The sequence below is a fragment of the Schistocerca piceifrons genome, chromosome 5, assembly GCF_021461385.2.
Source record: "Schistocerca piceifrons isolate TAMUIC-IGC-003096 chromosome 5, iqSchPice1.1, whole genome shotgun sequence".
Classification (NCBI taxonomy): domain Eukaryota; kingdom Metazoa; phylum Arthropoda; class Insecta; order Orthoptera; family Acrididae; genus Schistocerca; species Schistocerca piceifrons.
Window position 1 is genome coordinate 176,751,821 of NC_060142.1, and position 144,179 is coordinate 176,895,999.

Sequence of the window (144,179 nt, forward strand, 5' to 3'; positions counted from 1 at the left end):
ATAAATAACATGTTCATTTTTCTCTACTAAATTACCATATAGCTGCGTAATTCTGTGTTAGAGAAATATGGTACCGATGTGTAAAATTGTATAATGCAAATACTATGTTAGCTAGGGCTCCTTGCGCTTGTCACACGAATGGTACACAAAGAAGGCGTAACCCCATGAGGGATAATGCAACTCTACCCTCAGACGGGTAGGTGGGAATTTAAGGAGATGTGACCTGGATAAATGGACTAAACCAGAGGTTATACAGAGTTTCAGGGAGAGCATAAGGGAACAATTGACAGGAATGGGGGAAAGAAATACAGTAGAAGAACAATGGGTAGCTTTGAGAGATGAAGTAGTTAAGGCAGCAGAGGATCAAGTAGGTAAAAAGGCAAGGGCTAGTAGAAATCCTTGGGTAACACAAGAAACACTGAATTTCATTGATGAAACGAGAAAATATAAAAATGCAGTAAATGAAGCAGGCAAAAAGGAATACAAACGTTTCAAAAATGAGATCGACAGGAAGTGCAAAATGGCTAAGCACGGATGTCTAGAGGACAAATGTAAGGATGTAGAGGCTTATCTCACGAGGGGTAAGATAGATGCTGCCTACAGCAAAATTAAAGAGACCTTTGGAGAAAAGAGAACCACTTGAATGAATATAAAGAGCTCAGATGGAAACCCAGTTATAAGCAAAGAAGGGAAAGCAGAAAGGTGGAAGGAGTATACAGATGATCTATACAAGGGCGATGTACTTGAGGACAATATTCTGGAAATGGAAGAGGATGTAGATGAAGATAAAATGGGAGTTACGATACTGCGTGAAGAGTTTGACAGAGCACTGAAAGACCTAAGTCGAAACAAGGCCCCGGGAGTAGACAACATTCCATTAGAACTACGGACGGCCTTGGGAGAGCCAGTACTGACAAAACTCAACAATCTGGTGAGAAAGATGTATGAGGGAGGCGAAATACCCTCAGACTTCAAGAAGAATATAATAATTCCAATCCCAAAGAAAGCAGGTGTTGACAGATGTGAAAATTACCGAACTATCAGTTTAATAAGTCACAGCTGCAAAATACTAACACGAATTATTTACAAACGAATGGAAAAACTGGTAGAAGCCGACCACGGGGAAGATCAGTTTGGATTCCGTAGAAATATAGGATCACGTGAGGCAATACTGAAATTACGACTTATCTTAAAAGAAAGATTAAGGAAAAGAAAACCTAGGTTTCCAGCATTTGTAGACTTAGAGAAAGCTTTAGACAATGTTGACTGGAATACTCTTTCAAATTCTAAAGGTGGCAGGGGTAAAATACAGGGAGCGAGAGGCTATTTACAATTTGTACAGAAACCAGATGGCAGTTATAAGAGTCGAGGGGCATGAAAGGGAAGCAGTGATTGGGAAGGGAGTGAGACAGGGTTGTAGCCTCTCCCCGATGTTATTCAATCTGTATATTGAGCAAGCAGTAAAGGAAACAAAAGAAAAATTCGGAGTAGGTATTAAAATCCATGGAGAAGAAATAAAAACTTTGAGGTTCGCCGATGACATTGTAATTCTATCAGAGACAGCAAAGGACTCGGAAGAGCAGTTGAACGGAATGGACAGTGTCTTGAAAGGAGAATATAAGATGAACAACAACAAAAACAAAACGAGGATAATGGAATGTAGTCGAATTAAGTCTGGTGATGCTGAGGGAATTAGATTAGGATATGAGACGCTTAAAGTAGTAAAGGAGTTTTGCTATTTGGGGAGCAAAATAACTGGTGATGGTCGAAGTAGAGAGGATATAAAATGTAGACTGGCAATGGCAAGGAAGGCGTTTCTGAAGAAGAGGAATTTGTTAACGTCGAGTATAGATTTAAGTGTCAGGAAGTCGTTTCTGAAAGTATTTGTGTTGAGTGTAGCCATGTATGGAAGTGAAACGTGGACGATAAATAGTTTGGACAAGAAGATAAAAGAAGCTTTCGAAATGTGGTGCTACAGAAGAATGCTGAATATTAGATGGGTAGATCACATAACTAATGATGAAGTATTGAATAGAATTGGGGAGAAGAGGAGTTTGTGGCACAATTTGACAAAAAAGAAGGGATCGGTTAGTAGGACATGTTCTGAGGCATCAAGGGATCACAAATTTAGCATTGGAGGGCAGCGTGGAGGGTAAAAATTGTAGCGTGAGACCAAGAGGTGAATACACTAAGCAGATTCAGAAGGATGTAGGTTGCAGTATGTACTGGGAGATGTAGCAGCTTGCACAGGATGGGGTAGCGTGGAGAGCTGCATCAAACCAGTCTCAGGACTGAAGAGCACAACAACAACAACCCTCAGATATTACAGATTTAAACTGCGGAATGAAATATATCGCCGAAAACCTTCTCTGTATCATTGTAATTCAAAAATGTTTTTTATTATATGTTCCAAATACAAAATGTAATCGCTTAAACGCCAAACTGTAGTTCACGTTATAAAAAAGGTTCTGTCATTGGTTGGCTGTAAAAATGTGCCAAGTGTCGTAGTTATCGTCGTCCATAAGCAAAGTTCTCCAAACATCGGTGTACTTACCTTTGTCATATACAAAAGTAAAGTGCTGTGTTTATAAATGTCGTAATTTCTACGTGCATTGCAGTGATCTTGAAATTACTGTACTGTAACGTATTGTTGTGTTACGAAAATAACTGTCTCAATGTAGCTATCCCAAAAATGTGTTTACCAAAACATGCTTTACTTTCCAGACGAACGTATAAAAACAGTGCAGAAATAAAACAGGTACAGCGTAAAAGCAATAATGAAGATTTTGTCACTCCTAAGTAGCGTCGTAGCGTAATCGTGTAGCTGTCAAACAAACCGAATATTTTGTCATTTCTGGCCTGTCAGAAAGTACTTTAATTAAAAATGTCTTTTCAAGTAAACCAAAATGTTGCAGTAAAACCTCATTATCAGTCTGTGTTTCAAGAATGTAAACTTTATAGTCGTTACTTAATCATACAACTAACAAACAAAAATGTAAACATAATACGACTGTGTCGTCTGTTCCTTGTAAAGGTTGACTCGTAAAATTACTGTCTTAATAAGTTATATAGGTTCTTGATAGATAGTTAACTTCAAAACATCGCTGTATGTTAACAGTTCTAAGTGAGACAAAGTGTAATAGTATCTTGAAGTGAAAAATGTAATGTCAAAGACTGAGTCAGAAAGCAAATTATTTCTCAATAAACGGTGTTACAAGAGAAATGTGGTATAATATTTTGTTTTATTTTCTGATGACCAATTAAGAGGAAAACAGGAAGAAAATCGATAAAGCCAAGCCTGTGGATGTATATCATTAGTAGAACTCTTGAATGTTCTGAATTTACGCGTAGTGATGAAAAGCTTATAGTCAAAATCATCGTGTCGCCAACTCGCAAATCTGTCATTCTGACGTCGTGTCGGCGGTTACATCTCAAAGTTTGGTGCACCCTGCTGACTCCTCTCAGGATCTCAGAAATACTAGAGATTATTGCCGTGTGACTTTTGTGTCGTAATCGTATCTAGTATTTCCTTTAAATTTTCATGATATTTGCTAGTTGTGTGACTGTATCAGTAGCTCCAACTGAGTCAATTTTAGCCTGCAAGGTGTCGTGATTTTTATGTACAATAACTTGCAGTTCTTTCATGATTCTGCAATGTGTCTTCATATCGCGAAAAGATAGGCTGAAAGTGTACAAAAATTTGTGTTTTTACATCGTTTCTGATATTGTTCCATTATGTCTACCGTTTGAAGCTTTTGGTCTACTGTGTCTAGCCTTTGGTGTATTTAATCAAAATTTTAATTAATTGCAAAAACACTGCATTAGTATCTGAAACATGTTCCTTTGTGTTTTTCGGCAGTGCATTTGCATCGGCAATATTCAAATTTTGAAAAGAGAAACGATGTTCCGTAGAACATACATGTCCATCTCGCACTCTTAATGGATTTATGGACAGCCCTGCAGGATTCATGGTGCCATATGCATATGCATATGTATTACGTAATCAAGGATGGAGGTGAATCTGTAATTGAATTTAAATTACTTTTGAACAAAGAAACGGGCAAAATTATAATCGGGAAAAGGAAAAATTTGGGTGGTCCATACAGTTTTTATAAAAGCAAGGAAATCATAAAAAGGGAGGCACCAGGAACTTACGTCTGAGAGGAATTTTCGAGTTTATGTTCAAGTACAGCTTAGTTTCTGCATTTTAAATGAAGTAAAAACACATTTTCAATTCGTCTAGGATGTCATAAATTAACAACAAACGCTTTACAAGAAGGTAGGTAAGGTTTTGAGAGGTAACAGAAGTTTTTAGTTAATTATAAAAGAATTTAGTTCATTAAGAAAAGTTGAATAAAGCTTAAGTAATCTAGACGATGATGGCCTAATCTAGCGAACGCAGACACGGGCTATGTTGCAAGAGTGGTCGGAGGTAGCCGTTTCGAGCTCTGGATAACAGTTTCTCTGCCAGTATTTGGCTGGCCAGGGGAGGAGATGTTGTAGGGTAAAGGTCAAGATGCCCGCCCGGTTAGCAGTGCGGTCTCACGCACTGCTTTCCGGGCGAGGGGGTATGCCGGTCCCCGGCATGAATCCACCCTGCGGCTTAGTATCGAGGTCCGGTGCGTAGGCCAGTCTGTGGATGGTTTTTAAGGCGATTTTCTATCTGCCTCGGCGACTGCGGGCTGGTTCCCCTTATTCCGCCTCAGTTACACTATGTCGCCGATTGCTGCGCAAAAAACTTTCTCCACGTACGCCTACACCATAATTACTCTACCATACAAACATTGGGGTTACACTCGTCTGGTGTGAGACGTTTCCGGGAGGGTCCACTGGGGACCGAACCGCACAATAACCTTGGATTCGGTGTTGGGCGGCTGTGGGGTGAGTGGACTGCTGTAGCCTGTTGTGGGGTAGTGAACGACTGGGGCTACGGCAGGGACGAAGACTCTCCGTCGTTTCTAGATCCCCAGTTCCACACAATATAATAGGATACAAGGACCAGATCAACAATCCTTGCACCTGTGTCCTGAATTAAATTCGATACATCTCTGCAATGTCTGAATTGAGGCCATGTGACACAGTTGATGTCGATTCATCCGTCGGATGGGGACGTATAAGTTGGCCGACACCTTCGGTGTAGACTACGTGCCGGCATCGGATTCTACCCTCTCACTTCTTTCGTCATCAGATTACATAAACATAACATTACACCATCCGCCACGATCACATACACTGTAGAAATACATAAACAATCACTCTCACAGATCTACAAGAAACGGGCCCTTAGTGCGCAGAGGCAGAAAACCCCCTTCTGACAGGAGAATAAACCCATCCGTGCGATAACCAGTCAACAATGCCATCAGACACAACATTTGTCATTGTGTCAGATGAAATAAACACAATTTAAGAGATGGCAGAATAAAGCAGAATATGTTACCAAATTTTTACATTTCATTTCCGATTAATGCACGACAGTGAGAAGTGAAACTTGCAAATAAAGGCATTATACACATAGTCTATACTACACTTTCTTTGGGACCCTCAGTATTAGTACTTAGGGCTGTTTCTGTTTTGCTATTGCGCTGTGACCAAATTCTTCTTCCAGTAACTACGCCCATTTCCATCTGTCTAGAAAGTTAGACAATGGAAAATTCAGGACCGACTGTAGCAATATTATAAAATAGTTGCGACTCACCATATAGCGGAGATGGTGAGTCGCAGATGGCGAAACAAAAAGACTGTCGGAAAGTGAGTTTTCGGACAAACAAAGCCTTTTTCGAGAACAGACAGCATACACACACTCTCACGCAAACACAACTCAAACAGACATGGCCACATTCCCTGGCACCTGCAACCAGACCAAGACACAATCAATCTGACTCGCCTTTAGTCTCATTACCTGTGGTATCTGCACCATGTGTGTATGTATTGAAGTGGGGACCTAGAAACGATGGAGAGGCTTCGTCCCCGCCGTATCCCCGCAGTGGTTCACAACCCCACAACAGGCTACAGCAGTCGACCCACGCCCCCGCCGATCCACACCCAACTCAGGGTTATTGTGCGATTCGGCACCATTGGGAACGGCACGCCTTCGCGATCGGGAAGCAGTGCGTTAGACCGCGGGGCTAGCCGGGCGGGGTATGACCACCATAGTATGTCCAGCTATTCCGTCCCATGATCAACATTTTCTCCAAGTTCTTAGATTAGGGTATCATTGAACATGTCTGCCAACTGTTGTCCGCTGAACGATATCTCATTTTGTATAAAAAAAAGAAAGTTATGAAAAACGTCTCTCTCGTGTTACAGGTACTTTACCGTAGTTTGTTAACAAAGAATAAAATTTATACGCCTATATTTAGAGTATAACTATACAAAAGAAAGAAATCTTTATTGAACTCTGCATTTTTACAAAATGATCGAGAGCGAAGTTTAACGTGTAGCGCCACCAGAGCGTAGCAGATGAGCTTGATCACCCAGAGACAGTGCTGCCAATGAACCACACACTCATTCCAACATTAAAATGTGCTCGATTAAGATAACGAGGTCAGGCACTGTCCAAGTTAGGTTGCCTCAACGATAGCTGACGCAGCCTTCCACTTAGAGTTACTTCGCACTCATCGTTCACTCATATTAGATACAAAGATATCATGAAAAAGACTATCAACAACTAACAGAATGGAAAAACACTGCAATGTCTCGAGCGTTTTCGCAACGTAAACTGATAGTCGTCTAAGATAAGCACTTGCCTCTAGAGTGATAATATTTCAACGCCGTTCGTCGAGAGATAAGACGCTGCAAATAGCGACGTCTTTGAGAACAGAGATAACAGTACGGAGAGAGTCTCTATATATGGCTTGGTCATTCACTGAGGAGGGATTCACGCTCAGGCCTGCATCAGTGTCGCAGTGCTGTGCCTGCTGCAGGCTGCGCAGCTGCGTCTGGTAGCGCCCCGAGCCCTATGGCTGCCAACACAGAATCACCGCTGGCGTACACGCCACCTCTGCCCACTACCCTTGGTAGCTCCGTACAACGGCTTCCAGCAGTGCGGCGCTGCATAATCGGCCTCCGGTGGGCCCTCACTGTCACACATAGAGTCAGCTGGCACAAAGCGCATTATAACGCTACGTACAGTGTACGCATCGGCTCCTCCAGCCAAAGCAGCAGCGATATTTACCAACATGAACACCACGATGGCGTTTCTGTAGAAAACGATATCGCGCCCCTGGTGGTAACTGGTCGTTGACAATGTTGGAGAGAGGTTAGAAAAATACCTCACCCAAACTACCTGCAATTCAGTATAGCAGTAGTACGGCCAAATTGCCGGAGGTCGCTGTCTGGAGCCCACCACGCTTCTGCTAAAACATTGACCGCTACTGTACATGTACACATTTGTATTTAACAACGTATTACATCTCTCGCAGTGTCTCAAACGGAGCTATTAATACTTTGAGCCATTTTCCCTGAGAAATGCCTTTCGAGACGATAAATCCCCACCTCTCGTAATGCTGTCATTTGTTTACACCGACAGCGATAAAATTCCGTGGATCCTATTATGGTGGGGAGCTCTTATACCTTGATATGGCATTGAATCAGTTGCATTATTATTGTAGAATCAAGTTTGTCGAGGTGGCTAGGAATTCTTTCTATTATTATGATCGGGTTTGGCAGGTATAATGACTCATCTGTCTTTGTAACATTAGAAGACGTATATGCTTATTGCAATAGTAAAGTCACATTGAGACGTTGCCCGAAATAAAACGTGGTAGGGAACATCAGCGTGTTAAAAATAAAATAACTCACAGTAATAACACACAACATATGGTGCTGATGTCCCAGCATCCACATACTTGAGAGTACGCTGGAACATCAGCACAGCAAGTTGTAAGTTACAACTGTGTGTTATTTTATGTGACACACTGACGTTCGCTGCTACGTTTTATTTGACGCTACGGCACTATGTGACACTCAGTATTCCAACAAGCATGTAGTCCTTATAATGTTACAAGATCCTGTGAAGAAAGGGTAGATATGTCGAAACCTGTCCCAGTAATGAAAGGAATTGCTAGCGATCTTGTCAGACTTGATTCTTCAATAATAATACAAACATCTAGTGTTGCCCTGAAGTAGCTTTAACCGGGTCACCTAGTATCCTCAGTAACAGCAGTACGAAAACATAATAAATAAATTTCTTTTGTTTCAGTCCATGACAACAAAATTGATAGGTCCCTCGGTTTCGGTCAGCGATGACCATTCTCAGGCATGTTCTAAAACAGATCTGAAGGTGGGCATCTCATGTAGCCTAAGGACTTAACGATCTTGGCTCACAGACGGATATGTTAGAAATTTATCCTACACTTTCTGGATCACTGTTCTATTGGCGAACAAGTTGCAACTTGTGAAGATAATCAATATTTGTCGTGAAAAATGTTTTTGACAAAGAAAAATTAAAGCAGGAGAACAGACACTATAATTCTGGAGTTGTTTTAGTTAAAGAAATTTTAAAAAAATTATTTAAAACTACCGTTTCCTAGTAGAGAAGCCACGCTTCACTAGTATCGAATGTTTGTTCCTACAGTCATTTCGTAATTTCTCGACTTCTTACACATTATACAATATTACGTACTACACACGGATTATTACTATTATATTCCTATTAAATAATTATTAAGGCAAGTACGTCGATAATACAAACACCTTACGATGGATGGGCGTACAGTGAGCATTATTCTTTGTGCACATGTATCACCATAGTTTGAAAAGGTCATAAAAGCCTTGCTCGATAGCTAACAGCCCACGCGTGCTTATCTGTGGAATTGATACACATCGTCAAATACAGGTTACTATATTGAGATTCAGTCCTTTCAACAAAAATGTTGATTTTTACACATTAAACCCGAAGGCAGGTTTGAAGCAGTAACTAAAATGCATTTGTTGAATGATAAAAGAAGATGACTTTACAGATCCTTTATTATAGGCCGTAAGACACAATTGTATCAACAAAAGCAGGTAGATTATTAACAGCAATTATGCTTAAAAATCAGTACTGTTTTCCAGAAAGGACGTTTACCTATTACAGTGATTGAAAACATGTACTATTCAAGAAAACTTGCATTTACCTGAGCAACATAATTTTCGCTATTATTCATATGCAGATGCGAACGTTGTTTCACGCACATATTGTAACTAGTAGTCGCACTTCAACATACTACAGATCCCTACGTACCGATCCCGTAGAGGTAGTGAAGGCTACAGTAGTTCCAAGACAGTGGCGTTCAAACATTCATCCTGCGTTTCGCGATTGAATAGAACGGGAAGAAGCTATAATAACTATAACAGTCTCAGATGTTTGTAGAGTACAGATGTAGATTTCAACAACGAAGAGGATTGACGAGGGGGGAAGATTGCCAGAAATAAAGCAGGAACCAAGCTTTACAAGAATTTAAATTCACCAGGAGACATATGCAGAGTAACAGAAGGATCAAGTCATCAAAAGTACAGGAAATAATCAGCCTCATTGACAAAATGTGAGTAAGCTGTGAATCTACAGAGACAGTGTGCTGAACAGCCATCCGCTTTATTTTGATTGAGTAGTGACTGAACTACAGCCGTGATACAGACAGTATGGAAAAATGATTATTCAGTGATATCGTATTGTTGGATTAATTGGACTGTGAGCGTACAGTATATTTGTTAAATAATCTGTTGTGAGGACCTCAGTTTGATTGTCATTTTAAAGTAAAGTATTAATGAAGTCACAACACACGATTCTGATACGTTATCAAGTGAGTGTCCATTGTTGTGTGCATAACGCAGTGTATATATTTCGCCCCAAACACATCCTAGTCCCATACTTTCCAAAGGTTTATTGAGTGAGAGTCCTACTACGGGACAGTACATCAAGAGTAGTGGCTGGAATTGATGGATACTTTTTTAAAATAAATTTTTCATTGTAAAAGTTGTGCACACCGTCTCATAATTTTCCCATGGACTGCCAAACAACCGTTACGCTACGGTGCAAGCGATTGTCAGCTGCAGTAGCAGGATCCTAGAAGAACCGAGGTAAAATGGCAGTAACTCACTTTTGACACCAAACATGGCTTTTAGTTCCCTGTAAACATTTATCTCATAGCAGATGTTAAGTGTGAACATAAACTAAAGTTAGACAAATGCAAAGGACAGTGTAGTTCGCAATTAGTTATTGACAAGAACAGTAGTTCAGCTAAATTTATTTTATTTTGGCGTCAAATAAAAATTTAAAGGAAAAGCTAATTTCACTGATATACACGCAACCATAAGAAAAAGTACCTACTCTTCCTATGGCAGTTGTGTTGTAATGTCAGTTTAATTGTCCTGTAGGGTTTAGAGTGCTCATTACACTAGTTTGTTTATACCCTCTTAATGCCTAGTAACAAAAGACTTGAATAAAACAAGTTTACTGTAGATGATTAAAGCGAGTCACAAATTTTGTGTAGATATATTATTTGACATTCTGTCATAAGCAATGACACACACAGAAAGAGTCAAAACGTGTTTTCTTTTTTTGTGCATATTACAAGTGCACTGTACGGGTCCCCTACGGGCTATAGCGATGTATTCGATAGTCAACTTCTTCCCACGTTCGGCGCAGCGTTCCCCTGTAAGCCAATTCAAAAGCACTGTTGGTGTGAACTCGCATTTCTGCTGCGTTCGTTTGTTGATGATGCGTAGATGTTGATACTTTCACTCAGCTTCACACAAAAGATTTCATGGGGTTAGGTCGAGTTTTGTGGGCTACATGCGAAAATCGTCAGCACGCGGTCAACCTTTTCTTCGCTCACTGCACGCTGATCCGTTGATTTCTTCATGCAGAAGCATCTAAATGTTCTAAGCTGCGCATACTGTCGTCAAAAGGAGTTGGCAGTCGGTGGATGTTCGTTGAACTTGTTCTGAAGTTCCCTTTTCCTGTTATGGCAGACTGATGTGAATACATCTCAAGCGAATCCTGCGCTTTCAAGGTGCCTGTCGCTGTCTTACCTAACTCCTCACTGCTGCGTTTTTGAGACAGAAATTTTAAGTGCGCTTGAAGCTACATAAATTTCTTTTCAGTTGTTCTGTATGATTGCTGAGTTTTGTGACAATATGCCAAATAATGTAGTTAAAGCGAATTTAGGAAATCGCTTGTTTCATTTGTAATAACGTTCTATGTCGTTTCTTAACAGGTGTTAAGTTGAACCCACAGCAAGAGTCTATTTATCCATGCAGTTATATTTAGGAATGTCGTTGCGATTTTGTATTTTTTCCTATTCTCATGTAAGTGATAATGTGTGCGTGTTTGCGTCTAAGGTCGACTGTCATAGACAAAAGCCGTAGCGAGACTACAGATTTGTATGTTCAACTGGAGTAACAGTCGGACGTTGTTGGTAAAAAAGTTGCAATCAAACGTGTGGCATTCAGAGAGATAGTGCCAACCAGAAGTCATTCTAGCATACGACAGCAGTCCTCAAGCAAATTAAATCTGCATTACAGTGTACTTAGGTAAACAGGTAGTAAGAGTCACTATGTTATTATATTATTCAGGTTACTGATTCAAATCGTTTTAGTAGTCAAGTTGGCGAACAGGTAGTGAACACAAGACTGCTGGGAGATTTACAGTTCCAGCAATTTATATTACACCCAAGGAAAGATTCACGAAACACTGTCGAAATGGGTGTACTAAACCATTTTCGATTTATTTTGCTGTCAATGTCGTTTCAAACAAATTTATAATTTTTCTGGGCGTTTATATTCTGTTGTGTGTGTGCATGTATTTGTGTGTGTGTGTGTGTCTATGTGTGTTTTTCCGTATGGTCTTGAGAATGTATGTGAGTCGACAGGGCCCTTGCAAGTATGCATTTGAGTTTATTTTAATTATTTTAACTGAATTCTTTAGCAAACGATACAGCCATTACAGTTGCATAGGATAGAGTCCAGTTAAATTGTAGCTACTCATGAACTTTATAGTTGTGTAAAATAATGAAATTGCAATTCACAGTTTTATATGTAAGAGTTTTATCTTTGTCTCTTGTAGGTAACTGGCTAGTACCCAATCGCTTTTCATGTAGTTCTCACTCATTAATGTTTCAATATTTGTTGGTAACAGAAACTTCATTTTTGCAAGGCTTCTCCACTGTTTATTTTGATGTGAAGTAAGTGGTGTAGCCCGTCCCAAAATGAAGTGGTCAACATCTCCGTTGTCTTCTGGGTGTTCGGTGCATGTGGGAGTGACTACCACACGAATGCGCTCGTGCTATGCAGGGAAAAAGGCATGTCCCAACCTTATTCCGGTAACTGATGTTACGTACCTTGTTGGGAGATCTTGCTGACAGTTCAACGACTATATTGGTATATTGCACTGGGCTGAAGCGAAGGAAAAGCCCTTGCTCTGCTGCGATGTTTACCACTGCTTTCCTCATTGATTTTGTATCTCTCTTTCCGAGAGATGGAAGAAGTGAGAATAAGGAAGCTGCGTAAATGTCAGGTCCCCTTCTTTGACGCTCTCTCTTGGAAAACCATCTACTACGTTGTTATGCTGAATAGCTGTGTGGCGTTTCATCCGTATAAGATGTATGGCCGGCCGGAGTAGAAGAGCGGTTCTAGGCGCTACAGTCTGGAACCGCGCGACCGCTACGGTCCTTAGATTAGTTAGGTTTAAGTGGTTCTAAGTTCTAGGGGACTGATGACCATAGATGTTAAGTCCCACAGTGCTCAGAGCCATTTGAACCATTAGATGTATGGATTTATTTTCGTTTCATTATTAATTCCATCGCATCGTAGATACAACTGTTTTCAGCTTTTCACTTTCTACCTCTTAACTGCTCCAAAGCACTTCCAGTTTCAGAATTAACGGTCTAGCTGCAGCCAAGAGGCCGTCCGTCTAACCTTCTCTGTATTCCGACGACTTTTGTCTTCCTGTTGCTCCTCCAGTACTGGCGTAGTTGAATGGCGCCTACAGGACACGTCCAAAACGATCATTGATGCGCTCTAATCGAGGCTTCCAGTTTTCAGCCACGAAGTCGTGCTTCATGAAATTCTGTCGGCGTCGTATAATGCATCCGGCACCAGAACTTTACCTTGATTAAAATCCACTCACTGTAGTGGAGACATTAGGAGTCTTAGGACTGGTTTTTGACGTCCGATTGACTTGGCTTCCTCATACTCGTCAGCTGAAATGGAAGTGCTGGCGGCACCCCAATGCCATCCACTGCCTGCGGAGCACCAATTGGGGTGCAGATCGCTCTACAATGCTGCGTTTCTACAAAGTCCTCGTGGAGTCCCACCTTGACCAGGGGAGTCTGGTTGATGGTTCGGTGACGACCTCAGCGTGGCGGTTGCTGGACCCAGTGCACCACTGTGGAGTTCGACTTGCGACGGGAGCTTTTATGACGAGTACAGTGATCAGCCTACTGGTGATCCATTGCAGATCAGGCGCCAACATCTGCTCTTGAATTATGTCGCCTACATTCGCAGTTCTCCCGAGCAAACAAACTACCGTTTCCATTTCCCAACCACGACAGTGCACCTCCCGCATCGGCGATCGAGGTCAGCCATAACGATCTCTGTTCCCATTCGTTCCCTTCTATCTGAACTACAGTCCTTCCCTGAACCACCTCTCCTCCAGGTCTATTCACATACATCTTCATGGCCTACACCTAAACAGCAGTTGTGGTGGTTCATTTTCTTTCTCAAAATTACATATAAACTTCACGACTGTGATAGCAGCTTCGTTACACCCAAGGGGGGCAAATTAGCTATTCGCTAAATTGTGGAATATAGTTCTTAAATTGAAACAATAACCTGCTCAGGAAAATGAAACTCCCTCAAAAATTTTACTGCAGCTTTGGAGCTAACAGTAAACAAGAATTCTCGCGAAAGAGCAACAGCCAGTTGTAGGAAATACGCTAAGGCTGACAAATTAGTTCAACTTCATACGCAATAAAAGGTGCTGTGACGTTACTAATTAAGACGTTGCCAAGGCGTAGTTATGCTGATGCCATTTTCGAGTGTACAGATTCAGTCCTTTTGAACTTTCCAAATTAACCAGCTGTTGATTAACTGATGATTAGAAAGCTGTTATCGTTCAGTTTCGTTCGCCCTTAGTTACATGAGATCTAAAGTGTACTACACTCTAGTGGGAAACATATTTCTCAGTAGATTAAAATGAAAAGTTATTTCAACAAAATAAGTGATTTCTTGTGTTGAAGTCAGCTGCAGTGTTACAGTGTGTCATGTTTTAAATACAGAGCTGCATGTGCAGGGAGCTGTGGTATTGGTTTTCCAGCATCACGGCAACAGAACAGTTACGAATTCTCACTTAGCAAGAAATTCTTTATTAATTGGTACCTTCGGTATAGTCCTTCCACATTAGCAGCCCAGGCGTCAGTCGTGACTAGTAGGCAGCCAATAATGCTTGCAGAGGCAGAGAAAGCACAGTGGGCTGTGACCTTTCTGACGCAAGATGCGTTCCCAGCTCGGTGCGGAAGACGCAATGCCAGCGACAGCCAATACACTCCACGCTCTGTGATTCTGGTGGGAAGTGCGCAGGCTCCATGTCTAACCCAAGGCTCTCGTACACTGATGGATCCATTTCGAAAGTGAGACACATTTGGACTAGATGACGAATTGTAGATTAGCGGTGACACTGACGCTAGTCGACTACACTGGAGCAGCGAAGCATACATTCGACGGGGGTAAGTCACAAATATGCAGGACTTTCCAGAAAACTCTTCATTTACCTCAGAAAGACAGTTGGTACTAGTGCGGTGACGTGCGCCTCGCTTGACCTTCATCGCAACAGAAGTGAGCCAGTAGTGGCAGCGTAAATATGTCCGTTGCGCTAGCTGATTGCACGAAGGAAGAACAAAGTCCAGTAATACGTTTCCTTTCGTTAGAAGAAGTTAAAATGGCTCGTAGACTGTTAACACAATACACGGACAGTATAATGCCACAGTCAAGTCTCTTAGAATGGATTGAGTAGTTCAACAGTGGGCGGACAAATGTGACACACAAACAGGAAGCAGGGAGCCGTCTACTTCCACAACGGCTGACATAACGGAGCACCCCCAGTTGATGGTTTTATTTTTCAGTATAGTCTCTCTTCTTCGAAACGTACTTGGTGGAGCAGTCCTCCAGCTTTTGTGTTCCTGACGAAAAGAAGGATTTTGGTTGGTTGTAAAGCTACTGATGCACAGCTTCTTGCACATCTGTGTCTGAGGCATAGCGTCTTTCAGCGCCCCAAACAAATGAAAGACTGGTAGAGGAAGATCTGCACTGTAAGCAGCTCGAGATCCAATTTCAGTATGGCTTCAAGGTTTGCTGCGAACTGCTAGCTTATGTTTTTTAGTCAACAGTGCACAGTAATAGACTACGATGATTTTTTGACCTTCTCCATGTAACCTTCCACTATAGGCCCTTTTGCACCCCAATATGTGGTTGGCATAACCTTTCCGCCAAAGCTGCAACGTTGTATTTCATCTTCTCTCGTGATGAGGGGTGTTTCCACTCCATACTCTGCATTTTGGTTGTGGCTCATAATGATGAGCCCACATTTCATTATACGTCACTATTCTTTCAAAAAATGACTCGCCTTATCTGTTGTAGTGGTCGAGTAAGCGTTGGCAAATTTCATGACATTTGAATTCTTTTTCTTCAGTGAGTTGTCATGGCAGCCATTGTCAACGAACTTTACAGAAGCCATGCTCATCATGGATGATTGTATAGGGAGAACCGTGACTGATGTTCAACCCAGACTCTATGCCATCGACAGTAGCCCGCCTGTTGTGAAAACTATCAATTGAGCTTGCTCCATTTTGTCGACCGTTGAGAAATTTGACAGGGGCCCTGCTTTCAGTTTGTGCGTCACGTTTTTTTGGCCTCTTTTGAACTTCTCCATCCACTCGCAAAACACTTGACCGCAGCAATGTACTGTATGTTTACTGTGATAACAGTGCAATGATGAATTTCAGCCCCTTTCACTCCTTCTGACAGAAAACATTTGACCACTGCCCTTTGTCCTTCCTTTAAGCAAACTGCTAACGGAGTGGACATGTTTACTCTTCCACTGCTGGCTCAGTTTTTTTGGGATAAAGGTCAAGTGAGGCATACATCACCGCAGTGGTACCAACAGTGAACACTCATCGCGGAATGCAGTGCCACTACAGCAAAAATTTTTGTACGCCAGCATGAAACTCAAACTACAATACGTAACACGTCTAACTTTCCCACATTGTGGAACGTGAGATGCGGAGCACTATTTTATCACATTGTCACAGATTTCTAGCCTCTCTGTCACTATGTGAAGAAGCTTCTACACCCCAGTGTGGGACAATACGCAGTGATATGGTATATGTAGTGCTGTGACACTGTGAACACAGTAGATACTGAGGAGATGTAAGGTGGAGACTTTCTCGATTTCCAGCTCCAAATTTGACGTGGCTGCTCGTGGCACGTGATCTCATTATAAGGGTCAACACCGTTCTGTTTGTCTCTTTCCTTTCCTTTTTTTTTGGTTCCATGTTATTACGACGAAATTTTTTATACTGCATTAGCTGACAATCAGTGGAAACTGATGATGTACACCAGAACTTTTCAGATGTGTATGGTAGATTTTTCGGGTTACAAATAAACTTTCGAACAACTTCGCAAAGAAAGGTAGTTTATTAACGCTGGTAGGTAGCGAAATTCGTCAGTCTTCGTTTATTTTTCAGTACAAATAATGCATCAGAATTGGTATAACAATATAATAAAATTTACAAAGTTGAGCTTCTTGTCGAAATCATTGTGTTATTTCAGTTTTGTATGTTAGAATGGAACTCAGGAGGTACAGCTCTGGCTAGTGTTCTGTTATGGCTGTCAGATGTTGGTAACGTTGGTTACCCACGAACGTAAGTTTCCCACGTTCACGTAGACGCCGTCCTCATAATTGCAGTTGTCACTCCCCCACGATACGATGCCCACCTGCGTTCTGCCGCTCACCAGAGGACCGCCGGAATCCCCAAAGCACGGGCTCTTGTCAATCCCTCCAGCGCACAACACGCGCGGGGTCACTTCGCGACCGATGTCCGGGTAGTAACACGCGGAGCGCTCCATGACGCTGACGTCCATCTTCTGCAGGGTGCTGGGTTGGCTCGTCGTCTCTGTCATTCCCCAGCCGGTGACTGTGACTGCGAGCCCGACTGGAGGGTCGTAACCGTCCTCTGGCAGGTTCACGACTGCCACGTTGGTGCCCAGTGGGAACGAACCATCCGGCTGTAAAATCAAACATCAGCTAGACTGTAGGAAGAGAATCGTTCGGTTTTAGCATTTCAGTATTAGGAGGAAGCTCATGACAGAGCTAAATAATACAGTCGATTGTTTTAATCAATGGTACTTTACAGCTGTTAGTATGCTACAGTAAGAAACCTGAAACGCAACTACTGGATACCACAAGAGCGTCTGTATTCGCTGCAAAGAGTGAATCATAACGAAACTTAAATGACCTTTTCTTTAATGTTACCTGGTTTTCAGTCATTGTAATGTGTTAAGGTTGTTTCGGAAAAACAGAACTGTTTTTTTGGGGTGTAATTGTTGCTTTTGCGTCAGATTATGATCTAACAGTTTTTTTTATTTTTTTCGCAAACAAAATTATGTCTGACTGCTTGATGTCCTCTTTTAGCATGCAATAGGTACGATTTTCAGACTGCACTCGATACTGTCTTCGTACATAACCTGTCAGTATCAATATTTCTGTATATAGTACAGGCCCTAAATACCGTAATAATGAAGAGAGTGTTTTGCAAATGATTCAAGTTTGACTGATATGTCTGTACAGATTACATAGTTCATTGCGTCATTGAAAGTATGGTATGTAGGGGTTTTCTGAATCATGGAGATATGTGGATGGAAGTAAGAAAATATTCTGCTGTTCAGTCTGTGTGCGCAGCTCGGACGCCATTGTGTTGCAGGACCGCTGCTGGACACGTATTGCACTAGTGGCAAGAAACCTTTCCCAAATGTATTTAATCCAGAGAGCAGCCATCCAGAAGTAAATAGAAGAGGCGAGAAGCATTGCTTATAACAATCTGCGACGCAATATTAAGTCTGTTTAAAACTAAGGCCTATAGTAAAAATACATTAATCCCAGTAATAAATCTACCTCCCTATCAGTGGCATACCATTCACGAGGTCAAGCTTCAAAATAAAATCCGTTACAAATTTGAATAACTACTTACATTCAAAAAATGATAAAGGAATGGGGATTCATGAATCAGTCTTCACGGGACTTTTGGAATCGGTTTTAATATGTATTATTTTCTCTTTATTAAAGTGTTTGTGTAGCCTAATTAGATACAATAATCACTCATCCTCCATTACAAAATCGGGTTTTTTGGTAAAATTTTCGACGTCGCCTATAGACTTGAAGATAATGTACGAAGTGCTGTGAAGGGATTTGAGTGCACAGGAATTTTCCCTTCAGTCCCAACAATATACCACTCTAAAAATTCCTTCCTTGAGTCGTGATTGATGAGTCCCTCTCTGTTACCAGAGTTTCAGAAGTAAACCCAGGCGCTCAAACTCCTGATCTTCCAAGAAATTCAGGAAGTCAGATCTCAGCAACATCACCATCATTTTTTCCGTTTCGCCAACCACAACGAATACCACGGGTACCAAACGTAAGAAGAGATAGGAAAACTGGAAAAGCAAATTGCAGTTTGAAAACTCCCAAAGAAAGAAGGTGAAGATTGCACAAATGCCCTGGGTTTTCAAGAGAAACCTTCCAATCCAGAAAAAGATTCATCAAGATCTTCACCTGAAGCAAAATATCTTTTGGTTTCTGCAGTATTAAATATTATGACGCTATATCTATGAAAAAAAAAAGACGAATTGATTAGGTACGTTAAGCGCTAGGAGTAGTTTCGTGAAATTTGTATTGGAACTGCTGGTCGTAACTAATTTCGCTGTGGGAAATGCATGTAACAACTACTGGTACAGTTAAATCTTATACTCTTCCATATTTTGTATAACTGTTCACAATGATTTACGTAGCCTCATATACGTTTCAAATAGAAAAACATTTTTCCTTTGTTTAAACATTTTAAATTTCGCTATTTACAACAATGAAGAATAGATCTTGAAACAAAGTACCTTATGCTACCGCTTAGTAGGTATTAGGAGGACCCCTTAGCAGGACGAGATATGACAAAGTCGAGATCAAATACTGGAAAAGTGACGACGCTGTTCCATATTGCGACCTTGCTTGGCAGTGCGAATTTGCAGTGCCCAAAGATGTTACATGATGTTAATGACTTTCGAAAATCTGGGACCTACTTCGTGACAAGAATGCGTATCGAAATGAAGATTTCCTACGATCAGCAACCACTGATAACCACCATTAGCAGGAGCGCCACACTCGTCTCGCAGAGCACGGCTGCAAGCTCCATCACAGGGGGCAATTCCTTCGCCACAGTCAGAGCACATCCCATGCCACCTTATGGCGTAGCGGTGGCTCCTGAACGTAGTATACAGGTTTCCTGTCTAGAGAGCGTGTTATCAATTCCAAAAGCAGCGCAGGGAAACTAACGAGTGTCAAAAGATTGAGGAAAAATAGCTATTTCGACATTTACATCTACATGATTACCCTGAAGTTCACAATCAAGTGCTTGGCAGAGGGTTCATCGAACCACCTTCAAGCTGCTTCTCAGGCGTTCCATTCTCGAACAGCGTGCGTGAAAAGCAAACACCTAAATCTTTCCGTTTGAGCTCAGATTTATTTTATTTTATTATGATCACTTCTCTTCGTGAAGATGGGTGCCAACAAAATATTTTCACATTCTGACGAGGAAGTTAGTTATTTAAATGTCATGAGGCTGTCTTGCTGCAGCGAAAAACTCCTTTGTTTTAACGTTTACCATCCCAATTCGTGTATCATATCCGTGGCACCCTCTCCATTATTACGCGATATTACTAAATGAGTCGCCCATCCCTGAACTGCCGGCCGAAGTGGCTGAGCGGTTCTGGGCGCTACAGTCTGGAACCGCGCGACCGCTACGGTCGCAGGTTCGAATCCTGCCTCGGGCATGGGTGTTAGTGATGTCCTTAGGTTAGTTAGGTTTAAGTAGTTCTGAGTTATAGGGGACTGATGACCTCAGAAGTTAAGTCCCATAGTGCTCAGATCCATTTGAACCATTTGAACCATCCTTGAACTATTTCGAGTTTTCCGGCAATCCCAGGTAATGCGGAGCCCTCACAGCACAGAAGTACTCCAGAACAGGGAGGACAAGCGTAGAACAATCAGTCTCTTTAGTAGACCTGTTATGTTTTCTAAGTGTTCTGTTGATATATAGCGGTCGTTGGTTTGCTTTCGCCATAACAATATCTATGCGATCCTTCCAATGTAAGTTATTCGTAATCGTAATTCATAACTATTTAGTTGGGCTTCCGGCCTTTAGGCATGTGAGATTTATAGTGTAACTGAATTTTAGTGGATTCATCCTTACAGTACTCATGTGGATGACTTTATACCTTTATTCTGAGTCAACTGCCACTTTTTTCCCTGGTACAGATATCCCGTCTAGTTAATTTTGCAGTTCGTTTTGATCATCTGAGGACTTCTTTTAAGTCGGAGCTAATTAACGCGGAGGAAGAAGAAACAAAATGAAAGCCGTGCCATACAGGCCAATGCCTGCAAAAGGGCTCCTTGAGCTGTCGGAAGGAGTCCACGTAAAATCTGATGAAGCAAATAACAGACCGAAAGAACAGTGGTCCTAGCTCCAAAACATCAGCAAAACTAAAGCAGCCGAATGCGTCCAGTGATGCGGTAAATTATAAGAAGTCGATGAGGACCTCTACTTTGATGAGGGTTATATCACTTGCAGCGTGTGCCTAAGTAGGCACACTATTCGTGTGCATTGGACGAGGTTATCCAACTGTGCACTCTATGTGAAGCATAACGCTGATAGTTTATGTGCCATTTATAGCTTTTTTATGTGAAATACATATAAGCTGTAAGGATTTTCATTTAGGATTAATTTTTTATATATAATATTGTTCCTGAATTTGTCCCAACAATTGCGCAAAATAGAGAAAAGTAACATTTCTCAACTTTTTCAACAAAAATATAAAGACAGTTAATTAAAGATTAAAACAGTGTAATGCTTTGAAAATTAATGCTATAATAGAGATGTCTGAAGCAGTTTAGCTATTTATTACAATTTTCTTGTACCTAAAATGACAAACATTAAGTACCCCGTTCTGCCGAAGGTTCTCCTATTTGCAATAGCCATAGTTATAAGAGTCGAGTTGCATGAAATGGAAGCACTTCTCCAGAAGGGGAGGAGAGTAGGTTGTAGCCTATACCCGATGCTATTAAATCGGTTTACTGAGCAAGCAGTAAAGGAAAGAAAAAAAATTTGCAGTAGGAAGTTCAGGGAGAAGAAATAAATGCTTTCACGTTTGCGGATGAGATTGTAATTCTGTTAGAGACAGCAACAGATTTGGAAGAGCAGTTCATCGAAGTGGATAGTGTCTTGGAAAAAGGATATACAAGGGCTATTCGGAAAATGAGATTCAGTCTGTCCCAAAATGGAAACCGCAGTGAAAATCATATACTTCTATTGGCGTTAGCTACACCCTACAGCTACTCGTCTACATAGTCGCTTCTATCACTCAGACATTTGTCCTAGCGGTCTACCATCTTTCTAATACCGTCGTCATACAAGGCAACAACCTATACTTCCAACCAATTCTCTACGCTGGACTACAGCTAGTTGTTTGAACCAAAATGTAGTCTTCATAGCCAGCGTTTCAGATGCGCAGAGATGAATGTCAGAGGAAGCCAAATACAGACTATATGGTGGGTGATCATACACTTTCCATGGAAAACGCTGCCGGAGCGTCTTCACTAACCTTATAGAGTGTATCCAAGAACTGTCATGAAGGAGGACACGCATGACCGTTACGTTGCGTTCGCTGCATGACATCAGGCGAAATTCCTGAACAGACCCTCATACTAGGCTGAGACTCTATTTTCTAGGAGTCTTTACGTGCTCACTGTGCAGTAAGTACTGAGAAGAGCCACGTGATGCGATCGACGGGCATACTAGAGTAACTGCCCAACACATATGTGCACAGTTTCATCGGATTTTCGCTGTGATTTTCGTTTAGACCCAATCGGACCTTACTTTCCGGATAGCTCTCATAAGATAAACATTGACAAAAGGAAAACAAAGAAAGAGGAATGCAACCGATTTGAACGTGGTGATGTTGAGTGAACTAAATTAAGAAAAGGGTAGCAGATGAGTTTTGCTACTTGGACAGCAAACTAACCCATGATGGCCTAAGTAGAGAGGGTGTAAGATGTAGACTGGTGACGGCAAGAAAAGTGTTTCTGAAAGAAAGAAGTTTGTAGTCACTATATATAGATTTTTAGTGTTATAAGGACTCTCTGAAAATGTTTGGTGGATTGTAGCCATGCATGGTAGTGAAACACGGAGAGATTTAAAATGCAGACGTAAGTAATGAGGAGGTACTGTGTAGACATGGGGCGAAAAGAAATTTGTGGGGCAGCCTGACTAGAAGAAGGGTCGGTTGACGGGACACAGTAGTGATATCTGGGGATCACCAGTTTCGTGTGTGTATGTCTCAGGGGGAAGGGTGGGGGTGGCGGGGGGCAGGTAAAAACAGCAGAGGAAAGCCAAGAGATTAATACAGCAACCAGATTCAGAGGGATGTAAGTTGCAGTGCAAACCAGTCTTCGAGCTGAAGACCACAATAACAACATTTTTCTGACTTCTCTTTGACGTTACCAACGGGCGCTCACCCGTACAACTGCGATGTCGTAGTCACCAGAAGTGCTGTCGTACTGTTCGTGTTGGTAGGCCACGGCCATGTCCAGCACAGTGCCGCCGCTGTCGCGACTGGAAGAGCCAGCACGCAGGTGGTACAGGACGTACTCTGAGAAGGGAACGCAGTGGGCGGCGGTCAGCGCCCACTGGGGACCGATTATGGAGGCGCCGCACGCCAGGCTGGCGGCGTACGTCAGGTACAGCTGCCACGGAAAGTCCTCGATGCTGGCGTCAGAGCCGCTTATGATACGGCCTTGGATACTCGTTCGCAGCCGCAGCGCCCATGGGGCCACCAACTGCAGCTGCATTGCCAGCAGCAGGCACAGTGCGGCCACGTGGATGCGTGACATAGCTGGTCTCACATCCTAGTGAACGAGAACGTCTCACTTTATAATACCTCCATCTGCTATATCTGCCGTTTTCTTACTGTTACCACGGTAGTCCAAATAACTCAGATAAGGCACACTATCACGATGTCGAAGAGGGGATTCCGTGCAGATTTCCAGCTATCGGCGAATAGTGTCCAAATCTGGTAACGCGGCCATTACGTACTACTTATCGCAGATGATCATCAGCTTACGCTTCCAACTCGCTCGATTAATACTGCAATATTCTCATACATAAACAGTAAGCCCTCCACAAACCTTGGACCTTGCCGGTGGCTGGCGTGTCCCAGCGATACAGACAGCCGTACCGCAGGTGCAGCCACAATGGAGGAGTACCTGTTGAGAGCCCAGACAAACATGCGGTTCCTGAAGAGGGGCAGCATCCTTTTCGGTAATTGCAGGGGACTGACAACGTGAACCAAAACGACACTAAAGTGTTGGTACTGCGAACGGATCCAGGAATCATCTTGGGTAAAATATTACTGAGGTAAAATAATCTCCCTCTCGCATCTCCGGGCGGGACCTACTCAGGAGGACGTCGTTGGTTCAAATGGCTCTGAGCACTATGCCACCTAACTTCTGAGGTCATCAGTCGCCTAGAACTTAGAACTAATTAAACCTAACTAACCTGAGGTCATCACACACATCCATGCCCGAGGCGGGATTCGAACCTGCTACCGTAGCGGTCGCTCGGTTCTAGACTGTAGCGCCTAGAACCGCACGGCCACTCCGGCCGGCTGAGGACGTGGTCATCAGGAGAGCAAAAATTGGCGTCCTACGGTTCAGAGCGTGGAATGTTAGATCCATTAATCAGGCAGTTAGCTTAGAATATTTAAGAAGCAATATAGATTGGCTGAAGTTAGATATAGTGGGTTTTGGTGTCTGGTGTCTGGTAGTAGGAGGAACAGGAAGAATCACGAAGCAAAGTTGTGTAAGTGGAAGATGTGGACACACTGGAATGTTTCAGGTTGATTATCTAACTGTAAGACAGCCATCTCTGAACCATATTTTAATTATTTTTCGGGACGGATCTTCGTTATGACCACAATTTACTGTTCATGAACTGATGATTAAGACTGAAGACACTGAAAAGTAGAAAATTAAGGAGGTGGTACGCGGATAGGTTGAAAGGACCAGAGTATGTTGAGAGTTTCAGAGGGAGCATTAGGCATCAATTGGCTAGAAAAGGGGGAAGGAACACAGATGAATGTATAGCATTGAGAGATGAAACAGTGAAGGTAGCAGATGACAAAATAGGTAAAACACAAGGCCTAGTAGAAATCATTGGATAACACAGGAGATGCTGATTTAAACTGATGACAGACGCAAGTATTAAAAATGTAACAAATGAACCAAGCGAAACGTAATACAAACGTACAGAAATGAGATTGGCAGAACGTGAAAAATGGCTAACCACGAATGGCTGGACGACTAATGTAAGGATCTAGGGGAAAGATAGATACCGTCTGCAGTAACACTGAAAAAGCCTTTGGAGAGAAGAGAACAGCTCTATGAATATCAAGAGCTCAGATGGGAAATCTGTTCGAAGCAAATAAGGCAAAGCTGAAAGATTGATGAAACATATAGAGGGTCTATACAAGACGGGCCTATACAAGGACGGCAATATAATAGAAATGGAAGACGACATAGATAAAGTTTAGACGGAGGTATGGCACTGACAAAAGACTTTGACAGAGCAGTGAAAGACGTAAGCCGAAAAATGGGTCCTTGATTAAACGACCGTCCCTCAGAACTATTGATATTCTCGGGAGACCCAACTATGTCGAAACTCTTCCATCTGGTGGGCAAGATGCGTGAGGCATGCGGAATACCCTCATCCTTCCAAAAGAATGTAATAATCCTAATTCCAAAGAAAGCAGTTGCTGACGGGTGTGAACATTACTGACCCTTCAGTTTAATAAGTCGTGGGTGCCAAATACTAACACGAATGCTTTACAGAAGAATGAAAGAAACAGGTAGAAGCCGACCTCGGGGAAGATAAGTTTGGATTCCGGAGAAATGTAGGAACGCGCGAGGCAATACTCACCCTACGACGTATCTTAAAACACAGGTTAAGGACAGGCGTGCCTACGCTTATAGCATTTGTAGACCTAGAGAAAGCTTCTGACGATGTTGACTGCAATAGCCTCTTCGAAAATCTGAAGGTAGAAGGGGTAGAAAACAGGGAGTGAAAGTTTATTTACAACTTGTACAGAAAGCAGACGTGCATGAAAGGGAAGCAGTGGTTGAGAAGGGAGTGAGACAGTTTTGTAGACTATCGCCGATATTACTGTATCCGTATACTGACGAACAGTTAAGAAACAAGAGAAAAACTTAAAACGGGAACTAAAGTTCAAGGAGAAGAAAAAAAAGCTTTGAATTTTGCCGATGACGCTGTAATTCTATCAGAGACAGCAAAGGGCTTGGACGAGCAGTTGAATGGAGTCGACAGTGTCTTCAAAGGAAAATATAAGCTGAACATCAACAAAAGCAAAACAAGGATAATTTAATGTAGTCGAATTAGAGCAGTTGATGCAAAGGGAATTATATTAGGAAACGAGAACATTAAGTAGATGGGTTTTGTTATTTGGGCAGCAAAATGACTGCTGATGCCAGAAGTAGAGAGGATATAAAATGTATACTGACAATGGCAAGGAAAGCGTTTCTGAAAAAGAAAATATGTTAACTTCGAATACAGATTTAAGTGTTGGTAAAACTTTTCTGAAGGTATTTGTTAGGTGGAAGTGAAACATGGACGATAAGCAGTTCGGACAGATAGGGAACAGAAGCATTCGAAATGTGGTTCTCCAGAAGAATGTAAAAAATTTGGTGGGTCGATCACTTAATTAAGGAGGAGGTACTGAACAGAATATGGGAGACAAGACACTTGCCGAACAAGTGACCAAAAGAAGGGATCGATTGGAACGTCACATTCTGAGATATCAAGGGATCACCAATTTAGTATTCGATGAAAGCGGGTGTTTGTGTGGGGGAGAGGGGGGAAGGGGGGAGAAGGGCGCGGGGGGGGGGGGGATCGTAGAAAAAAATGGTTGAAATGGCTCTGAGCACTATGGGACTTAACATCTGTGGTCATCAGTCCCCTAGAACTTAGAACTATTTAAACCTAACTAACCTAAGGACACCACACACATCAATGCCCGAGGCAGGTTTCAAACCTGCGACCGTAGCGGTCACGCGGTTCCAGACTGAAGCGGCTAGAACCGCACGGCCACACCGGCCGGCGAAATCGTAGAGGAAGACCAAGAGATGAATACAGTAAGCAGATTTGGAAGGATGTAGGTTGCAGTAGTTATTAGGATATGAAGAGGTTAGCAAAGGATAAAGTAGCATGAGGAGCTGCATCAAAGCAGTTTTCGTACTGACGACCACAAAAACCGCAACATTTTACAGCGGGTTAGGACCTCTGCAATGAAACAATTGTGAAAATACACAGACTCTTCTTGGGAATGAGTAACATCCGAATATGTAAAACAGGCTAGAATTGATATCGCAGTTCAATTAAAAGAGTGCGTATGCAAAACTGAAGCCCACTGCTGGAAATAGTTTATTTCCTTATTTAAACAAATGCTAGATGGGGCCTTGATAGTCTTGCGCTTTCACACCGATTCCGGTTTTCGCTGTGGCGCACAGTCCACGGATAGAATCGCATTAATGGCAACATCCACTATGGAGGCCTGCCTGATTGTTGTTTTGTGTTTTATTCCACGTTCAATTAGGTGAGTACTGGGCCGGTAATCACGTCCCACCTCAGTCACATAATGCGCAAAACATTTCGGACAAGTTTATCCCAGTTTCGCATGGGACAATATGATCTGCAGACACATGGGGTGCATAAATTTCGTCCCAGGCGAGATGGAATGGCGAAAGGCCGCGCTCTGCCACTAATATTGCCAAATCCGGAATTACATGCCGACAACATTAACATACGGGACAGCGCTAGAAAAACGACGACCGAAAAGGATAACTTATTCTGAGCTAAATCGTACAGCTGCTGTCATTGATATGAAATGGAACGGAGAAAGTATAAATGTGTTACAACGTTACCGATCTATAAGTAAACATGGAAATGGCATCGGAAATGTGTAAACAACTTCTCTGACTCGATCATTGTTTAGGCATTGTTGTAACGTAGTTATAATGAAGACTTCTGCGACTGTGAAGATTCCATTGTAGTGAGACCTAAGTACATCACTGACATCCATGCCCGAGGCACGATTCGAACCTGCGACCGTAGCGGTCTCGCGGTTCCAGACTGTAGCGCCTAGTACCGTTCGGCCATCCCGGCCGGCTCGCGAGATCAGACAGTCTGCTACTGTCCACTGGCATAATATATTTGTTAAAATACTAAAATTAAAATTGTATCAACGAAAGTGCAGCTCTAATGTTACAGGCCGGCTCCATCTTCCTGTAGAAATGCATGTGCAGGAAGTTTTGGAAAAAGGGTCTTCAGTACCGCGGAAAGAGCATAGTCAAGAATGCTTACTTCACATTTTCGCTCTTCATTACTTTGTTTCCTTCCATGCAGTACTTCAACCATAGGGGCTCAGGCGCCGGTAGCCACTAGTCAGCAGCTGGTGACGTATTCTGAGCCTGCAGCGGCTGCTCTCGGTAGTGACCGATATGACGTAAGACAACAGATGCGCGGAATAAGGCTAAGTGATGTCGCAGTACTGCCTGTGCCCTCTGATAGCCGCAGGAAGCGCACAGTCTCCACATCAAATCCAGGACCGTCGTAGACTGGCTGGACAGAGGCTACTGCAGCCATTTGAAGGCCTCTCCTCGACGGATCCAGTTCTTATTATTACCGCAACCATCAGGGCTCGCTCACAGCTGTCTATTGCCTAGAGACTCACCCTGCACAGTGAGGCTGGAGTTAAGTAGCCGTACATTCTAACAATGAATTTCACAGAGCTACGACACGTGAATGGCTAAAGAAATGACATTACTGACTTTGCTGGGAACTGTTATACTCTCTGTCTAGATGTGTTATGACAAGTGGTAGGCACAGTCGTGGTGAGGTGACAAAAGTCATGGGATACCTCCTAATATCATGTCGACCTCCTTTTGACTGGCGCAGTGCGGCAGCTCTACGTAGCATGTACTCAACAAGTCATTGGAAATCTCCTGCGGAAAAACTGAACCATCCTGCCTCTAAGCTGTCCATAATAGCGAACATATTGCCAGCACAGTAATTTGTCATGAACTGCCCTTTAGATTATGTCCTGTAAATGTTCGTTGATGTGATTTGGGTGGCAGCTCATTGTTTCGAATGTTCGTCGAACCAATCACTCACAAGTGTGGCCTGGTGACATGTTTGGGAACATGCAGTCCACGAATAGCTGCAAGTGGTCACCAAATAGGCGAAGATAACCACTTTCAGTCAATGATCGGTTCACTTACATGAGATGACCCAGTCCATTCTATGTAAACACAGCCAACATCACTACAGAGCAACCACCACCGTGCATAGCGCATTGCTGACAACCTGGGTCCAAGGTATCGTGGTGTCTGCGACACAAATGGCTCTGAGCGCTATGGGACTTAACATCTGAGAACATCAGACCCCTAGAGCTCAGGGTAGTTAGGTTTAACTACCCTGAAGACATCACACACATCCCTGCCACAGGCAGGATTCCAACTCGCGGCCGTAGCAGTCGCGCGGTTCCGGACTGAAGCGCCTAGAACCGCTCGGCCACCGCCGGCGGCGTCTGCGATGCATTAGAAAAATGGTTCAAATTACTCTGAGCACTATGGGACTAAACATCTGAGGTCATCAGTCCCCTAGACCTGGGAACTATATAAATCCAACTAACATGACATCACACACATCCATGCCCGAGACAGGATTCGAACCTGCTACCATAGTGGTCGTGTGGTTCCAGACTGAAGCACCTGGAACCACTCGGCCACAACGACACATTCGAACCCTGCCATCAGCTCTTACCAACTGAAATCCACACTCGTCTGACCACGATACGGTTTTCCAGACCTCAAGGGTCCAATCGATAAGGTTACGATCCCAGGATAGGCTGTGCAGGCATTGTGTGCCGTTAGCAAAGGCACTCCCATCTGTCGTCCGCTGTCTTAGCCTATTAACGCCAAATTTCGCCCAACTGTCCGAACGGATACTTTCGTCGTATGTCAACATTGATTTCTGCGGTCATTTCAAGCAGTGTTACTTGTCTGTTAGCATCGGTCCCTAGGCTTACACATTAGTTAGCCTCACTTAAACCAGTTTCCACTATGGACAAGACAAATACCCATGCCCGAAGGATGACTCGAACCACCGAGGGCGGGGAGCCAAGCGACCGTGGCAAGGCGCCTAAGACCGCGCAGCTACCCTGCGCGGTTTTAAGTGAAGGCCGTCGGCCACGGTGTGGCCCATGATGAAAAGTATGGGATAAAAGTTTGTATCCTCGCCACAATACTGACAATGTGGCTCTCGGAATATTGACTTCCGTAACGATTTCCGAAATGGAATGTGTTTCGACGTAACGGCAAGCACCGGCACGACGATGAGCAGCGGAAGAGCAGAGAGGGCTGTGAGATGACGTCAGCTAATAGTACGCTGACTAGGACGACACCAAGACAGGAGCGGCCTCTACGTGAAGAGAATATAAGCGCCGCGCCGCCTAGCCGTGGGCGCAGCGGGAGTAGAGCCGTCACACGAACGCTACAGCAATGACTTATGAACCGTATTATTTGGTTGCACTGAAACTCTATATACCGGAAGACATTGATTATTTGCATGTCGCCGTTTGGTTGCGATTCACCTTTGTGAATACGCAAAGTTAAGTATTGTCAATTTAACTTACTGTAATAAACTTCATTAATACGATTTGCTGGAAGTGTTGTCTAGCGATCCGAGAAAACAGCTTCTTTGGCACCCTATGTTAGACAATTGGGCAGGATACTACAGAATGTCTCATTCATCTGCCTCTAACTACGATTCCATGGTCAGATTCTGTTAATTCCAATCATGGGGCCACAAGCACGTCGGAAATTGAATCACCTGTGTACAAATGGCATCTCCACCAATACACCATCCCTTTATACCTTGTGTACTAGTTACTACATGACCTCTACGTGTGAATAATACTATCCCATGACTTCTGTTCCCTCAGCGTATAGGGAGTGAGAACGCCATATTGTGCTGTTCCCTGTAGTAAAACAGCCCACCAATACCGGGGCAATGCCGCATTTCAGTGTGCTGCTTCAGCACTATTACAACACTCAACTACGGAATTAGATCGGAGGCTGGCCCACATGTCCCTTCGGTGATTACGAAGGCCTGCTTGATGCTCTGAAAACAGTTTTTACTGTTCAAGCACCGTAGAACATAAGATGGGGGGCACGATCTCTATCACGGAATAGCTCGTACTACATAAAATGTGTTACGTTGCAACCGTATCGTAACCCTGGTGTAACGAAACAACTCTCTGGGGAGGGCAACCACAGCTCAGAGACATGGTGAATAACAATAACAAACACTTTGCAGTCAATATGCATTCAAACTCGCATAAGTATAGATGCATCGTGCGGTTTATCTTTCAAGAATAAAAACCTCTGTGCGAAATTTTTTGAAGTGGTAGAAGTACAGATATATAGGGTTACATATAACAAAAAACAATGCAAGTGTTCATAGGCCTGGACTGGCTCATTGACCGGTCATGCTTTGTATGTTTGGCAGACATCTCACGGATGTTTTCAATTTTATTATGACAGCCCATAAATGTGGTTCAAATCTTAACATGGATAACTTCGCGAATGCTGGGGCTCCGTAATTGGCCACCTAAGTCATGAAAGTACAACCATTGTGAGAACCTGTTCCTACATTTTTGATGAACGCAACACTATGGTTCTGTATTTCTCCATTCCAGAAAGAAAAGAAAAGAAAACCATTCTTCCCAGATAAACCTGAAGATGAGTCTATACTGGCGTGAAACTGGTAACTGCTAATAAACATCTTCATACAGCTCTGTGACAGTTGCAAACACCTCATCAATCTTGACTTTTTTAATTGTTGTAATTTTTACAACAATTTTGATGGTTATTGAGTGCTGAATATTTTTATAGTTATTCACTTGCTGTAATTAGTCGTGCTGACAATTTGCTGTGAAGTAGGAGGTATGATGACACAGGGATGGCCCAGTCCGAGCATACAACAGAGAAATGAAGGGGCCTCCCATGGATACTCTCTCTGTTCCTGGCTCATAGATCCAAATGGCTCCTGGTGACTAGGGCTCTCCCTGCAAGGGCAGCAAGCGTCATACATGACTCGCATTCCCAATTTGAAACTGGGCTGTGGGCAGGCATAGGGGATCTGATTAGGGACATCTGAACATTTATTGTCAGACGGAGAAGCTGCTGGTTACAAATAAACTTAGGAACAACTCCACAATAAAAAATTACACTCCTGGAAATGGAAAAAAGAACACATTGACACCGGTGTGTCAGACCCACCATACTTGCTCCGGACACTGCGAGAGGGCTGTACAAGCAATGATCACACGCACGGCACAGCGGACACACCAGGAACCGCGGTGTTGGCCGTCGAATGGCGCTAGCTGCGCAGCATTTGTGCACCGCCGCCGTCAGTGTCAGCCAGTTTGCCGTGGCATACGGAGCTCCATCGCAGTCTTTAACACTGGTAGCATGCCGCGACAGCGTGGACGTGAACCGTATGTGTAGTTGACGGACTTTGAGCGAGGGCGTATAGTGGGCATGCGGGAGGCCGGGTGGACGTACCGCCGAATTGCTCAACACGTGGGGCGTGAGGTCTCCACAGTACATCGATGTTGTCGCCAGTGGTCGGCGGAAGGTGCACGTGCCCGTCGACCTGGGGCCGGAACGCAGCGACGCACGGATGCACGTCAAGACCGTAGGATCCTACGCAGTGCCGTAGGGGACCGCACCGCCACTTCCCAGCAAATTAGGGACACTGTTGCTCCTGGGGTATCGGCGGGGACCATTCGCAACAGTCTCCATGAAGCTGGGCTACGGTCCCACACACCGTTAGGCCGTCTTCCGCTCACGCCCCAACATCGTGCAGCCCGCCTCCAGTGGTGTCGCGACAGGCGTGAATGGAGGGACGAATGGAGACAAGTCGTCTTCAGCGATGAGAGTCGCTTCTGCCTTGGTGCCAATGATGGTCGTATGCATGTTTGGCGCCGTGCAGGTGAGCGCCACAATCAGGACTGCATACGACCGAGGCACACAGGGCCAACACCCGGCATCATGGTGTGGGGAGCGATCTCCTACACTGGCCGTACACCACTGGTGATCGTCGAGGGGACACTGAATAGTGCACGGTACATCCAAACCGTCATCGAACCCACCGTTCTACCATTCCTAGACCGACAAGGGAACTTGCTGTTCCAACAGGACAATGCACGTCCGCATGTATCCCGTGCCACCCAACGTGCTCTAGAAGGTGTAAGTCAACTACCCTGGCCAGCAAGGTCTCCGGATTTGTCCCCCATTGAGCATGTTTGGGACTGGATGAAGCGTCGTCTCACGCGGTCCGCACGTCCAGCACGAACGCTGGTCCAACTGAGGCGCCAGTTGGAAATGGCATGGCAAGCCGTTCCACAGGACTACATCCAGCATTTCTACGATCGTCTCCATGGGAGAATAGCAGCCTGCATTGCTGCGAAAGGTGGATATACACTGTACTAGTGCCGACATTGTGCATGCTCTGTTGCCTGTGTCTATGTGCCTGTGGGTCTGTCAGTGTGATCATGTGATGTATCTGACCCCAAGAATGTGTCAATAAAGTTTCCCGTTTCTGGGACAATGAATTCACGGTGTTCTTATTTCAATTTCCAGGAGTGTATTTAGTAATGTCAGTGGGCAGCGAAAATACTAATTAATTGATTACTTATTGGACTAAGAAATTTGACAAATATTTGGTTTTCGTCGTTGTCTCATTTCAGTTTCGCGGCCAGAAGAAAACTCAGGAGGTACAATTGCGGCTAGCATAGTTTCAAAGTTTTGTCTTATGGCTGTGAGACGCCGGCGACCCTGGTTATCCAGGATCGCAAGTTGACCACGTTGACGTAGACGGAGCCCCCAAACTCGCAGTCGCCGCAGCCCCCCGACACGATGCCCACCTGCGTGCTGCCGCTCACCAGCGCACTGCCAGAATCGCCATAGCACACGCTCTTTCCCGTCTCTCCAGCGCACAGCATGCGCGGAGATACTTCGCGTCCGCCCGGAAAATCTCACTCGGAGCGGTTGCTGACTCTGATGCCCACTTTGTGCAGGATGAGGGGGTAGTCGGTCTCCTTGTATCCCCAGCCGCTCACTGTGACTGCCAGGCCGACTGGCGGGTTGTATCCAGCCTCTGGAAGGTTCACGATTGATACGTTGTTGCCAAGTGGGAACGAAGCGGCAGTCTGTAAAATTAAACGTCGGGTAAAATGAATGAAGGCAGTCTTAAGCTTCTAGATTTAGAGAAAGCTTTTGATAATATGGATAGTACAGCCGATTTTCATAATCGTCAGTATTTTCCAAGTATTTCTTCTCGACAGTGCTACAGTAAACGCCGGCCTTTGTGGCCGAGAGGTTCTAGACACTACAGTCTGGAACCGCTCGACCGCTACGGGCGCACGTTCGAATCCTGCCTCGGGCATGGATGTGTGTGATGTCCTTAGGTTACTTAGGTTTAAGTAGTTCTAAGTTCTAGGGGACTGATGACCTGAGAAGTTAAGTCCCATTTGAACCATTTTGTTGCTACAGTAAACAATTTGAAATACATCTACTAGATTCAGTATTTCTGCCAAATAGTGTTCAGTACTGCATATGGATCTTAAAGATAATTAAATGTAATGTTGCTTACGTATGTGTGCGTTTTCTTTATTAGTCCGTATTTCCAAACACTGTAATATGTAATGGTTTGTTTATCGAAATCAGACTTTTTTCTTTTTTAGCACAGTTGGTCTTTTAAGTCAGTTTATTACCTAACAGTTTTTATTGTACCAAAACACAAGGCTTTGCAAAGTCATTCTCTTTTGTTCTGCAGTCACTTCTGTGGTTCCATTCGTCCCTACACTCGTATCTAATGTGTCACTGGCAACATTAATGTTTGAAGAACGGAACCTAAATACAGTAACCTATACATTATGACTGAATTGTCGCGACAAAACGTCCGAGATTGTTCTATATAGTAGTGCTGTCGCGAAAGGCTTCTTTCAGTTTCTCTGTACTCAAGATACACGTGTGTATGCTGTTAGCTATCAGACGACGTTGTGGTAAATGTTTCATGCTTAGGCGATAGATCTGTACTGTTCATTCCGTGCTCGTTGTTCATTACGAAATTTCGTTTTCCGCAGTACTTTGCTTCAGTAACCATTGTTTGACAAAATATAACAATATTTCTGCATGCATAGTATACTCTGTCTGTGCAGTAACGCAAGAGCTTACACAACCAGTGCTGTAAATAAGGTTGCAGAAGAAAAACTTTATTCTCATCTCTTAAATACGTTTGCTGCCGGAGAAGCATGGTTTCTTAACTAGTAATTTTTTTTCGTAATTTCTTTAAGCAGGATTCTTCCTAAATTTTGGTGTTTCTTCCACTGACATGATTTTTCTTCGTAAAAACTATGTTTTCCAACGTAATATTGGCAACGTTTTCCTACTGCTGTTACTAAGGATTCCAGATAACCAGCTGAAAGGTACTCTGCGACAACACTAGAATTGCGGTATATGCCGCTATATATGTTAATTCCAAAGCACGAAAGGTGGGATTATATCCTCGTCAGAGGAATGGAATTTCGAACAAATTTTGCCAACATTTCTACGAAACACTCAGGTTCAAGCATTATATGACGTACTGAAGCACGTTTCTTACACAGAAAGGTACGCATGTACAGCACTGTTCAGTGTATGAGTAGCAGTTTGATGAGCATAGAATGGTGACCACCAGCAGGCTCTCCATGTCGTCGCAATACAGAGTTTCAGATAATTACGGTGGAATACGGGGCCCCTACATCGAAAAGCTTTTTTTTTTTACGGTTCAAAAATCTTTTTTCAATAAATGGTTCAAATGGCTCTGAGCACTATGGGACTTAACATCTATGGTAATCAGTCCCCTAGAACTTAGAACTACTTAAACCTAACTAACCTAAGGACAGCACACAACACCCAGTCATCACGAAGCAGAGAAAATCCCTGACCCCGCCGGGAATCGAACCCGCAAACCCAGGCATGGGAAGTACCTATAGTTGCTGCCATATTTTTTCAACACTTGTGCGTTTTCATTGTTTCATTGTTATCTGTGCAAGCGGAAATGACGTTAGCTAAGAAGAAGGCGCAAACTGTGCTTTGGCACGCAGAGTATAAAACCACTGTTGTGTGCGCAGGCAGAAAGTAGCACGAAACGCTAAGAGGATAAAAGCATGGCACAGGCAGTTTCTGCACTGGCAAAATTCTGAAGCGGCATGCCGAAGGTCAGCGTGTTTCTGATGAAGGTCCGACAAGTGTTCCAACGAAATCCACACAAATCAATTCGTCAGGCTACAATGGTGTTACATTGGCATTCGTTCATAAGCTCCACAAAAAGTGGTTGTGTGTGTATTCAGATAAGTGCAGATTCTGCAGGCCACAGAATCCGATGACAAGCTATGACGGTATTGATCTGACTGGGAAATACTCGACCGAATCGGCTGGAATCCTGATTTCTTGCTAAGTGTAATGTCTTCCGATGATGCCACATTCCACGTCTCTGGCACTGTGCTAAGCACAACTTTCATATTTGGAGAGGCACAAAATACACACAGTATCAGTTATACAATCTGCATATTGCGCAAGCAGTAAAGGAAACAAAAGAAAAATCGGAGCAGGTATTAAAATCCGTGGAGAAGAAATTAAAACTACAAGGTTCGCCGATGACATTGTAATTCTCTCAGAGACAGCAAAGGGCTTCGAAGAGCAGTTGAACAGAATGGGCAAGGTCTTGAAAGGAGGATATAAGATAAACATCAACAAAAGCAAAATGAGGATAATGGAATGTAGTCGAATTAAGTCGGGTGATGCTGAGGGAATTAGATAAGGAAATGAGACACTTAAAGTAGTAAAGGAGTTTTGCTATTTGGGGAGCAAAATAACTGATGATGGTCGAAATAGAGAGGATATGAAATATAGACTGGCAATGGCAAGGAAAGCGTTTCTAAAGAAGAGAAATTTGTTAACATCGAGTATATATTTAAGTGTCAGGAAGTCGTTTCTGAAAGTATTTGTATGGAGTTTGGCCATGTATGGAAGTGAAACATAGACGTTAAATAGTTTGGACAAGAAGAAAATAGAAGCTTTCGAAACTTGGTGCTACAGAAAAATGCTGAAGATGAGATGGGCAGATCATATAACTAATGAGGAGGTATTGAATAGAGTTGGGGAGGAGTTTGTGGTACAAGTTGTCTAGAAGAAGGGACCGGTTGGTAGGGCATGTTCTGAGGCATCATGGGATCACCAGTTGAGTATTGGAGGGTTAAATTCGTAGAGGGAGACCAAGAGATGAATACACTAAGCAGATTCAGAAGGATGTAGGCTGCCATACGTACTGGGAGATGAAGCAGCTTGCACAGGATAAAGTAGCATGGAGAGCTGCATCAAACCAGTCTCCGGACTGAAGACCACAACAACATCAGGGAAAAGATGGGAGATACGTCGAAAGTGAACTTTTGCTGTTGTCTCTCTTCTGACCAGGTAATTGAATCGTTCTTCATTGACTAGGGAGACTGTTACAGGAACGACGTACCTAGACATATTATAGATGCTTGCTTTTCTGAATTTGAAGACATGACGCAAAACCTTTATTTTCAACAAGATGGTGCTCCTCCTCCCTGGTCGTTGGATGTCCGGGAACCTCTGAATGGAACATTTCCAAGAGGGTGCATTGGACATGATGGCCCCATAATTTCTCCTCCACCGTCTCCTGACATCAAACAAAGGATTTTCATCCCTGAGGCGACGTGAAGGGCAGGTCTGTCGCCCTTACAGTGCGGGACTCTCAAGACCTACGTCCTCGGTTTGTGGAAGGCATCGGCGACTTGCCTCTGAACACGCAGCGGACGTGGATGAAAATTGAATACATACGAGTACTAGACATTCCTTACGTCACAACAATCGCTTACGTGGAAGTTTTCTCAGTTAATGTAGCTCTTTTAAGTTCGCATACAATTTATTTTTGACGAGGAATTACATTCGTTTAATTTAATTTTGACGATCGAGTAAATTGAAAACAGGGCATTTCAGTGTAGGTACCCAGTATTCTCTTACGTTTCTTTAACGGAAGGGTTGATACATCATTTAGAAAAGTCGTAACAACATTACGTGAAATTATAGCAAGGATGGTAACAATAAGACTGCAAAGGGGATTCCACAGTTAAACGCCAAGTGCAGAGCGGATACATGGAATAGTACGTCAGAGGACTATACGGCGTGAAGGAATTGTCTCATAAGCTGGTAGAAGAAGTAACTAGAATTCGTATGGAAGAGACGGTCGATTATTATTTACAGTCACAATGTAAAAGAGCTATGAAAGACGTGAGACTATTTAAGACAAGAGATATACACAACGTTCCATAGCAATTTCTAAACTCAGTAAGAGTAATGGCAGCAAAACGATTATTCAAGTTGGTGAGTAGAGTCTCTGAGACAGGCGACATACCATCAGCCTATCGGAAAAAATATCATTCACACAATTCCGAAGATATCAAAGAGATAAGTGCAAGAACAATCGCAGAATCATTTTAACAGGTCATCATCCATGTTGCTGACAAGAACAAGCTACAGAATAGTGGTACAAAAAGCTGAGAATCGGTTCGGTGACGATCAGTATGACTTCAGGAAAAGTGAATAAATCAGAGAGGCAACTCTCACGTTGCACTTGGTACTCTAATAAGACTGAAAAAAATCAAAACACGTTCGTGGGATTTGTCGACCTAGATAAAGCATTCACCAGTGCGAAGTGGTGCACGATATTGGAACTTCTGAGAAATATAGGATTAATCTAAAGGGAACGACAGATGTACTGAATGTACAAGTACCAAACGGTAACAATAAAACTGGAAGATCTGAAAGGAAGTAATGTGATTAAAATTGTTGTAAGATAGGAATAAGGTCTTTCGCCCCTCCTCTTGTCCTAAGACAAAAGGAGAAATGACGGAAATAGAAGAAACGTCGAGACATTAAAATGATATCAAATATATATTTAACTGATGAGACTGCTACCGTCCATGAAGGTGAAGAAGGATTACATAGAGAATGTGTTGAATGGAACGAACAGTCTTATGAACTGAGAACAAACTGAAGAAAGACGAAAAGCAAACGAAATCAGATCAGGGACATGGTTAATATGAAAACTGGTGGTAATAAAGTAGATGAAGTTATCGGATTCAGCTACCTTAGCAGCCAAATAATCGATGACGGTCAAAAGACAGACTAGCACAGACAAACAAGCGTTGATGACCAAAGGAAGTCCGTTAGTATCGAAAACCGCTGTGAATCCGAGACAGAAATGTATGATGATGTATTAGATTGATACATAAGTTCGTAGCGTCTCCGTTTTGCATGTTGGTATTTCAGATGCTATGTGTTTAATTGTCGATTGTCATTTTTTTTATTTGTACTTCAGTGTTGCTATTTGAGAATCCAAAACGTCATTTTGTCTTTTCTGGATAGGGACTGGTGCCGTGGAAGCCAGAAAATGGTTTGCCCAGAGGAGAAATCGACATATAATTTTCTACTTCAATTCAATAGCGGGATGATGCCAGGAGCGCTGGCAGCCAGTGATATTTACGCCGTGCCAGGGGATAAAGCCACTGGACAGAGGACGGAAAGAAAATAGCTTTCCCGTTTTAAGGAGACAATTTTTGAGATTAATAACTCTCCACATTCAGGAAGACTTTCGGAGTCTGATGAAGATCGTTTAAACGCATTAATCCACAATGATTAACGACAGTTTATTCGAGAATCAGCAAATATAATTAACTGTGATTATTCCACTGTCGCACGACATTAGCATGCAATGGGAAGGGTTCAAAGATCGAATACATTGGTACCGCACGCACTAAGCCACAATCACAAACATCAACAGATGGCACTATGTACACCAGCTTACACATCATCAACTGGCACCTGAACAACACCGACCAGTCCTATCCTGTATCATTATTGGTGACGAGAAGTGGTGTCTTTATGCTAACGCAAAGAAAAGAGAGGAATGGTTGGCCCAGACAAGTAACTCCCCATACAAGGACCTGTGCACATTCACAAAAGATAATGTTATGCATCTGGTGGAAGAGCGGCGGTGTAGTGTACTACAAATTACTTCTCCGAGGTGAAATACATCACTGATTACAATTACTGTGAATAACTGAGACGTGTTGCAGATACACCCCAGACACTAAGAACGACCAGGGAGAATGCATGAAGTGATGCTATTCCATATCACCATTGCAGTTGGATAGACTAACAAAAAACACTACACAGGAATTTGGTTGGGCAGTCATATCGCACCCACCATATTCATGTGACCTTTCACCCTCAGCTTTTTACTTTTTCCACTTTCTATCGAACAGCCTTCTAAGAACTTCCTTTCCGCATGAAAATGAGCACCGAACGTGTCTCGACGAGTGATTTCTACAGTTTTGGAATAAAAAAGTAACCCCCACCCCCTCCGTTGGCAGACTGTTGTAAATTGTGAAAGAGAGTGAATTATTTATGTATAAAGTTTCTGGTCCCCCCCCCCCCCCCCCATGAACCATGGACCTTGCCGTTGGTGGGGAGGGAGGCTTGCGTGCCTCAGCGATACAGATAGCCGTGCCGTACGTAGGTGCAACCACAACGGAGGGGTATCTGTTGAGACGCCAGACAAACGTGTGGTTCCTGAAGAGGGGCAGCAGCCTTTTCAGTAGTTGCAGGGGCAACAGTCTGGATGATTGACTGATCTGGCCTTCTAACAATAACCAAAACGGCCTTGCTGTGCTGGTACTGCGAACGGCTGAAAGCAAGGGGAAACTACGGCCGTAATTTTTCCCGAGGACATGCAGCTGTGCTGTATGATTAAATGATGATTGCGTCCTCTTGGGTAAAATATTCCGGAGGTAAAATAGTCCCCCATTCGGATCTCCGGGCGGGGACTACTCAAGAAGATGTCGTTATCAGGAGAAAGAAAACTGGCGTTCTACGGATCGGAGCGTGGAAGGTCAGGTCATTTAATCGGGCAGGTCGGTTAGAAAATTTGAAAAGGTAAATGGATAGGTTGAAGTTAGATTTAGTGGGAATTAGTGAAGTTCGGTGGCAGGAGGAACAAGACTTCTGGTCAGGTGACTACAGGGTTATAAACACAAAATCAAATAGAGCTAATGCAGGAGCAAGTTTAATAATGAATAGGAAAATAGGAATGCGGGTAAGCTACTACAAACAGCATAGTGAACGCATTATTGTGGTCAAGATAGATACGAAGCCCACACCTACTACAGTAGTACAAGTTTATATGCCAACTAGCTCTGCAGATGACGAAGAAATTGAAGAAATGTATGATGAAATAAAAGAAATTATTCAGGTAGTGAAGGGTGACGAAAATTTAATAGTCATGGGTGACTGGAATTCGGTAGTAGGAAAAGGGAGAGAAGGAAACGTAGTAGGAGAATATGGATTGGGGCTAAGAAATGAAAGAGGAAGCCGCCTGGTAGAATTTTGCGCAGAGCACAACTCAATCATAGCTAACACTTGGTGTAAGAATCATGAAAGAAGGTTGTATACATGGAAGAACCCTGGAGATGCTAAAAGGTATCGGATAGATTATATAATGGTAAGACAGAGACTTAGGAACCAGGTTTTAAATTGTAAGACATTTCCAGGGGCAATGTGGACTCTGACCACAATCTATTGGTTATGAACTGTAGATTAAAACTGAAGAAATTGCAAAACCGTGGGAATTTAAGGAGATGGGACCTGGATAAACTGGCTAAACCAGAAGTTGTACAGAGTTTCAGGGAGAGCATAAGGGAACAATTGACAGGAATGGGGGAAATAAATACAGTAGAAGAAGAATGGGTAACTTTGAGGGATGAACTAGTGAAGGCAGCAGAGGATCAAGTAGGTAAAAAGACGAGGGCTAGTAGAAATCCTTGGGTAACAGAAGAAATATTGAAGTTGACTGATGAAACGAGAAAATTTAAAAATGCAGTAAATGAATCAGGCAAAAAGGAATACTAACGTCTCAAAAATGAGATCGACAGGAAGAGCAAATTGCCTAAGCAGGGATGGTTAGAGGACAAATGTAATGATGTAGAAGCTTTACTCACGAGGGGTAAGGTAGATACTGCCTACAGGAAAGTTAAAGAGACCTTTGGAGATAAGAGCTCAGATGGAAACCCAGTTCTAAGCAAAGAAGGGAAAGCAGAAAGGTGGAAGGAGTATATAGAGGGTCTATACAAGGGCGATGTACTTGAGGACAATACTATGGAAATGGAAGAGGCTGTAGATGAAGATGAAATGGGAGATACGATACTGCGTGAAGAGTTTGACACAGCACTGAAAGACCTGAGTCGAAACAAGGGCCCCAGACATTCCATGGAACTACTGACAGCCTTGGGAGAGGCAGTCCTGACAAAACTTTACCATCTGGTGAGCAAGATGTATGAAACAGGCGAAATACCCTAAGACTTCAAGAAGAATATAATAATTCCAATCCCAAAGAAAGCAGGTGTTGACAGATGTGAAAATTACCGAACAATCAGTTTAATAAGCCACAGCTGCAAAATACTAACACGAATTCTTTACAGACGAATGGAAAAACTAGTAGAAGCCGACCTCGGGGTAGATCAGTTAGGATTCCGTAGAAATACTGGAATACGTGAGGCAATACTGACCTTACGACTTATCTTAGAGGAAAGATTTAGGAAAGGTAAATCTACGTTTCTAGCATTTGTAGACTTAGAGAAAGCTTTTGACAATGTTGACTGGAATACTCTCTTTCAAATTCTAAAGGTGGCAGGGGTAAAATACAACGAGCGAAAGGCTATTTACAATTTGTACAGAAACCAGATGGCAGTTATAAGAGTCGAGGGACATGAAAGGGAAGTAGTGGTTGGGAAGGGAGTAAGACAGGGTTGAGGCCTCTCCCCAATGTTGTTCAATCTGTATATTGAGCAAGCAGTAAAGGAAACAAAAGAAAAATTCGGAGTAGGTATTAAAATCCATGGAGAAGAAATAAAAACTTTGAGGTTCGTCGATGACATTGTAATTCTGTCAGAGACAGCAAAGGACTTGCAAGAGCAGTTGAATGGAATGGACAGTGCCTTGAAAGGAGGATATAAGATGAACATCAACAAAAGCAAAACGAGGATAATGGAATGTAGTCGGACTAAGTCGGGTGATGCTGAGGGGATTAGATTAGGAAATGAGACACTTAAAGTAGTAAAGGAGTTTTGTTATTTGGGGTGCAAAATAACTGATGATGGTCGAACTGGAGAGGATATAAAATGTAGACTGGCAATGGCAAGGAATGCGTTTCTGAAGAAGAGAAACTTGTTAACATCGAGTATAGATTTAAGTGTCAGGAAGTCATTTCTGAATGTATTTGTATGGAGTGTAGCCATGTATGGAAGTGAAACATGGACGATAAATAGTTTGGACAAGAAGAGAATAGAAGCTTTCGAAATGTGGTGCTACAGACGAATGCTGAAGATTAGATGGGTAGATCATATAACTAATGAGGAAGTATTGAATAGGATTGGGGACAAGAGAAGTTTGTGGCAAAACTTGACCAGAAGAAGGGATCGGTTGGTAGGACATGTTCTGAGGCATCAAGGAATCACCAATTTAGTACTGGAAGGCAGCGTGGAGGGTAAAAATCGTAGAGGGAGACCAAGAGATGAATACACTAAGCAGATTCAGAAGGATGTAGGTTGCAGTAGATACTGGGAGATGAAGAAGCTTGCACAGGATAGAGTAGCATGGAGAGCTGCATGAAACCAATCTCAGGACTGAAGACCACGACAACAACAACAAAGTTTCTGTTAATGTATATCTGTTGTGTTTATTGAACGTATGGACGAAATCTACGAACTTATGCACCAGCCAGTTCTTTTGGAACGAAGGATTGTATGGCAATGAATCATAGATTGAGAGAAAATTTTAACATAAGAGAATCGAAGCGTTTGAGATGTGGTGCTAGGTAAGACCGTTGAGTAATAGGTAGGCTGATAAAGTAGGGAACGTGCAGGTTCTCCGCAGAATCGGTGAAAGAAGAAACATGTGGAAAACACTTACAAGAATAAGAAACAGGGTGATAGAAAAAGTGTTATGACAGCTGGTGATAACTTCCATGTTACAAAATGTCCAGACACTCTGTGACCAAAATGGTACTGAAACAGAGGTTGACAGACTAAAGGCCGAACTAATAAATGTCTTTTTCCAAAGCTGTTTCACAGAAGAAGACTGCACTGTAATTCCTTCTCTAGATTGTCGCATAGATGACAAAATGGTAGATATCGAAATAGACGACAGAGGGATAAAGAAACAATTAAAATCGCTTAAAAGAGGAAAGTGCGCTGGACCTGATGGGGTACCAGTTCGATTTTACACAGAGTACACGAAGGAATTTGCCCCCTTCTTGCAGAGGTGTACCGTAGGTCTCTAGAAGAGCGTAGCGTTCTAATGGATTGGAAAAGGGCACGGGTCATCCCCGTTTTCAAGAAGGGACGTCAAACACATGTGCAGAACTATAGACCTATATCTCTAACGTCGATCAGTTGTAGAATTTTTGAACACGTATTATGTTCGAGTACAATGACTTTTCTGGAGACTATAAATCTACTCTGTAGGAACGAGCATGAGTTTCGAAAAAGACAATCGTGTGAAACCCAGCTCTCGCTATTCGTCCACGAGAGCCAGAGGGCCATAGAGACGGGTTCCCAGGTAGATGCCGTGTTTCTTGACTTCCTCAAGGCGTTCGGTACTGTTCCCCACAGTCGTGTAATGAACAAAGTAAGAGAATATGGACTATAAGACCAACTGTGTGATTGGATTGAAGAGTTCCTTGATAACAGAACGCAGCATGTCATTCTCAATGGAGAGAAGACTTCCGAAGAAAGATTGATCTTAGGTGTGGCACAGGGGAGTGTCGTAGGACCGTTACTATTCACAATATATATAAATGACCTTGTGGATAACATCGGAAGTTCACTGAGGCTGAACTGTCCCCTTTGAACAACCATACATACGTGCTTAAACTGACACACAATATTTTTAGCGCAACGCAATCTGACTTTCAATAATCCCTACAAAAGAATGGCCCTGACTAACATCAACCTATACCTTTCACAAATCACTTACTTCACAAAAATCTTCGTTACTCAAGCTACTGAATACAGCGAGCGCCACTACTGCCAACTAAATAAAAGATTCGAACTACTGAAGGCACTAACTACTGATAGGCATAGTTAGCAAATGAAAGATTTTGATAGAGAACAAACAATGTATTTACCTTAATAGTGTTCAAAAGTCATATTATATATAGCAGTTCATGGCATCCAGTCTTACAAATCTACTGTCTCTGATGGACACACGTCCAGATCGTCTGCTCTCAAAATTCCGTCATCTCTCTCCCCACATCCACCACTGCTGGCGGCTCACCTCCAACTGCGCAACACTACGCACTGTCAACATCCAGCTGCCCAACACTACAATGGCGAATATTACAACCATGCCAACCAGCCACAGACTGCACACAGCACAGTCAGTGATTTTCATATAGAGCGCTACGTGGCGTTACCAATATAAAAACCTAAACAGCCTACTTACATAGACTCCATGCTCCCCGCAAAAAATTTTACAAATTGTTTTGGGCAGTGGCCAATATAGATTTGAAAATAAATTTTTCATAATTACAATAACAAAGAAATTAAATGCACACACTTATTGATCCAATATTGGTCAAAAGCTAAAATTATCTCACAGTCCATAAAGACAGTCTTGATCGTTCATCACAGTAAAATAGCAGTGTTTTTCTCAAAGTCTGAGCAGTAAATGAAAATGCACACAGAAGTAGAGTTGTCCTTCTAACGGAAAGACAGTGCTGACTCTTGACATGCAGGCAGGTAATGGGCCACAATAGAGCAAACCCACAGCAGATTCAGTCAAAGTTTTGAAGAATATTGGTAGGTAGGTCATCACAGAGCAGACCCACTGTAGTCCTGGTAGAGATTGTGGTATTGGTGGGCCACCAGAGGTGCAGACCCACTGTTGTCCGTGTAGAAATAATGGTACTGGTGGGCCATCAAAGATGCAAACCCACTGTAGTCCATGTACAGATGGCCAGCAGCCATCTGTTGCGACTGTGCAGGTGCACAATCACCATCGAAGAGTCTTCCGGAGAATATAGCAAGTCCATGAACCACCACTTGTGCACTCACAAAGTTTTTTTTTAATTGTCCTTAGAACCAGCAATGCTGTTAACCAGTCCCTTGCTGAATTATTAACACACGTGCAAACAATATCAGCCCCTACTTCTCACATATTGTCCATATACTATGACCAACAGAAACGTGTGCAGTGAAATGTAACTTAAAAGTTAATTAATGTGATGAACTGGTGTCAATTACAATTTTATAGCATAAGAATACAATAACAAAGGTACAAAATACATCATTAAAGAACATAACAATACAGATAACATTTGTAGTAAAAGGGGCTTTACAAAAGAATAGAAATAAACATGTACATCGGTGTTACAGGAATTATGACATAAGTAAATACATGAAAGATCAGAATAACTTTTGAAACATCAACTTCACACATGAGCATTAAAACAAAACAGAATAAATAATGTGTAAACATCCTTACAAAGTAAATAACATATTATCAGAAAAATTCTACAACGTAACTCTCATCAGATAAACACATAAAGACAGGAAGAACACAAATACCCAAGGGTATACAAACACATAGAGCTATAACACAAGGAAAGAACAGGATTTGTTGTACTGCAGTAGTTTGCAAACAAAACTTTCTTTACTTCTCGGAGATCTCCCTACTTTCTTTATTATTTCCGAAAAGTCCTATCTATACCTGCTTTCTGTACTTTTTTTGTATAACTTCTCAATGCATTTCTTCCAATTCATCGCAACTCATTCTCTTATATAGTCTACCCCCTCTTAAGCTAACTGAAATCTACTGAGCTCAGATGCATAAACTAAGGGATGAGGCAATGCAGCAGCACAAAACAATTAATAAAAGCGGCAATGACAAAAAAATGCAAATTGGCAAAGCAAGCAGCAGCAGCAATAACTTATATCTAATTATGACAAAGCTCAAGCATAAAAAATAATATAGTAAAGATGACCATGTCTAATACCTATGTCACATCTTAACATTAGAGTGATGCATCACCTTTACTTACTGTACCAAAAATTTACCAAGTCATTGACAAAAATCATTTATGCAATTCCTGTGAAGGGAAATGTCTTTTTCTGCCCCCTCGTTTTTTTTTTTGGAAGTACATCATAAAATTATTTATTTACTGGATCTGTAGGCAAAAAATATCTATATTAATACAGCTATTAAATTTTATTTCAACCAATGCTGCAGTGCAGCTAGAAACTAGATATTATACAAATTGAGCAATCTCTCAACTAGAAAGACAATAGATGTAAAAATGTTTCTCATCATTTCATTAGCCATTTTACTAAATATCATAAATTAAGAGCTCCACAGTGTAATCATATGTTTTCAAATTTGAGTGTGTAGTATTTGTGACGCTTTCTACAAAGAAATGTCAATAGCGAGGATAATGGCCTCTTTTTTTTCACCTATGCCTCTGAAAGGCACACATTAATGGCTTTTTTCCAGGCGATTGTCGCGCAGCTGGGTGCCCATGACGCATTACGTGAATGTGGTCACTTAACTTTCTTACCAAAATATTTACGACCCCAGTTTGCACTACAGTGACAGTCTCATATAAAAAATTTCACATTTCAAGAATTTGCATTACAAATGTGTAGAAACAAAATCCTATAAATTTAACAGTGTGCAAAAAATTTTCATTGGCATTATGATACATTTACACATAAACATACATTTCATAATTCTTAATGTACGGTTCTTGGTTTCCAACATCCTTTTCCACAAAGCAAAGTCCCTAACCACTACTCATTATTCCTTACATTGTTACACATATAAATATTCATCGACACTTCTTCAATATTTCATAATAATAAATATGTAGCATAATCAAATTCCCCATATGGCATCAGCTTATTAATCATAAACATACCTCAACAGCATAATACACATTGTCATCATAATAATAATTTCAATAGTGTCATCTACCTCAATCATACTTTAAAAGTCGTGATCCCATACCAAATATATCGTTCAAAGCTCTCATAATATCACAATGGTTTCAAAAAGATATGGACAGTTCACAAAGTACAGACAAAATACAATTTCGTAAGTGTGAAGTTATCCAACAGTGTAATTACATAAATATCTGTCGCTGATGTAGTAAAATAAATGTTTATCTCTCTCAGTTAAATGATCAGATAGCTGTGTAATTTATGTCTTGGAGTAATATGGTACTGATGTGTAAAGTTGTATAAGCAAATACCATATTAGCTAGGGCTCCTTGTGCTTGCCAAGCACATGGTACACAAAGTAAGCGTGTACCCCCTGAGGATTAATGTAATTATACCCTCAGGTGTTACAGATTACAGAAATGGAATAAAATGTATCACGGAAAACTTTCTCTGTTATTAAAAAATCTTCAGAAAAATAAATGTTTTAAATACAAAATTAATCACTCAAATACATGTCCTTTAATGCTAAATGTGCGTCTTGCCGTAAGATAGTTCTGAGGAAGTATCGTAGTTATCGTCCTCTGTCAGCAAAGTTCTGCTGAAGTCAATGTACTCACCTCGTAATAAACAAAAGTGAAATGCTATGCGTACAGATATCGTAGTTATTACGTACAGTACCATGATCAAGAAAGTACTATACTGTAATGTATTGTGGTGCTACGGAAAAGGCGGTCTCATTGTAGCTATACCACAAAAGTTACTACTAGAGCATGTTTTACTTTCCAGAATAATACAGAAAAACTGTGCAGATATAAAACAGATACAGCACAAAAGCTACAATGTAAATTGTGTCACATATTAGTAGCGTCATGATATAATTGTGTATCTATCAAAGAAACCAAATGCTAAATCATCTTTAATCTCACCGAATGTACTTCAAATAAAGAGTATCTTTTCAAGTAAACCAAAATGTTGCATTAAAATCTCATTGACAGTATATGTTCTAAGTATGTAAGCCTTATAGTCTTTATATAATCATACAAATATCAAGCAAGAATGTACACGCACAATAACACATTGTCATCTGTTCACTATAACAATGCATTCGAAATTAGTGTCTAAATATGTTCCCTAGGTTCTAGAATGGATAGTTAAATTTAAAATATAGTTGCATGTTAACAGTTTCTAAGTGTGACAAAGAGTACTAGTAATGTAAAGTGAAAAATTTTGTGGCAAAGACTAAGTTAAAAAGCAGATTATCTCTCAATAAACGGTTTTACATGTGAAATGTGGTGCAATCCTTTACTCTTCATAGTACTCAGAGTTTCAACTTAAACGCAATTATCATGCGGTATACGTCGGTAGAGAATACTGGGATTTTTCTCATGGTTAGCGTCTGTGTTATTTTTCTCTGAGCCAGCTGGCGCACGTGGCTGCCTGCAGTGCAAGTCGTTGTCTGTCTCTTTGTTGGCGCGCGTCGTAATTGGGATTAGGAGAGCTAACTTCTACAAATTCACCTTGTCAAGAGGGCCCAACCCTGTTTGATCCCACCACTTCTGATGAAATTCAGGTCTGTCGTTATGATTATATCGTCTGTCGTCATGTCAGTAATTCCTGTAATTAATTTCTTGTCGGTCACTTGGTGGAGCACTTCTCCCTGAGTCGTAACTCCACGGAGGACCATTGTGTCTGAAGTTATTCTGTCCCCCTTGATAATAACTGTTTTGGTTCCCATATTGTCTGTTTCTATGGTTGTCTCTGTCACATTCATTACTATGGAAATGCCATCTTTCTCTGTAATTATTTTTACTCTGGCAGTGGTTGTCATATGGATGGTGCCTGTTTTGGTCACGATTTACGGTGTAAGAATAGCCTTGTCGTGTCCAGTTATTATTTCTTTCATCGCGGAATTGTGACAGATGTGACCTCTAATTGTTGTGCTCCTGTTTTCGCGTTCCGCGATTGTCAGTGTCAATTTCTAATTCTCGTAAGAGTCCCTGAATAGCTTTAATGTCGTCTTTGCAACGTCCTGCCAAAATAATATGTCGTAAATGTTCAGGTAATTTGATGAAGCAAATGGGGATGAGCTCTGAGGGGCTGTAAGGGTTTGACAGGTACTGATTCTTGTGCAACATGTCTTCAAAATTTTTCACAAGACTGGAAAATTCAGATTGTTCGAAATGTTTCATCATTATGATGCTATGTTTTACTCGGTCTCGTGTAGCTTGAGACCAATATGCTCAGAGGAAGGCATGATAAAATTCTCCTTCACTGTGGAAATCGTGAATGACCGATCGCATTCTTTCAGCTGGTTCATTCTCTAAGTAGCCACACATAAATTCCAATCTGTGCTCTAATGACCAGTTGGGAGGAAAACAATGAGAGAACTGATGGAGCCACGCTTGTGGATGAATGTCGTTGCCAGAATTCTTAAATGTTTTGAATTTACGTGTAGTAATGAACAGCTTATAGTCAAAATCATTGTGTCGGCGAGTAGCATATCGGTCGTTGTTACGTCGTGTCGGTGGTTCCATCTCAAAATTCGGTGCGCCTTACCAATTTCTTTTATAATTTGCGAAATGCCCTGTGTTATTACTTTGTGGCTTTTCCGTATTTCTAAGTCCCTCTTCCCGTGTTGGAGCGCGAGTGTCTTCTGAAATATGTAATTTTTGTATTACTTGTGCCAACTGATCTTGTACTTCCTGGATTTCTCTTTTGTACTGTGTATTGATGTAATTTTGATTTTGTTTGAATTTTCTAGTTTGTTCATACTCTTCAGTGTCAGTGAAGGTTACAGGTCTTGTGTCATTCAGATCATCATCTACCTTTGCTGATAAGTTAGTGAACTGATCTGGAAGTTCGGCTACTTTATCCGATAGTGAAATTATTTCCTCTGTGTGTTTTTCTGAACCAAGTTTCAGAGTGCCCATTTGTATTGAAATCGTATCTACTGTGTCCTTTAAGTTTTCCTGAGTTTTTGCAAGTTGCGTAACCCAATCGGTAGATGCAACTGACTATGAGTCAATTTTAGCTTGCAAGGTGTCGTGATTTTCATGAACAATAGTTTGCAGTTCTTTTATGGCTGCTTCGTGATTCTGTAATGCATTTTCATGACGCGAAAAAATAGGTTGAAGTGCTCACAAATTTGTGTTTTTACGTCATTACAGGCTTTTTGACATTTCGATTCGATTTCAAGTAAATCAGTAGTTAAACCTTCACGTGTTTGTTCCAGTGTGGTGTCTAACTTTCGAAAATTTTCTTCCATTGTGTTTAACTTTTGAAGCTTTTGCTGTGTTTGTCTCTCATTTTGTTCCGTCGTGTCTAACTTTTGAAGCTTTTGCTGTGTTTGTATCTGATTTTGTTCCATCGTGTCTTACTTTTGAAGATTTTGTTCCATTGTGTCTAACTTTTGAAGATTTTGTCCCATTTGTTTCTGATTTTGTTCAAGCGTTGTGTCTAACTTTTGTAGCCTTTGTCCCATTTGTTGCATTAACTGTAATAACAATGCACTGGTGTCTGAAACATGTTCCTCAGTGGTATTCGGCAGTGCATTTGAATCTGCAATATTCGCATTTTGAAAAGCAGAAAATGTGTCTTGACGTATTTGAGAAAACGGTGAGGACACAAAACCAGAATTTACAGTATTTGCAAGATTGTGTCCTGTCATTTCGGAATCCTGAGACGAGCTGTGGCCGACCGATCGATCGATAATGCTTCCCTCTTCACTAATTGCTTTACTGTCTACACCATTATTTGCAGCCCGCTCCATTTCCCTATGCACAATTACCAAATTACTACTTTGAACATTAGTTAATTCATTACTCGATGGCGCTAACGCACTGCTTTCGTCTTCGGTGTCATTTCTCAGTTTACTTTGGAGCCTAGTATTACGTTTTTCACACGCCATTATTGTCACAATATTTCACACGATAACACAGAAAAGCACAATTTGAAGAGTAAAAATAAGAGAACACATTAACATAGCACTGAAAATAATATCTCGTTAATTGCAAGCGCAGCTGCGAAATACTTGCTGCAAATCTACATGCATGCCACAACTGTTTTACTGTTGTTGTTGTTGTGGTCTTCAGTCCTCAGACTGGTTTGATGCAGCTCTCCATGCTACTCTATCCTGTGCAAGCTTCTTCATCTCCCAGTACCTACTGCAACCTACATCCTTCTGAATCTGCTTAGTGTATTCATCTCTTGGTCGCCCTCTACGATTTTTACCCTCCACGCTGCCCTCCAATGCTAAATTTGTGATCCCTTGATGCCTCAAAACATGTCCTACCAATCGATCCCTTCTTCTAGTCAAGTTGTGCCACAAACTTCTCTTCTCCCCAATCCTATTCAATACCTCCTCATTAGTTACGTGATCTACCCACCTGATCTTCAGCATTCTTCTGTAGCACCACATTTCGAGAGCTTCTATTCTCTTCTTGTCCAAAGTGGTTATCGTGCATTTTTCACTTCCATACATGGCTACACTCCATACAAATACTTTCAGAAACGAATTCCTGACACTTAAATCTTTACTCAATGTTAACAAATTTCTCTTCTTCAGAAACGCTTTCCTTGCCATTGCCAGTCTAAATTTTATATCCTCTCTACTTCGACCATCATCAGTTATTTTACTCCCTAAATAGCAAAACTCCTTTACTACTTTAAGTGTCTCATTTCCTAATCTAATCCCCTCAGCATCACCCGATTTAATTTGACTACGTTACGTTATCCTCGTTTTGCTTTTGTTGATGTTCATCTTATATCCTCCTTTCAAGACACTGTCGATTCCGTTCAACTGCTCTTCCAAGTTGTTTTACTGTACAACAATGAAAAACTACAACTACAAAGGAGATTCTCTCTACAATTACGCGCCAGCAATAAACAAAAGCTACACTAATTACAGAAACCACAAGAAAAAATCTGAAGATTCCAGTGAGGTATCCTCGGCTAAGGGTCGACATATGGAACGTCCCCTTTGAACGATTATACATGACTGTGCTTAAACTGACGCACAATTATTTTTTTTTTTTTTTGCGCAACGCAATCTGACTTCAATAACCCCTACAAAAGAATGGCCCTGACTAACAACAACCTATACCTTTCACAAATCACTTACTTCACAAAAATCTTCGTTACTCAAGCTACTGCAATACAGCGAGCGCCACTACTACCAGCTAAATAAAAGATTCGAACTATTGAAGGCACTATCTACTGATAGGCATAGTTAGCAAATGAAAGATTTTGATAGAGAACAAACAATGTATTTATCTTAATAGTGTTCAATAGTCATATTATACAGGGTGAGTCACCTAACGTTACCCCTGGATATACGAGGGCGGTTCAGAAAGTAACCTCCGATTGGTCACATTGCGGGTTGGTGGGGGGAGTAGCGACGCCATCTGTGCGTTCACGCACTCAACAGGTCAGTCGGCATCAAGCCGTGGTCCAGTGAACGTCGTACCTGCGCTAGTTTAGTTTTTGTGGCAGTTTGAAATGTGTGCTGCAATAGAAAACCCCGCCAAATGTGAAGTGCGTGCTGTCATAAGGTTTTTTACAGCCAAAGGATATTCTGCAGCAGCTATACATCGTGAGCTTTGTGCCGTGTATGGACCAAGAGTTATGAGTGAAGGAGTTGTCCGTGAATGTGTACGTTTATTTAAAAGTGGACGAGAAAACGTTCATGATGAAGAGAGGAGTGGTAGACCATCATTGGTGACTTACGAACTCGTTCAGACAGTTAATGCAATAGTTCGTGAAAATCGACATTTCTCAATGTCGGAGTTGTCTACTGGTTTGCCACAGATTTCTAAGACTCTCTTGTACGAAATAGTGACAGCAAGATTGGGTTACCGTAAGTTCTGTGCACGATGGGTGCCCAAAATTCTTACCGACCACCACAAAACTCAAAGAATGGCCTCTGCATTAGACTTTCTGTCACGTTATGAGGACGAAGGAGAACCATTGTTAAACAGAATCGTGACCGGTGACGAAACCTGGATTAAGTACGTGAACCCTGAGACAAAAGAACAATCAAAGATGTGGGCCCATTCAAATTCGCCTACCAAACCAAGAAAAGCCTCGCAAGATTTTTCTGCCAGAAAACTGATAGCAACGGTGTTTTGGGATGCCAAAGGGGTGTTGTTGGTTGAATTCATGGAACGTGGTACGACCATTAATCAAGACGTGTACTGTGAAACAATAAAAAAGTTACGACGGGCTATACAGAACAAACGCCGTGGTATGCTGACTTCCGGTATCGTTTTTTTGCACGATAACGCCCGTCCTCACTCTGCTCGCAGAACAACGGCCCTTCTTGAGTCCTTCAAGTGGGGCGTTATCAACCATCCACCTTACAGCCCAGACCTGGCACCAAGTGATTATCACCTCTTCATGCATTTGAAGAAATGGCTCGGGTCACAGCGGTTTGATGACGACGGAGAGCTCAAAGATGCGGTCACAGGCTGGCTCCAGGCACAAGCGGGTGATTTTTATGCAGAAGGAATTTCAAAGCTTGTGAAGAGATATGATAAGTGCCTCAATCGCTATGGAGACTATGTAGAAAAATAGTGCAAAGATGTAGTTGTAAGATGTATATATTAAAATATTTTTATTTAACTTGGTGTATTTTTTTAAATCAACCGGAGGTTACTTTCTGAATGGCCCTCGTATTTCGTAAACCACATCAAATACTGACGAACCGATTTCACAGACCGAACGTGAGGAGGGGGGCTAGTGTAATTGTTTAACACAAACCATACAAAAATGCACGGAAGTATGTTCTTTAACACAAACCTACGTTTTTTTAAATAGAACCACGTTAGTTTTGTTAGCACATCTGAACAAATACGTAATCAGTGCCATTTGTTGCATTGTAAAATGTTAATTACATCCGGAGATATTGTAACCTAAAGTTGACGCATGAAACCTCCGACGTTCAGTTGCGTGTTGTAACAAACACGGGCCACGGTCGGCGAGCAGCATCTGCAGGGACATGTTTACGATGACGACCATGCTTACGGGTGTGGCTGTAGTGCATTGTTGTGGTTTGGTCTAGCTGTCGCAGTGTCCGCATGTAGCGCTTGCTGCCACTGTTATTCTGCATTCGTCTCCGCACGCAGACCAACTGTAGTACACCGTGTTACCAGACGTCTGTGATAGTGTAGTGTTGTAGGAACTGTGACCATGGTGTATTCGAACTCTGAAAAGGCGGAGATGATACTAATCTACGGCGAGTGTCGACGAAATGCAGCTGAAGCCTGCAGGGTGTATGCAGAACGGTACCCGGACAGAGAGCATCCAACGTGCCGCACATTACAAAACAGCTACCGCCAACTGTATGCAACAGGTATGGTCGTAGCACGGAAACGGGTCCATAACAGGCCCGTCACAGGAGAAGCGGGTGCAGTTGGTGTGTTAGCTGCTGTTGCCATGAACCCACACATGAGTACACGGGACATTGCGAGAGCCGGTGGACTGAGTCAAAGTAGTGTCATTCGCATACTGCATCGTCACCGCTTTCACCCGTTTCATGTGTCGCTACATCAGAAATTACATGGTGATGACTTTAATCATCGAGTGCAATTCTGTCAATGGGCATTAACAGAGAATGCGTTGCAGTTCTAGCTGTTTACCGATGAAGTGGGTTTCACAAACCACAGGGCAATGAGTCTACGGAACATGCATTACTGGTCAGTGGACAGTCCTCGCTGGCTCAGACAGGTAGAGCGACAGCGACCATGGACTGTAAAAGTATGGTGCGGAATCATTGGCGACCACCTCATTGATCCTCACTTCATTGCAGGGGCCCAAACAGCTGCAACATACATCACGTTTCTACTGAATGATCTGCCAACGTTGCTCGAAAATGTCCCACTGGAAACGCGTCGACGTATGTGGTATCAGCATGATGGTGCACCTGCACATTCCGCAATCAACACTAGGCTGACGCTTGACAGGATGTTCGAGGGCGTTTCATAGGACGTGGAGGACGCATAAATTGGCCAGCCCATTCTCCTGATCTTAAACCTCAGGACTTCTTTCTGTGGGGTACGTTAAAGGAGAATGTGTACCGTGATGTGCCTACAACCCAAGAGGTTGTGAAACAACGTATTGTGGCAGCCTGCGGCGACATTACACCAGATGTACTGCAGCATGTACGACATTCATTACGTCAGAGACTGAAATTGTGTGCAGCAAATGATGGCCACCACATTGAACATCTATTGGCCTGACACGTCGGGACACACTCTATTCCACTCTGTAATTGAAAACGGAAACCACGTGTGTATGTGTACCTCACCCCTCATGGTAATGTACATGTGCGTCAGTGAAAAAGACCAATAAAATGGTGTTAGCATGTGGACGTAATGTGCTGGTCCAGTCTCTTCTGTACCTAAGGTCCATCACCGTTCCCTTTGGATCCTTACGTAATTCGGTGCACTCCGATACACACGATCGAACAGCGGAGGAGTGGTATTCAAGCGTCAACTTTAGGTTACAATACCTCCGGATGTAATGAACATTTTACAATGCAACAAACCGCACTGATTACGTTTATTTTTTATATGTTCAGATGTGCTAACAAAACTAACGGTGTTCCATTTAAAAAAAACGTGGGTTTGTGTTAAAAAACACACTTTCGTGCATTTTTTATGGTTTGGATAAACCAATTACACTAGCCACTCTCCTCACGTTCGGTCTGTGGAATCGATTCGTCAGTATTTCATTTGGTTTACGAAATATATCCAGCGGTAATGTTAGGTGACTCACCCTGTATATAGCAGTTCATGGCATCCAGTCTTACAAATCTACTGTCTCTGATGGACACACGTCCAGATCATCTGCTCTCAAAATTCCGTCATCTCTCTCCCCACATCCACCACTGCTAGCGGCTCACCTCCAACTGCGCAACACTACACGCTGTTAACATCCAGCTGCCCAACACTACAATGGCGAGTATTACAACCATGCCAACCAGCTACAGACTGCACACAGCACAGTCAGTGATTTTCATATAGAGCGCTACGTGGCGTTACCAATATAAAAACCTAAACAGCCTACTTACATAGACTCCATGCTCCCCGCAAAAAATTTTACAAATTGTTTTGGGCAGTGGCCAATACAGATTTGAAAATAAATTTTTCATAATTACAATAACAAAGAAATTAAATGCACACACTTATTGATCCAATATTGGTCAAATGCTAAAATTATCTCACAATCCATAAAGACAGTCTTGATCGTTCATCACAGTAAAATAGCAGTGTTTTTCTCAAAGTCTGAGCAGTAAATGAAAATGCACACAGAAGTAGAGTTGTCCTTCTAACGGAAAGACAGTGCTGACTCTTGACATGCAGGCAGGTAATGGGCCACAATAGAGCAAACCCACAGCAGATTCAGTCAAAGTTTTGAAGAATATTGGTAGGTAGGTCATCACAGAGCAGACCCACTGTAGTCCTGGTAGAGATTATGGTATTGGTGGGCCACCAGAGGTGCAGACCCACTGTAGTCCGTGTAGAAATAGTGGTATTGGTGGGCCATCAAAGATGCAAACCCACTGTAGTCCATGTGCAGATGGCCAGCAGCCATCTGTTGCGACTGTGCAGGTTCACAATCACCATCGAAGAGTCTTGCGGAGAATATAGCAAGTCCATGAACCACCACTTGTGCACTCACAAAGTTTTTTTTTAATTGTCCTTAGAACCAGCAATGCTGTTAACCAGTCCCTTGCTGAATTATTAACACACGTGCAAACAATATCAGCCCCTACTTCTCACATATTGTCCATATACTATGACCAACAGAAACGTGTGCAGTGAAATGTAACTTAAAAGTTAATTAATGTGATGAACTGGTGTCAATTACAATTTTATAGCATAAGAATACAATAACAAAGGTACAAAATACATCATTAAAGAACATAACAATACAGATAACATTTGTAGTAAAAGGGGCTTTACAAATGAATAGAAATAAACATATACATCGGTGTTACAGGAATTATGACATAAGTAAATACATGAAAGATCAGAATAACTTTTGAAACATCAACTTCACACATGAGCATTAAAACAAAACAGAATAAATAATGTGCAAACATCTTTACAAAGTAAATAACATATTATCAGAAAAATTCTACAACGTAACTCTCATCAGATAAACACATAAAGACAGGAAGAACACAAATACCCAAGGGTATACAAACACATAGAGCTATAACACAAGGAAAGAACAGGATTTGTTGTACTGCAGTAGTTTGCAAACAAAACTTTCTTTACTTCTCGGAGATCTCCCTACTTTCTTTATTATTTCCGAAAAGTCCTATCTATACCTGCTTTCTGTACTTTTTTTGTATAACTTCTCAATGCATTTCTTCCAATTCATCGCAACTCATTCTCTTATATAGTCTACCCCCTCTTAAGCTAACTTAAATCTACTGAGCTCAGATGCATAAACTAAGGGACGAGGCAATGCAGCAGCACAAAACAGTTAATAAAAGCGGCAATGACAAAAAAATGCAAATTGGCAAAGCAAGCAGCAGCAACAATTGCAATAACTTATATCTAATTATCACAAAGCTCAAGCATAAAAAATAATATAGTAAAGATGACCATGTCTAATACCTATGTCACATCTCAACACTAGAGTGATGCATCACCTTTACTTACTGTACCAAAAATTTACCAAGTCATTGACAAAAATCATTTATGCAATTCCTGTGAAGGGAAATGTCTTTTTCTGCCCCCTCGTTTTTTTTGGAAGTACATCATAAAATTATTTATTTACTGGATCTGTAGGCAAAAAATATCTATATTAATACAGCTATTAAATTTTATTTCAACCAATGCTGCAGTGCAGCTAGAAACTAGATATTAAACAAATTGAGCAATCTCTCAACTAGAAAGACAATAGATGTAAAAATGTTTCTCTTCATTTCATTAGCCATTTTACTAAATATCATAAATTAAGAGCTCCACAGTGTAATCATATGTTTTCAAATTTGAGCGTGTAGTATTTGTGACGCTTTCTACAAAGAAATGTCAATAGCGAGGATAATGGCCTCTTTTTTTTCACCTGTGCCTCTGAAAGGCACACATTAATGGCTTTTTTCCAGGCGACTGTCGCGCACCTGAGTGCCCATGACGCATTACATGAATGTGGCCACTTAACTTTCTTACCAAAATATTTACGACACCAGTTTGCACTACAGTGACAGTCTCATATAAAAAATTTCACATTTCGAGAATTTGCGTTACAAATGTGTAGAAACAAAATCCTACAAATATAACAATGTGAAAAAAATTTTCATCGGCCTTGTGATACATTTACGCATAAACATACATTTCATAATTCTTAATGTACGGTTCTTGGTTTCCAACATCCTTTTCCACAAAGCAGAGTCCCTAACCACTACTCATTATTCCTTACATTGTTACACATATAAATATTCATCGACACTTCTTCAATATTTCATAATAATAAATATGTAGCATAATCAAATTCCCCATATGGCATCAGCTTATTAATCATAAACATGCCTCAACAGCATAATACACATTGTCATCATAATAATAATTTCAATAGTGTCATCTACCTCAATCGTACTTTAAAAGTCGTGATCCCATACCAAATATATCATTCAAAGCTCTCATAATATCACAATGGTTCCAAAAAGATATGGACAGTTCACAAAGTACAGACAAAATACAATTTCGTAAGTGTGAAGTTATCCAACAGTGCAATTACATAAATATTTGTCGCTAATGTAGTAAAATAAATGTTTGTCTCTCTCAGTTAAATGATCAGATAGCTGTGTAATTTATGTCTTAGAGAAATATGGTAACGATGTGTAAAGTTGTATAAGCAAATACCATATTAGCTAGGGCTCCTTGTGCTTGCCAAGCACACGGTACACAAAGTAAGCGTGCACCCCCTGAGGATTAATGTAATTATACCCTCAGGTGTTACAGATTACAGAAATGGAATAAAATGTATCACGGAAAACTTTCTCTGTTATTAAAAAATCTTCAGAAAAATAAATGTTTTAAATACAAAATTAATCACTCAAATACATGTCCTTTAGTGCTAAATGTGCGTCTTGCTGTAAGATAATTCTGAGGAAGTATTGTAGTTATTGTCCTCTGTCAGCAAAGTTCTGCTGAAGTCAATGTACTCACCTCGTAATAAACAAAAGTGAAATGCTATGCATACAGATATCGTAGTTATTACGTACAGTACCGTGATCAAGAAAGTACTATACTGTAATGTATTGTTGTGCTACGGAAAATGCTGTCTCATTGTAGCTATACCACAAAAGCTACTACTAAAGCATGTTTTACTTTCCAGAATAATACAGAAAAACTGTGCAGATATAAAACAGATACAGCACAAAAGCTACAATGTAAATTGTGTCACATATTAGTAGCGTCATGATAAAATTGTGTATCTATCAAAGAAACCAAATGCTAAATCATCTTTAATCTCACCGAATGTACTTCAAATAAAGAGTATCTTTTCAAGTAAACCAAAATGTTGCATTAAAATCTCATTGGCAGTATATGTTCTAAGTATGTAAGCCTTATAGTCTTTATATAATCATACAAATATCAAGCAAGAATGTACACGCACAATAACACCTTGTCATCTGTTCACTATAACAATGCATTCGTAATTACTGTCTAAATATGTTCCCTAGGTTCTAGAATGGATAGTTAAATTTAAAATATAGTTGCATGTTAACAGTTTCTAAGTGTGACAAAGAGTACTAGTAATATAAAGTGAAAATTTTTGTGGCAAAGACTAAGTTAAAAAGCAGATTATCTCTCAATAAACGGTTTTACATGTGAAATGTGGTGCAATCCTTTACTCTTCATAGTACTCAGAGTTTCAACTTAAACGCAATTATCATGCGGTACACGTCGGTAGAGAATACTGGGATTTTTCTCATGGTTAGCGTCTGTGTTATTTTTCTCTGAGCCAGCTGGCGCACGTGGCTGCCTGCAGTGCAAGTCATTGTCTGTCTCTTTGTTGGCGCGCGTCGTAATTGGGATTAGGAGAGCTAACTTCTACAAATTCACCTTGTCAAGAGGGCCCAACCCTGTTTGAATCCCACCACTTCTGATGAAATTCAGGTCTGTCGTTATGATTATATCGTCTGTCGTCATGTCAGTAATTCCTGTAATTAATTTCTTGTCGGTCACTTGGTGGAGCACTTCTCCCTGAGTCGTAACTCCACGGAGGACCATTGTGTCTGAAGTTATTCTGTCCCCCTTGATAATAACTGTTTTGGTTCCCATATTGTCTGTTTCTATGGTTGTCTCTGTCACATTCATTACTATGGAAATGCCATCTTTCTCTGTAATTATTTTTACTCTGGCAGTGGTTGTCATATGGATGGTGCCTGTTTTGGTCACGATTTACGGTGTAAGAATAGCCTTGTCGTGTCCAGTTATTATTTCTTTCATCGCGGAATTGTGACAGATGTGACCTCTAATTGTTGTGCTCCTGTTTTCGCGTTCCGCGATTGTCAGTGTCAATTTCTAATTCTCGTAAGAGTCCCTGAATAGCTTTAATGTCGTCTTTGCAACGTCCTGCCAAAATAATATGTCGTAAATGTTTAGGTAATTTGATGAAGCAAATGGGGATGAGATCTGAGGGGCTGTAAGGGTTTGACAGGTACTGATTCTTGTGCAACATGTCTTCAAAATATTTCACAAGACTGGAAAATTCAGATTGTTCGAAATGTTTCATCATTATGATGCTATGTTTTACTCGGTCTCGTGTAGCTTGAGACCAATATGCTCAGAGGAAGGCATGATAAAATTCTCCTTCACTGTGGAAATCGTGAATGACCGATCGCATTCTTTCAGCTGGTTCATTCTCTAAGCAGCCACACATAAATTCCAATCTGTGCTCTAATGACCAGTTGGGAGGAAAACAATGAGAGAACTGATGGAGCCAAGCTTGTGGATGAATGTCGTTGCCAGAATTCTTAAATGTTTTGAATTTACGTGTAGTAATGAACAGCTTATAGTCAAAATCATTGTGTCGGCGAGTAGAATATCGGTCGTTGTTACGTCGTGTCGGTGGTTCCATCTCAAAATTCGGTGCGCCTTACCAGTTTCTTTTATAATTTGCGAAATGCCCTGTGTTATTATTTTGTGGCTTTTCCGTATTTCTAAGTCCCTCCTCCCGTGTTGGAGCGCGAGTGTCTTCTGAAATACGTAATTTTGGTATTACTTATGCCAACTGATCTTGTACTTCCTGGATTTCTCTTTTGTACTGTGTATTGATGTAATTTTGATTTTGTTTGAATTTTCTAGTTTGTTCATACTCTTCAGTGTCAGTGAAGGCTACAGGTCTTGTGTCATTCAGATCATCATCTACCTTTGCTGATAAGTTAGTGAACTGATCTGGAAGTTCGGCTACTTTATCCGATAGTGAAATTATTTCCTCTGTGTGTTTTTCTGAACCAAGTTTCAGAGTGCCCATTTGTATTGAAATCGTATCTACTGTGTCCTTTAAGTTTTCCTGAGTTTTTGCAAGTTGCGTAACCCAATCGGTAGATGCAACTGACTGTGAGTCAATTTTAGCTTGCAAGGTGTCGTGATTTTCATGAACAATAGTTTGCAGTTCTTTTATGGCTGCTTCGTGATTCTGTAATGCATTTTCATGACGCGAAAAAATAGGTTGAAGTGCTCACAAATTTGTGTTTTTACATCATTACAGGCTTTTTGACATTTCGATTCGATTTAAGTAAATCAGTAGTTAAACCTTCACGTGTTTGTTCAAGTGTGGTGTCTAACTTTCGAAAATTTTCTTCCATTATGTTTAACTTTTGAAGCTTTTGCTGTGTTTGTATCTGATTTTGTTCCATCGTGTCTTACTTTTGAAGATTTTGTTCCATTGTGTCTAACTTTTGAAGATTTTGTCCCATTTGTTTCTGATTTTGTTCAAGCGTTGTGTCTAACTTTTGTAGCCTTTGTCCCATTTGTTGCATTAACTGTAATAACAATGCACTGGTGTCTGAAACATGTTCCTCAGTGCTATTCGGCAGTGCATTTGAATCTGCAATATTCGCATTTTGAAAAGCAGAAAATGTGTCTTGACGTATTTGAGAAAACGGTGAGGACACAAAACCAGAATTTACAGTATTTGCAAGATTGTGTCCTGTCATTTCGGAATCCTGAGACGAGCTGTGGCCGACCGATCGATCGATAATGCTTCCCTCTTCACTAATTGCTTTACTGTCTACACCATTATTTGCAGCCCGCTCCATTTCCCTATGCACAATTACCAAATTACTACTTTGAACATTAGTTAATTCATTACTCGATGGCGCTAACGCACTGCTTTCGTCTTCGGTGTCATTTCTCAGTTTACTTTGGAGCCTAGTATTACGTTTTTCACACGCCATTATTGTCACAATATTTCACACGATAACACAGAAAAGCACAATTTGAAGAGCAAAAATAAGAGAACACATTAACATAGCACTGAAAATAATATCTCGTTAATTGCAAGCGCAGCTGCGAAATATTTGCTGCATATCTACATGCATGCCACAACTGTTTTACTGTTGTTGTTGTTGTGGTCTTCAGTCCTCAGACTGGTTTGATGCAGCTCTCCATGCTACTCTATCCTGTGCAAGCCTCTTCATCTCTCAATACCTACTGCAACCTACATCCTTCTGAATCTGCTTAGTGTATTCATCTCTTGGTCGCCCTCTACGATTTTTACCCACCACGCTGCCCTCCAATGCTAAATTTGTGATCCCTTGATGCCTCAAAACATGTCCTACCAATCGATCCCTTCTTCTAGTCAAGTTGTGCCACAAACTTCTCTTCTCCCCAATCCTATTCAATACCTCCTCATTAGTTACGTGATCTACCCACCTGATCTTCAGCATTCTTCTGTAGCACCACATTTCGAGAGCTTCTATTCTCTTCTTGACCAAAATGGTTATCGTCCATTTTTCACTTCCATACATGGCTACACTCCATACAAATACTTTCAGAAACGAATTCCTGACACTTAAGTCTATACTCGATGTTAACAAATTTCTCTTCTTCAGAAACGCTTTCCTTGCCATTGCCAGTCTAAATTTTATATCCTCTCTACTTCGACCATCATCAGTTATTTTACTCCCTAAATAGCAAAACTCCTTTACTACATTAAGTGTCTCATTTCCTAATCTAATCCCCTCAGCATCACCCGATTTAATTTGACTACATTCCATTATCCTCGTTTTGCTTTTGTTGATGTTCATCTTATATCCTCCTTTCAAGACACTGTCGATTCCGTTCAACTGCTCTTCCAAGTTGTTTTACTGTACAACAATGAAAAACTACAACTACAAAGGAGATTCTCTCTACAATTACGCGCCAGCAATAAACAAAAGCTACACTAATTACAGAAACCACAAGAAAAAATCTGAAGATTCCAGTGAGGTATCCTCGGCTAAGGGTCGACATATGATACGTCCCCTTTGAACGATTATACATGACTGTGCTTAAACTGACGCACAATATTTTTTTTTTATTTTGCGCTACGCAATCTGACTTCAATAATCCCTACAAAAGAATGGCCCTGACTAACAACAACCTATACCTTTCACAAATCACTTACTTCACAAAAATCTTCGTTACTCAAGCTACTGCAATACAGCGAGCGCCACTACTGCCAGCTAAATAAAAGATTCGAACTATTGAAGGCACTATCTACTGATAGGCATAGTTAGCAAATGAAAGATTTTGATAGAGAACAAACAATGTATTTATCTTAATAGTGTTCAAAAGTCATATTATACAGGGTGAGTCACCTAACGTTACCGCTGGATATATTTCGTAAACCACATCAAATACTGACGAACCGATTTCACAGACCGAACGTGAGGAGGGGGGCTAGTGTAATTGTTTAACACAAACCATACAAAAATGCACGGAAGTATGTTCTTTAACACAAACCTACGTTTTCTTTTAAATAGAACCACGTTAGTTTTGTTAGCACATCTGGACAAATACGTAATCAGTGCCATTTGTTGGATTGTAAAATGTTAATTACATCCGGAGATATTGTAACCTAAAGTTGACGCATGAAACCTCCGACGTTCAGTTGCGTGTTGTAACAAACACGGGCCACGGTCGGCGAGCAGCATCTGCAGGGACATGTTTACGATGACGACCGTGTTTACGAGTGTGGCTGTAGTGCATTGTTGTGGTTTGGTCTAGCTGTCGCAGTGTCCGCATGTAGCGCTTGCTGCTATTGTTATTCTGCAGTCGTCTCCGCACGCAGACCAACTGTAGTACACCGTGTTACCAGACGTCTGTGATAGTGTAGTGTTGTAGGAACTGTGACCATGGTGTATTCGAACTCTGAAAAGGCGGAGATGATACTAATCTACGGCGAGTGTCGACGAAATGCAGCTGAAGCCTGCAGGGTGTATGCAGAACGGTACCCGGACAGAGAGCATCCAACGTGCCGCACATTACAAAACAGCTACCGCCAACTGTATGCAACAGGTATGGTCGTAGCACGGAAACGGGTCCGTAACAGGCCCGTCACAGGAGAAGCGGGTGCAGTTGGTGTGTTAGCTGCTGTTGCCATGAACCCACACATGAGTACACGGGACATTGCGAGAGCCGGTGGACTGAGTCAAAGTAGTGTCATGCGCATACTGCATCGTCACCGCTTTCACCCGTTTCATGTGTCGCTACATCAGAAATTACATGGTGATGACTTTAATCATCGAGTGCAATTCTGTCAATGGGCATTAACAGAGAATGCGTTGCAGTTCTAGCTGTTTACCGATGAAGCGGGTTTCACAAACCACAGGGCAGTGGATCTACGGAACATGCATTACTGGTCAGTGGACAATCCTCGCTGGCTCAGACAGGTAGAGCGACAGCGACCGTGGACTGTAAAAGTATGGTGCGGAATCATTGGCGACCACCTCATTGATCCTCACTTCATTGCAGGGGCCCAAACAGCTGCAACATACATCACGTTTCTACTGAATGATCTGCCAACGTTGCTCGAAAATGTCCCACTGGAAACGCGTCGACGTATGTGGTATCAGCATGATGGTACACCTGCACATTCCGCAATCAACACTAGGCTGACGCCTGACAGGATGTTCGAGGGCGTTTCATAGGACGTGGAGGACGCATAAATTGGCCAGCCCATTCTCCTGATCTTAAACCTCTGGACTTCTTTCTGTGGGGTACGTTAAAGGAGAATGTGTACCGTGATGTGCCTACAACCCAAGAGGTTATGAAACAACGTATTGTGGCAGCCTGCGGCGACATTACACCAGATGTACTGCAGCGTGTACGACATTCATTACGCCAGAGATTGAAATTGTGTGCAGCAAGTGATGGCCACCACATTGAACATCTATTGGCCTGACACGTCGGGACACACTCTATTCCACTCCGTAATTGAAAACGGAAACCACGTGTGTATGTGTACCTCACCCCTCATGGTAATGTACATGTGCGTCAGTGAAAAAGACCAATAAAAAGGTGTTAGCATGTGGACGTAATGTGCTGGTCCAGTCTCTTCTGTACCTAAGGTCCATCACCGTTCCCTTTGGATCCCTACGTAATTCGGTGCACTCCGATACACGCGATCGAACAGCGGAGGAGTGGTACTGAAGCGTCAACTTTAGGTTACAATATCTCCGGATGTAATGAATATTTTACAATGCAACAAACCGCACTGATTACGTATTTTTTTATATGTTCAGATGTGCTAACAAAACTAACGGTGTTCCATTTAAAAAAAACGTGGGTTTGTGTTAAAAAACATACTTTCGTGCATTTTTTATGGTTTGGATAAGCCAATTACACTAGCCACTCTCCTCACGTTCGGTCTGTGGAATCGATTCGTCAGTATTTCATTTGGTTTACGAAATATATCCAGCGGTAATGTTAGGTGACTCACCCTGTATATAGCAGTTCATGGCATCCAGTCTTACAAATCTACTGTCTCTGATGGACACACGTCCAGATCGTCTGCTCTCAAAATTCCGTCATCTCTCTCCCCACATCCACCACTGCTAGCGGCTCACCTCCAACTGCGCAACACTACGCGCTGTTAACACCCAGCTGCCCAACACTACAATGGCGAATATTACAACCATGCCAACCAGCCACAGACTGCACACAGCACAGTCAGTGATCTTCATATAGAGCGCTACGTGGCGTTACCAATATAAAAACCTAAACAGCCTACTTACAAAGCTTTTTGCGGATGATGCTGTGGAAAATTGAGAGGTTGTAACAATGGAAAATTGTACTGACATGCAGGAGGATCTGCAACGAATTGATGCATGGTGCAGGGAAACGCAATTGAATCTCAATTTAGACAAGTGTAATGTGCTGCGAATACATAGAAAGAAAGATCCTTTATCATTTAGCTACAATATAGCAGGTCAGCAACTGGAAGCAGTTAATTGCGTGAATTATCTGGGAGTAGTCATTAGGAGTGAATTAAAAAAGAACGATCATATAAAGGTGATCGTCGGTAAAGCGGATGTCAGACAGATTCATTGGAAGAATCCTAAGGAAATGCAATGCGAAAAGAAAGGAAGCAGGTTACAGTACACTTGTTCGCCCACTGCTTGAATACTGCTCACCGGTGTGGGATCCGTACCAGATAGGGTTGATAGAAGAGATAGAGAAAATCCAACGGAGAGCAGCGCGTTTCGTTGCAGGATCATTTAGTAATCGCGAAAGCGTTACGGAGATGGTAGATAAACTCCAGTGGAAGACTCTGCAGGAGAGACGCTCAGTGGTTGGGTACGGGCTTTTGTTGAAGTTTCGAGAACATACCTTCACCGAGGAGTAAAGCAGTAAATTGCCCTCTCTTATGTATATCTCGTGAAGAGGCCATCAGGATAAAATCAGAGAGATTAGAGCCCACACAGAGGCATACCGACAATCCATCTTTCCACGAACAATACGAGACTGGAATAGAAGGGAGAACCGATAGAGGTACTCAAATTTCTCTCCGCCACACACCGTCAGGTGGCTTGCGGAGTATGGATGTAGATGTACTAGCGGGAGCAGTAGAGGGTAAAAATTGTAGGGGACGACAGACACTACGGGGAGGGGGGGAGGGGAGAACCCAGAGAGTGGAAGTTGAGTGCGACGACTGAACGGCGGTTGTGAGATGAAGAAGATGACACTAAAGACAAATGCGTGGCGAGACGCGTCAAACCGGTCAGACGACAAAAATATCACCAGCATGAGCGCCATGTCGTAGTCACCAGAATTGCTGTCGTGCAGCTCGTGTTCGTAAAACTCGACCACGTCCATCAAGGTGCCGCCGCTATCACGGTTGGAGGACCCAGCGCGCAAAGTGTACAGCGAACTTCTCCGGCCGATGCAATGCGCAGCAGTCAGGGCCCACTGGTTGCCGATTATGGCGGCTCCGCACTGGTGGGAATCGGTATACAGCAGGGCCAATGTCCAGGGGAAGTCCTCGATGCTGGCTTCGGAGCCTCCGATGATGCGGTCGTGAATCCGCGACCTCATCCGCAGCCCCCGTGACGCCACCAGGTGCAGCTGCACAGCCGACAGCAGGCACAGCACGGAGACGTGGAAAGATACCATAGCGGGTCTCTCATCTCGGTGATTGGCCAAGTTCTATTTTATAACGCCACTACCTGTTCTGTCTGCTGTCTCCGTACCGTTATCTCTGACCTTCAAAATAGCTCGGATAAGATCGGTTATCATTATGTTCAAGAGGGGGTTCCTTACTGATTTCTATCTCTCGTGAACCGGGGGGTCCTTGCTGAGCTTTATCTTTCATGAATGGACTAGAAATTTTGTAACGCAGGAAGTATGTACTTATCCACGACAACGACCAGTTTACTACAATATTTCCATACATAAACAATTCATATTATCCCTCTGATACGTACCGGTGAATTCGGTATGAGAGAACCAACAATAAACAGCTCCGATTGGAACACAAAACAGGAGAACATACTCTAGTTTACTTAAAAACTCTGAGTGAGGGAGGGGCTATCACCTGACTTATTCTGCCTTCCTCAGTATCTGTAAAAATGTCACCGAAAGTTTTAGCATCCGAAGATATTCCCGCTCTTTTAAATATTCCATGCACTTCTCAGTCCCACAAGCTCCTCTAACTGAAATTCTTTCTCAACTAGTAGTCCATAACTTTAAGTCGCTCAAAACGATTCACTCCCACTTGCTCATTCTCACTCACTAATTCAGCCCAACTCATTGTCATTATCTCTCCGTGTCTCTCCAACTGTCACTCTCACGTGTCTCCTAGTCACAGTATCCTTCGTTGTGCTCCACTACTATTGCCTACTCTCACTGACACACACTCTCTCTCTCTGGCTCTCTCTTACTGCTGCTACTTCATTCGTTCTTTCCAACTGCTGCTGCCTCTTCTTAGTGTCACTACATCTCTCTTCCTCGTTGTAATTGCCATAGACTTGTTTCTTACTATCAATGGCTCCCACACGCTTCCAATTTCTGCTTCTCATTATTCTTGTCCGGCTGGTACTGTGTCCTCCACTCTTTTCCTGACACCGTTCTGTCACAATCAACTGCGTTGCATTGCATCTTTCTGTTTCTGCCACACTGCCATTGTCTCTACGCTCTTTGTATACTGTTATGTCCTAGCCAGTAATGCCAACCGAGCCCGCTGCCAAAAGGTTGGCAGCATCAAAGTCCGGACGCCGTCCGCATAAGCAGCGCCAGCGAGACAGCAAATCGCCGCAAGCCTGCGCGCGCCACCGCTGGCTTCTGGCTTCTTAAGCGCTGGAGTCGCGAGCGCTAGGACAGTTCTGCATTCGCCGCTCAGTTGTGTACTCGCCACCGAATTGTGTACTTGCTAGTCAGTTGTGTGTTCATCGCAGCAGAGTTGTTGTTTGTCGTCAGCCGACGCTGACCTAGCCGCTCCGACTTGAACTAGACAGATTTCCGTAGACACGGAGTTCACGACCTTGTTTCTGTATCTTAGTGAATAAAGATAAGTACCGACTTTTATTTAATCTGAGTGTTTGGGCTTTCATCTTGCTGTTCACTGTTCCAGCGGACCGGTCGGCCCGCTATTAAAAGTGTGGCGGTGACTTCGTAAGCCATTTCCACAGCCAAGTGTTTGTCGCTACGAACACCGCCACAAAATATACCACAACCACTTTCTACTGTCTTTCACTGTTCAGTACTTTTCCATCTCTTTCCGAATGTCGGTGTCTCCTTCTATGCTACTGCCTATTAAAATTGATACTCCACGAAGATGACGTTCTACAGACGCGAAATTTAACCGACAGGAACAGGATGCTGTGATATGCAAATGATTAGCTTTTCAGAGCATTCACACAAGATTGGCGCCGGCGGCGACACCTACAACGTTTTGACATGAGTAAAGTTTCCAATCGATTTCTCATACACAAACAGCAGTTGACCGGCGTTGCCTGGTGAAACGTTGATGTGATGCCTCGTGTAAGGAGGAGAAATGCGTACCATCACGTTTCCGACTTTGATAATGGTCGGATTGTAGTCTATCGCGATTGCGGTTTATCGTATCGCGACATTGCTGCTCGCGTTGGTCGAGATCCAATGACTGTTAGCAGAACATGGAATCGGTGGGTTCAGCAGGGTAATACAGAACGCCGTGCTGGATCCCAACGGCCTTGCATCACTAGCGGCTGAGATGACAGGCATCTTATCCGCATGGCTGTAACGGATCGTACAGCCGCGTCTCGATTCCTGAGTCAACAGACAACAACCATCTGCACGAACAGTTCGACGACGTTTGCAGCAGCAGGGATTACGAGCTCGGCTGCGGTTACCGTTGACGCTGCATCACAGACAGGAGCGCCTCCAATGCTGTACTCAACGACGAACCTCGGTGCACGAGTGACTAAACGTAATTTTTTCGGATGAATCCAGATTCTGTTTACAGCATCATGAGGTCGCACCCGTGTTTGGCGACATCGCGGTGAACGCACATTGTAAGCGTGTATTTGTCATCGCCATACTGGCGTATCACCCGGCGTGATGGTATGAGGTGCCATTGATTACACGTCTCGGTCAGCTCTTGTTCACAATTATGGCACTTTGAACAGTGGACGTTACATTTCAGATGTGTTACGACCCGTGGCTCTACCCGTCATTCGATTCCTGCGAAACCCTAAATTTCAGCAGGATAATGCACGGCCGCTTGTTGCACGTCCTGTACAGGCCTCTCTGGATACAGAAAATGTTCGACTTCTGCCCTGGCCAGCACATTCTCCAGATCTCTCACCAATTGAAAACGTGTGGTCAATGGTGGCCGAGCAACTAGCTCGTCACAATACGCCAGTCACTACTCTTGATGAACTGTGGTATCGTGTTGAAGCTGCATGGACAACTGTACCTGTACACGCCATCCAAGATCTGTTTGACTCAATGCCCAGGCGTATCAAGGCCGTTATTACGGCCGGAGGTGGTTGTTCTGGGTACTGATTTCTCAGGATCTATGCATCCAAATTGCGTGAAAATGTAATCACCTTTCAGTTCTAGTATAATGTATTTGTCTAACGAATACCCGTTTATTATCTGCATTTCTTCTTAGTGTAGCAATTTTAATGGCCAGTAGTTTATTTCAACATAAAAAGCGCGAATTCGTTCACTTGCGAAAATCATTGGGATGTTTCAAAGATGCTGAAGGCGCTGAGGAAAATGTAATGAAGCAACTGGCGTACCACTTCCTGGACTTCATAATAAATTGTTGTATATCCATTTTATATTTTCCAGTTGGCTCCCCTCGTTTCACTGCAAGGTATGACTCTCATCTGAAAAGAAGACTGGAGGACAGTATGATTATGATAGGTTGCTTACGTGAAATTGAAATAACGAAACGATATATAATTTTGCACCACAGACCAGATTTCATGTGTACAAAAATTTTGCGTGTTACTTCAGTACTACCGAAACATGGAATTCCCAGACCCACATGATGACAACGGGGATACTTATAACATATTTCGCTGTGCTACGTAACTGTACAAACTACGTTTTTGCCTGACACCTGATTTTACATTAGTATTTTACAAGTACAGATACTGTAAATGTGAACCTTTGTATCTAGGAAATGGATAGAAGTATCTCGATAATTTTCAGGGTCGTTAGTTACAGGATTCCTAGGAATATCTCACAACAATTTCACCCATTTGCTATGCTAAACCGTCTTGGAATCCGCAGCTCGATTGTGGTACCCAAAAACCATATTTTTCGGATTTGCTCAGGAACGGCCCATTAACTAAATGGTGTCTCTGTATGCTAATTAAGGCGCGTCGTGGATCACATGTAATGCATAAAGAATAAATCGATTGCTCCATTTGTCTAAGCTGGATGAACAGTGTAGTATTCAGATTTTTACGATGTACTTTAGGATAACTACATTAGCCCTATCCTTCTGTTGGGCATAAAAAGAGTCCTAAGACCAAGGACTATCCGAAACACTTGACTCTGTCCTTCTCTCACTAACAGAAGTTAGTTACGGACTAAGCGTACCGATGGCAATGGAAGACGACATGGAAGGCAATGGAATATGCCATAACATAAGCCACCTGATAAATGAAGTATTAAAGAATGGCTAAACTGTCGAGTAACTCACACATATAGGCAGAATTAGACAATATTCTACTTAAATATAGTAAAGATCCATTAAATAACAGAAATGAAGCAGTATAATTTCGAAAAATCGGACGTCAATGAATAAAATGAATTGCGGGACCCCAAAGCACCAGTCAGTATTTAAATGAAACGCCAAAGCCATTAAATGACTAATGAAAATTATATAAAAACTAAAACACAAGACACTAGTTAATATTTAAGGCGGGTAGATTATTGTTATGCTCAACTACGGTAATTTAATGGAATAGAAACCGCCTTGAAGAAAACTGGTCAGAATGACACAAAAGGAACCGTGCATATAATGTACAGAAGGATATGATGAAAAGTACCTCTTGCTCATACTGCAAGTTAGTCACACTGCTCAGTAACGTGACGCATAAACAACAAAATTTCAGTTATGGGACTTTCATCAGAAATAGCGGATGTGTGCCACTCATCAAAACACAAAGTAAGGCCTTAATCTCACAAGACTAAAACAGTGACATAAGCAAATACTTTACTTATATCTACATGATATCTGTGCAATTCACAACAAAGGGCCTGCAAGAGAGTTCATCGTACTACATTACATTTACTTCCCTATCATTCCAATCTTGAACAGCGCACGGGAAAAATATGAAGCACTCTCTACAGCTGCCAGTAGTAAGATGTAACTTAAACCATAACGTCTTAACAGATGCCCTAATATCCTGTTCCTTATTCTTCTCAGTGTTTTCAATATATGCCTGATTCTGCGGAGAACCTTGTCATTGCTTACCGTATCACTCCACAGAATTCTCAACGTTCTTCTGTAGCAACAAATCCTCTTCTTTTCCGGTTTTTCCACAGTCCGTATTTCACTACCATACACTGCTGTGATTCAAACGTACATTCCGAGGAATTTCTTCTTGAAACTTATATCTCTGTTTGGTATTAGCAGACATCTCTTAGCCAGGAATGTCCTTTCTGCCAGTGCTAGTCTGCTTCTTATGTCGTCCGTGCTCCAGCCATCATGCGTTATTTTGCTCCAGAGGTAGCAGAATTCCTTAACTGCATCTGTTTCGTGATCTTCTCATGTTCACTTCCCCTCTTTTCTCACTTCTACTACTTCTCATTACTATCGTCTTTCTTCGATTTATTTTCAATCGATATTCTGCGCTCATTAGGCCGGCCGGTGTGGCCGTGCGGTTCTAAGCGCTTCAGTTAGGAACAGCGTTACCGCTACGATCGCAGGTTCGAATCCTGTCTCGGGCATGGATGTGTGTGATGTCCTTAGGTTAGTCAGGTTTAAGTAGTTCTAAATTCTAGGGGACTGATGACCTAAGAAGTTAAGTCCCATAGTGCTCAGAGCCATTTGAACCATTTTTTGCGCTCATTAAACTTTTCATTCTACTCAGCAGGACCTCTCACTCCTCTTTCACTTTCACTCAGGATAGCAATGTCATGAGCTATTCGCGTCATTGATATCCTTTCACCTTGACATTTAATTCCACTCTTCAACTTTGCTTTTGTCTCCGTCATTGCTTCTTCAATGCAAGGACTGAAAAGTAAAGGTAAAAGACTACATAATGCCTTAAACGCTTTTTAATTCGAACCCCTCAGTCTTCGTCCTCTATTCTTATTTTCCCTTTCTTGGTTGTTGTACATGCCGCCCATTACCCTTCCTTCCTTATAGCTTACCGCTCTTGTCCTCAGAATTTGAACATCTTGCACCATCTGACTATACTGAACGTTGTTTCCAGGTCGACAAATCCAAAAAAGATTTATTGATTTTTCTTTAGTCTTCCTAGCATTATCAAGTGCAGCGTCAGAATTGCCTCTCTGGTGCTTTTATCTTCCCTAAACTCAAACGGATCGTCACCTAAAAGTTTCTCAACTTTATTTTTCATTCTTCTGTATATTATTGTTGTCTGCTGCATGGATGCGTGAGGTGTTAAGCTGATTGTGCGATAATATTCCCATAAACACCCCGGATATTTGATACTTCCAGGTTGTAACGTAATATTCTATATCAATAACAGTAGACGATCTTGTTGTACGACTACTTCAGTATTTAATTTTTTTTTATCACATATGGACCAAGCCCGAATTTCATACATCGTCCAAATAACTGCCCGTTCTCTTCACAGCTATTAGTTCCATTGTACTGTTATGTCCGTACGTCTCGGCTATTTCGTGGTCCTTTGCATCATTAACTGGCTCAGCTTTCCCCTCGCCCCCCCCCCCCTCACCCCCCGCCACACTTTCAACTATTCCTTCAACTTCTGATAGAGAGAGAAACCGAGGAATAAGACATAAGATTTCACCTATGAGATTCTACCTATTTTTGGACTGTGAGTTCTGCACTCCCAGTTGATCGGATTTTGGTTTTGGAGCAAATTTTGCCGCAATTTTAAGAGAAATTAACGCACTTGCCATGCTGTTACTGCCCAGTCTGATACACTTTAGAATAGTTCGATCTATTTTAATTATGCTGCTTATTGTATTCTTTGTGAACTTGGCAAAGAAGAGAGGAAGATCAGTATGGCGAAGAAGATGGTTATAGTTTTGATGAAGGGTAGTGAAACAAAATGGTAACAATGACATGAAGAAAACTGATAGTATCATTTTTAATAAACCTAAGTATCAAAACACATGGTACTGTACACAAAATAAGATTTGATCTGACAGAAAAGGTTGGGCGATTTTAACTTACAGGTAACAGTCGAAGAGATGTAATGAGTTAATAATGTACAGTGTAAGATATTGGGGAGCCAGAGGCTTACGTTATCTGTAGTTCAAAATGATATCTCCTAAAAGGGGTAAACAGACTGGAATCTTCAAAATTATGATAAAATTGTCAGGGCTACCATTGCTCATAGGCAATGCTATTTCTCTTACAGACCATCAAGTTCCAGCAGGGGCAATAAAAATATTGCATTAGATAAAAGCAGTAGATCATTATTGCGAGATGATGAGATACATTTCGGTATGGGAGAAAACAATTATGCACTTGAAGTTTTGAGATTGCAACACAATCGCCAGTGAATCGTCAGCACCCTTCGATTTAGTTTACTGATATAAGCTAAATTACTTGGTAGACATATTCGTTTTCCTGCCATCTGTGGGCAATAATTCACTGGTAACGAAATAATACATAGTGAAGAGGAACCTTACGAAGGATCAATAATTGCTTAGAGTTCATTACAACTATTGAAAACGAGAAAACGAAAAACGCAGTTTTAGATTTCGTGTAAGAACATAATATCATTTGAAAGATACCCACTAAATGTGCGTTTAGTAGATCTGAGAACATTTCAGTTAATCATTGAACTGAGTGCCATTTTGCAAATGAAAGATCTTGGGAACAAATGCAATCGAGAATTGAAACTATAGGTTAAATTATAGCCCCGGTTTTACGGATTCATCTTGACGGAAGTTGGGAACGTAATACAATGGACATGTGAGCCGTACCCTGCCAAGCCAGTGCAGGGGTGCATCTAATCTCACCTTCAAGAAAGGCAGAGTCTGCTACTCTATCGACACCGAAAAGCAGTGGCTTGGCTTATCATCATGCATTCATGCATTACACAGTGGTGGGAAATTATTGTCACAAAATTTGGGAAATCGATATAAGACTGATCAATGGAAACAATTTTGTGCCTTACGCTGCATTGTGGTAAGGAGGCAACATACGCGTTTGAGACTGTGCTACACTTTTTTTTTAATACACGCACCTTAAGAGTTGAACCTGTATTTGAGATAATGCTTCCGGTCATTGTTGCTGGAATATCACAGACAGTGACCTAGTCATTGTAGTCATTGCCATTGTTTAACACTTTCATCTTTCCTTTTCCGGACCATACATCTCAGTAGTATCAATAAAACTTTAATTTGCCTAGCAGTTGTAGTCGAAGAAAGGGGGTTTCTTCTGTTTCTGTGTTGCAGAACTTGAAGCAACTGTGTTAGATCCCAACTGCACAAAAATGCTCACAGCATTGGAGAAGAGTAAATGACATCCAACTTTGAGGTTACGACTCTACAGTACCAAATGTTGTAGCATCAAGATATCCGACTCTCAATGACGGTGAACTTGGCTTTCTCAACTGTAGCTTCACTTATCGCAATAGGGTGGACAATATAGGCACAGTGGGTTATAAAATTAGTAGTACGAACCACATAATTTAGTTTTATTTTTCATACATGCAGAGTAGTTAACAGTATACATGAAAATGTTTGTTACTATTCATAAGGTACCATGTATTGGGACCATAAGAAACTTTAATATTCGCTCTCTAAAAGAATATTGTTGGATATCCTTACTTTCAGGACTGCTAGTCTTGCGAGGTTTGCAGGAGAACGTGTGAAGTTAGGAAGGCAGGAGACGAGTTACTGGAGCAAGTAAAGTTGCGAGGACAGGTCGTGAGTCGTGCAGCGGGCACATCACTTCGACGTAGACGCCAGTCGTAGTGGGTACCACATATCAGTGAATGGAAAAGTCATATTTTATAATGCCACTAACAGCTCTCGGTGTCCTCTCTGTATCCTTATGTTATTGCTCCAAATTGGTCAGATAAGAGCTGCTATCATGATGTTCAAGAGGGGGTGAATGATCTAGAAATTTTGTAACACGTGCATTACGTACTTAAACAAGACGACGATCAGTTTATTGCGATTTTACTATGCACAAACAACTAACATTTTCATGCTGAAGAGAACCGTTGAGAAGTGTCATAAGAATGCTTCAATCTGAGCACAAGAAAGAAGAATTTGCTCCTGTATAATTTAAAATGAGTGAAAAGTGGGGTACCCCCTGTGTCATTCTACCCTCCTTGAGCCTTTAAAAATATTACCAGACGTTTTGGCAAGCGAACCAGTTCACGCACGTTTAAATATGCGATGAACATCTCAATCCAACAAGCTCCATTAACTGGAACTCACTAACACCCACTATTCCATCGCTGTAAGCCGCTCTACGTCATTCCTAAGCATCCACTCCCAACTGCCCAGTGTCATTCGCTAATTCAGCCTGACTCATTGTTATTATCTCTTCGTGTCCCTCAAACTGCTGCCCCGTGTCTCACAGTCGCCTTCATTCTGTCCTACTATTACTATCTACTCTCTCTCACTGTCACTGTCTCCCTCTGGCTCTTTATTAATGCTGCTACATCATATATGACTGCCCACTGTTACTGGCTCTTCTCACTGTCACTACCCTTCTTTTCCTCGTTGTCATTGCCATAAACTTATCTCTCATTACCTCTGGCTCTCACTCACTTCCAAATTCTCTGTCTCTCTATTCCTCTATAAATATCACTGTGTACCTCAATCCCCCCCTTCCACTGCTCTGTCACGATCAACTATGTTGTACTGCCTCTGTGTTCCTCTCTTTCTCTCACACTGCCGTTGTCCTTTTCGCTCCTTATATATGGCAACCACCGTCAGCTACCTTCCATTATTTATAACTTTTCCGCCTCCCTCCCAACGCCGTTGTTTCCTTCTCTGTGAGTATACAAAAATGCGAATATATTTGTATGCCTAAATATTTGGGAAAATTTTTAAAGGTGCTGCGATAAACAGAATGAAGATGCTGGTACACCACCCCTCAAAGTATTTTAATAAATAATATATATTCGTATAATTTTTGCTCTTATAAGAGCATTTTCTGCTGGTTCCCTTCTTTTCCCTGCTACAGCAAGGGGTGTCATATATAAGGAAAGTAATTTAGGAGGCAGCGTATTTTTGGTAACTAACTTATGTGAAATCGAAATACTAAAAACTATACAAATCTGCACCACACAACATTTTATATGCCCAAAAATCCTGCATGTGAATTCAGTACTATCACAACACGGAGCTCTCAGACACCACGGGTGATAGCGCAGGCACCTTACAGCGTATGTCACTGTGTATCTTATATACTGTGTTCATGCATGAAACCTGATTTTACTTGCGTATTTTACTTGTACATGTATGGTAAATTAGAAGGTTTGTATCTTGGGAATGGATAAATATACCTAGGCAATTTCAAGAATGCTCGAGATCGATATCTTAGAAATGTACAATTAAAATCAATTTGCTATCCATAGCCGCGTCTTGGGATCACCTCTCGGTTTTGGTATCCAAAACCCCTATATTTCGTGTTTTCTTAGGAGCTGCCCATGAGCTTATAAATAATGGAAGGTAGCTGACGGTGGTTGCCATATATAAGGAGCGAGAAGGACAACGGCAGTGTGAGAGAAAGAGAGGAACACAGAGGCAGTACAACATAGCTGTAACCAATTAAGGCGCATCGTGGGTCACATGTAATGCAGACAGAATCAACCAATCTGCTCGATTTGCCTAAGTTGGAGTAAAAGTATAATATTCAAATTTTGACGCTGTACTGTAGGATAATTACATTATGGCGATCCTTCTGTTGTGTTCACAAACTGTCCCAAACCCAGGGTTATTCACTACACTTCACTTGACCCTACCTTTCTCTCACTAATAAAATAATCTAAAAACTGAACTCCTCCCGAACAGGCCACGAAGGCCCAACGGTGCCGACCGGCCGCCGTGTCATCCTAAGACCATAGGCGTCACTGGATGCGGATATGGAGGGGCATTTGGTCAGTACACCGCTCTCCCGGCCGTAAGTCAGTTTCCGAGACCGGAGCCGCTAATTTTCAATCAACTAGCTCCTAAGTTTTCCTCCCAAGGGTTGAGTGCACCTTAGAGCAATAAATTACGTTAAAGCCTCGAAGTTACATTTAGTTAAATGTGACCAAAAAGTAGGAATGTACATGAAACATAATACCATTTGTTCCAGTCCTCTAAAGTCGTTTTCCGATGACCTGTAAAATTTCAGAATACACGAGATAGTAAAATTCAATGAGGCATTTGCTTGGTCTGTTAGTAACATTTCAGGGCCTCACTGCCCAGCATAGACTTACGACAATTAAGATTGTTGGGACTTTGTTGTTGTTGTTGTGGTCTTCAGTCCTGAGACCGGTTTGATGCAGCTCTCCATGCTACTCTATCCTGTGCAAGCCTCTTCATCTCCCAGTACCTACCGCAACCTACATCCATCTGAATCTACTTAGTGTATTCATCTCTTGGTCTCCCTGGTGATTCCTTAATGCCTCAGAACATGTTCTACCAACCGATCCCTTCTTCTAGACAAGCTGTACCACAAACTTCTATTCTCCCCAGTCCTATTCAATACTTCCTCATGAGTTATGTGATCTACCCATCTAATCTTCAGAATTCTTCTGTAGCGCCACATTTCAAAAGCTTCTATTCTCTTCTTGTCCAAACTATTTATCGTCCACGTTTCACTTCCATACATGGCTACACTTCATACAAATACTTTCAGAAATGACTTCCTGACACTTAAATCTATACTCGATGTTAACAAATTTCTCTTTTTCAGAAACGCTTTCCTTGCCATTGCCAGTCTACATTTTATATCCTCTCTACTTCGACCATCATCAGTTATTTTGCTCCCCAAATAGCAAAACTCCTTTACTACTTTAAGTGTCTCAATTCCTAATCTAATACTCTCAGCATCATCCGATCTAATTCGACTACATTCCATTATCCTCGTTTTGCTTTTGTTGATGATCATATCCTCCCCTCAAGACACTATTCATTCCATTCAACTGCTCTTTCAAGTTCTTAGCCATCTCTGACAGAATCACAATCTCATCGTCGAACATCAAAGCTTTTATTTCTTCTCCATGGATTTTAATACCTACTCCGAATTTTTCCATTGTTTCCTTCACTGCTTGCTCAATATACAGATTGAATAACGTCGGAGATAGGCTACAGCCCTGTCTCACTCCCTTCCCTACCACTGCTTCCCTTTCATGTCCCTCGATTCTTATAACCGCCATCTGGTTTCTGTACAAATTGTAAATAGCCTTTCGCTCCCTGTATTTTACCCCTGCCACCTTCAGAATTTGAGAGTATTCCAGTCAACTTTATCAAAAGCTTTTTCTAAGTCTACAAATGCTAGAAACGTGGGTATGTCCTTACTTAATCTAGCTTCTAAGATGAGCCGTAGGGTCAGTATTGCCTCACGTTACCTTATTAAACAGGTAGTTCGGTGATTTTCACATCTGTCACCACCTGCTTTCTTTAGGATTGGAATTATTATATTCTTCTTGAAGTCTGGGGGTATTTCGCCTGTTTCATACATCTTGCTCACCAGATGGTAGAGTTTTGTCAGGACTGGCTCTCCCAACGCCGTCAGTAGTTCCAATGGAATGTTGTCTACTTCGAGGGCCTTTTTCGACTCAGGTCTTTCAGTGCTCTGTCAAACTCTTCACGCAGTATCGTATCTCCCATTTCATCTTCATCTACATCCTCTTCCTTTATTATAATATTGTCCTCAAGTACATCGCACTTGTATAGACCCTCTACATACTCCTTCCACCTTTCTGCTTTCTCTTCTTTGCTTAGAACTGGGTTTCCATCTGAGCTCTTTATGTTCATACAGGTGATTCTCTTATCTCCAAAGGTCTCTTTAATTTTCCTGTAGGCAGTATCTATCTTACCCTAGTGAGATGAGCCTCTAGAGCCTTTTATTTGTCCTCTAGCCATCCCTGCTTAACCATTTTGCACTTTCTGTCGATCTTATTTTTGAGACATCTGTATTCCTTTTTGCCTGCTTCATTTACTGCATTTTTATATTTTCTCCTTTCATCAATAAAATTCAATATATCTTCCGTTACGCAAGGATTTCTACTAGCCCTCGTCTTTTTACCTACTTATCCTCTGCTGCCTTCACTACTTCATCCCTCAGAGCTACCCATTCTTCTTCTACTGTGTTTTTCCCCCCATTCCGGACCATTGTTGCCTTATGATCTCCCTGAAACTCTGTACAACCTCTGGCTCTTTCAGTTCATCCAGGTCTCATCTCCTTAAATTCCCACCTTTTTTTCATTTTCTTCAGTTTTAATCTATAAGTCATAACCAATAGATTGTGGTCAGAGTCCACATCTGCTGCTGGAAATGTCTTACAATTTAAAACCTGGTTCCTAAACCTCTGTCTTTACCATTAGATAATCTATCTGAAACCTGTTAGTATCTCCAGGCTTCTTCCATGTATACAGCCTTCTTTTATGATTCTTGAACCAAGTGTTAGCTATGATTAAGTTGTACTCTGTGCAAAATTCTACCAGGTGGCTTCCTCTTTCATTTCTTAGCACCAATCCATATTCACCTACTACGTTTTCTTCACCCTTCAGTATCTGAATAATTTCTTTTATTTCATCATACATATCTTCAATTTTTTAGTCATCTGCAGAGCTAGTTGGCATATAAACTTGTACTATTGTAGTAGGCGTGGGCTTCGTATCTATCTTGGCCACAATATATGTAAAATCCGTAAGTTCTCTTCACTTAATTGTTTTGGTCAGGGTAATATTCTTTTCCAGTGGCACAACTCTTCTGCTCAACTTTCCCAACTGGGAGCATCCGTCCAATTACGACGAGTGCCTTCTACTCGGATTGTCTTCTCAGGATTAACCTAATCTCCTCTACCACTGTTAGCTTTTGAAGCCTATAAGCAACCATACAGTGAGCTTCCTGGTACGAAAGAAACCAGTTACGTCAAACCACACAAAATTTAAACAACGGAAGTAGGGGGAGAGAGCCAGTTAACCTCATGGGTAACAGATAAGCAAGCAATGGGCAACGCTCAGTGAGCAGTATACTACGTAAACTAATAACAAACTAACTGTCACGCAGGCGGCTAGTTCGGAAAATAGCAACTGACAAATAATACCGACTCGATGTAATCCACTGGATAACTGCCTTACCAAAATTAATACCATTTTACAGACGTACAATGTGTGTTAGACGAGTAATGAGAGTGATCTGTCAACGCTGTGTTTTTTCTACTTTTGTGGACCGGTGTTTTTAGCCCTTCCACATACTCACTCTGTGTTTCAGCTCTGTACAGCCATTACGTGAGTTTTGAGAGCGTTATCACTGAAGTTGTGTTTGTGTTGTGTGTTACGAAAATGGAACACCGGAGTTTGGTGCAACGTTTAACAATCACAGTTTGTGTTAAACTTGGGGAATCAGCGAGTTTGATATTTCTAAAGTTCAAACAGACCTATGGAAAACATTCCTTATGAAGAGCACAAGTTTTTTGCTGGCAGAAGTCATATTTTTGAAAAGCAGAGAACAAGTGAGACTTTCATCTTCAAAAACCGACGAAATCGTAAAATGTGTTCGTATTCTTGTGATGTCAGGCCGACATTTAAATATAAGGGAGATGAGTGACCTGTTAAACTTCAACATTTTCACCGTACATCAAACTTTCACTGACGTTTTGCGTATGTGAAAGGTCTGTGCCGGAATTGTGGCTAAAAACCTCCCAGCTGAGCGGAAGAACAGTCAAAGAAATAAGTGCGTTGCTCTTAACCAGAGGTTTATCAGTGACCAGAAATGGTTCTCTTGTGTAGTCACAGGTGTTCACTACAGGAGTCCTGAGTACAATCCTGAGACAAAACGGCGCAATGAGGAACGACACACCGAAACATGTAATTAGCTAAAGAAGCCCGAATGAGCAAATCAAAGATAGAGACAGTGCTGATTGGCTTTTTTGACAGTAGGGGTATCACGCATAATGAATTTGTTTCTTCATGAAGATTTGCGACCAAGTGTTTTACAAATATGTTCTTGAAAGGCTCAGGAAAAGGTTGAATCGAGTGAGACTGGACATAGCATGGAAATGGATCCTGCATCAAGGCAACGCCCCATGTCATACACACACTTCCATCAGGCAATTTTTTACCTCAAAAGTCTTTGCTGTCGTCCCCCCCCCCCTTCCCCATCCACCGCTGATAACTTGTGTCTGAGTCCTTTTAACTTTTTCCCTTGACCGAGATTGAAAAATATCTGAAAAGCACGTCTGCACGTCATTTTATGACTCTGGAGTGCATTCAGAAGAATCTGACCGACGGCTTAAACGCAATACCAGTTGAAGCCATTCAGCGCTGCTACCAAGTTTGAGAATAACGTCTTCACCAGTGTGTAGTTCCCGAAGATAGCTTCTTTGAAGGAGTAATTGTTGTTCTTTTGGATAAATAAAAACTTTTCAAGGAAAAACTTCAGTCTCGTTATGTTTTTCATACTCCTGGTATTAAAAGTCTGACGAACGTCACCAGATGGACTAAAGCTTAACATGTGTACCTGATAAATGAAGCATAAAATAATGGATAAACATGTAATTCACAGATGTAGGCGGAGTTGAACACTTTTCTACTTATACAGAAAACAAAGGAATTAAAAATATGAGTTTGGCAAGCTCTGGAGGCATGAAATGGCACACTAACAAAACATCGGAGGCCAATAAGTATTGTCAATAGGGCAAGCACCAAACACTAATCGATATTCAAGTGAAATACCTAATCCACCAAAAGGCTGATGAAGGTTGAGAAAACACTGTTTTCGGAAAACGCAGGACATTTGTTAATATTTAAGGCGGGTAGATTATAGTTAACTCAACAGTAACTGCCTCGAACTTTAATGAAAGAGAAAACACTTTAAAGAGAAAAGACCAGAATGACACAGAAGGAATAGGGCCGGTAATCAACAGAATGATATAATGAAAAGCATCCTCTTGCATCTTACAAGCAAGCCACGCCGCTTGGTAATGCGAAACATTAATACATGCCTAGCATCGAAACACAAGCGAGTGTCTTCAGTTCTCAACCCAAGACAAGAGTAACGACATAAGTTACAAGTACACCTACATCTACATGATTAGTTAGCTAATCGCAATCAACTGCCAGGCAGTGGGTTCATCGAACCACCTTTAAGAGACTTTTCTACTGTGTTGCTTTTGAATAGGTCTCGGGAAAAAATGAAGTTGGCGCTAAACAACCGTAATACAGTTGTTGACTAAATCAATGCTTGTTACCAAGAGGCCTTCTAGTTTTCTCTAATGCCATGAAAGCTGTTCCGTAATGTCTTAATCTATGTTCTTATCATCCTGTCTCTTCTTATTCTCTGTGTTTTCCATATATTCCCTTCCCTGCTTATTCTGTGTTGTCCACAGAATTCTCACCATTCTTCTCTAGCACCACATCTCCAACGTCTCGATTCTCATCTTTTCCAGTTTACGAAAAGTATACATTTCACTACCTTACAATGCTGTGTTCCAAACGTACAGTCTCAGAAATAACTTCTTGAAATTGAGGTCTACGTTAGTACTAGCAACTTCTGTTGTCAGGAATGCCCTTCTTGCCAGTGCTGGTCTACTTTTTATGTCCTTTCTCCGTGCGTCTTGGGTTATTTTGCTGCAAAGATAATCAGCCATCCTAATGTTATGATCCTCTGTGTTCTCACTTCTGCTACATGTACTACGTTCGCATTTCTTCTATTTACTTTCAACTGATACACCGTATTCATTAAACTATTCGATCATATAATTCTTATTCACTTTCACTCAGGACATGAGTGTCAACAGCGATTCTCATCGTTGATATCTTTTCACCCTGAATTTTTATAACATTCTTGAATTTTTCTTAATTTTTTTTTTAAATGGTTCAAATGGCTCTGAGCACTATGGGACTTAACTTCTATGGTCATCAGTCCCATAGAACTTAGAACTACTTATACCTAACTAACCTAAGGACATCACACACATCCATGCCCGAGGCAGGATTCGAACCTGCGACCGTAGCGGTCGCGTGGTTCCGGACTGTAGCACCTAGAACCGCTCGGCCACTCCGGCCGGCCTTTATTTCCGTCACAGCTTTTTCTACGTATGATTTTAACAGTAAGGGCGAAACACTACATCCCTGTCTTACACCCTTTCTAAGCTGAACACCTCGATCTTGGTCTTCTCCTCTTCTTTTTCCGTCTCGACTCTTGTACACAGTCTATATTACCTATCTTACCTTGTAGCATACCTTTATTTCTTTAAGAATTTGAGCATCTTGCACCATTTTACCTAATGGAACGATTTTTTCCAGGTCGACAGATCCTATGAAAATTTCTTTTCGTTTCTTTAGACTTGCTCCCGTTATCAACCGCAACGTCAGAACTTCCTCTCTGATGCCTTTGCTTAGCCTGAACATAAACTGACCGTCATGTAGCAGACCCTCAATTTGGTTTTTCATTCTTCTCTATATTTTCCTGTCAGCTACTTGGATCCACGAGTTGTTAAGTAATTGTGCGATAATTCTCCATAAACACACTGAAAACGTGACATTTCCAAGTCAAGATGAGTAAAAGATATTGCTGAAGGACTGCTTCATTAAAAAAGATTTTTTTATAAAATGAGGCCGAAGCCCGATATCTTTATATGGTCTGAATTACAGCCCGAACCCCTCACGGCTATTGCTTCCTTTGTACTGTTATGTCCTTGAATCTCAGCTATTTGGTGGACCTTTGCATCACTAACTACCTTAGCAATCGCCGCCGTACTACCAGCTAACCCTCCAACCTATGGTAGAGAAGGAAACATAGGAAGGAGAGGTAAGACCCCAGCCATTTTTGGACTGTGATTTCTGCACTCTCTGCAGAGTGATTTTCTGTATGGGGCAAATACTACATCAATTTTATGAGCTATTTTCACACTTGCTATGAGATTACGGCCCAACTTGATACACTTTAGAATATTTCGATCTAATTTAATTAATCTGCTCATTACAATCTTTGTGAACTTCGCAAAGGAGAGGAAGAAGAAGATCAGTATGACGAGGATGGTTATGATGTTGACGAAGGGTGATGAAAGAAAATTAAAGCAGTGACATCGGGTAAACTGGTAGTTTCCTTTCCAGTAAACCAAGATACCAGTACATATTGTACTGTTCACTAAACAGTTACAGGTAACAGTTGGTGAGATGTAATAATTTAATAGTGCACAGTGTAAGATACTGGGGAATCAGAGGAATGTTATCTATAGTTTCAAACAGAACCTCCGAAAAGGAGTTAACAACCTGAGATTTTTAAAAATATGATAAAACTCTCAGGCCCTGCACTGCTAATAAGCAAGGGTATTTCTTCGCAGACCATCTAATTCCAACACAGGCCACAAATATATTACCCTCATTAAACCTGCTTTAAATAAACGTAGTAGCTCATTACTGAGAGCTGATGACATACTTATCGGTATGGGAGAAAACAAACACGCACGTGAAGTTAAAGTAGTAGATCATTAATGAGAAATGATGAGAGAGATATTGGTAGGCTACAAAACAAACGTGAGCCTTTTTGTCGTTTCTGATTGAAACACAGCAACTTATGTTTGGTTAGCAGTAATTTGTAATTGAAGAAAGCAGGGATTCTTCAGTGTCCGTGTTGTAGAACATAAGCATCTGGGTTAGGTCACAAAAGTACTGAAATGCTATCAGCATTGGAGAAGAGAGACTTGCATCCAACTTCGAGAGGAAGTCACATCAAACGCATATATGTAGTTGCATTGCTAGATTATTGAAGAACAGCGAAATGCATGTATGATCAAGATTTTTGTCTGCCAGTGACGATGAACCTGGGTATCTCAACAACAGCACATGAGTTATCGTGGAAGAGTGAACAATGTATACTCAACAGATTACAAGGTTAGCTTTACCAACGATATAATTTAGTTTGATTCTTCATACATACGGATTAGAAAACTGTATATAAAGATGTGACTTCCTGTTCACAAGGTACCACCTCATTTGGACTATAACAGATATTACAGTGATGTGTCCAAAAGAAGACTGTTGGACATCCTTTCTTCCAGGAGTGCTAATCTAGGCAAGGTTCGGAGACAACTTGGTTGAAGTCAGAATGGTAGGAGACGAGGTACTGGCGCTAGTAAAGCTGTGAGGATAGGTCATGTGTCGTACAGCACGCACAGCACCGCGACGTGAAATGCTCCTTTTTCATGGGTGATCAGTCTTCTGATTGGTTTGATGCGGCCCGCCACGAATTCCTCTCCTGTGCTAACCTCTTCATCTCAGAGTAAAACTTTTAGCCTACGTCCTCTATTATTTCCTGGATGTATTCCAATCTCTGTCTTACTCTACAGTTTTTGTCTTCTACAGCTCCCTCTATGACCACGGAAGTCATTCCCTCATGTCTTAACAGATGTCCTAACATCTTGTCCCTTCTTCTTGTCAGTGGTTTCCATATATTCCTTTCCTCTCCGAATCTGCACAGAACCTCCTCATTCCTTACCTTATCAGTCCACCTTATTTTCAACATTCGTCTGTAGTACCACATCTCAACGCTGCCATTCTGTTGTCTAACGTCTCAGTGACTGTGCAAGTCATATTTTATATACGCCACCATCTGCTCTGTCTGCTATCTAGGTAACGTTATCTCCGCCCTCCTGTCGTATAAAAACTGCAATAATGAGGTTCAAGACGGGGTTACTTGCTTATTTTTATCTTTTTTGAATTGAGGGATTCCAGCAGAGTTTTATCTCTTATGCATCGTCTACAAATTTAGTGAATCTTGACGTACATACTTATCCAAGACGACGATGAGTTTACTGCACTTTTCATATGAATAAACAGTTGATATTTTCTTACCGAAACATACCGTGGAATCCAGTATGAGAGAAGTAACAGAAGAATGCTTCAATCAGAACACAAGAATGAAGATTTTGCTCCTGTTCATTTTAAAACCTTGAGTGAGGAGTAGGCTGCCACCAGTCTCATTCTACCCTCCTCAGCATTCTTAAAAATGTTATTAGAAGTTTTTGCACGTGAACAAGTTGGCGCAGATTTAAATATACAGAGCACGTCTAAGTCCTAAATGCTTAGTCAACTGGAACTCACTCACCACTCACTAGTCCATCGCTGTAAGCCGCTCTATGTTGCTCCTAAATATCCACTCCTAACTGCCTATTTTCATTCGCTAATTCAGCCGTACTCATTGTTATTATCTCTTTGTGTCCCACAAAAACTGCTTCCCCGTTTTCCACAGTCTCCTTCATTCTGTTCTACTACTGCTACCTACTCTCTTACTGCCACTGTCTCCCTCTGGCTCTTTCTTAATGCTAAGACCTCACATACTACTGCCCACTGCTACTGTCTCTTGTCACTGTCACTACCTTTCTCTTCCTCGTTGTCATTGCCATAAACTTATCTCTCATTACCATTGGCTTTAATTCACTTCCAAATTCTCTGTCTCTTTATTCCCTATTCATGGCACCGTGTCCTTCACTCTATCCCTTCCACAGTTCTGTCACAATCAACTATGTTGCACTGCCTCTGCTTTCTTTGGTACTGGAATTGTTGCATTCTTCATGAAGTCTGATGGTATTTCATCTATCTCATACATCTTGCTCATCAGATGGTAGAGTTTTGTCACGGCTGGTTCTCCTAAAGCTATCAGTAGTTCTAATGAAATGTTGTGAACTCCCGGGGACTTCTTTCGACTCGGGTCTTTCAGTGCTCTGTCAAACTCGCCATGCAGTATCATATCTCCCTTTTCATCTTAATCTACGTCTTCTTCCATTTCCATATTATTGCTCTTTATACCCATACAGGTCCCCCCGTGAACCATGGACCTTGCCGTTTTTGGGGAGGCTGGCGTGTCTCAGCGATACAGATAGCCGTACCGTAGGTGCAACCACAGCGGAGGAGTGTATGTTGAGATGCCAGACAAATGCGTGGTTCCTGAAGAGGGGCAGCAGCCTTTTCAGTAGTTGCGGGGCAACAGTCTGGATGATTGACTGATATGGCCTTGTAACACTAACCAAAACGGCCGTGCTGTGCTGGTACTGCGAACGGCTGAAAGTAAGGGGAAACTACAGCCGTAATTTTTCTCGAGGGCATGCAGCTTTACTGTATGGTTAAATGATGATGGCGTCATCTTGGGTAAAATATTCCGGAGGTAAAATAGTCCCCCATTCGGATCTCCGGGCGGGGACTACTCAAGAGGACGTCGTTATCAGCAGAAAGAAAACTTGCGTTCTACGGATCGGAGCGTGGAATGTCAGATCCCTTAATCAGGCAGGTAGGATAGAAAATTTAAAAATGGAAATTGTTAGGTTAAAGTTAAATATAATGGGAATTAGTGAAGTTCGGTGGCAGAAGGAACAACACTTTTGGTCAGGCGATTAAAAATTTGGTCAGTACTATAAATACAAAATCAAATACGGGGAATGCAGGAGTAGGTTTAATAATGAATAAAAAAAAAGAGTGCGGGTAAACTACTACAAACAGCATAGTGAACGCATTATTGTGGCCAAGATAGACACGAAGCTCACGCCTACTACAGTAGTACAAATTTATATGCCAACTAGCTCGGCAGATGACGAAGAAATTGAAGAATTGTATGATGAAATAAAAGAAATTATTCAGATAGTGAAGGGTGACGAAATTTTAATAGTCGTGGGTGACTGGAAATCGGTAGTAGGAAAGGGGAGAGAAGGAAACGTAGTAGGTGAATATGGATTGGGGCTAAGAAATGAAAGAGGGAGCCTCTTGGTAGAATTTTGCACAGAGCACAACTTAATCATAGCTGACATTTGGTTCAAGAATCATGAAAGAAGGCTATATACATGGAAGAAGCCTGGAGATATTGACAGGTTTCAGATAGATTATATAATGGTAAGACAGAGATTTAGGATCCAGGTTTTAAATTGTAAGACATTCCCAGGGGCAGATGTGGGCTCTGACCATAATCTATTGGATATGAAATGTATATAAAAACTGAAGAAACTGCAAAAACGTAGGAATTTAAGGACTTGGGACCTGGATAGACTGACTAAACCAGAGGTTGTACAGAGTTTCAGGGAGAGCGTAAGGGAACAATTAACAGGAATGGGGGAAAGAAATACAGTAGAAGAAGAATGGGTATCTTTGAGGGATGAAGTAGTGAAGGCAGCAGAAGACCAAGTATGTATAAAGACAAGGGCTAGTGGAAACCCTTGGATAACAGAAGATATATTGAATTTAATTGATGAAAGGAGAAAATATAAAAATGCCGTAAATGAAGCAGGCAAAAAGGAATTCAAACGTCTTAAAAATGTGAGCGACGGGAAGGGCAAAATGGCTAAGCAAGGATGGCTAGAGGACAAATGTAAGGATGTAGAGGCTTATCTCACTAGGGGTAAGATAGATACAGCCTGCAGGAAAATTAAAGAGACCTTTGGAGATAAGAGAACCACTTATATGAATATCAACAGCTCAGATGGAAACTCAGTTCTAAGCAAATAAGTGAAAGCAGAAATGTGGAAGGAGTATATAGAGGGTCTATACAAGGGCGATATACTTGAGGACAAAATTATGGAAATGGCAGAAGGTGTAGATGAAGAAGAAATGGGAGATATGATACTACGTGAAGAGTTTGACAGAGCACTGAAAGATCTGAGTCGAAACAAGGCCCCGCCAGTAGACAACATTGCATTAGAACTACTGACGGCCCTGGGAGAGCTAGTCCTGCGAAAACTCTACCATCTGGTGAGCAAGATGTATGAAACAGGCGAAATACCCTCAGACTTCAAGAAGAATATAATGATTCCAATCTCGAAGAAAGCAGGTGTTGACAGATGTGAAATTTACCGAACGATCAGTTTAATAAGCCACAGCTGCATAATACTGACGCGAATTCATTACAGACCAATGGAAAAACTAGTAGAAGCCGACCTCGGGGAAGGTCAGTTTGGATTCCGTAGAAATATTGAAACACGTGAGGCAATATTGACCCCACGACTTATCTTAGAAGCTAGATTAAGGAAAGGCAAACCTACGTTTCTGGCATTTGTAGACTTAGAGAAAGCTTTTGACAATGCTGAGTGGAGTACTCGCTTTCAAATTCAGAAGGTGGCAGGGGTAAAATACAGGGAGCGAAATGCTATTTACAATTTGTGCAAAAACTAGATGCCAGTTATAAGAGTCGAGGGACATGAAAGGGAAGCAGTGGTTGGGAAGGGAGTGAGACAGGATTATAGCCTATACCCGATGTTATTCAATCTGTATATTGAGCAAACAGTGAAGGAAACAAAAGAAAAATTCGGAGTTGGTATTAAAATCCACGGAGAAGAAATAAAGACTTTGAGGTTTGCCGATGACATTGTAATTCTGTCAGAGACAGCAAAAGACTTGTAAGAGCAGTTGAACGGAATGGATAGTGTCTTGAAAGGAGGATATAAGATGAACATCAACAAAAACAAAACGAGGATAATGGAATGTAGTCGAATTAAGTCGGGTGATGCTGAGTGAATTAGATTAGGAAATGAGACAAAGTAGTAAAGGAGTTTTGCTATTTGGGGAGCAAAATAACTGAAGATGGTCGAAGTAGAGAGGATATAAAAAGTTGACTGGCAATGGCATAGAATGCGTTTCTGAAGAAGAGAAATTTGTTAACATCGAGTATAGATTTAAGTGTCAGGAAGTCTTTTCTGAATGTATTTGTATGGAGTGTAGCCGTGTATGGAAGTGAAACGTGGACGATCAATAGGTTGGACAAGAAGAGAATAGAAGCTTTCGAAATGTGGTGCTACAGAAGAATGCTGAAGATCAGATGGGTAGATAACATAACTAATGAGGTGGTATTCAATAGGATTGGGGAGAAGAAACGTTTGTGGCACAACTTGACTAGAAGAAGGGATCGGTTGGTAGGACATGTTCTCAGGCATCAAGGGATCACCAATTTAGTATTGGAGGGCAGCGTGGAGGGTAAAAGTCGTAGAGGGAAACTAAGAGATGAATACACTAAGCAGATTCAGAAGGATGTAGGTTGAAGTAGGTACTGGGAGATGAAGAAGCTTGCACAGGATAGAGTAGCAAGGAGAGCAGCATCAAACCAGTCTCGGGACTGAAGACCACAACAACAACAACAACCCATACAGGTGGTTCTCTTTTCTACAAATGTCTCTAATTTTCCTGTAGCAGTATCTATCTTACCCTTAGTGCTATATGCCTCTACATCGTTACATTCGTCCTCTAGCCATCCCTGGTTAGCCATTTTGCACAACCTGTCGAACTCATTTCTGAGACGTTTTTATTCCTTTTTGCCTGCTTAGTTTACTGGATTTTTATATTTCTCCTTTTAGCAATTAAATTCAATATCTCTTCTGTCACCCAAGGATTTCTATTAGCCCTCGTATTTTTTCCTCCATGATCCTCTGCTGCCTTCAATATTCCATCTCTCAAAGCTACCTATTTTCCTTCTACTGTATTTCTTTCCCTCTCTGTGTCAGTCGTTTCCTAATGATCACTCCGAAACACTCTACAACCTCTGGTTCTGTTAGTTTATCCAGGTCTCATTTTCTTAAATTCCTACCTTTTAGCAGTTTCTTCACTTTTAGCCTACAGTTCATAACCAATAAACTGTGGGCAGAGTCCACATCTGAATCTGGAAATGGCATACAGTTTTAAACCTGGTTCCTAAATCTCCATCTTACCATCATATAATCTATCTCAAACCTTCCAGTGTCTCCAGCCTCTTCCACCTATACAAAGTTGTTTCATGATTCTTAAACCAAGTAGCTATTGCTATGTCACGCTCTGTGCAAAATTCCATTAGGTGGCGTCCTCTTTCATTCCTTACCCTCATTCCATATTCACCTACTACTTTTCCTTCTCTTCCTTTTCTCACTATCGAATTCCAGTCCCCAATGACTATTAAATTATCGTCTCCTGTCATAATGTGAACGATTTCTTTTATCTCCTCATACATTTCTTCAATCTCTTCATCATCGGCGGACCTAGTTTTCATATAAACCTGTGCCACTTTGGTAGGCGTGGGCTTCGTGTTTATCTTGCTTACAACAATGCGTTCACTATTCTGTTCGTGGGAACTTACCCGAGCTCCTATTTTTTTATTCATTAGTAAACCTACTCCAGCATTACCCCTATTTGATTTTGTATTTATAACCCGTATTCAACTAATTCCAACTACATCTAACGTTGACCTATCCATTCCCATTTTTAAATTTTCTATTCTACCTGCCCGATTAAGGGACCTGACATTCCATGCTCCGATCCGTAGAACGCCAGTTTTGTTTATCTCGATAACGACGTCCTCCTGAGTAGTCCCCACCCGGAGATCCGAATGGGAGACTATTTTACCTCCGGAATATTTTACCCAAGAGGACACCATCATCATTTAACCATATAATAAAACAGAATTCCCTTGCTTTCAGCCTTTTGCAGTGCAGCACAGCAAGGTCGTTTTGGTTAATGTTATAAGACCAGATCAGTCAATCATCCATATTCTTGCTCCTACAACTACTGAAAAGGCTGTTGCCCCTCTGCAGGAACCACACGTTTGTTTGGCCTCTCAACAGATACCCCTCTGTTACGGTTGCACCTACGGCACGGCTATCTGTATCGCTGAGGCACGGAAGCTTCCCCAGCAACGGCAAGGTCCATGGTTCAAATGGGTATCTTAGGAATAAATCAATAAAATGTCATCCATTTGCTGTGCATACACGTCTATGTATCCGCCGCTCGGTTTTTGTACCTAAAAAATATATTTTTCGGGTGTTCTCAGTAACCGCCCATGAACTAAACGGTCGCTCCATAACTTACTTAATGCCCATCGTAGATCACATTTACTTCAAAAAGAAGGAACCGATTATCTCCATTTGCCTAAGCCGGAGTAATAGTGTATTGTTCTAACCTTGAACCTGTGCTGTAGGATACTTACATAAAGGCGAACCTTCTGTGGGGTGTACAGTAGTCCCAAGTCCAAAGACTATCAAGAACATCTTACCGCACTTTTCTCTCGGTAATAGAACCTTGTTTTATGCGCTTCGTTACGGAACAAGCGAACTGACAGTAACGAAGAACAGAAATTTCATTGTCTTGGATTAGTGACCTACTTTTCACTGTCTTTAAAATCGAAAAATAAACACAGTTTTTGACTATGGCGCGAACTTCAACTACAGTACACCTTCTCTTTTCTATCAAAACATGCATGTAAAGTAAAATAAAGATAAAACCTACCAAGTGTACTGTTCATAAAGAATAATTTCTTGATACAGAAGTTATATATATTTTCTGCAAGTTAAATATCTTCACAACCATATTAAAGTTTCCTTCTCAAATGGTAAACATACATATTCATGCAAAAATGATCGCGTATACCTTCGTCTGGAGTATTTGATCTGTGGATATTCTCGCTTGATACTCCGACAATAGTCAGCCATTATATGCACTTCCCAAGTGACTTGACACTGTGCCTCTATGACTTTCAAATATTGGTGGAATCAATATCCCTGCTCATGACTGTCTGCATCAACATTTTCCGGGAAGTCAGCTAGATGGCTACGTAAGGAAGTTATATGATGCTCATTTTGCAACCAATAATTTTGAATCTCTACAAGAGAATCTGGACGATTTCAGTGTAATTCTGTGCTCGTGCTCTTCTAATAAATTCGAAGACAATATTTTTGAATGTCAGCTAAGCACCCCTCTTCAGCGCAGTCGTTGTTCGGATAAAATTTTCACGTTTAACTGTCTACCGAATCTGTGGATCATCAGACACGTCGGACTTTGTTTTTTCTTATGTCAGTCTATGAAATGACGAAATGAGATTCTTGAAACAGTCTCCTCCATTTGATAGACCTTTCACAAAACGCTTTATGAGACCCAGTTTTACATACTGAGGTGAAAAAGTTATTTTTTTTTTTTGCCGGTAAGTGCATGATGTAGAAATGTTTAGATGATAAGGTTTCAGCTTGAATCTTGGCCGCCATTTTGACTGTACCCAATGCTTCTCGCGAACTCCTCTATCCACATACATAAAAATAACGGGAATATTTGGTAAACCATCGTTGCTGACCGAGGAGGAAGCAGACCACTTTAAGGTCTACACACTTGATCCACTGGTGCATGTTGTATCAATGACTATCTTTATGTGTTCGTATTTTTTAGGCAAACAAACTGATTGGTCTATTTGGACTAGTAAACAAAATTCCATTGCGCAGGAAAACACAATTCAAGTTTCGCATTGAGGTTCGGATAACAATCGCCGCCGCGCGGTCTGAGGCGCCTTACCACGTTTCGCGCGCCTGCCCCTGTCGGAGGTTCGAGTCCTCCCTCGGCCATGGGTGTGTGTATTGTCCTTAGCATAAGTTAGTATAAGTTAGATTAAGTAGTGTGTAAGCCGATGGACTGATGACTTTTGCAGGTCTCATAAGAACTTACGACAAATTTATATTAAAAGAAAACCAAAAAGAAAGAAAAAGAAAAATAGTCTACCTTCAGTTGCGATCTAGGCTGAAAATTCCCAACTCTTCCATTAAACCATGTACGTTATGACAATATACAAATCCGTCATCGCATTGACAGTATTGCGGAATTGTATTTTCTGTTCATCGAAAGCAAAACACCTTAGCTCCTTCTTCTAGTAAGGTTTCCTTGCGCAGACATGATGCTAACAGTTCTGAACGTTTTTTTAGAGTTACAAACCTCAATGCAAACCATTCCACTCACATTGCTCATATCCCTCACGAACACAATGGTCTTCAGCGGCAAACTCCTCGTCATTGGGATCACTTCGATCTTCATGGTTCGTATTCCTACACTTTCAAAGAGAGTAATTCTTTTAAAACTGGCACTTCGATTTCAGCTGAATAAGTCAGTGTGACTAAAGCTATTGGTAAAGTAGGATGTTATGTTATGTTATGTTAACCAGGGTCCTAGAAACGACGGAGAAGCTGCGTCCCCGCCGCAGCCGCAGTGATCCACAACCCCAAGACGACTACCACAGCCCACTTCACCCCTCCACCGCCCCACACCGAACCCAGGGTCATTGTGCGGTTGGACTCCCGGTGGATCCCCCAGGGAACGTCTCACACCAGACGAGTGTAACCTCTATGTTTGCGTGATAGAGTAATGGTGGTGGACGCGTACGTGGAGAACTTGTTTGCGCAGCAATCGCTGACATATTGTAGCTGAGGCGGAATAAGAGGAACCAGCCCTCATTTGCCGAGGCAGATGGAAAACCGCCTAAAAACCTTCCACAGACTGGCCGGTTCACCGGACCTCGACACAAATCCGCCGGGCGGATTCGTGCCGGGGACCGACGCTCCTTTCCGCCTTGAAAGCCGTGCGTTAGACCGCACAGCCAACTGGGCGGGCAAAGTGGGATACTCTACTTAACATTTGTTGTTCTTGTTTTCTGACGTTAAACTATGAAAAAACAACAATCACTTTAGTGGGCACTCGCCAAATCGTAGGTGTACCCTATAGAAGCTAATCAAATGTTCCATTTGTTGAGCCTGTAAACTCTATTCACACTGCTTACACACTTACTGAGCAATCTGTGACATATTCTAATAACAAGTTTTCACTTTAAAGTAATCAGAGAGGCTTTCCTGACAGATGTACTGATGTTTGCCCTCTGAGTGGGTATGGTACGACCACCAAAATATACGAGCATCATTCCGAAAGTCATGCCATCCATAGTATATCTTGCATGAAGCCACAACACGACAGTTCCACGATTTGCTTTGAACCAGTACGGCAGCGTGTATCTGAATGCCGCCATAAAATAGGGATTCCTGCACCGGACGTCACGGTAAGACTGAAATGGAACACATAGATTGGAACTCTGTGTAAATCCACTGTGGACAATACAAATGGAACAAAAATGAATCCGAATCGAATGCTGTACTTGAAAATAGTCAACCAGTCTATACACAGAGAGTTGGCAACGATAGGGAAGGCGCTGAATGCCTTTGGCATTGCCATCAATGTATCCAAACTGTTCCCGAAATGCTCTCGCCCGGTTTGTAAAGCGCCTCACACACAATGGTTTCCACAATTGCGCAATGAGTTCAAAGTCGAATGCAATGAAGTCTGGTAAGCAGGGTTGGAGGGGCACATCCATGTTACAGCACAGCTGATCACGTAACAAATGTCTGGGGCATTGATACCGAGCCATCCTCACATGCAATCACAATCTATCAGCTGATTTCGGTAATGTTTTCTGAGGACTTTCGAATGTATTTAATGCAATTACAGTGAGGTCCACATTCACACAATACGCTATAGTTGTCATGACGTATGGAATGACCCTCGTATAACCAAACGAATGTGGGCTATTTCAGTGCTTACAACTACCAGAAGCTGACATAAGGAAACGTATCATTACATTTATAAATAATAGCTAAACACAGCTAAACAAGAAGTCGAACCCCACACTGGAATGTGCATCACTGTATCACAGCGACACGCAATGTCTCAGTACAGCGTCTCAAGCGTAACTGGACTGTCTAGACATTGGTCTGCTGCAGTGTCATTCGCCCCTCTCGTAGCCTCTAGTAGAAGGTTTGTGTCAACCAGAAGAGGAGGAAAAATGCTCTTCGGTTCTATAGAGAGCGGTTGCATTCACATAAGGGGTAGAGAAAAATCTTCATGTGGTAGAACTAACTACAGTTTTGAAATGAGAAAGCCTTTTTAAAACAGCTCAGAAATCAAACTCAACACAAAGTGTGTTAGAAAGTATTGTTCCCCGGTGTCAAGAGTGAGAAGGGACAGAGTGTAACGCCCGTGCCATCTGTGGATGAGACAACGTGGTTTGACTGTGTCTGTGCTCATTAGGTGCTATGTACAATGTCCACGTAATCTCTGATCCAGAGCAGTTCTGCATCTCATCTGCTGTACTTTGGTGGCACTAGGGCTCTTTCTATTAAGTAGAGAAATAGAAGATTAACACTGGCAGCACTGCATATGTATGGCCAAACGACTTGTTTGGCTTATACGCAAATCTTACTCATGAATCGGTCTCTCCAAATGTAAAACCAATAACAAAATCAATACGGTAGTCCCTGAGATTAGCCTTCACACATTCCTGTCATGGCAGATGCACATCATACAGTAACGAGGACCACTATATTCCACGTCGATGAGCCGAGCCCTCTGAATACGAGTTAATACACGAAGTCCTCAGTTGTTGTACTGATGTGGCTTTTGCACATCAGGTGGTACGTACTCCCTTTAAAAATAATATGTCTTCAGGAAACGCACCACTTTACTCAGAAATTTACCCTTTCGTCTGTTGATGCGATTCGCTAGTTAAGTTTGGACCAGCTTACATATTAACAAACGTGTACTTAAGATTCACATGCCTTGTTGGCTTTCTGATAGTTCATTCTTAGCTTCTATGAATGAAAAGTAACCGTAATGCAAATGATTCTTGTGAGTTCAGTGTTCACGCCACATTCTTCTTTAAGGTGATAAATTAGCTGAAACTTGAATGTTGGCCTACGGCTCAAATGTAGGAACGTACTAGTAGCATAATCAGTTCACCAATTGTAATTTCAATGTATTGTGGAAGTGTTCCAAAAGCCATCCTATTTCTTAGAATCCTCTAAAGTCGTTAGCCAGTGATCTATAAAATTTCGGAATACACCTGATACTAACTTTCAGTGAAGAAATTCGTTAATAGGTTAATAACAATTCAAGGAGTCACTACCCAACACAGACTTGCCACATTTAAAATAGTGGCGAATAACTTCATTAATTTGGTCTGGATAATATTCCCTCCCAACGGCACAACTCGTTTGTTCAACTTACCCAACCGTATCATTTCAGTTCCAACAAGTGCCTTTTTTTATGAGCTTCCCTCCCAAGATTAACTTTTAAAGCCAATAAGCAACTGTTAAGAGAGGTCTATGGAACTAAGGAATTCGCTTACAGCAAACCACAACCAGTTAAACGACTCAGCGCTGCTTACCATGACGGGAAACAACGACTTCACCATTGTATACCTGCCGAAGGGAACTGCTTTGAAATGGACAATGTTGTGGTTTGGAATCAATAAAAACTCTGGCAGATAAAATTAAGTCTCATTACTTTTCTCACACATCTGGTATTAGAGAATCCGATGAATGTCACCAGATGGAGTAAAGCATAATATGAGATACCTGACAAACAGAGCATTAAGTAACGGTTAAAGTAACTCATATAGGTAGATCGAAACACTGTTATACCTAGATATAAAACAAATGCATTAAAGTATATTTATCAAGCACTGGAGGCATAAAAAATTACAAAAACGAAATTTCGGTGGTCAATGAATAAAGTCAATCGAGGAGGCACTCGGCTCCAATCAGTATTCACATGAAATGACAAACCCATCAAAATGCTGATGAACACTGGATAAACACTATTTTCATAAAACACAAGATATTAAATAACATTTAGGGTTGGTAGATTATACTGAACCTTAACAGTAAGTGCCTTGAACTCTGTTTTAATGAGACAGAAACTACCTTAAAGAAAACTGGCCTGAATGACACAAAAGGATCATAGCAGGTAAATCTATAGAATGAAAAAAAAAGGAAAACCCCGCTACCCAGTAACTTCATGCAGATACAATAAAATTTGACATTTAATGTGCCTTCGCCAGAAGTCACGAGTACTTACCTAGAGTCAAAACACAACAAAGAAATCCTATGTTCATCTATGAAAATGGACTCGATAAGCAGCCTGAGCTATCAGAAATCGGAATCTGACCTGCATAACATTCTTGTATGAGTGTCAGTTTCATTGTCATTTAAGCCCTCAACAAATCGTTACATGAAAAACTTAAAACTCATATTTGGATAAGCAGTCTGACTGCATATTTGAATATGAAAAGTTACAGGAACAAACAAACATGTAACAACGAATACCTTAGCTACTTGACTGCATATTTCAATAAGAAATTACAAATGATACAGAATCTGGCATGTGCAACGGAATTTACTGTATTAGAGTACATGATATGTTGTGGTGTGTCAGTGTCTCTGTTTTGGCAGTAAGTTTTGCACTCGTCTCTTTGGATGACTGCCTTTTCTAAAGTGGTTTCCAGCAATTCGCAGCAGCATGCAGCAGCAGCGGCTAAAGCTTATTGCTACTAAGAATGAATTTAGTAAAAAGGAATTTGCATGGGTTCTGCTGTTAACTACTAAATAGCTTGTAAGAAGGGATTTCATGAATTAAGTCTATTTAAAAACTTCAGATAACATCATGACCAATAACAGTTTGACAAGTGTTAACAATGACGAAATGCCTGACAATGACCTTATAAGTATTAACAATGGCTGGGTGCCACTTTTATAAATGATTTCGATTCCAAAGTTACATTAACCAAAGCATATTTATGAATTAGATGTGGAGAATAATTATTACTGTTTGCAGGATAAGTAGGCTTCTTTAACTAGCCACCAAAACATGGGATTATAGCAGACTCGGACTAACAATCACGAGCCTAACTCTGCAATTGCGCTTTACGCTATGCTTGCGAATTTTAGCTCGAATTTCATCCCCAAGCCATATAAATGAAACCAGGTCTTGAGTGAGGTAAGATCTGCCATCACCGACGTGAGGGCAGCGTAACATGTCTTCTGCCTCTGGGCTCTTGACCAACACTACTAATATTTTACTGTCACAGACAGACCTCGTCTCACAACAATGCTTAGAATCGCGCTGCCATGTTTCGCCCATGGACTGTTACTATCGACATCTGAGTGCTTACTTATTTCCACAGAGGATTGCAGAACCTTACACAATGCAAAGAATAGCCTTAAGTTCGCTATATTGTTTTCGATGCTCAGTGTAATATTTAATCGATGTGATGGAGAGTTGTGACACACTCCTTACAAAGTGAGGTCCTTCAGCTCACAACACAAAACCGAGTAATGACAAAAGTTACAATCATAACTTCTTCTACATGATTACTCCGCAGCCGGCCAGAGTGGCCGACCGATTCTAAGCGCTACAGTCTGGAACCGCACGACCGCTAAGGACGCAGGTTCGAATCCTGCCTCGGACATGGATGTGTTTGACGTCCTTAGGTTCGTTAGGTTTAAGTACTTCTAAATTCTAGGGGACTGATGACCTCAGAAGTTAAGTCCCATAATGCTCAGAACCATTTGAACCGTTACTTCCCAAATTCATAATCAACCGCCTGGCACGGGGCTAACTTTTCTACCGGTCCACTCTCGATCAAAGTGAGGGAAAAACTGAAGTACGCACGTGAGCAACGAGAATGCAGCTGTTAACAAAATTAAGGATTGTTGTCCACCACATGGGCAGACAAGCTCTTTGGTCTCCTTCAAAAATCGACTAGCTGACGGTTTAACGACCAATCCGCGTGAGGAGCTGACACCACCCAACAGGTCGCGCCGTCTCAATCCAGCTATGTTCGGAAAAACACAACGCTCACACGTCCTAGATAAATGCCGACTTCCAACTGCGCACTGCTGCCAGCAAATACTTTATATAGCTATCTAAGCGCAGCCCTATAACCGCGTCCAGTGCAGCTTACATGTACCACCTTCCGGCCAACTGCCCTCTAGTCACCCAGTACCAGGAGTAACACAAACACTGAGCCGCTGCAATCGGTAATAGAACCACAGACACAGTAATCACACCGGACTTCCCTCTTCTTAATAGATACCCTACGTGAACCGGGTACACTTTCCGTCTGGAGGTTAACTTATTTTTCGCGCTTCTGGTAAGCTATGTTTCTTTCTTTCTTTCTATTTTTAGTCATCAACCTTCTGACTGACGCAGCTCCTCAAGGATTCCTTTCCTGTGGAAACCTCTTCATCTCAGAGAAGCTCTTTGAACCTACGCCCTCAGATGTTTGCTGAATGTTATTCAGTATCTGTTTTCCTCTACAGTTTTTACTCTCATCAACTACCTCTACTGCCATAGAAGTTATTCCGTAATGTCTTAACAGAAGTCCTACGACTGTCCGTATTTCACTACCGTTCAATGCTGTGCTCCAAACGTACATTCTCAAAGTGTATTCATCAAATTGAGTCTTATATTTGGCACTAATATACATCTGTTGGCCATGAATGCCGTGATCATCTATCCTGATGTTAAGTTCATCTTTGCTCTCACTTCCGCTATATGTTACTGCGTTCTTGTTTCTTCTATTTACTTTCAAAAAGTTCTCAGAATGAAGAATGGGTTATGGGGAAGGGGAGATCAAAGAATACGGTTTCATAGGTAGTGAAAGGAATGATAGAGAGTAAAGACAGCAGAAATTAAAAGAGAAAATGTAGCGTCGTTGGAAATCGCTGGATTTGTTTACAAAGTTTTGGGGGAGTGTAATAGAAGGGCACTTGCGACCATAGTGTCAGAGAGAGAGAGAGAGTTTCAGAGAGAATAGAAGAGATATTAACAACGAGTGAACATAAATGTTCAAATATGTGTGAAATCTTATGGAACTTAACTGCTAAGGTCATCAGTCCCTAAGCTTACACACTACTTAGCCTAAATTATCCTAAGGACAAACACACACACCCATGCCCGAGGGAGGACTCGAACCTCCGCCGGGATCAACCGCACAGTCCATGACTGCAGCGCCTCAGACCGCTCGGCTAATTCCACGCGGCCGATTTACTTTCAATCAATATTCTCTACACCTTGAATTTTAATACCGCTCTTGAACTTTTCTTTGATATCCAACACTGATTCTTCGATGTATGGATTGAACAGTAATGGCGAAAGACTACATGCCTGTCTTACACCCTTTTTCACTCCGAACACTTGGTTCTTGGTCTTCCGCTTCTATTGTCTATTCTTGGCGCTTGTACATTCTGCATATTACACGTCTTTCTTAATAGCTGACCTCTATTTTCCGCAGAATTTAAGCATATTGCACCTTAGACAATGCCGGACGCTTTTCCCGGATCGAAAAATCCTGTGTCCGTTTCTGAGTGTTTCTTTACCCCTCCCATTATCAACCGCAGCTTCAGAGTTGGCACTCTGGTCTACCCTAAAGCCAAACTGATCGTCATCTAACAGACGGTCAATTTTGTTTTTCACTCTTGTGTATATTATTGTTGGCAGCTACTTGGAGACCTGATCTGTTAAGCTAATTGTGCAATAATTATTCCGTAAGGACCCGAAAAAGTGATACTTCCAGGTTTTAGCGTAATATTGTTAGTTAATATCAGCTACAATGTTGTTGAACAAATTCAGTAAAATTCTTTTTTTTTTATCGAATATGGGCCAAGTCAGAATTTATGATCTGGTCCGAAGTACATGCTGTTCCCTTCACAGCTATTGCTTCAATTGTACTTAGGAATGTATTGTTACGTCCTTGCGTCTGAGCTATTTCGAGGGCCTTTGCATCCTTTTGTGTCCCAGCAGTCCCTGCAGCACTACCAGCTAGTCCTCCAACCTCTAATAGACCACCAAACGAAGGGACGAGAAATAAGACTCAACCTACTTTTGGACTGTGAATTCTACACACTGTGAAGAGCGATTTTGCTTTTGAAGCAAACGGTGAATTAGTTTAATGAAATATTTTCACATTTACCATGAGGTTACCCCCCAGGTGGTTACATTTTAGAATACTTGGATCTGTATTAATTATTCTGTTCACTACGTTCTCTGCGAATTTGTGAAAGAACAGAAAAAACAAGATGAGTATGACGAGGAAGACCGTTATGATGTTGATGAAGGGTCATTAAAGAAAGTGGTAGCAGTGACATGGTGTAAACTGTTAGCATACTCCCTAACAAACCAGCATACCGAGACACGTGGTACTATACAGGTAATATGATTTGATCTGATGGTAGAGACGTGGATGATTCTAACTTGCTGGTAACAACTGATGTGACGAAATGGTTTAATAATGTTCAATGTAAGATACTGGGGACCTGAATGTTATGTTACATATAGTTTAAAGTTAAATGTCCTAAGTGGAGTTAAACAGCCCAAGATCATCAAAATAATTATAAAATTCTTAGGGCAACTAGTATTCATAAACAAGGCTTGGTCTTCTACATACTATCGAATTCCATCAGAGGCCATCAATATATTACTATCGTAAAGCCAGAGGTAAACAAAAGTAGGAGATCATTAGTGAGAAATAATGAGATACCTATCGTTGTGAGAGGAAACAAACGTACACCTAAAGTTAAATGATAGTAATGTATAACTGTTGAGAGATGATGAGTTACATGTCGGTATGGGAGAAAACAAACATGTTCTTGAAGTCTGTGGTTGTTACATAGTCCCCAGTGAACGTCAACGTTCTACGATTTAGTTCAGTGATGTTAGCCGAAGTAATTGGCAGAGCTATTACTTTCTTTGCCACTTGTCGGACATATTTTAAATGGAAATGAGGTGCTTTTCGTTGATTTGGAAACATTTCACGTATTCACTGTACTGAGTTGCATTTCGCTTATCAAACTGCATGCATAGAGTGTTGGGAACCAATGACGCTGGGTGGAGAGACAACATACGCATTTCAGACTGTTCTACACTTTCTTTGAACGCTCATATCTGAAGAGTCGATCGTGTATCTCATATGTTGTTACCTATTATTGTTTGTGGAACTTCACAGATATTGTCGTAGTCCTTGTAGTCATTGCCGTCGTTTAGCTCATACAACTTTCCTTGCACTAGTACTAATAAAACTGACGTTTCGTTAGCAATTATTTGTAAATGAATAAGTCAAGGACTCTTCTGTTTCCGTGTTGCAGAACTTGAATGATCTGGGTTGGGACCCAAATGGACTGAAAGGCTATCAGCATTGAAGAAGTGGGAGTGGCATAGAAGGGAGAGTGACATCCGACTTTGTGGGCAAGACTCATCATCACTAATGCTGGCTTATTTGAAGGACAGCAAAATAGACCTAACATTAATATTTTTGCCTGGCAGCAACGGTGAACCTGGTTTTTTCAACAGTGGCACTGTTTGCATCATTTATCGTGGAGAGTGAGCAATATGGATTCAACAGATTACAATATTAGTTGTACGAACCACATAATTTAGTTTTATTTCTGGTATGTGCCGAGTAAAAAGTGTTTATGAAAATGTTGGTTCATATTCATAAGGTATCTCGCATTGGGACTCTAAGATATATTAACATTTCCATCTAAACGAAGAGTGTTGGATATTCTTTCTTCCACGAGTGCTAGTCTAGCAAGATTCTTTGGAGAAATTCTGTGAAGTTAAGAAGGTAGGAGACGTGGTGTTGCCGGAAGTACAGCTGCGAGAAAGGGCTGCTGACCAGTGCGTGGGTGATTCATTCAGTAGAAAAATTGTCCGCAAAACGCAAGTATTCCAAAGCCCAGAGTTCGAGTCTCTGTTTAGCAATGTATTTTTAACTACCAGGAAGTGTCATATCAGCACCTGCTCTGCTGCAGAGTGAAAATTTCAGCATCCATTAATTAGATGCTTACATTTCCCCGCTAAAATGTCAGTAATTCACATTCCGAAACTGCCATGAAAAACGGCAATGCAGTTAAGTCCCGTGATTATTTACAGTTTGTTTGTGTCTTTGTAAGTGTAGAGCTACGAGGCTTGATACAGATTCTGAGTTTAGTCGATCAATCCTAAGAGATTTACTGTCAGTTCAGTCACGTCTTACTTCTGTTTAGTGTATTAGATACACTGCGCCTGGTATCGATACACTTTCCATGTAATCGGTATATACATATGAACTTTACCTAACATTTGTTGTTGTGTGCGAAAAATTTATGAAATATTCAGTTTAATTGATTTTTAGAGCAAATGACATGTAGTATTTGTAAACATTTTTTTTATCTTGATTTCCATTGTTGCATATTTATTATTTATCTGCATTAACGTAACCGATATTTTGCAAGCATTATCTACCAGCACATAAAAAAACACAATCTATGGCACTGTGCATAGAAGTATTGTAATATATTCATATTTCATCTCGCATTAAAGTTAAGTCGCCTTGTTCTGAATTAAACGTATCCAGTTCTGTGCATGGCTATTTCAGTAACGAAGGAATATGAGGCGACTGTGTGTAACAGAGACGTAGTATGCAGATAATCATATGATCCATGTTGTATATTTGACTGCGATAATTATCAAGTAGGATTTACTTACATCCCCAGCGCACCGTGACTGCCAAATGTCCAGTTACTAAAACGCATTCGCTATTGCTAGAATATTTGAGATTTCTGTATTGCTATTTCTTCTATTTGATGTTGCACGCTTGTAGTAAGTGTGAACGGTTTAGGTAACTTGCATTGTATGTGATGGAGTAAAATGTGTTCCTTAAATAATTACATTGAAGTAACTTTATCCGTATTGTGGCACAGCTTGTTCAAATCAGTACAATTTAAAGATTGACTACTACGAGTAAACCAAACTTTAAACTGAGAGTTAGCTAACAAACTATAATTAATAGTTATAAACCGTTCGCATATGTTCTCGGTATTCAGTCAATGGTAAATCAATCATGCTAAACTGAGTGCTGAACTTTCGATTTCTGAAGACTGTGTGTCGATGTGTCAATTGTGCAACCTCCAAGTGTATCAAGCTATCAGGAAAATAATTGCCAGCTACCTTCGAGCTTGTAGCGCACACATCAAGCTGTGTAGGGTCAATGAATACAGACGACGTAGATTGTGAAGTGTTTATCGTGTTACTTAAGAGTACACGCAGCTATGGGTAAATGATGAGTCCGAAGTGCTGCTATTACTGTAATTTCACCTTTGTATTTAATACTTTTATCTAACAAATTATCATTTGATCTCCGTTGAGTAAATGTTGCTGTGATACCTACCGTCGTTTGATAAGGAAATTGGGGAGCATCATCGATGAATTAAAAATGTGCGAAGTAGCAAAGTTCAATAAATTAACACACGAGAGAATCAGATCGTATTTTAAAACTGCCACCAAGTGCAGGTGAGGTTATCAAACCACTGGATTTTTATATTGTTAACATCAGTTACTACAAAATACAAATAAGAATAATGAATTACTGTAGACACAAAATTCGAGCGTGCATATACAGAGATCTAAGGGAAGTGCGAGTAATCCATAGATTCTGAATTACGATTAGAAAGCAAGTCTACTCGATTTCGATGTCAGCGCAAGTTATCGTATCATCCGAATCAATGTCAGAGATAGTTACCGATTACATGAGGGAGAAACGCGATATTCACCTAACAAACTGCAACGATTCATTCGTCTACATAGTGGTCGTTTCTTCTGTAAATAATTTCAGTACCATAGGAACTAGCAAGCCATAGTTTGTTACAACTGAAGAAACAAGTGTGAAAATGAATTACAGAAAGACATGCATAGTGTTTGTCTGTAAGCGATTAATACCACAAATGTTGCATCATTGGTAAGTAATTAAACAACTCTTTAGCGCAGGAATTTCTGGGGGAGTGAAGTCTGACTAGCAGTTATGCAGGGGATGACACTTAACCAAATGTAATTTAACTTACATAACGGTATGATACGAACAGTTGCCAGAGTGCAAGCTTAAGACAAAGCAAACCAAGAGTTCACAGTCAGGTTAGCAAACGAATTAACAACTTATATAATAACATAAAATTTTTCTAAAATTAGCTTTAGCCCCACAGTAATAACAAAATCCTTAAGAGGCCACAAATGAATGTAGCCTACATTCAGAAAATTTTAACGTAATATACGAATACATGCATGGAGAGTTGTATCAAACTAGTCTCAGGACTGAAGACCACAACAACGACAACAACAACAACAACAACGAGTACATATATTATTCGGTATAAATACTTCGCCCCGACTAATGTTAACTTTCCTACAGCCGCCAACACCTAGTAGTCAACAAAGGGGCACAAGGATAATCCACTATGACTAAAATCTTTAGAAAACAAGGAGAGAAAACCATGAACAACATACACATTCTACGGTGACACGAAAATTCAAGGTGCAACAATTATCAAGGAACATAAAAAAACTTTAATGATTAAAACCTTGTCACTAATAAACAGTTCCTCAGATAATTCACTGCTTTACAACATTCAAGTTTCCTACGGCCACTCCATGTTTCATCTAAACACAGTAAACATATACAAAGCACTGAATGAGATTTTCGCTCTGCAGCGGAGTGTGCGCTGATATGAAACTTCCTGGCAGATTAAAACTGTGTGCCCGACCGAGACTCGAACTCGGGACCTTTGCCTTTCGCGGGCAAGTGCTCTACCAACTGAGCTACCGAAGCACGACTCACGCCCGGTACTCACAGCTTTACTTCTGCCAGTACCTCGTCTCCTACCTTCCAAATTTTAGGTTTGGAGACGAAGGTGGGAGACAAGGTACTGGCAGAAGTAAAGCTGTGAGTACCGGGCGTGAGTCGTGCTTCGGTAGCTCAGTTGGTAGAGCACTTGCCCGCGAAGGGCAAAGGTCCCGAGTTCGAGTCTCGGTCGAGCACACAGTTTTAATCTGCCAGGAAGTTTCATATACAAGGCACTGATCCTCATATTACGGGTCAAGTACTGGGCCGGCTGTGTTTCTCCAGTTCAAACTTTAGCAAGACACACTTTTCCTCAGAGACCCATAAATGGGCGCAACAAGATGGCCCAGGTCGCATTTACACAAGGCCTTTCGATCATTGTAATGGAAATATTTCTTCTGCAGATGCATCCTAGCTGCCAACTATTGTATCCGCAGGACGTATGGAGGAGGAAACACTCTGCTGCTCCTGTCAAACGGTGCCTTGAGTGTCGCCAGGCAATTCCCAGTGCTGGCGGTCCATAGTCCCACTGCCTTGCTGCCTTCATGCTATCCCCTTAAAGCATATAATATAAAACAATGTAAACTTTAGTTCTTCCTTAAATTAATTATACGTCTAAATTTATAAATTCATGTAATTACGTAATTCTTCACCAATGTATCGATACATAGAAAGCCACAGTCATTTGCCAAAATAAGACAGTAGAAACGTTTTTTGGAGAGGAAGCTCTTTCACATTTGACTGTCTCTCGTTTGTTATACAGCAGGAGACAGATATTGGTATGTATGTGGCTGTCTTCTCATTGCATTTTCAGCAAATAATTATCTGACGTAATTCTGAACGAGTTTATAGTTATTAGAATATCCTATATATGTATACATACTCATTATGTTGTATACTCTCTTTTCTAGCAAAAGTAAGCGTAACATACACTGATCAAAAGCCGACAGACCGATCGCAATTCATCTCTTCCTGTTTGAGCATCGCATTTCAATTAGAATCTGCACCTTCCACTACGAAATAAAAAATAGTGCTCATAGAACTATTTGAAGTGTAAGTTTACATAATTCTATGGTCAACCCACTTATCAAATAATAACATGTTCTACAATACCTACGGCATGGTCCGATCGACGGTAGTCAAGAATATTTATTGTACAGGGTGATTATAGTGAAACTTTCAAAACGCTGTAGAAATAACACCACTGCTCAGAATGTCGTCATATTGCAGAGGAATATTAACGGAGAAGGGATAAATCGTATGACAGAAAGAAAAAAAAATAATGAGGAAATTGATCAATAGATGGCGCTCTATGTGTCAGAATACGTAAATGAAAACACCTTTCATGCGGACGAGCCATTGAAGTTGGTGTAAACACGTCGAGTACACGGCTTTTCCTCCTTTCGCGTTTGCGATGTTCGCCGTGACTGCCTCAATGCAGGATCACGCTCTGCTTGTAAAGCTGTATTACAAGGATGATGACTGTGTACACGTCGCTCTGCAGAAGTTCCGGACACTGAAGGGTTTGTAAAAAGGCGTTGGTTCAATGACTGCCGTGATCTGGAAAAAATGATTCGGAAATTCGAAAAGACGCTTTGTTTGGTGTGCAACCTAGCCAAAGGGGGGAACGTATTCATTCGATGTCAATGGAAGCAGTGGCCACCGCAGTGCAGGAGGATGCCGGCCGCGGTGGTCTAGCGGTTCTAGGCGCTCAGTCCGGAACCGCGGGACTGCTACGGTCGCAGGTTCGAATCCTGCCTCGGGCATGGATGTGTGTGATGTCCTTAGGTTGGTTAGGTTTCAGTAGTTCTAAGTTCTAGGGGACTGATGACCACAGATGTTAAGTCCCATAGTGCTCAGAGCCATTTGAACCAATTTAGTGCAGGAGGAGACGAGTGGTGGTGTGCAAACGTGTAGTGCACGGAGAATTAGCCGAACATTGGACATGCCCGGGAGCATGGTGCGTAAAATCCTACGAACCATCCTTCTTTGCTATCCATTCAAAATGTGCACTAGTTGCATCCTGTTTGACCTGCCAGTAAGACAGACCTTTGCTTTAGAATTTCTTGTTCGAATGGAAGCGGACAATGAATTGCCGTGGAAGAATTAGTGGACAGACGAAGCCCACTTCCATCTAACAGGATATGTCAGTACACAGAATTGTCGAATATGGGTAACGGAAAATCCACACGCAAATCAACCAATACTTCATCCTTAATAGGTCACTGTGTGGTACGGGATTGAGGCATCATTTGTCATACGGCCGTATTTTTTCGAAGAGACAGGTTCTTCCGGTCCTGTTACCTGTACCGTCACTGGTAAGCGCTATGAGTGTCTTTTGCGCAACCACGTCATTCCAGCTCTCCAGCAGCGTAGGTGTGTGGATGGGATCATTTTTATGCAAGATGGCGCACCTCCACACATTAAAAATCCAGTTAACCAGCTGCTGAAGTGCCATTTCGGAAATGCTAGAATTATCAGCCACCATTTCCCTATAGCCTGGCCGTCCCGAGTACCCGATCTTAATCCGTGTGAGTTCTGCCTCTGGGGCTATTTGAAAGATGTTGTGTTCAGTGTTCCGATTGCAGACAGCTGTATTGAAGGCATTCATTGCGCAACACATTGTAAACGCGACCCCAGAAACACTCCGACCAGCTGTGGAACATGCTGTTTCTCGATTTCAACTTGTTGCAGAAAACAGCAGGCAACATATTGAACATGTTTTGCGCCTGTCACATAGAAATCAAGAATCGAATTTCATTTTGATTGATGCTTTTTATGCGGTTTTGGGTCTCATGACAATTAAAAAACGTTATGATTGATGCTTTTGGTATGGTTTTTTACCTCAGGACAATTAAAGACCGATTTTTCCCATCCGATGTGGTACGACCTTGCCGTGGTGGAGGTCTTACGTAACTAACAATATCACACCTACACCCATGCACATTGAGTAGTACAGTTTGTTTAACAACAAAGGTACACCTTAGGCATTGTTGTATGATTCATTTCACATTTGTAGTCGACCACTATTAAATTATGTTGCTTACAGCGCCATTTATTCCTACATTTTGTAACTATTTATTTTTCTTCTGCCATACGTTTTCCCCGTTCTCCGATAACACTCCGTTGCAGTTTTACGCCATTCTGACCGGTTGTGTTATTTCCACAGCAGTTTGAAAATTTAACATCAATTATAATCATCCTGTACTTTTCAGAAATTAAATCAGCTTTAAACACGTCGTTTAGCGCTTTTGTGGCGTGTTCATTGAATGACAAAACTTTACTTAGGCGCTACACATCTATGACCTGATTTAATTATCTCCACCTGGCTGTTTCTACCAGGCAAAAGACAAATCACAAGCTCGTACTACTGGCAACAGTGACAGGCTCCATCCAGCATGTGTTACGTCTCACCAACAGATTCCAACCACCTTCATCTATATCTACATCCACGTAATTACTTTGCTATTCACAATGAAGTGCCTGGCAGAGGGTTCAATGAACCACCTTGAAGTTGTCTCTTTACTTTCCGCTGGTCACTCATTCTCCATCACACAAAGCAGTGTTGCCACCAGCTCTTATTTACCAGCACTGCTGAACCCAAACAAACTCGGCCACTGCTAAAAGATGGCCACCAGCGGAGGTCATTGAACTTGTCAACATATTCCCACATTGACGCAGCAAGGTCTCACAAAAGATTTGGCCAAGTCTCCTCCGGTCGTACAACCCCTTGTACACAGAACTGTGTACACTGCAACAGCTCCATGGACCAGACACACCGATGCAATACATTCTCAGTCAGCACCAACTAAGAGTCCCCCAGCACCACCTTGAGACTTTGGAGCTATTGTTCATTGTGGCTTGGCACAGGATTCCAGTCCAAATTGCCCATTCATTTCTGTACTTTCCATCGTTACCGTTCTCTGCATACATTCCAGCTCTTCTGCGACTCTGTGCTGCTCCGCCACAACCACGGTTCGTCTCGTAGTCCATACACCAAGGCTAGCCACTACCGACTGGCCACAGCCAACCATCAGCCGTGTGCCCAGGCACCACTGCTCAGTGAACAACACGCATAGCCAAAGTCTCTAAAAGGAAAACAATCACAGGTGGAACACAGCACGCATATTTCGGCACCGAAATCAAGGACTTGTCCGCCGCTGGTGCTTACAAATTGTTGCTCCTTCTCTGTTGTGCTATCAAGTGCCTTACACTCAGTCGCCCCGACAAGCTGGCGTCGGCGTGCGCGTTGCATTCATCAGCTCGCCTGCATCAGCGTCCTCTGATGCTAATGGATTGTCGGACGCACTTTGGCGCAAACTGCTGCCTCAAATGGCTCTGAGCACTATGGGACTTAACATCTATGGCCATCAGTCCCCTAGAACTTAGAACTACTTAAACCGAACTAACCTAAGGACAGCACACAACACCCAATCATCACGAGGCAAACTGCTGGGCGAGACGGTAATTCAAGCGTGCTGTGAAATACATGCACTCCTGGAAATTGAAATAAGAACACCGTGAATTCATTGTCCCAGGAAGGGGAAACTTTATTGACACATTCCTGGGGTCAGATACATCACATGATCACACTGACAGAACCACAGGCACATAGACACAGGCAACAGAGCATGCACAATGTCGGCACTAGTACAGTGTATATCCACCTTTCGCAGCAATGCAGGCTGCTATTCTCCCATGGAGACGATCGTAGAGATGCTGGATGTAGTCCTGTGGAACGGCTTGCCATGCCATTTCCACCTGGCGCCTAGTTGGACCAGCATTCGTGCTGGACGTGCAGACCGCGTGAGACGACGCTTCATCCAGTCCCAAACATGCTCAATGGGGGACAGATCCGGAGATCTTGCTGGCCAGGGTAGTTGACTTACACCTTCTAGAGCACGTTGGGTGGCACGGGATACATGCGGACGTGCATTGCCCTGTTGGAACAGCAAGTTCCCTTGCCGGTCTAGGAATGGTAGAACGATGGGTTCGATGACGGTTTGGATGTACCGTGCACTATTCAGTGTCCCCTCGACGATCACCAGTTGTGTACGGCCAGTGTAGGAGATCGCTCCCCACACCATGATGCCGGGTGTTGGCCCTGTGTGCCTCGGTCGTATGCAGTCCTGATTGTGGCGCTCACCTGCACGGCGCCAAACGCGCATACGACCATCATTGGCACCAAGGCAGAAGCGACTCTCATCGCTGAAGACGACACGTCTCCATTCGTCCCTCCATTCACGCCTGTCGCGACACCACTGGAGGCGGGCTGCACGATGTTGGGGCGTGAGCGGAAGACAGCCTAACGGTGTGCGGGACTGTAGCCCAACTTCATGGAGACGGTTGCGAATGGTCCTCGCCGATACCCCAGGAGCAACAGTGTCCCTAATTTTCTGGGAAGTGGCGGTGCGGTCCCCTACGGCACTGCGTAGGATCCTACGGTCTTGCGTGCATCCGTGTGTCGCTGCGGTGCGGTCCCAGGTCGACGGGCACGTGCACCTTCCGCCGACCACTGGCGACAACATCGATGTACTGTGGATACCTCACGCCCCACGTGTTGAGCAATTCGGCGGTACGTCCACCCGGCCTCCCGCATGCCCACTATACGCCCTCGCTCAAAGTCCGTCAACTGCACATACGGTTCACGTCCACGCTGTCGCGGCATGCTACCAGTGTTAAAGACTGCGATGGAGTTCCGTATGCTACGGCAAACTGGCTGACACTGACGGCGGCGGTGCACAAATGCTGCGCAGCTAGCGCCATTCGACGGCCAACACCGCGGTTCCTGGTGTGTCCGCTGTGCCGTGCGTGTGATCATTGCTTGTACAGCCCTCTCGCAGTGTCCGGAGCAAGTATGGTGGGTCTGACACACCGGTGTCAATGTGTTCTTTTTTCCATTTCCAGGAGTGTATTTCACAGCACTATTGAAATACGAAAGAAAGTAAATAAAATTGACGGCTACATCTCGTCTCGTATCACTTTCTTTTCACAATCCCTTATAATATGTAATTAAGGGACAGACGGAACTTCTATCAACACTAGAAAACTTATTTTCAATGCTAGTTCTTTCAACATGTCTCCTAGCCCATGTGGCACAGATCTTGGGTACTATTAATCTGATATCTTTGGAGATCTCATAAATTCAAGTATCCTGTTGATGTAGCTGCCGACAGTGCGGGTTTGTCAACGTTGTACTTGTGACAAAGTTCTCCTGGAGACTGAGCGTAACCTTCCTCGTGAGAGTGGTCTATGTGTTACTCTGTATTGTAAATGATTGTGTTATCTCATGTGTATGTAATGAATTTTGTGTTACTTATCACTACGCAAGACCAAATTTGGCGTAGAACTATACCTAGTATAATCGAACAGTCTCCTCCTCCTCTTCCGCAGAGCTCTAAATACCTTAACTGATTATGTTCTCCTGCTCTTAGTGACTACACCTTTAAAAGTGCCTACTGGTCTCTCTGAGCAACATGAGATGCAAAATTTAGCCTGGGACACTGTGTAACGATTTTCCAGTTGGAAATACACGGAAAACGGTGTGTAACGTTTTCGCTGACCACTCTCGCCGAGTAATTTTAAAATTTTGCCTAGAGGATTGACTTAAATACTTTTGGTTTCCAGCAGATTTTATATTTAAAGCTCTCCTAGATGTTTAGTTCAGATGCGGTGATCTCAGATGTTGATTGTTACCTTGTTTTCCATCAAACTGGATTCTATTTGTAAGTTTATCATAGTTTCGTATGTAGTCGTAGAAATCATCACACTTACTGTACGTTATGAATAGACACCTCTTTTCGATGTACCGTATGAAAATAATATTCGCCCACTGAAGTGATTAACAAAAATAGTCCATATTTCAGCCAATTATAAAACCGTTCCATTGTGTCTACCGTGACACTGAATTAATTCTTCATTTACTGAATTTTGTTTGACGGTAGATTATGTCTGTAACAGTCTCGTTAAGACAGCCTTTATTCTGATATTCCCCTTACCGTAGTATCTTCTACAAATGCACAAATATTTGGGTAAAATGAGACGAAACATTTACACCACCCCTCAGGTACCACTACCTAGTGACAACATAGCACGCACTTCACATTACTTTAGGATCATTATTCAACGTTGTATTGCCCAATTTCTTTTTTTAATGAAATAATCCTCTTTGCCTGTAGAATACTTTTTATTAAAAGTTACCACCACCGGGTTCGCGCCACTAGATGACTCATCCTTAGGTAATGAAGATTCTTTTTACCATGTCATCGCCAAAAGGTAACTGCCTTAGAGCCACTCCTCATCATTCGCGTAAACAAACAGCGCGCTAAAAGTGGTATTCGTTATTTAAAACGAAGGGGGTAGCAAGTTTTTGGTTCCTTGTAAACTCAAAATTCTACGTGGAGTGCTATCTGTCATCTCATATAGATCCCAGCAAGTAGAAAGAAATATCAACCTCAGATTAAGCACAGTAGTTACAATTTCTCCATGTTAATTTCTCCTTCGCTTTCCCCCCCTTCGTCTTTCCATTTACGACATGCATTTGTTTCAGTTCGTTCCTTAAATACAGCACTTTCGAGTGGCCTAGTTGTGTTCTGCGACTTCAAGATAGAAAACTGAGATTATGCAATAGTCCACTAATCTGGGGTGGTCTTTGATGCCTTCGTCCTTGCGAAGATGTGGTGCTCATGCCACGAGTTCGTTGTTTTTGATGTGAGGCTGTAAAATGACTACTGAGATGGCTAAGGCTATCCGTTCTACTAAATGATCTGCTAAGTTACAAATTTGCGATGCTAGTAGCTTTTCTTTTATCCACAGCGCACTAAGCAGATAAAGCTATGAACTACTAATCAAACGTTTTGCATATATGAACGTACCAATTCAATTTTTTTGCACTTCATAATTGAATCTATCACACGCATATCATACTAAATATCTTATAGAATAAACGTTCATAAAAATGGTACAAACATTTAGTCCGTTCTTCTCCGATTTGCACAATGTTTCGCAATATCTGAATGCAGTTTTATACGCCACGCACCCGAGTTCTTAATTGAGCATCCTATAAACCAAGCCATCAGGCTGGTTCTCACTAGGCCAGTAATTTAGTTAAGCAACAAGCGACCTTGTAGCTCTATTTGAGGATTGAAAGGCAAATAGGCAAGTGCACGTTCACATATGATTTCGTTGGCAATCAAGTGTTGGCCGCTGTCGAATGTGCACTGCAACATGATTCGATGAGCAAAGGTTAACCAAGCTATACATCCTGCAACAAAGCTTGTACTGGAAGAGATAGAAGAAGAGATTGAAACTGCAACAAGAGTCAGTGGATACGAAAATGGACTGGCCGAAGATATTCGCAAGGAGCATCCAATGTGCTTCTCAAAGAACTTGCGACTGAAGACCAAAAAGAATGAGAGCGTCGGAAAGCTACTTCAGTTGCCTATTAGAAAAAAATTTGTAGTAAAATCGAGTGTACAGTGACACTCGTCTAAGAGACGCCATACCTGCAGAAAGTAAATGGCAGATACTATTGGCATCTTCTTGCTTCTGCGTGTAGTTTACGGACCCTGACACACCTCATTCGACAAGGTAAGTTAACTATTTCTTTTTATTCTTTCGAGGTGTTTGTGATGATATTTATGAAGCGATGAAGCAATTCGTCAAGGTAAGGACTCAAAAGTCGACCCAGCATGGTTTTATGTACTTATTATTTTATTTATTTTAATACAATATATTTTTAAAATAATTGTTGTATGAAACAATAAAAATATATTTAAAAAAAGGTTTGTCACACATCATTAATGTGGCCAGTGTGGCCGAGCGGTTCTAGGCGCCTCAGTCTGGAACCGCGCGACCGCTCCGGTCGCAGGTTCGAATCCTGTCTCGGGCATGGATGTGTGTGATGTCCTTAGGTTATTTAGGTTTAAGGGGACTAGGTTCTAGGGGACTGATGACCTCCGATGTTAAGTCCCATAGTGCTCAGAGCCATCAGCAGTCATTCTTGAAATGAAACGTCCGTTAGAGAATGTGCCGTGTTTAATGATGAATGAGAAGTAAGTGATAGTGTTTCAGTACATTCTGGTATTTCTTGTTCTAAGTCTGGTGTATGCTAGTAGCATGTGATGTGAATGAAGGAAGTGTCTCTCCCATGCTTAATTTGATTTCGGTGCAGTTGTTGCTTTCTTGAGCATAAAGTAAAGGCGATTCCATCGATGTGTGGGTATGATTTTTATTCTATTTTGCTCAGCAGAGTTTTGTAATATAGGCTGTCGACGAATCCTCATTAGATTAAGTCGCATGCGATCCTGCGCCTCCAGAGCCTGTAGCAACGGAAATGATTTTAGCTGGAGTGCAACGTGTTTTCGAAACATAGCAAACTCACCTTCAACTTTTGAAGCGTTCAGTGCGTAGTGCTGTGGAATGTGGAAAAAACCGCAAATTGGCGTTCATAAGAAGAAGAACAACACAAAAAATGCAACAGGAGCGTAATATGTAAGAAATTGTCAACGCAACCTGCCACTGATGATGCCTTGCAGAAAATAAAGGCGAAACGCTTATGGCACTAAAATTGTGTTTTATTCAGTTGCTGTCAGACGGTCCATAAGTAAAAATTATCAATATACCGTAATAGCAAACTCAGTTACTTCCGAAATGTTTACGGTCTGAGTTCCATCTTTTAATTCGGAAACCAGATTCTTTCGGTCAGAAATCTTTTGCTTCTTGCTCCCACTACCTTGTTTCGGTAGACGAAATAGTTCGAGCCTCAGTGTGCTTGTCTGTTTTGTCTTCGTTTGCCTGGAAAGAACTGAAACACATGTGGTTGTATCTCATAAATACCGTTATAATTATTATACATTTCTTAGTGATTTCTAGATAGAACAAAACTGCAAATATGTGGAACAAAAATAAAAAGGTGGCATTTCAGAAAGTTCTTAATATATTTTTTTCTCACCCGATTATATCGCCGATCTCACATTATGTTAACGTTGAAACAAACATCGTAGCACAGTTTATTAGTATATTAAAATAGCAGAGTATATTATTACTCAGGGAATTACTGGCCAGACAAATCGATGTATAGTTGTAATATGCTTTCAGGTCTCTGATATAACACAGTGAGCTACTACTGACGATAACTTACAAACACAATGGAACTTCCCAGGATTATTGTGTGGTAACATATTGTCATTAGGTGTCTCCCTGGTTCAGGAATTTTGTACTTCTTTTGTAAGCAAACAAACAGTATCTTTCTGAGGGCAGTTGCTGACCTTAAGTACTGCTTTTCTTATGTGGGCATAGGACGCAATGTGAGGGCTGCTTTTCTTATGTGGGCACAAGATGCAATGTGAGGGTTAGTGATGGCGATGTATTTAAAACCTGCACTCGAAAATGATATGCTGCCAGCAGATTACGTTTTATTGGTAGTAATGCATTTCTTATTAAACGTTAACTTCTTAAAACATTTCGAGAAAGTCAAATCGCCACCAGGCATAAGACTCCTAATTATAGATTGTCAAGGGCTAGACGGAGTGCAGAAAATAAATTTGGCATGCTGGTAGCTATATTTCGAATATTTGAGAAGCCAGTATCCTATGCACCTGAGAAAGTAATCAGCATTGTCAAAGCCTGCTGTGCTCTACAGGGCTAGCTCAGACATACTACATTACAAAACAGGCTCGTGGAGTTTAGTATGGACTAGGAAAGTATTCGGACAGGAATAATCATTAATGGAAGTTGGAGGGAACAGCCACAGTCCCTGGGACTACAGTCACTACCAAGAACTTCAGACCACAGCGGGTCACACAGCTCTCATGCTATTCAGGTACAGTATGCCGAGTAATTTGTAGGGGAGTACCGATTCCCTGGCAATCACGCATGATTTTCCAGCAGGCAATGAGTGTACAATTTCAGTGGACATTGAAGTACATTTCAACTCCTTCTATACTTACTTTATGCCTAAACGATCAAAAACTAACGTTCAACATAGGCTCACCATTTGCTCTCGCTTCACGTAGTTTGTATATTCAAGTTTCTGACACGTTCGCCTGACATCTTTAAGAATTTAACGTTTGGCAAATACACTGCAACAACGCCCATCCTTGAAAATTTTGGTTCCTTCACTTTTTTAAATTCTTGGAAGTAGGTAGATCAGGCATATGTAATGTGATAATTTTAATACTGTACCGGTACTGTAAATGTTACATTGTAGATCCGATTTCCTCGTAATGGTACAATGTTTAGAATCTTAAAACAAACAATAAATACTGACCTGATGCTTTTAACTTTCTGTTCCATCTCCTTCACCTGAAACCTTGATATTCCCATTGCCTTCTCAAGCTCTTTGATTGCGGCTGTTTTGGCTGCTTTGTTTTTGTGAAGTGGATATTTCAGGTTCCACAAACACTCCTGTTCTATGTAAGCAGAAACTAACTTAACCATTTTAACGCCACTCCAATGTGTCATTGTTGATCATCGACAAGGAAAAGATAACATTGCGCCAGTGGTAAGTGACGTGGGGTGGGGGAAGCTGTGTTGGTGTGGGCGAAGCTACTTGCCTAATTGCTATTCAGCATACTGGATCGGGCCGACTAAACCGTTTTACTAACCCATTTTACTCAACGATGTTGTTCATACATATTTAGTTACTGAATCACTCGCACTTGACTAAATTACCGGCCTAGTGTGAAACAGCCGGTAGCGATCAACCCCAAGTACTCGATTAGCTATACAGCCCGAAACGCTTCGCTTCTTACCGCACATGTGGTGGTAACCGATGACGCTCGAAGTGCTAATGTTAATAAAAATTGTTATTGAAAGGACATCTGAAACAAGTGGATTAAAGCTTGCCATTGAGAGTCTATTCAGCGTAATAGACAACTGACTCTGAATTATACTTTACCTAATATTAATAAATGAATTTTCGAAATTTGGCGGTGGCTACTGTTTCGGCAAGCAACTAGACTATCCTCCTACTAAACAAGCTCAATTTCGCACGTAATTTGTACTTACTGTACCATCTGATATTTGTCTCTAACACAATCTCTTACTTCATACCTTAGCTGCTGATGTCAGAATAAGATTACGGAGTGAATCTTGGGATGGAATCTTATGGTTCCAGAGCCACAAATGTCACATATTTCGAATATATGATTAAGGATTTCTTCTCCTTCACCGTCGTCTTCCCTGGACACCTTCAGCTTCCCATAACCATTTCACTCTCTGTTTCATCTCTTTTTTTCCACCTAGAACTCTTTATTTCCAGCGTGTTATGTGCAAGATTAAATTCCTTTGCTTAAGTAGAGGAGGGGTTCTCCAATTCTTCACCACCTCATTCGCATTTAACATCGGAACAGAGTGTTCTCGTTTATAGACATATTTTAATGATTTTTGTACTATACCAAATACAACACAACAGAGATGGGTTTAAAGATAATTGATTAACTTATTCCAAATTGTCACAGTTAGATAGAACCACGAATGATAGGTTTGTGTACAAAAGGTTTTGTAAGTCAGTCTGTAGTACTCTGCGTGATATGTGGAAGTAACTAAATCTCAGCGGAGTTAACAAATGTGCGGCTGGTCCCGTCGGAGGTTCGAGTCCTCCCTCGGGCATGGGTGTGTGTGTTTGTCCTTAGGATAATTTAGGTTAAGTAGTGCGTAATCTTAAGAACTGATGACCTTAGAAGTTAAGTCCCATAAGATTTCACACACATTTGAACATTAGTTTTGTAAATAGACTGAAAACAAGGGAAGGTGGCCACTTTTTCCGACGATTAGTGTGGTCACTTTACATCACGGTTCTGAATTCCTCGATGAATACTGCAGTGAATAGACGAATTGTTTGTGATATCACAGCATGTAAACTACCGATAAGACTGCCCCATGTTCAGAACCAACAATTAAGTGCCGTCAATAATCTAAAGAAATCAAATAAAAAAGGTTATGGGATTAAGTGGTGTTGGTGGTAAGTTCCTATGGGACCATACTGCTGAGTTCATCTGTCCCTAGGTTTACACACTACTTGAACTTAAACTAACTTACGCTAAGGACAATACACACACACACACACACACACACACACACACACACACACACACACATGCCCGAGGGAGGACCCCGCGCGGGATTCGATTAAGGGGTTGATTTATGAATGGAATAGATCGCTTAGATAATTAACGTATGAAAGAAAAGAATTTATTTCGATATCGGTTACAGAAAGCAAAGCATAACTACAAATCTCAGGGAAGATTTGACTGGGTGTGGGCACGTCTCATTTATGAAGGGGAAGGAGGGGGAATGAATCCTCTCACCATTTTTCGTGGACGTTCGACGGCGGCAGGCACTGCATCGGTGCTGCGCGAGTCGACTGTTGTTGTCGGTATTCATGGTTTTTCGGTGAGATCCAAGTGCTGTGTTAGCGTTGTCAGCCCCTTGTGGGTCAATATTACGGTGTGGGAAGGCGGAAGTTGGCGATGGTTTGAAGAGCCCTACTGTCCTCTAGCTTCCGCGCTGTCTCGCCGACTGCCTTCTCTTCGCCCTCACCCATTTCTCACCTCAGCTGATTCTCTAAATTTTCTCATCTAGCGGCACTGTCATTGGTGGATTCAATTTGCGGTTCTACCCAATGACTGATCACCTTTTCATGACGACACCTCTCCGTGCAAATTTGCTATCTTGCGTGCGCTGGTGAGTGACTTGGCAGTTGGCGCCCTTCTCAAGATTCCACCAGGGTTGGTGGTACATTCTCCCTACATTCTTCTGGATTCCGAATTTTTATATGAAAGCTCGCACACAACACTTCTTTGCAACCACTATCTCTGTGTGAGGCCTGGACAGATCCATGTTTGTACTAGGTCTCAGAGTCTGCTGGCGTCCATGATTTATGAGGAACGCCCTTACCGTCCAGAAAACATCTTTTTAAGAAGGCCGAATTCCTTGAGACCCCTACCTGTGCGAATTCTTCGCGCTTTATGTAAGCTCCTCCAAATGTCTGTAGGGTGTTGGAAGTGTCGACATGTTCTTGGTTTCAAAGGTAGGTAAAACGGGGGACGCTAGGCCAGAATGCACATGCTTTCAAGTGTGCATTCTTGATGGTCCATCCTAATGGCTCCAGGAATCCATCAGCTTTCTGCTAGGCTCTTCGCAACGTGTGCTTTCTTAAGTGGTGCGAGGGCGTCCTCTGGTCTGCCTCCTGTGTGACTGCAGAATGGCTCTTGTGTCCGTGACTCGAGTGCTCACCCCGCAATACGTCCGCCTCCCTCCTTCTCCTCGACCGCGGGCGCTGCGAGCTGGCGAAATGGCCTCCGGCGGAGGTATAATAATACACTACTGGCCATTAAAATTGCTACACCAAGAAGAGATGCAGATGATAGACGGGTATTCATGGGACAAATATATAATACTAGAACTGACATGTGATTACATTTTCACGCAATTTGGGTGCATAGATCCCGAGAAATCAGTACCCAGAACAACCACCTCTGGCCGTAACAACGGCCTTGATACGCCTGGGCATTGAGTCAAACAGAGCTTGGATGGCGCGTACAGGTACAGCTGCCCATGCAGCATCAACGCGATACCACACTTCATCAAGAGTAGTGACTGGCGTATTGTGACGAGCCAGTGGCTCGGCACCCATTGATCAGACGTTTTCAATTGGTGAGAGGTCTGGAGAATGTGCTGGCCAGGGCAGCAGTCGAACGTTTTCTGTATCCAGAAAGGCCCGTACAGGATCTGCAACATCTGGTCGTACATTATCCTGTTGAAATGTGGGGTTTCGCAGGGATCGAATGAAGGGTAGAGCCAAAGGTCGTAACATATCTAAAATTTAACGTCCACTGTTCAAAGTGCCGCCAATGCTAACAAGAGGTGACCAAGGGGTGTAACTGATGGCACCCCATACCATCACGCCGGGTGATACGCCAGTATGGCGATGACGAATACACGCTTCCAATGTGCGTTCACCGCGATGTCGCCAAACACGGATGCGACCATCATGATGCTGTAAACAGAATCTGGATTCATCAGAATAAAGGACGTTTTGCCATTCGTGCACCGAGGTTCGTCGTTCAGTACACCATCGCAGGTGCTCCTGTCTGTCATGCAGCGTCAAGGGTAACCGCAGCCATGGTCTCCGAGCTGATAGTCCATGCTGCTGCAAACGTCGTCGAACTGTTCGTGCAGATGGTTGTTGTCTTCCAATCGTCCCCATCTGTTGACTGAGGGATCAAGACGTGGCTGCACGATCCGTTACAGCCATGAGGATAAGATGCCTGTCAACTCGACTGCTAGTGATACGAGGCCGTTGGGATCCAGCAAACCGTTCCGCATTACCATCCTGAACCCACCGATTCCATATTCTGTTAACAGTCATTGGATCTCGACCAACGCGAGCAGCAATGTCCCGATACGATAAACCGCAATCGCGATAGGCAACAATCCGACCTTTATCAAAGTCGGAAACGTGATGATACACATTTCTCCTCCTTACAACAACGTTTCACCAGGCAACGCCGGTCAACTGCTGTTTGTGCATGAGAAATCGGTTACAAACTTTCCTCGTGTCAGCACGTTGTAGGTGTCGCCACAGGCGCCAACCTTATGTCAATGCTCTGAAAAGCTAATCATCTGCATATCACAGCATCTTCTTCCTGTCGGTTAAATTTCACGTCTGTAGCACGTCATCTTAGTGGTGTAGCAATTTTAATGGCCAGTAATGTATATTTGTGATACCACATCATAATCTTAATATACCGTGCGTTATGTGGAATGATTCGTAACTAGTCATCGGAGTGTCGACGTGCTGCTGTTTATTTTACGTACCAATTCCTTCATAGAGAGGTCGTCAAATCCTCCGTTTCCTACAAGAATGTACCAAATCCTCTTGGTCTTTCGTAGCAAGAAGTACCAAATACCCTGGCATGTATTTGGCTGATTGGTATGACGCCACAAAAGCAATCAGGCGACTTCAGTTTTTATTGTGTTACTTCTTGTAATATTCTTGTGTTTTCTGTTGCGTTTGTTTATAGTGAACACTTAAAATGAATTCTGGTATGTCAGATGAATATGACGATGTGCCTTACTGTATGGGAAAGGCAATATATGGAAGTGGAGTGTTTTGAAATACGGAAAACATAATGCTCTTGCAAGTGGAAAACCTCAAGTCACGTCTAACATAACGATAGCCTTTGCAAAGCATTGTGTATATCTGAAGATGACATCATACGTGAAAATAACAGATACTGGAAAACTACGAACGCTGGAAGAATCTTTAATGGTGAATATCGTTGTGAACTATCCTAAAAGAAGAAGACCTGATCAAGGTAAAAAAGAATGTTCGAGCAATAAGAAACCTATAATCTATAGGACACGAAATGCTCTTCAGGGGTAGGTTCAGTTCGTACATTTTCATTCCTATGTGTTTTTAATGTTGTGAGAAGTTAGTTTGAACATGCAGCTGACACCAAAATGAACAGTGGGGGAGCATATCCCGGAACGAGACGTGGTGCAACGCTTGGTGACAATATGAAGAAAGTACAGGCCGCAATTGTAGCTCACCTAGCAAGTTTCAAATGCAGGGAACAGCCCTGGAGGAGAATAAAGAACCAATAAGAAAAAAATTGACACAAGAATTAACCATACGAAAGATGTGGAAAAGTGGTATTTGTTCATGAAGTATAATTTGTTCACTTCTAAAATAACTTTTGTGACAAAAAATACCAAATCTGAAAGTAATAGTAGCTGTACAATATTAATCATTAATACCTAAATTTTTTCTAAAACACGTATCAGTGAGTTCCAGACAAAAATACATCGATTATGGTTTGTATAGCAGAACTATTGTGGCTACAGGAATTTTTCTACTCAACTTACATATAGGTCCAGTAGGATTTGGTACGTTTTGCAAACAGGCTCCACACACAGTCTGCCATAACACAATTTATAAAATACGGAGCATCATATGATAAACAAATTAAAGGTCTAAAGGTAACATTAGTGGAGGGAATATTTTCTGTCCTAAATCTGGCCATCTTCTAACCCCACCATTGCGATGTAGGCGGGATCAACATTTTATTTTGAAATGGGAATCCCCCGTTTGTATTGCATATTTAGATTCTACGCCAAAAATTACTTTCACTTCACTCAAACCATTGCTTTCCGTTCGTGGTAGATGGCGCTATAATCGACAAATATCAGGTGTGTCTGTTTTAGCAATTAAAAACGGATGCATTTGTTTCAGCATTTCATTTAAGATGTTAAGTGTAACCCTTTGTGTTCTAATGGTTAATATGTTTGTTCTAAACTAGCTTCAGCATTGCCAATTTGATTGTACGATACCGTATGGGTACCCATTTCAATGTCTGGTTAAAAACTACGTTTATCGTGATCCAGAAAGAACAAATGTATGTAATAGTTTTCTGTTCCCATCAGGTGCTTCATACCGGTGACCCCTTCCCTCTCACCATGGGGCTGCTTGATTTCGGAAGGTTCCCTTGAATCACGCCAAACTGTAACTCACAAACTGATGACCTTCAATTTAGATACTTTTATTAATTTGTGCTTGGAATGCACGTGCACAACTTAAAAACCTTATGAATTACAATTATGTTCGAGTATAATGACTTTTCTGGAGACTAGAAATCTACTCTGTAGGAAGCAGCATGGGTTTCGAAAAAGACGGTCGTGTGAAACCCAGCTCGCGCTATTCGTCCACGAGACTCAGAGGGCCATTGACACGGGTTCACAGGTAGATGCTGTGTTTCTTGACTTCCGCAAGGCTTTCGATACAGTTCCCCACAGTCATTTAATGAACAACGTAAGAGCATATGGACTGTCAGACCAATTGTGTGATTGGATTGAGGAGTTCCTAGATAACAGAACGCAGCATGTCATTCTCAATGGAGAGAAGTCTTCCGAAGTAAAAGTGATTTCAGGTGTGCCGCAGGGGGGTGTCATGGGACCGTTGCTATTCACAATATACATAAATGACCTGGTGGATGACATCGGAAGTTCACTGAGCCTTTTTGCAGATGATGGTGTGGTGTATCGAGAGGTTGTAACAATGGAAAATTGTACTGAAATGCAGGAGGATCTGCAGCGAATTGACGCATGGTGCAGGAAATGGCAATTGAATCTCAATGTAGACAAGTGTAATGTGCTGCGAATACATAGAAAGATAGATCCCTTATCATTTAGCTACAAAATAGCAGGTCAGCAACTGGAAGCTGTTAATTCCATAAATTATCTGGGCGAACGCATTAAGAGTGATTTAAAATGGAATGATCATATAAGGTTGGTCGTCGGTAAAGCAGATGCCAGACTGAGATTCATTGGAAGATTCCTAAGGAAATGCAATCCGAAAACAAAGAAAGTAGGTCACAGTACGCTTGTTCGCCTGCTGCTTGAATACTGCTCAGCGGTGTGGGATCCGTACCAGATAGGGTTGATAGAAGACATAGAGAAGATCCAACGGAGAGCAGCGCGCTTCGTTACAGGATCATTTAGCAATCGCGAAAGCGTTACGGAGATGATAGATAAACTCCAGTGGAAGACTCTGCAGGAGAGACACTCAGTAGCTCGGTACGGGCTTTTGTTAAAGTTTCAAGAACATACCTTCACCGAGGAGTCGAGCAGTATATTGCTCCCTCCTACGTATATCTCGTGAAGAGACCACGAGGATACAATCAGAGAGATTAGAGCCCACAAAGAAGCATACCGACAACCCTTCTTTCCACGAACAATACGAGACTGGAATAGAAGGGAGAACCGATAGAGGTACTCAGGGCACCCTCCGCAACACACCGTCAGGTGGCTTGCGGAGTATGGATGTAGATGTAGCTGTAGATGTAGATGGCAAGAGGCAAGAGGATTCACCGAAATCAAGCAGCCCAATGCTGAGAGGCAAGGGGTCTCAGCGATACCAAGCATCCCCATGGTGGGAGGCTATTGGCACGCCGAAATCGTGCATCCTGATGGGAACAGGAAACCATTAGACCCACTTCGTTGTTCCTGGATCATGCTAAATGTAGTTTCTGACCAGACATTAAGACAGCTAACCATACACTACCGCACTGTCTAATTTGCCACACTAAGGTAAATTTCAAACGTCAATCGTTAGAACACAACGGTTTATATTTACAGAGTGAAATAGTATGGAATCAAAGGCTTCGGTTCTTATTTGCGGAACCAGGTACATTTGTCGTTTACGGTGCCGTCTCCAATAGTGGGAAATAACGGTTTGAGTAAATTAGTACGTATTTACGGAATAATAAGAGTGGACGACCAAGAACGAAGTTGAACCGTGAATATTTACTTACAATTTGTTTCTTAAAGATTTTACGTCATTTACTAGCGATTCACCAAGAACATTAACACATTTAATCACACTAGGTGAGCGTGGAAGTAGTTGCCAGAAAGTAACTGATGGAAAATAAAATTACCTTTAACAAATGTGAATTTTATTCCTAAAAGCCTTTTCAAAAACAGATTTAATATTACAATCAGAAAGCACCCTCTAAATATCACGTTACAATTATTCAGAGGCAGAATAACAAAAAAAAAAATATTTAACAGTAGGAGCCTTCGGGCTGAGACGCTTCCGCCCCCTTTCAACACGGCCGTAGTCACGACCGCTCACAACGACCCCTGAAAGACTGGTGGAAATCTGCAACACACCAGATTACTTTAAAATAAAAATTTTAACAACTCACACAAACACATTAACTATGCACCCCGTAAGAGGGATGGAAATGGCACAACACTCACACTAAGAAATTATTCGCCACCAAAAGTGCAATTTGTTTTTAAAAGGGCTCTTCGGTGGAAGGGTGGTAACTTTATAAAAATGAATATTCAAATAAAACCCATGAAACTCAGACTTACATTAAGTGTACAACATGCTCTACATTACACATATACGGCCTCGCAAGATGATAGGCAAGAGAAAAACATGTTTCAGGAATTCAGCCTTTACCTTAATTTTATAAATTTTTTAACACCGTATCCGACAAACACGACAGAAGTAGCTATTAACGTACGGCAAACCGACTGACAGACAGACACTAACTGCCTAACAAATACGGACGAGAGACAGACGAGCAAGCCGAGGACGAGAGACTGACCAAGAAAACAAGTAGAATTTAACAAGTAAATGAACAGTATATCTCCAGTCACTTTGTAAGACGTGTATATTTCTATTGTCTATTGTCAAATCACAATTTATGAAAGATGTTTATATTTTATTAATAGGATTAAGTAAGAATAATTAATATTTGTCATGTTGGAAATAATTGTGGTAGCAGGGAATGTCTGCACCAAAGTATTGTTGGCAAGAGAGACCGCAAATTGACATAATTTTAAAAAGGGCAGGAGAGACCGCGTATGGATACATTTTAAGAAAAGGGCGAGAAAGACCGCGCATTGATACATTTTGTAATGGTAGCAGGGATTGTCTGTACCAGAAAGCATCGTTGGCAGGAGAGACCGCACTTTAGCGTTCGTAGGAGTCTATAGTAAGCGAGAAGTGAAACGAGTCGGTAGCAGGTCTGAAGCGAGAGGTTGAGAGGAGCGGTGTGCCTGCCAGCCACCAGCTATGATTTATAAGAGATTATAAACGGATGTAGAGAGACATCAGCTAAGTATTATCATAAGAGGAACTAATAATATTGAATTACTTTTTTGAGAAACTCAAGACTACGGAAGTATGTTTGCGCATTGCTAGTTGTAAGATTATTGTAAAACGTAAGTCCCATTTGAACGTTTGTAAAATCATTTCATTCAGAATATAATTAACTTTTGCCAGCAATGTTGCATTTCCAATTATAATCCCTCCCAAAAAACATCAACATAAAACTTTCCAAAATTTTATTGTTGTCAAGAAAAGTTTAACTACGAATTACGGAACTTCAGTCAAATTGATTAAAGAATAACGTCAGCTTTGCTATTAAAGAATAACTTCAGCTTTGGTAATAAATACAGTCACTTATTATGAAAGCCCACCAGCAGCTAATAGAGTATAGTAAAACAGATTAAGTACAATCATGTCACAGTTCGATGTAGCAGTCAGATGGCGATCCAGTGACAGTAAAAAAGGTGAGGAACAATTTTGGGTTATTGCAGATAACGACTGAGGGCCACACGACGACGACACATTCTATGTTTCGTCGAAATAATCCGAAAATCACCTTTTAAAAAGCAGCAATTAAATTTGTATGCGAAGATTGAGAAAGAGAATAAATTTCAAAGGGAAGATTTCATTTGTTATTATTAAGCAAGTGATAGAGATCCTAAGGAAAGGTTTCATAGTTTATTGTAAATGGGAAGGTTGCGTAACAAAAGAGATATAGAGGAGACGGGAAGGTTTCAACTTAACATCTAATAAACTGAGATTTCTGGCGAAGACCTGGCGCAGAACCCTCAAAACTCTCTCCCGAACTCTCCGCTGCCAGCCGCTTCAACGGACGCAGGAAGGCGCGCCGATCTCCCTTCTCACGGCGTCGCAGCTCGCCCCGGCCAGACCGATGTCGTGGGTTCACTCCTGTTGCTCTCGTGTTGGCCGCGAAGCTAATACGCCTCTCTATACGGCGTGGCCACTGGACTCACGTGGCGACCTCACATGCGCCGACGCTCCAGGCGGACAAGTCATCTTGTGTCTCAGTGCGCGACCGACCAACCGGTTGATCCAACCGCCAATGCCCTTTGCCTGAGCAAACTCGAGCAGACTGGCGGGCTAACACATACTAGCACTCCGGACGACCGACAGACACTAGCCGCCTCACCAATGCGGACGAGAGACAGACCCAGACTAATTTGGCTGACCAACTGACCGGGCTCGCCCTAGCTGAGGACTACCTTGTCGAGTTTTTTTTTTCCTTTATTGAGTTTCGATTCCCCCTAAAGGGGGCGGGCTGGCAGCAGCTTATTACGCCGCTCTTCAGCCTACAGAATTTGTTTTAAAAAGATGAAGATAATAAAAAAAATAATAACAGTTGGCGATAAAATCGGTGACTTAAAGGTAAAATGGCAGAAAATTCTGGAGCTTAAAACGTAAAACACAGGGTGGATGATGCTAATAAAATACACAGGAAGCAGAAAAATAATAGACAGACAATTAAAAAACACGGCGACAGTCTGGGTTCTGTTCGCAAGAGATATAAAAAGCACACCCAGCGACAGCATGATTTCTGTTCGCAACACTGTGGAAAGACACACAACACTGAACACTCACTTAAACACTGCACTAAAAAAGTGGCACAAATATGACATACCACACCCGAGAGCAGGTGTGGGAAACTGGTCAGATGACGGGAAAAAGGGGGGGGGGAAGGAGAGGGAAAGTGAAGGGGGAGGGGGGAAAGGAGCCAACGGAAGATGAGGATCCATAAGAGGGGTGGGGGGTGCTGAGCAGACATGCCAGGGAGTGGGGAAGGCAGAGGAGGGGAGTACAAAAGGACTCGGGGGGAGGGGAGAAAGGAGATAGGGAGAGGGTAGGTGGGGAGAAAACACAGGATGGAAGGGGGGAGGAAGAGGGAGCCCAGGGAAAGGACAGAGGAAAGGAGGGGGGTGAGGATCAGAGTTGATAGGAAGGATAAATGGAGGGAGAGAGGGCATCATCCAGGAGGGGGAGGTGAGAGAAGCCACCTTGAGAAATGAGATGTAGGGTAGGGGGGGACACAACGGTGAAGACGTGGCAGGGGGCGGGGATGGGAGAGGAGAGGAGGAACCAGGGGGTGAGGGGATTCAAGACGGCGGGAGGTGTAGAGTATGCGGATATGTTCGAGGAATAGGAGCAAATGGGGGAAAGGAATGATATCATAGAGGATCCGCGTGAGGGACGAGAGGCGTATACGGAAGGCGAGGCGGAGTGCATGACGTTCTAGGATCTGGAGGGACTTATAGAATTTGGGGGAGGGGGCAGAGATCCAGACAGGACTGGCATAACAGAGGATGGGACGAATTAAGGCTTTGTAGGTGTGGAGGATGGTAGAGGGGTGCAACCCCCATGTCCAGCCAGAGAGGAGTTTGAGGAGTCAGAGGCGGTTGTGGGCTTTGGATTGGATGGAGTGGAGATGAGGGATCCAGGTGAGGTGACGGTCAATGGTGAGTCCAAGGTAGGTGAGGGCGGGGGTGAGGCGGACAGGACGGGTGCAGACAGTAAGGGAGAAATCCAGGAGCCAGAAGGAGCGAGTGGTACGACCTACGATGATGGCCTGGGTCTTGGAAGGGTTGAGTTTCAGGAGCCACTGGTGACACCATGCAGCAAAGGGTGGGAGCGAAGGCGAGGAATGCGGTGTCATCAGCATATTGCAAGGGGTGTACTGGAGGGGGGGGAGGGGGGTTGGGGCGTATCTGCCGTGTACAGGAGGTAGAATACCTTGTCGAGCTGATAGCGCCCCTTAAATGCCCGTGACCGGGCAACTTTTCCCCTTTCCCACCAGAGGGAGACAGCAAAAGCTGCGATTACCACAGCGGCACCACCACCAGAAACGGAGGGTTACTGCTTCATATAACGCGCTGTGGCGCGCTCTTCAAGACAGCAATTTTTTACCACGGCTCAGAAGTGCTCGTATTAAAATGTGTGTAAGACTAGGATGTACCCTATCGCCCCCACTGTTTAACCTGACATCGAGGAAGCAGTGATGGAAATAAAAGAAAGGTTCAGGAGTGGAACTAAATTTGAAGGTGATACGAATCGCTGAAGACTTGGCTATCCTGAGTGAAAGTGAAGAAAAATTACACGATATCATGAACGGAATGATCAGTCTAAGGAGTACAGAGTATGAACTGAGAGTAAATCGAAGAAATACGAAGGTAATGAGAAGTAGTAGAAATAAGAACAGCGAGAAACTGAACAGCAGGATTCATGGTCACGAAGTAGATGTACTCAGGAAATTCTACTACCTAGGGAGTAAAATAACCAATGACGGACGGAGCAAGGAGGACATCAAAAGCAGACTAACAATGGCAAAAAGTGCATTCCTGGGGCGAAGAGAAGTCTACTAGTATCGAACATCGGCCTTAATTTGAGGAAGAAATTTCTGACAATGTTCGTCTTGAGTACGGTATTGTATGGTAGTGAAACATGAACTGTGGGAAAACCGGAACAGAAGAGAATCGAAGCATTTGAGATGTGGTGCTACACACGAACGCTGAAGGTTAGGTGGGCTGATAAAGTAAGGAATGAGGGGGTACTGCGCAGAATCGGAGAGGATAAAAACATGTGGAAAACGCTGAAAAGGAGAGGGGGCAGGATGGTAGGACATCTGTTGAGACATGAGGGAATGACTTCGATGGGACTAGAGGGAGCTGTAGAGGGCAAAAACTTTAGTGAAGGACCGAGATAGGAATACATCCAGCAAATAACTGAGGACGTGGGTTGCAAGTGCTACTCTGAGATAAAGAGGTTAGCACAGGAGAGGAATTTGTGGCGGGCCGCATCAAACCAGCAGAAGGCTGACTAAAAGAAAATCACGGAGTGGAATTCGAATATGCAACAAAACGGGGATATCCAGTCGAAAGTACACAGTTGACTTTTCCCATACAGGAACCTAGAACATTGTTTTCGTACAATACAGCGTTTTATAACTATTTAGTTCTATCAAATTCAAAGGAACACGTCGCATGTATAACCTTGAGAACAGACCTGAACAAAAATGTTGGCAGTACGTAGCGAAATAAACATGTGAGGACCATCAAACCAGGCATAGCGTATGACAACACGAGAGCAAGTCATTTTGCATGGATTTGACTCAGCTATAATTCGGCATCAGGCTAAAACCTCTTTGGCAAATTCTGATACACAGAAATCGACTTAGCGCTTCGGCACAAGTGTATCAAACTGGTGATCCGCCTTCACGAGTATGGTTTTACTCTCCGACTGAATTTTTGTTTTGAAAACATTCGCTTCGCATATGCAAATGAAATTTATCTGTGTATAATATATTGCATTGTACAGTGTAACTAAGAAAACAATTGTCTTATTAGGGTACAATACGTACTTCAATCGACTGTGACTCCCGAAAAAAATTAATGCTGCTCAAGTGCATGTTTTCTGTAGATTAAAAGCCTCTGCAAAATATCTAACATAAAACTTATTTGTATAATCTGTAACCTATGTTCTTCGAATAGCACTAGTTCAGGAGGCCTGTCACATTTGATGTTTCTTTCGTGAGTAGGCGCACAGTAGCAGATAAACGAATCACCCAAAATGCGTGTAGTTCTACGTCTACAACTACATCTTTACAGACCTCTGGCATGGGAAACTCCTCATCGCAGCCCCTTCAGATTTTGTCGTAAGGTGTCCCAGTGGATAGCCCGTCAAAAGCTCAACACAGACCAAGTACGAAAACAGGGGGAATGTCTACTGAACTGTGAAAAAAGAAACAGAATAGAAACAGCGAATTGTCCAAGATCAAGCTGTGCCACATCGAGATGATCTGCGTTGGACTGCGGCGTGGGAGGTCCGAGTGCGAATCTCGCTCTTGTCCCAGACTTTCTTCTCACAAGATTATGAACTTGCCGTCCTTTCATAGACGTGTCTCTTCTCCGATAGTCTTGGCAGTTGTCATACGATACATTGGTCAAAGAATATGAGTCATGAGGTAAGAACATATTACCGTCGCAAGTAAATGTGATGAATAGTAAGAGCAGGTGAGATGGTGCATACACCTCACACAGAAATGAAACAACAAATTAACTGTTGTGAGCTATGTTACAACATATATGCCTTAAAGTGTAGAACAAAACTGAAGTAAAATAAATAACAGATTACCTCTTCGTATGGCATGTGCTCCTTGTAGTACATAACTCGTAACAGGTAAAGGGGGTGACAGAAAAATCCATACAAAACATTCATTCAAAATCATTTTCACAATTTAAGTTATTATGAACTGGATGCGTGTGGTGTCTGTAAGGAAGTTATGTAACTTTAAAAAATGAAACATAATTTAGAGCCTGAGGGGTTTTGTCAAAGTAGAACAGTTCTCATTTTAGACCCTACATAATAAAGATTCCAGGGATAGTAGAAAGAAATAATTAGTATTCTACTTCTAATCAATGAAACTGTCCTCGTCTTTATAGCCCACATAAAGCAAAAGATAAAAGAAATTGGAACCATTCCTTACATTTGTTATTCTTCTTCAAATTAAAATGTTTTTCTGCAATATAAAACATGTACTCTTCTAAGTTCGAAGTTTTGTTTGTTAACATGTAACACGTAATCTGTCCCAGAAGCCACAAAAAACTGTTATTCTTTCCGGATGGATCACATTTCCAGTCAGGTTGTAAAGCTTCAGTTACCGGTATATAACTTTTTGTGGTTCTGTTGATAAGTGTTAATTTCCTCTAGTCTAGTTCCAAATTCTAATTTTATTTTCAATAAGAGCATGTGCTCGACAGTTTCCACAAGCTGACATTTGTCGCGTAATGGAGATAGTATCGATTTGATTTTCCATAATCGTTTGTCTGTGGGCATGGTTTCGTTTACGACGTTACACCATATGCCACTGACCCTAGTTGGTAGAATTTTATTGTTGATATTTTTCCAAATGTTCATCTACACTCCTGGAAATGGAAAAAAGAACACATTGACACCGGTGTGTCAGACCCACCATACTTGCTCCGGACACTGCGAGAGGGCTGTACAAGCAATGATCACACGCACGGCACAGCGGACACACCAGGAACCGCGGTGTTGGCCGTCGAATGGCGCTAGCTGCGCAGCATTTGTGCACCGCCGCCGTCAGTGTCAGCCAGTTTTCCGTGGCATACGGAGCTCCATCGCAGTCTTTAACACTGGTAGCATGCCGCGACAGCGTGGACGTGAACCGTATGTGCAGTTGACGGACTTTGAGCGAGGGCGTACAGTGGGCATGCGGGAGGCCGGGTGGACGTACCGCCGAATTGCTCAACACGTGGGGCGTGAGGTCTCCACAGTACATCGATGTTGTTGCCAGTGGTCGGCGGAAGGTGCACGTGCCCATCGACCTGGGACCGGACCGCAGCGACGCACGGATGCACGCCAAGACCGTAGGATCCTACGCAGTGCCGTAGGGGACCGCACCGCCACTTCCCAGCAAATTAGGGACACTGTTGCTCCTGGGGTATCGGCGAGGACCATTCGCAACCGTCTCCATGAAGCTGGGCTACGGTCCCGCACACCGTTAGGCCGTCTTCCGCTCACGCCCCAACATCGTGCAGCCCGCCTCCAGTGGTGTCGCGACAGGCGTGAATGGAGGGACGAATGGAGACGTGTCGTCTTCAGCGATGAGAGTCGCTTCTGCCTTGGTGCCAATGATGGTCGTATGCGTGTTTGGCGCCGTGCAGGTGAGCGCCACAATCAGGACTGCATACGACCGAGGCACACAGGGCCAACACCCGGCGATCTCCTACACTGGCCGTACACCACTGGTGATCGTCGAGGGGACACTGAATAGTGCACGGTACATCCAAACCGTCATCGAACCCATCGTTCTACCATTCCTAGACCGGCAAGGGAACTTGCTGTTCCAACAGGACAATGCACGTCCGCATGTATCCCGTGCCACCCAACGTGCTCTAGAAGGTGTAAGTCAACTACCCTGGCCAGCAAGATCTCCGGATCTGTCCCCCATTGAGCATGTTTGGGACTGGATGAAGCGTCGTCTCACGCGGTCTGCACGTCCAGCACGAACGCTGGTCCAACTGAGGCGCCAGGTGGAAATGGCATGGCAAACCGTTCCACAGGACTACATCCAGCATCTCTACGATCGTCTCCATGGGAGAATAGCAGCCTGCATTGCTGCGAAAGGTGGATATACACTGTACTAGTGCCGACATTGTGCATGCTCTGTTGCCTGTGTCTATGTGCCTGTGGTTTTGTCAGTGTGATCACGTGATGTATCTGACCCCAGGAATGTGTCAATAAAGTTTCCCCTTCCTGGGACAATGAATTCATGGTGTTCTTATTTCAATTTCCAGAAGTGTAGTTTTTAGCATCTGAATTGGGTTGTGAAGAGGATTTCTGGTAATACAATCATTAACGGTTCTAATGTTGGTTTGTGCTTGTGGAAGTCTAATATAGCCGAAATCGACATGGTACTTTCGGACGTAATCTAGGCTGGCATCTATATGCGGTACGTTAACAGGATCGTTCCTCTCCCCAAGATCTAAGGCTAGAAGTTTCGTAATGCCTGTTATAGTGGCGTGTATTAGTTCTAAAGCACGCGTTAGAAACAGTGCGTCACATCTAGATTTAACGTCTTCAATTCCAGGGCCTCGTTGTGCCTCTGCAAAGTAGCTGTGTGGAAGGATACTTTGAAGATATTTTGTTTCCACACATACCAACACACTGCAGCTAGTATTTTTTGAGCGGTGACGTGGGGTATTGGTGAGACTGCTGCGACATGATTACTTTTCTAAGTATGTATGTATTTATAAACTGAACTTCCTGCAATCATTCTAACGAAGGCATGTTAGGGTCCTTCAGCAAGTCTCTGATGACATTAAGTTTCCGTTCCCAATTGTTCGTAGCCACGAGCTTCGGATTGCCTTTAACGACAATCCCGGTTGGAGTCTCGCTTCAGTTACATCTAACCAGAGGGCACCTATTGCACTAGTGTAAGAACCGAGATGCATTATTTGGGATTTTTTTTAAGATCCAATTTTGCACCAGAGGATCGTGAGTACTGGTGTACCAAACGTCAGCCGGCCAGTGTGGCCGAGCGGTTCTAGGCGCGTCAGTCTGGAACCGCGCGACCGCTACGGTCACAGGTTCGAATCCTGCCTCGGGCATGGATGTGTGTGATGTCCTTAGGTTAGTTAGGTTTAAGTAGTTCTAAGTTCTAGGGGACTGATAACCTCAGATGTTAAGTCCCATAGTGCTCAGAGCCCTTTGAACCATTTTGAACCAAACGTCACACTTCATCGACATCAGTATTCGAATTTACTATAACTCTTATGTCGTCTGCGTAACTGTGACAAACTGTCTTTTCAATTTCTGCCTGCTTATCTGAGTGGTTACGTACTTGCCTCCCATGCAGCGGGCCCAGGTTCGATTCCCGGGTGGGTTGTAGAATTTCTCCGCTCGTGACCTAGGTGTTGTGTTGTCCTCGTTATCATTTCATCCTAATCTCTGGCATGCGAATCGCCCTCTATGGGGTCGACTGCATTAAGACTCGCACTCGGCAGCCGAACTTCTCCGGATGGGTCCTCCCGATCAACAATGCCATCCGATCATTTCATTTCTCTTGTCTTAATATTAAAGATCTGTAGTCCCCTCAATTTCTCGTGCATTGTCGAAAGCACTGTGATCGCATATAATGTCATAGACAGTGGACATCCTTGACGTACTAATTGTTGAATTGGAAATGTTTCAGTCAGTTGTCCATTGGTTTTAATCCTTCAAGAAACACCACTGATACAGTTATAAAGTGGTCGTTGAAACACATTTTCTGCATGGTGCTGACTAAGGAGCCATGATTGATGCTATCAAAGGCTTTACCAAAATCTAAAAACAATAAGGAAAGACTATTGTCACTTATCCAAGTGAGGTTTATGACGACCCTATACTCACTTTAGGTGTCTATCATTGATCTTCTCTTAATCCCACTAGTTTCGTAAGGACCTACGACATTTTGTGGGAATGACGTCATCCTTCTATTAGGGATGCGAGCGAGAATTTTAAAGTCCGTGTTGAGTAAGGTGAGCGGTTGCAAACCGAAAATCCTCTTGCTGCTTGGTGTTTTAGGAATGAGTACAATCATTCTCTGTGTAAATATAGGAGAAAACGATTCAAATTGTTCAAATGGCTCTGAGCACTATGGGACTTAGCATCTGAGGTCATGAGTCCCCTAGAACGTAGAACTACGTAGACCTAACTACCCTAAGGACATCACACAGATCCATGCCCGAGGCAGGATTCGAACCTGCGACCGTAGCAGTCGCGCGGTTCCTGACTGAAGCGCCTAGAGCCGCTTAGCCACTGTGGCCGGCTAGGAAGAAACGCCTGGTTAGTTAATATAACTCTTAGTACCTATCTGTGATCTCATTCCCTATTATGTCTTACATGTCTACATAAAATTCGACCTGGAGCCCATCGGGACCAGCTGACTTGTTCCTCGGAGCGTCTTTAAGTATGGTTTTTATTTCGTCCTGTGTTATATGTTGGATTAGACTGGCATTACCCTCCTCACGTAATCCCATCGTAATGTTTGTTAAAAGTTCTTCACCGTCCAGTTGATCTTGTAGGGAAGCAGCCTACTCTCGCCTTATACAATTCACATCAGTCTTTCCATTGTGTGCCAGCCAGTCTGCTGTAACTAGCTCTGACGTCATAAATGTTGCGCTGTACTTTAAAAATCAAGTAAATAACCTGAAACGTTTCTAGCATGTCAGGAGTAATACAAAATCAATATGTGTTGGATATCAGTTCAATAACGTCAACCATTTTCGAAATTTGGATGTTTTTGTGTAAAAATCATAGGCGCAACAGAAAAGAGCTAGAAACTTAATAATTTATATTTAGATTCCTTTTGCATACTAATTTAGTAGAAACAGTATTCTGCATCTCACAAATTAAAATTTTAGTTGAAATTCATGATTTTCTGGTTTTTGTCTTAGAAATTAAGGAAGCAAGATAGATGAAGTAGGCCATTAAATAAAGCTAGGATGTTTAAATTTAAGTAGAAGGGAGATCCGCTATAATCATAAAAATGTGAGAAGTTTCAACAGCATAACTATAAAACTATAGCTATAGCGTATCTCCAAAGAGCAAGTTCAGAGATCGTCTATTGCGTGTAGTGTAATTAAATTAATTCTCTCGCCCAAAATATTTGACTTAGCCACGTCAGACGTTTATTATGATTACTTACTTGTGTGCTGATGCACAATTAAATTGAAAGCTTCATCGGCCATCAGCAAAGGAAGCAATGATTTATTCGATAACTTAAAGTGGTGCATTACTAGCCCAGCGGCTAGTCGGGAGAGCAGATTTGATCAGGCGTTCCGTTAGCCGTCCGCACCGCGGCTTTATATGTAAGAACGCTGTGCGACAAAGAGGAAGGCCCCAGTTCTCTCCAGATGCTGATTGGCGCACCACCTGTGCCGGGAGTCGCGTCGCATCGGTATCGTTGATATAAACAACCTCAGATGCAGTAATAAGTTACTCGGGATACGTGTAACCATGAAATCGTTTTCGAGTGAAGTGTTAATTTTGGGATGACGTTAATGATCTATCTTTAGTTTGCGTATGTCGTATTTTCACGTGCCGCTGCAGGACAGACATTCTACCATTGTTAGCGTTTGATGAACATTATCATCAAACTATGGCGAGCATTCACTTAAACATTTAATTTGAACAGTTATAGTTGCATCAGCGCATTAGACTCTGAACTGCTCCGGTAGTTGGATTGTGTGGATTGTTTTTGGTCTGTGACTTTCAGAATATAGTGAACATTTTAGAGAGACTGGTTTTTGATTATGAATCCCAGACAATCTCCTAATTCCTCAGAGCTATAAGCTGTAGCTATAAATGTATATCTCAGATGAAGTGGGCACTAGGAATTCTAATTACAGGCTTCACGTTTTGCTAATCACTTTCTGGTTGCCAATATTGTAGTTACAGAGCCAGTGTTGAGAACGGCAAACAAGAGCATTAAATAAATGATACAAAACATTTATTCTATTATGCCATCCGCCGCCCCACAATCTGTTTCCTTTCCAGCGTAGAAATCCCTATAATACTTCGTCAGGTATTGTTTTATGGCGGTCTGAGTAGTGTAAGTCCTTCGTCGTCGTCCGCTGGCGAGGTTATTATGCTCTGTTTCCCTCTACATGTCTCCCTTATTACATGGTATAATGACGTATGTTCCTGCATAAGATCGTCCTTGCGTCGAGTTCGCGTTCATACCCCGTCCAGACACTGTCGGGCTAGGGCGGTTGCTTTCGACTTAAAACGTTTTATTTTGATTACGTTAGCCGAAAGGCCTACTAGTTGTTAATAAAGGTCTCGTAAGCTGGAGAAGTAATATTCCTCCGTTTGCTTGCGCTAATATGCTTGGGCTTTTGCTTACTGTATTTAGGCAGCACTGGTTTTGCATATTCGATGCTCCAAATGATCCACTCCTGATACCTCGATTGGGAACGTAAGCATTTGTGCCAAGCTTGTCTAATCTGTTGCTTAAGTTCAGCATCCTGAATAATGACACGTTAAGTTGCCATAGCCCACAGCCACGAAAAGTTTTTGTTGGATATGCCTGAATGAAATAAGGTATGCTCCATGGTCGGAGTAGCTTACAAGGCACATCTCACAATCATCATTACTGCGCAATAATTTTTTAGTAACATAGGTTCTATCGAACCTGCTTGCTGACGTGGGAACGCAAGTAAGTCCAGGTGTCCTGCAGTTCTAATTCAGTCACCAATGTTTGTAGCTCTTGACAAGTATTAAAACTGGGCGTCTGGTCTTCACGGCGCAACACGCAGTTATAATCTCCGGCAAGCATGGCGACGGCCCCAACATTCTTTGATAGTTCACCTATGCCATTTCGAAAAAAGTTACTTCTGTACCGTCTTCAATTAGTTCTAGATAGCGCATGTACGTTAATTAAAACGTCATGAAGTGTGACAGTTTTATCCGACCAGCCTCTAAGACAGCTTGAGCTCGACACGCGATACCAACCGCCGTTCCTCCTTCATTTCCGATGTTGATGATGGCTTCATAATCTGATATGTCCGCTGCTTTCGTCTGTGATAAGGTTCTATGGGACCAAACTGCTGAGGTCATCGGTCTCTAGGCTTACACACTACTTAATGTAACTCAAATTATCTTGCGCTAAGAAAAACACACACATCCATGCCCAAGGAAGGACTCGAACCTCAGACAGGGGAAGCCGCGCTAATCGTGCAAGGCGCTACGCCACACTGCTTACTTTCACTGCTATAGTCTCTTGTAACATGGTAACATCTATGACAGTGGCATAATCTTTGAAACATTGGAACATTACTGCCGAACTGTAGCCAGTTTGTAAGTCTGCATATAACTGTTTACTACTGCTCAGTATCTTCCGACCAATGCACGCTCGGAACCGGAAGAGACCCGGAAGGTGCTAACGCGGCTGTATTCACGTGATTGTCTAACTCCATCTGAACGTCCTAATTCCGAATGGGAGCCATTACCCTCACTGCACCAGCCACCGCCGTTTCCCCTGTCTGAGAGTCATTAAGGATTTCTATTGTGAGTGTTCTTTTACTTTCTAATTCCTGACTTTGTATTCTAGGGAGCCGTTTCGTTTGTTTAGACAACTTTCTTCAATGGTCCTTACATGATACTGGGTGATCAAACCGGTCGTTGAATGTTGGGTTCTTTGGGTTTGTGCCCTCGTCAACTAGCATGTCAAGCCTACTCATGGCCCTGGAACATTATCGGGATTGCAACCTAGTGGTACCTCTGGATGTTTAACAGGAATACTAATTTCTTTTCCAGGTGTCTTTCTACCGTCTAAGGTCTGGGGATTAGTCTCGGTTTCCCGTAATGGGGCTGACAAGGTCACCGCACACCTCAAATTTTGTTGATGACGCACATCGCCCGCGGAGGTGAGTGCCTGGTTCCCCCTCCGTAAAGATTTGACACGGGGACAGGTTGTCTTAAGATGATCCGTGGACCATCTTGGCTGGCCATCAAAAACAGCTAAGGCTTTCAAGTCTTGAAACATAATATAAGACGGGATTTGCTTATGAAGATCAATTCTAACATTTCGCACACCATTGTCAACGTTGAAATGTTTGTTGCCGGTCCATTTCTCACCAGTATCCTGCAAAGCCGTTCCATAACACGTTAAAGCTTGTTTGAGGAGATCTAACTTCAAATGGGAGGCTGGATAGGCCTACAGATCGCAATTCTAAACCAGGATAGCTAAACGCAATTGAACTAGATTCTTCACTGGAATGAAAAAAGTTCGCCAAACCGCCTGTTTCCATCATAATCCGGGTACATGTTTCAACGTCTCTTACCTTAACGTTGAAAGGTGGCCACACTGAGCCACTGCGCCAGAGATTGCGCCAAAGAGTATTATTCAGCCGCCTCCACAGCGCTTGGGGAGTGCCTGTCGAGGTCTCGTAGTAGTCAGTTCTTGTTAAGAACTCGTAGCAGACAGTAATTGTAGAGATGTGCTAGTGAAAAGTGGTTGCTGAGATGTCATATGGAAGAGTGCTTGCTGAGGTGATACTGAAAAGTTCTTGTTGAGATGTGGTAGTAGCGAGTCGGTGTGGAGAGATTGTAATGTTTAGAGTGCTTTTCATCAATATAAACGAAGGTAAAAAAATTTTTTTTCTTTTCTCTCTCATTATTTCAGTGTCCTGAATAATGCGTCATTACAGGTTCAGTCAACAAAGCATCTGGCGTGTGTTCTTGTATTAGGGTGTAATTCTGGGTTTCTTGCGCAGTTATAGTATTTCTAATTTTTTTTATCACGTCAGTATAAATGGTATTTGAAATTTCTTGTCTTGTTGAAGGAGAACTGTGCCAGATGTGTACGTTGAGTCACACTCCCACACACAGAACAATTACATTTGTGCTTTGGTTTCGTAGGTTTATAATTGCTGGGGACTTAATTAATTAATTGTGTTAACGAAAATTTTCATTTCATTCTTTGTTGTTGTTCTATGCAGTCAGATTGCGTACTAAGACTAGTCAGGGCCAACCGTTTAGGAGACACAGCGTAATCGGACATACAGCTACCAAAATTAAAAATTATTTTCAATTTAATAATAATTAAGCCCCCATGCACGTGGCGACCGCTGCTTCGGATCGTCCCTTGGAATTCTTCTGATTGTAAAAATAGTAGACAGTAGTATTGTTGTAGTAATTTGTAGTTTAGTAATTGTAGTTTATATTGCATGTGTAGTTTTGGTAATTGTCATTCTTCTAATGGTATTTCATAATTTAATTTTGTTGTCTTGTATACGCGTTTGACAATCTAGTGCGATTATTTCAATTGTTCGTTAATCGTGTTTGAGGGAAACATCTCGTGTGAATGGTATTGTTGGAGATAAGGAGTCATTGTGTGTAATTTTCGTACAGTGACGAGTTTTGTATGTTTTGTAAATGATTACGCGATCGATGAAGAAGGCAAAAATGATGGATAGTGAGAATGACGATATTGTTAACATGGCGAACTCGCCAACAGAGGAAAACAGTGTGATGAATAATGAAGTGGAAAACAATGTAATAAGTCGGGAAAATAGTCCGGAACCATTTCAAAATTTTTCTCAATCAGAAAATTCACATAATACGAGATTAACGATAGAAGATTCTGGAATAGTATCGAACACAGATAGCTTTACAGCTATGACGAAGGAAACTGGTTTTGCGGGAAATGTTAGGGGCGAAAAGAATTTCGAACAAGTTAATATGGAGCAGCTGATGAGTGCAATATTAAATTTGGGATCTCGGTTAGACTCACAAATGGAAACACGGTTAAGCTCACTGGGATCACAGTTACGATCTGAATTAAAAACAGATAGGGGAACAATGGAAACACGGTTAGACTCACTTGGATCACAGTTAGGATCTGAATTAAAAACAGAGATAGGGACAATTAGAACTGAGATGGGAACAATGGAAACACGGTTAGGATCTGAATTAAAAACAGTGGCAACACGTTTAGAAACAGAGATGGAAACAATGGAAACACGGTTAGACTCACGAATAGGGACATGTTTCAAAAATATGAAAGATGAATTAAAGAAAGAAATCAGAGAAGAAGTACAACCGATTTTGAATGCTCACAATAATAGATTAATTGCAGTAGAGATTAGACAAAAGGAACAGGATAGAGAACAGGAGGAAAGAGATCGCGTGATAGTACAAAAATTTTCAGAGTTAAATTTACAACGTGCACACGATAAGGAAGAAATATTTGAGAGAATCGAGGAATCCGTATCAAATGACAGAATAAATAACCTAACACAACAATATGAACAGTTAACTACCAAATGTGTTAATACTGAAACCCGAGTCGCGACACTTACGGAAGACGTAAATAAACAGAAATAACAAATAGGTGATTTATCGGAAAGAGTGGAGGAGATTTCAGATATATTGACAAGTCTTAGTTTAAATGGGGACAGAGATTCAGATGA

At 42.0% G+C, this 144,179-nt stretch overlaps 1 protein-coding gene across 1 annotated transcript; it reads right to left on the reverse strand.

Annotated features, from left to right (window-relative positions):
- Positions 1-16,866: 16,866 nt before the first annotated feature.
- On the reverse strand, positions 16,867-68,165 carry LOC124798854 (trypsin alpha-like). The gene is made up of 5 exons (XM_047262386.1): positions 67,794-68,165; positions 33,470-33,639; positions 33,265-33,379; positions 22,811-23,200; positions 16,867-17,262 (listed from the first exon to the last, which is right to left on the reverse strand). The coding sequence occupies exons 1-5, from the start codon at positions 68,163-68,165 to the stop codon at positions 16,867-16,869; spliced, it is 1,443 nt and encodes a 480-aa protein (XP_047118342.1).
- Positions 68,166-144,179: the final 76,014 nt, after the last annotated feature.

What these genes read in the sequence shown, in the direction of transcription:
- LOC124798854 (XM_047262386.1), bottom strand. Translation starts at nt 68,165, where the DNA reads ATGGTATCTTTCCACGTCTCCGTGCTGTGCCTGCTGTCGGCTGTGCAG. An exon ending in TGCGATCCTGGATAACCAGG is followed by an intron (nt 23,201 to 33,264) that starts GTCGCCGGCGTC and finishes CTCGTTCACTAG; the next exon opens with GATGTGAGACCAGCTATGTC. An exon ending in ACGACATCGCAGTTGTACGG is followed by an intron (nt 17,263 to 22,810) that starts GTGAGCGCCCGT and finishes TTGATTTTACAG; the next exon opens with CCGGATGGTTCGTTCCCACT.